This window comes from Oryx dammah, unplaced genomic scaffold (assembly GCF_014754425.2).
Source record: "Oryx dammah isolate SB20612 unplaced genomic scaffold, SCBI_Odam_1.1 HiC_scaffold_4, whole genome shotgun sequence".
NCBI classification, from domain to species: Eukaryota; Metazoa; Chordata; class Mammalia; order Artiodactyla; family Bovidae; genus Oryx; species Oryx dammah.
In genome coordinates, this window is record NW_024070188.1 from 80,554,717 (window position 1) to 80,671,004 (window position 116,288).

Consider the following 116,288-nt stretch of genomic DNA (forward strand, 5'->3'; position numbering starts at 1 on the left):
CACAGATACAAACACACACACCCCTACACTCACACACCCCTACACACTCACACACCCCTACACACTCACACACCCCTACACACTCACCCCTACACACTCACACACCCCTACACACACATAGCCCTACACACACACACCCCTACAAATACATATGCAAACACACACCTACACATACACACACATATATAGGGATACATATCTACACATACAGACCCCTGCATGTACACACATACCCATATATGCAAATGCACACTCACATCCATACATATACACACACCCACAGCTACACGTGTGTACACCGAGACACACACATAACCTGTATCCATACATACACACACGTACACACATACACGCACACACATAACCTGTATCCGTACATATATATACATATACATATGTATACAGAGACACACACATCTACACGTGCAGACCCGTACACATACACACGAACCCATATATGCATATACATACACACACGCTCATACACACACACGTACACACATACACGCACACACATAACCTGTATCCATACATATATACACACACACATGTACACATATACCCTCACACACACACACACATATACGCACACACATAACCTGTATCCACACGCACACACACACACGGAGTATAAGGCAGTGTTCGTTTCTTCTGAGCAGTTACGAGGTTCTGCGGGCAGCTGGGAGAGGGGTTCAGCCCTCGACTCCAAGAGGCTCCCAGGGCAATGGTGGGCACGCATGGTGGGTACACGCTCCTCCCCAGACCCGCAGTCCCCAGGCTCAGAGGGAGGCGGTGAATGTGGCTGGCCCGGGCCTGCCTGCTCAGCCCAGGTGGCCTGAGAAACAGCTTGAGGTCCTGGGTGAGCTGCAGCACCCATCTCAGTGTTCCGTCTCTTCTAGAAAAGGTCTGGAACAGATTCTCGATTTGAGACAACGTAAAATCACCGTCTCCTCTGAGGAGGCCTGCCCCTGGCCCCAGACACTGACCTGAGAGTGACCTGAGGCCGCGCAGTCCTCAGCCATCACCTGTCCTGCGGGGGCTCGGCGAGTGCTCAGTGGACAGGAAAGTGCAGTCCTGCACGAGGCAGGCGCTCCATGGATGTTCAAGGTGGGCAGTGGCCGCCTGGCAGCCGTGCTGGTTTTGAAAACAGAACACACGCAACTGGTTTAGGCCGGGAGGGTGGACTGAGGTGTGAACACACAGAAACAGCGAGAGGCTGGAGAAACAGACTCAGGCTGGTCATCCAGGATCAGAGCCTAAAATCCCACCATGCCCTCCCATGGGGAGCCCGGCTCCATGATGGCCCCTCTCCTCCACCCCGCAGTCATCACCTGAAACCAGGTGCGTTTGCTTTTCAGGTGCCCGCAAGATGGAAGCCCCCCACCCACCCTACTGAGCCAGCTTCCACACATCACTCAGCTCTGGGCCGAGGCCCTGCCCAGTCTGGTCTGATGCATGGAGCCTGCATCCAAGGTGCAAAGGGGAGCTGGGAGCTCGTTTTGACTGCTGCATGGAGCAGTCAGGATGCCAGCGTGGGGTTTCCTCAGGACAGAAGGTTGCTGGAAAGGTGAGGGGTGGCTTCGGCTGGGACCTCTGTACGCTGCAGGGAACCTTGGCACAGGAATGAATGAATGAGTAAATAAATAAATGGAGGCTTCAAAAAGTTCCTAACGGCAACCAAGGCCTTGGTTTCTCTGTCCGAGGCCCATTTGGCCTCAGTCTTTGTGACAGTGGTAGCGTGGTGCCCCCCGGGGGGAGAGTGTGGCGGCCCTGGGGGACGGGTTATGGGGTGTGTGTGAAAGCAGGCATGGCTGCAGGCGGAGAACCTCTGAGGACCTGGAGGTCAGAGGTGGGGTCATCGAGGACAGACATCCTGAACCAGGCTTTGCCTCAGATATGCAGATGACACCACCCTAATGGCAGAAAGTGAAGAGGAACTAAAGAGCCTCTTGATGAAGGTGAAAGAGGAGAGTGAAAAGCTGGCTTAAAACTCAACATTCAAAAAGCTAAGATTATGGCATCCAGTCCCATCACTTCATGGCAAATAGATGGGGAAACAGTGGAAGCAGTGACAGACTTTATTTTCTTGAGCTCCAAAATCACTGCAGATGGTGACTGCAGCCATGAAATTAAAAGACGCTTGCTCCTTGGAAGAAGAGCTTTGACAAACCTAGACAGTATATTAAGCAGAGATGTTACTGCTGACAAAGGTCCCTATAGTCAAGGCTATGGTTTTGCCAGTGGTCATGCATGGATGTGAGAGTTGGACCATAAAGAAAGCTGAGGGCTGAAAAACTGATGCTTTCAAACTGTGGTGTTAGAGAAGACTCTCAAGAGTCCCTTGGACAGCAAGGAGATCCAACTAGTCAATCCTAAATGAACTCAACCCTGACTATTCATTGGAAGGACTGATGCTTGAAACAAAAGCTCCAGTACTTTAGCCACCTGATGCAAAGAGCCAGTTCATTGGAAAAGACCATGATGCTGGGAAAGATTGAAGGCGGGAGGAGAAGAGGACAACAGAGGATGGGATGGTTGGATGGCATCATCGACTTAATGGACATGAGTTTAAGCAAGCTCCAGGAGATAGTGAAGGACAGGGAAGCCTGGCATGCTGCAGTCCATGGGGTCACAAAAAGTAAGACACAACTTAACGACCGAACAACAGCAACAGCACCTCTTCGAATGTCACTCTAAATACCAACAGTGCGGCTTCCCCAGTAGACTATTAGGCCAGTGCCTGACTGCTGCCCAGGGGAGATAATAGTAAATGGTCCTGTGTAATCTGGGTTGTGCCTGGTGCTGGACCATACACTGAAATCTCTGATCTCTGAATATACTAACCTGGTGAGGGAGGCTTATTACCATCTCCACAGGTGACGACAGAAGCAGAGAGGCCAAGTCGGGCACACAGCCAGGGAGGAGGAGCCTGGATTCACTCACACCCCGCTGTCACTTTCCAGCTGTGGATGTGAGTTCCCACAGACTGACTCCCGACACAGCCACGTGTGCCACCAAAGACCGCAGCAGCCAGTGACTAAGTCCAGCATGACGAGACTAGGTCTGTAGAGGACATAGTTGTCCTCCGGAGGATGGGGTACCACTAGGGAGCCCAGGGGGCTTCCCTGATAGCTCAGTTGGTAAAGAATCCACCTGCAATGCAGGAGACCCCAGTTCGATTCCTGGGTCGGGGATAGGCTACCCACTCCAGCATTCTCGGGCTTCCCTTGTGGCTCAGCTGGTAAAGAATCCACCTGCAATGTGGGAGACCTGGGTTCGATCCCTAGGTTGGGAAGATCCCTTGGAGAAGGAAAAAGCTACCCTCTCCGGTATTCTGCCCTGGAGAATTCCATGGACTGTATGGTCCATGGGGTTGCAAAGGGTCAGACACGACTGAGTGACTTTCACTCACTCAGGAAGCCCAGAAGGCCTCCTCCAGGCTTTGGAGGGAGGGGCGCTCCTGCAGCCCAACTGTCTGAAGAACAGGGTGAACCCCTCACGTGCCTGCAGAACCCGTGTGGACAGGGAGCTGCCTCCAAGCCGACCCAGTAGCTGGAGGTCCGCAGGCTGGACATAGAAACTGCAAGTTCCATTTGACCACAGGGCAGGTCTCCGGAGAGAGGGCACAACCGCAACTGCAGGTTCTGAAGAAGAAAGCCTGTGCTTGAAGACTGTTCTAGCTCACAGCCACACCCCTGCTTGCCTGGTGAACTTGGTCACCTCCCAGCAGGAGCTCAGGGTGTAACATGCGGCAGGCTTGTGTGCATCCGTGCATGCACACTCCTACTTGTTTTTAGAAAAGAATTGCAGCAGGATATAAGAAAGCAAACAGCATTTCGTCGATATGGAAAAGACCCAGAAAAATGATTTTTTAAAAAATCAAGACTAGAATGTGAAGCTGCAAGGGGTTGGGGGGCTGAGCGGGCTTCGGGACTGCAGGCGATCTGCAGATGGGGTGCTGAGATTCCTCGGGGCAGAGAGGGAAGGGGCCCCTCGCCACCTCCTGACCCGCACGTGCTGTGTAGCCTCCCTGCTTCCGCCGCTGCCGTCTTTCTAGGTCAGGAGTCCTGCTTCCAGGCTGCTCTCCCGGGAAGTCTCCCTCCTGCTGTCTCCCTTCCTGCCCTCAATTCCTTGCCCTTCTCTGCGTTTATTTACAGTCGCCTTCTCTTTCTGAGGCTGCCGGCGCTGCGCAAATAGGCCAGGCCCCAGCCCTCCCGACCTCGACCCCAGCCGCCCCTGGGCTCCGGGCGGGCAGCTGGGCCTGGAGGCCGGTGTGGAAGGAGGCCTGGGGCGAGCCGAGCGCCGGCTGCTCCTCTGGAGCTCGGGGACCGCTCTGACCTCCCTCGCTCCTCCTGGCTCGTTTATAATCAGCTTTTCCATTATCTTGCAGCGAAGCCCACTCTGAGTCCCATTAATTGCCTGTAGCTGCAGCTGGGTGGTTCATTTACTCTTTCTAATTTGGAGGATGCAAGTGGTTTAACCCTTGTTATTTTTAAAGCTTCAGGGGTTTTGTAAACTTTGGAGGCACTAAAGCCAGAGTGGCCAGACACGTGCTCACACAAGTCTAAGCACACACACACCGCGGTTCACACAAGTCTAAGCACACACACACCGCGGTCCACACCACGGCACACACAGGGCAGACTTCTGGGGTGAGGAGTAGGGGAGGCAGGTAATCTGATCTGAGAGGCTGGAAGTAAGGGCAGCACCCATCCCTGCAACCCAAGGACACTAACATCACCTCCTCCATCAAAACCAATCCCAGCTTCACCTCCATTGCCGCTACGGTCACCATTGTCCCCGTCACCTCCACTCCCATCACCTCCCCCATCAAAACCTTCACCTCCATTGCCGCTACTCTCACCACCATCCCCATCACCTCCACCCTCACTACCAGCCCCTCACCTTGAGGCCTAAAATTCCATCATTGCAGCTTTATTCCCATGGCTTAATTATTGGCTTTCTTTAGCCATTCTCTTTGAATTATGTTAGTGTGAAATAACAAGGCCCAGACCTGCTTTTCTCAGTGACTGAATGTCCCCAGGAGTAAGAGTCAGTGGGGAGGGCTCTAAAACATCGGCTGGCCAAGAGGTTTGTTCGGGTTTCCCAAACCATGAGAAACTGGAACAAACCTCTTGGTCAACACAATAAGGTTGGGAAAAGTGTGCATGGGCGTGTGTGTGTGCATGCATGCACATGCATAAACATATCTTATCAGTTAAATTTGAAAAAAGAAAGCCTCTGATCCCTCTGCAACAGTGTCGAAGCTTTTACTGTTCATGTTTCCATCTCAACAGAGCAAATCATACGTTTCTTAGGGAGCAGATTTTAAAAAACTGATTGATTGTGAAGATAAGTGGTTCTCAGACCTTAGCAAGCAAGAGACCCACCCAGAGGGCTTGTTCAGATGTAGACTCTGAGTCTCCCAGCCAGTGGGCTGGAGTGCGGCTCCATGGTCTGCGCTTCTCACCAGTTCCCAGCGATGCTGCGGCTGCTGTGGTTCAGGAACCACACTTGAGAGTCAGTCCAGTAGATGAAAACACACTTCTGCACACACACACCACACATATGTGCACACACACCACATACACACACACAAACGCTCACTGAATGCATCAGCCCTTTCTATGTAGAAATTCCTGCCCTGTGTAGGGCTTGAAGAATGCAAATAAAACTAAAATCCGATGGAGAGCTGAAGACATACCAAAGTCATTTGACCAGCTGAGAAAAGTAGGGTTATGAGGCAATTGGCCCAGAGATGTGGATGAGGGGAACTTACATGGAAAATACGAAGTTTCAAAGTAAAAGAAACATCACCTGCCCTAGGTGTGGGGGTGGGGGTGCTGGCCCAGCAATTCAAGAACAGCTGAAACGGAGGTCAAAGGTGACTGAGATGACCTTGGAGCAGGGCAGAGAGGCCCAGGGACAGGGGGCCGTGAGGGGGCCAAGGAGCTCCAGGGGCAGCGGGGCGCGGTGGTACAGCCCACACCTGTCTCCAGATACAATAAAGACCTCCCGGAAGGAGGCTGCCTGCTGAGGCCGTGGGAGGCAAGGACCCAAGTCAGCAGCCTGCTTGCGGCCCACCAGCTCCGGCTGAGGCCCCCGAGGTCCTAGTCGCCTCGCCTTCAAGATGCCGACCATCACACGTGCTTGGCGGGATTGCTGGGAGGCTTTTGTGAGTGTCTGTGTGCCCACATGCCCTGTAACAGAGGTGCAGATCCTATGTCCAGCTCCAGGGAAGAACGGGCTGCGTACAGCTTCATGACATGTTTGTTCCTGGTCTCAGACCTGAGACTTGTTTTTTAAAAAGGAGTGAACAGATAAGTTCGGATGAAGTCTGGGGAGGACTAGGGTCGGGGTGAAGCAGCAGCTACTGCCCTCACCCCTCATGTCCCCTCCGGCCTCATGGTGTCCAGAATGCTGCCTTCTGACATGTTAGTCAAAAGGATTTTCTGTTTTCCAGTTCAGTTCAGTAGCTCAGTTGTATCCGACTCTTTGTGACCCCATGGACCGCAGCATGCCAGGCCTCCCTGTCCATCACCAACTCCCAGAGTTCACCCAAACTCATGTCCATTGAGTCGGTGATGCCATCCAACCAGAGTCTCTGCTAAAAATGCAACTATCCCTGGGAGTGGCCCCCTTGAAGCCCCTAAACCCCGGGTGGCATCTCCCAGTGCCCTTGCAGATTTGGGCTGGGTGGCGAGCCTCGCCCTGTGGACCGCAGGTACAGATTCAGCTGTTCTTTTGAGTCTCTGAACATCCAGGGAGACAGAAGCAACCAGAAAATACAGGCCGAAAATTGACCTCAACCTCAGCATTTAAGGGGCAAGTATGGACAGAGGAGCCTGGTAGGCTGCAGTCCATGGGGTCTCGAAGAGTCAGACACGACTGAGCGACTTCCCTTTCACTTTTCACTTTCATGCATTGGAGAAGGAAATGGCAACCCACTCCAGTGTTTTTGCCTGGAGAATCCTGGGGAAGTGGGAGCCTGGTGGGCTGCCGTCTATGGGGTAGCACAGAGTCGGCCACGACAGAAGCGACTTAGCAGCAGCAGCAGCAAGCCCATTTGAAGCCCACCCTGAGGGTTCCAGACGCCAAATATGGGCTTTTCCCAAGAAGACATTCAGAGATCTCATGATTTCTTGAATCAGCTCCTCCTCTGCCCCACGCCATCACACCCTAACATTAAGCTAGGCGGCTGGGCATGGGTCCAAGCATGTGGCCTGAGGGCTCACTAACTGCTGTGTGCGGGATGCTCTGGGAGCGTTTGAATGTCTTGGTGCCCACACAGCCCCCAGACCAACTAAATCGGGGTCTGGGGGGTGACCTGGGCAACAGCATGTTCAGACGCCCCAGTGATTCCATGGGCAGTTGAGTCTGACAGCCCACGGCCTGGTCTGCTTTAGGCCGAGAGGAACCTGGGTCGAAGTTCTCTTCCCCTCCTGCTGTGTGGCTTCAGGTGACTCACCTGGAGTGACTCAACGCGGAGTCAGAGCCTCCGTGTCTTCACCTGTGACGGGGAGCAACTCCTCTGCCCCTGGCTCGAGAGGGATGCAGTGAAAGAGCCCGAGACAGGTGGGGCCTGGAGGGGAGAAGCTGCCCTCTGTAAGTTCAAAACCCAAGGCGCCAGGCTTTGGGCACAGCTCAGAGGGTGCCGCGTCCCACCTGGAAAATGAGGCAGTCAGATCAGACGTCACTTTGACGACAAAGGTCCATCGAGTCCGAACGATGGTTCATCTAGCAGTCATGTACGGATGTGAGAGCTGGACCCTAAAGAAGGCTGAGCGCTGAAGACTTGATGCTTTTGAACTGTGGTGTTGGAGAAGACTCTTGAGAGTCCCTTGGACTGCAAGGAGATCCAACCAGTCCATCCTAAAGGAGATCCACCCTGACTATTCATTGGAAGGACTGGTGCTGAAGCTGAAGCTCCAATCCTTTGGCCACCTGATGCGAAGAGCCAACTCATTGGAAAAGACCCTGATGCTGAGAAAGATTGAGGGCAGGAGAAGGGAGCAACAGAGGATGAGGTGGTTGGATGGCATCACCGATTCAATGGACATGAACTTGGGCAAACTCCAGGAAATGGTGAGGGACAGGGAGGCCTGGCATGCTGCCGTCCATAGGGTTGCAAAGAGTTGGACATGACTTTGTGACTGAACAATAACAGGTTCCCCTGGGCTCTAACACCCTGGGAGTCTGCAGTCAAAAGGGGTGAATTGCAGGTGGTCCCAAATCACTTTGAAAGTGATTTCCCCCCAGCAGCTCAGGAAAATCTGAATCCCTGACAGAAAAACGGGGCCTGCCAGCTACCAAGTTAGCCCCCCCAGCCCAGCCCAGCCCAGCCTCTGCCCTATCCTCTCACTCCGCAGACTTGCCGTTCAGCCTTTCTTTGTCACCAGCCCTTTCATGTCCTGGCTGAACGGACAGGCCGAGCAGTGACCAGTCACAGCCATGGCCCCTCGGGTGGCACTGCAGGCCAACCAAGGCCGCCAGGCTCGTGGGCCCCAAGGAGGGTGTTGAGGACCACCTGGAGCGGGAGTCCGGGGCTTGGTCCTGTGGCCTTTGGGGTGGCTAACCCTTCACGTCTGGGTTTGCCCTGTGCACGCGGGCTGTTCAGCAGCATCTCTGGCCTCTGTCCACTAGGTGCCAGTAGCAGCCCCCAAGACAGGACAGAGGTGTCTCCAGACGTTGGCAAAGGTCCCTGGGGTCAGAATCGCCTCCACCCACCCCTCCCCACGTGGAGAACCACTGTTCTAGAGGCCCATCCTTCCAGACTTTTTGGATGCAGAAAGGAGAACGGTGTTTCTTCGTGTGTGGATACCGATTCATTTTGTTTCTCAAACTTAGTCACAGGAGAGAGAAGGGCAGAAGTGTTTCTACTCAAAGGTAGGCAGGGCCAAAGGAAAGGGGGCGGGCACGGGAGGCCCTTCAAAAGGCGGAATCAGACCCCAGGCAGCTGCAGCCTAGTAGAAACTTTACCCACCCAGGGCATGGGCAGTGCCAGCCTGGAAGACAGGTGCCCTGGGCCACTCCTGCTCCCTGGAGGTTCCCGGAAGGAGCCCTTGCTGGCCTGGGGGCTCCCGGCTGCGTTTTCAGCTGCAGCCTTGGTGGTGAGATGCTCTGAAGGTCATCAAGTGGAAGAGCAGGGTACAGAGGTCCCAAGAGGGTGTGACCCCTGTTTGGGAAAAAGAATACGTGTACACACAGGGCACAGTGGCGGTACCCACACCGAGATGTTAACATGGTTACTGGCAGAGGCTGGGGTTTTAGGCGTTCACTTACTTGCTTCTCTCTTTTCCGCCTTGAACATTGTAGTTACTGGCAGCAAGGGGAAAAAAAGTCACTCAAAAAAGTAGAGAAAAGGCAAACACTTGGGCAAAGTTACATCAGACCCAAACTGCCAGACACACTGCTGGGATCTCAAAGAGGCAGTGGCTGGGCAGGTGTGCCCCCTCCAGCTATGACTCCGACGACGGGGGTGGGGAGGGCAGTTGGCGTCCAGTCACTCATTTGTGTCGGACTCTCTGCGACCCCATGGACTGAAACACCAGGCCTCCCTGTCCTTTACTGTCTCCCGGAGTTTGCTCTAACTTACATTCGTTGAGTCAGTGATGTCATCCAACCATCTCGTCCCCTGTCATCCCCTTCTCCTCCTGCCCTCAATCTTTCCCAACATCAGGGTCTTCTCCAGTGAGTCGGCTCTTCGCATCAGGTGGCCAAAGTATTGGAGTTTCAGTTTCAGCATCAGTCCTTCCAAAGAATATTTAGGAATAGTCCTTCCAATCCTTTAAAATTGACTGGTTTGATCTCCTTGCTGTCCCAGGGACTCTTCTCAAGCACGACAGTTCTAAAGCATCAGTTCTTCAGTGCTCAGCCTTCTTTACGGTCCAACTCTCACATCCATACACAACTACTGGAAAAACCATAGCTTTGACTAGACAGACCTTTGTCAGTAAAGTAATGTCTCTGCTTTTTAATATGCCGTCTAGGGTTGTCATAGCTTTTCTTTCAAGGAGCAAGTATCTTAATTTCATGGCTGCAGTCACCATCCACAGTGATTTTGGAGCCCAAGAAAATAAAACCTGTCACTGTTTCCATTTTTTCCCCATCTATTTGCCATGAAGTGATGGGACTGGATGCCATGATCTTCATTTTTGAATGCTGAGTTTTAAACTGACTTTTTCACTCTCCTCTTTCACCTTCATCAAGAGGCTGTTTAGTTCCTCTTCACCTTCTGCCATAGGGGTGGTGTCATCCGCATATCTGAGGTTATTGATATTTCTCCCAGCAGTCTTGATTCCAGCTTGTGCTTCATCCAGCCCAGCGTTTCTCATGATGTACTCTGCATATAAGTTAAATAAGAAGGGTGACAATAGACAGCCTTGACGTACTCCATTCCCAGTTTTGTTCCATGTCAGGTTCTAACTTCCTTCTTGACCTGCATACAGGTTTTGCAGGAGGCAGGTAAGGTGGTCTGGTATTACCATCTCTTTAAGAATTTTCCATAGTTTGTTGTGATCCACACAATCAAAGAATTTAGTGTAGTCAGTGAAGCAGAAATAGATGTTTTTCTGGAATTCCCTTGCTTTTTCTATGATCCAACAGATGTTGGCAGTTTGATCCCTCGTTCCTCTGCCTTTTCTAAATTCAGCTTGTACAACTGGAATTTCTTGGTTCATGTGCTGTTGAAGCCTAGCTCGAAGGATTTTGAGCATTACCTTACTAGCATGTGAAATGAGCTCAATTGTGCAGTAGTTTGAACATTCTTTGGCATTGCCTTTCTTTGGGATTGGAATGATAACTGACCTTTTCCAGTCCTGTGGCCACTGCTGAGTTTTCCAAATTTGCTGGCATACTGAGTGCTGCACTTTGATAGCATCATCTTCTAGGATTTGAAATAGCTTAGCTGGAATCCCATCACCTCCACTAGCTTTGTTCCTAGTGATGCTTTCTAAGGCCCACTTGACTTCACACCCCAGGATGTCTGGTTCTAGGAGAGTGATCACAGCATCATGGTTATCCCGGTCATTAAGACGTTTTTTGAGGAGGGAGGGTAGGGGCATCCACAGTGGGGATGAGGGGGTGCCTTGGGGGCTTGAGGGGCAGAGGGAGCCTGCAGATAAGGAATGGGAGTGCGCTGGGGTGCATGGGTTCTGGATGCAGCTGGAGGTCTGGTCCTGGGGACGAAGACCCTACACGACTCTGAGGGCCATGCCTTCGGGGACTGTCAGCCGCCTGGAGTGGGGATGGGTGGGGGTGGGGGTGCACGTGTGACCACGTGGCTCTGGCCGCGCGTCTGGGACGCGGGTCTGAGCCGGGCCGCCTGGGTCCTGGAGCCCCGATGGCCCAGGGTCAGGAAGTGGACGCAGAAGGAGAGGAGGAAGCAGCGACTGGGGACAGAGCAAGCGAGGGAGGCCCGGGGACACGAGGTGGGCTGGTGCCCGTCCTCCAGGAAGAACGAGCCCGAGCCCTGGTCACCGTGTCACAAGATGAGAGTCTCAGCTCCGCCGCCCCACCCTGCGCGGCCTGGGCCCCCGACGGCGCCGGGCTGTCCCCGCGGCCGGTTCCCGCGCCCGCAGACCTCGACGCGCGGCGGCGGCGGCGGCGGCGGCGCCGGAGCTCGGCCGCCCTCTGCTGGGAGAAGCGTGAAGTGCAGCTTCAGTTCGGGAGGGCCCCTCCCCATGGTCCCATCCAGCCTACAATCTGCGCTCCGCGGAGTCGCTGAAAACACAAACGCGGCAAGACTGGGAAAGGGAGTGTAGGCGGGTCTTCGGAGGAATGGCCCTCGTGGTGCCTCGGAGAGAGCGGGAGAGGCTGAGATATCCTGAGACGGGGACGTTTGTCCAGCATGTGCAGCGTGCTGGGTGCAGGAAGGGCGTGGGAGGCAGAGTAGCAGACATGGGCCAGGCTCTTCCAGGAGCCGGCGCATCCTGAGATGCGTCCAGGCAGGCCGCAAGCCTGGGGTGGGAGCAGCAGCCTGGTGGGATGGGCCGGTAGCGCATGGGGCTTCAGGCTATGGGACGCATGTCAGTGCGGAGCATACAGGCCTTGCATCCGTTCCGGCGTCAGTTTCGAACAAAGGAAATTTATTCTCTCAGAGGAAATTTATTCTGGAGGCCAGAAGTTCGAAATCCAGGTGTCCGGAGTGTCACCAGGCTCTCTGTGAAGGCTCGGGGGAGAATCTGCCTCCTAGGCTGTGGGGTTCCCTGAAAGCTTTGGCCTCTTGATCTGCAGAGGCATGCCTCCAGTCTCTGCCCCTCCCCCCCGCCCCCAAATCTGATCACATGGCCATATTCCCCACATCTGTGTCCCTTCTCCTAGTCTTATAAGGACACCAGTCATATTTGATTATATCTACAAAGTCGCTGTTTCCAAATAAAGTCACCTTCATGGATACTGGGGTTAGGCCTCGGATACACCTTGGGGGCAGGGGTTGTACCTGATTCATCCACATGGGGCATATTGGGCAGGCAGGAGGGAGCCTGGGCTGCACTGCAGAGGCAGAGAGGATGTGGGGAGATCTAATCTTAAAGGTGCTGGGCAGGCAGGAGCCTGGCTTGAAGACAGGCTTTGGGAGGTGGGGGCTCTGATTCTAGAAAGGGCAGCAGGGCATTTCTGCTTCCTCTCCTGGGAACTGGACTGGAGAACTTTCAGGGAGTTTTGATCAACCTATTTATTTTTAAATGATTGATGATTGCTTTACAATATTCATTTCTGCCAGACCTCAACATGAATTAGCCACAGGTGTATATATGTCCCCTCCCCCCCACCTCCCGCCCATTCCCACGCCTCTAGGTTGTTGCAGAGTCCCGGTTTAAGTTCCCAGAGTCATACAGCAAATTCCCACTGGCTGTCTATTTTCCGTACGGTAGTGTATATGCTTCCACGCTCCTTCTCCATTCATCTCACCGCCTCCTTCCTCGCCCCCACCCTGGTCTGTTCTCTGGGTCTGCGTCTCCATTGCTGCCCTGCGAATAGGTTCACAGGCAACGTTTTTTTATTCTCAATACTTTTTTTTTTAAGCTCCACTTTTTATCTAGTTAGAAGAGTAATTCACGGTCACTGGGGAAAAAAAAGAAAATCAGTGCTGTATAAGGTAAAAAAGATTTTCAAAATCACAGGAACCTCAGCACCCAGTAAGAACTGCATGTATGTAAATAGTTGTGATGACGTTGTTCATGTGAGACTCATAGCTGACCTTTCTGCAGCTGTGACTTTTGCCAGTGCTTTATAAATTTTAGTGCTGTAGATTCTTTTTAAGAAGGCTGTTCTTCGCTCAAACTTTGACCCACAGGTAGGATCAGGGTTGCTCCTGCAAGTGGCAGGTGCTTTGCTTATGTGCCCCAGAAGATGAGGAAGGCCCCACCTCACCCGGGAGCCCAGCTGGGTGTGGGGGAGGCCAGAGAGAGGAGCAGACCCGACCAGGTCAAACAAGGAGAACCATTCCCAGAAGGGACCTGTGGTTGAGGGAGGGGCTGATATTAATGCTTCACGTGCAAAGGGCCTAGAGAAGACAGGGATATTCAGGCTGGCTAAGAATAATCCCCCGATTTTGGGTGTGGGTGAGGTGCTGCACGCAGTCGCTACAGGAAGTAATGATGCTTACAAACCAGTTTCCCTTGAAAAGTTCCCAGTTGTGAGCCCAGGATTATAGCAGCCCAGGGTCTTTCACAGAAATAGAAATTTTAGAACTTGTCGGTGCACAAGACATCTCACATTTAATTTATCACAGACTCCAAGTCAGGCCTTCAGATAGTCCAGAAATAAGAAAGCAACAATGGGAAGATTTCAGCAATATTAATTTTTATAACTTATACCCTATTGGCTTCTGAAAAGGGTTTGAGGCTGCTTCCAATAAAAGATATGGAAGCATAATAATGTTGCTAAGATGGAAATAGAAAGCTAGAAACACATGCAGGAGGAAGAAGGTGATAACATTGCTATGACTCAAGGTTAAACTTGGTGCTGAGCATCCTGGCAGCTAAAGCAAAGATGGAAACACGCGGCCTGGCAGAAGTTTCTTTGTCTGAGTAGAGAAAATAAAGTCGCAGTCGGTGTATTAGTTCTCAAAGGGACACAAGAGCATTCCAGTACTGTGTTCATTTGGTGACAGCAACAAGGGCCTCTGCAGCCTGAGGGCAGAGGGCGACTTCAGTGCTCGGCTCCAGGACGGCCTGGCTTGGAGGGGGGCCCACCTGGCCCTGGCTCTTTCCCTGGGTCTTCCCAGAGAAGCCTGCCCCACAGGTATTCATGCCCCTGGGGCTAGTAGGGTGCCGGGTGTTGTCTGGTGTCCACACGCGTGTGCAAGCAAGGCCCTGGCAGTGCAACGTGGGGCTGGGGCTGAGCGGTGAGCAGGAGCTGCCCCGGGTCAGGCCACGGTCTCTTCCTCCATCCATCCTCCACAGTTGAAAGAGCATCTCCTCCACCACCACCCGTCCTGCAAGTAAACCAGAGGTGCTCAAAGGTGGGGCTCTTTATTTAATCACGGTCGTGTCCCTCGGGGACCTACCAGGCACTTAATGATTGTACTTCACGTGAACGAATGATTGAAAGGAAATGCCAGTTTCAGAACGTCCCAAACTCCGAAAACCCCATGGACACCCCATCGCATAGAGGTGGTACCCCAGCTTCCCAGGGGTCAGCCAAGGCCTTTTATAAGCAGACTCACTTCCCTCTCGGCCAGGCCTTCCCCAAGTCTGCCTTCCTGGGTCCTCCTCACCCAGCTTACAGCACCCCCACCCCTTCCAGGCTGTTCTCCCAGGTCTGTGGGGAAGGACTCGGGTCAGGCTGACATTACTGTGACCCTGTCTCCCTCCCCCGGGAACCAGCTTGGGGGCTGAGACTGGTCAGACATGTCCAGGTGCCCACGACCCATTTCTGAACGATTCCCTTGCGTCTCTGGGGGTCTGTGTCCCCCGGGGGCAGGGAGTGGGGGGGCCCGTCCCACGCCGGCTGCCTGGGTGAGAGTCAAGCTCATGTCTGGGAAGTGAATCGGTGGTGACGAGAGGCGGGGAGATGCAGGGTGGGCCTCGGGGGGAGACTGCCCGGGCGACAGAGGTTTTTCTCAGTCGGTGAAAGCTGAGTCAGGGTGCCTGAGAAGGCTGTTTAGCAAAGATGATGTCCTGTGACAGACACCTTCTGTCCCCAGCGCCATCCTCCAAGGTAGACGCTAACAGGGCCGCGGTTCTCAGCTGGTGGTCCCCGAACCAACGGGGTCAGCGACCCCGGGACCTTGTTAGAAAAGGCAGATTCTCCGCCTGCCCCCCACCAGCCATGGACACCCGACCCGTGGTTTCTCAGTGATCCAGGTGCTTCTTGTTCGGGGCTGATGGAGGTTTGAGAACCAGGGTGCCCGCAGAGCTCCGAGGGGCAGGAGCCCTCCTTTCCGCAGGGTCCCTGGGGTGAACCTGGGGCGTCGTGTCTCCTCTGTCCCCCACTTAGAGGCCTGGTGGTCTGAGTGCTTAGGGGTGCATTGGGGTGAAGGGGACCATCCCCTGCGGTGTCTGGCTCACCAGCAGGTGTGGCCTCCGAAGGCCAGGTCTGAGGGGCCCCACGAGGGCCCCACGAGGTGCACAGGGTCAGGAGACCCAGGGCTCAGGAGGAGCCTGCAGATGGTGGGGTGCAGAGGGGTGCGTGGGGAGCAGGGAGGCGGAGCTCACGACTGACGGATCCACTGGCTGCCTCCGCAGCACGGGCAGGAGCTCAGGGCTTGATCACTGCCTCAAGCATTTAACCCTCCCAACACGGATGGGGGGAGTTCCTCTACGTGCTTTAGAGATGGAGACAGCGGGCCTCTACGTGTCATTTGCCTACACTCATCCCAGCTGTCACTGGAGGGCCTGGGTTTAGGGTTAAGGCCAGGGAGGCCAGGGGAGCCTGGGAGGATGGGGAAGAGAAGGAAGGGACTCAGACCTCCCCTCCCCCCTCCAAGTGCAATGTGAAGACATCTGTAAAGGTTTATAATGAGATTTGTCTAAAGGCGTTTAGCCGCAGAGATGTTCGCTGGCCCGTCACGGTACGGCAGACAAGCTCACTAACCGACCCTACACAAGGACTCGGGTTGGGAACTGACCCCCCAGGCCAGGAAGGCCGCTTGCAGCTGGGGAAAGGGCGTGGGGCAGAGCTCATGGCCTCACACGTGCTGAGGACAGATCAAGTCCTCTTCAGACAGAAGAGAAGGTGCTGGCGGACTGTTACAGGCGCCATTTGAGAAGAGGTAACAACCGAGCAGATCCCTGGTCCACAGGCCTTGCTCGGGGAGAAGAAAAGGCTGGGGCTGGTGTGCAGTACCTGGGAAGCTCGCCAACTCTCCCCGGGAGAACCCTGCTGGCTCCAAGGCAGGTCGAGGGCGGAGCACCCAGAGAAACTTCCTCGGAACCCCCAGGAACTGGGGACACTCCCCCCAGCCTTGACCTTCTGCCAGCCACGAGGTCGGGAGGACTCCCCTAGTTGGAGTGAGTGCTCCTCTGCTTACTGACAGCATCTCACTCCTCCAGGAGTTTAGGGGAGGAGGACCTGGAAGGCCAGGAGCTGGAGAAGGTGTCGGGGCGTCAGGAGAGGGAGGGCCAAGAGGGAATAAAATGGAGAGAGACTGGGGTTGGAGAAGGGGTGGCTCGGGCGCTGCCGCGGAGCTGGAGGCGCTTCCTCTTTATCAGGCGCACCTGACGTTACCGGGTGGTGTTTAGGAGCGTCTCCTGCGGCAGACCAGACACACACGGGCACTCGGAGCTCCCTGCCTCCTCCTCCTGTTTGTTTGCTTCCGGCTGCACTGGGTCTGCATTGCTTGGCTCAGGCTTTCTCTAGTGGTGTATCTGAACAAATGAATATACGACCAAATATGCTGGTCATACATTGTGCTGGTGAATGCTTTTCTCTCGTAAAAAAGTGCCCTGTTGTGTAGTGCTGACTGATACTTGTGATATTAATACTCTCACCATGGCTGATTTCAGCTACCAGTCTGATGTTCATTAAACTTTGGAGTTAGAGAGACACCGGCCTCACTTTGCAGGTCAGCTCCAGCAGAGCACTGATGGGTAACTCCACAACCCAGTTCGTTAAATTGATTGGTTATTAGGTGATTGTATGCAGTATTTGAAGAGCCTTCGTGTTGTTAATTCAGTAAGCATTGGAACACTAGTTACTTAGGGCTGCCCTGGTGGCTCAGACAGTAAAGAAGCCACCTGCAACGTGGGAGACCTGGGTTCAATCCCTGGGTGGGGAAGATCCCCTGGAAGAGGGCATGGCAACCCACTCGAGGACTCTTGCCTAGAGACTCCCGTGGCCAGAGGAGCCTGGCCATCTACAATCCACGGGGTCACAAAGAGTCGGACACGAATGAACAGCTAAACATAATCTCTAGTTGCAGCCGGGAGCGGGAGCTGCGCTCCAGTTCCTGTGTGCGGGCTGTTCACTGCAGTGACTCCTTTCGTCTTGGGGCACGAGCTCTGGGCGAGCGGGCTCAGTAGCTGTGGCACATGGGCTGAGTTACTCCGAGGCAGGTGGGATCTTCCCGGACCAGGGATCAAACCCATGTTGCCTGCATTGGCAGGAGGGTTCTTAACCACTGGACCCCCAGGGAAGCCTTGCCTCCACTTAGCTCAGGGATGCTGCCGCCCAGCCCTGGGCCTGCCCTGTCACTGACCAATGGACGTGACCAATGACCAGAGCAGGTGGCACAGTTCCTGGGGTACTAAGAGCGGGTGATTTAGAAGTTTGGAGCCACAGAGAAAAGTCACTGCACGCGGCCAGGACAGTTCAGGGCCCGTAAGACTGTCAGCCTGTGGTGGATTTAAGAGAACGGTTTTTAATCTTAGTCCTTAAAGCTCAGGCACGGAGTGCAGCATGACACATTGATGCCAGAAGGGCTGATATTAACCTGCCAGCCCAAACCTGTCTAACACGCCCCGCACCTCTGTCACACACAACCCAGGGAGACCAGCTGACTTGCGGGCTTGTCATTCTGGGTAATTAGCATGTGATGGCCCGCGGCTCAGAACGATTTAGCGACTAGTGTAAAAGTCAGGTGAACTGCCGAAGCTTAAATCAGAGGCGCAAATTGGGTGGATTAGGGAGAATTACTGGAGTCCTTTCCAGGGCACACCAGGTCCACAGGGAGGTGGGCGGTGGGCTGGTTTCTGCCCGACTGCTTCAGTGAGCAGTGCTGCGCTCCAGGGTCCAAGCCCATGGTGCCCTGCGCCCTTCCTGCTCTCAGGACTCTCAGAACTTCCCCTCGGGCTCTGGCTGCAAAATAAAATTCTCTGCCCCAGAGAGGAGGAAGGCACCTTGTTTCTAGACGGCGTTGCCAACGAATGGGAAGAGTGAGGCTTCCAAAGTGAAATGAGGAGGCGCAGGGATCTTCTTGCTTTTGAGATGGTTTGTCTTCAGGGAGAATGTTCTCCAGTCACAGCTCTGAGTGCTGACCAGGTGCTACCCAGCCAGATTGGACACGAGGTCACCCCGAGTGACACTTGGGCTTCCAGGCCTTTCTTCCTCTGTCCCTTCCTGCAACTCAGAGCTGGTGGAGACATTAGGATCTTGCTGTTTAATTTTTCATCTCTGGACTGTCTCGTCCTAGGACTGGGAGTTGGAAACCCCAGCAAGGGCCCAGGATCCACTTCAGAAACTAGTTGTTCGTCAGTTTCTGAGATGCTCGTCTTTCCTTGTGTCGGTGGCCTTGTAAATGTGGATGAGAAGGCGGGCGTCCGCTTCTTTGGGAGCTGGACGTGTAGACCCTGGACTCGTGGGCCCCCTTCCGGTGAGGAAGGCCTCCTCCTCCCGCTTCTCTCTCTGCTTCATCCTGGCCTCCATCTTTCCCCCACTTCCTCCCTCTCTGTTTCCTTTCTCCCACTTCCTCCTCCCCTCCCTTCCTGTATTCACTAAGGGCTTAACCCTGAACCTACAGAAACTCCACAAGGACGAATACCTGCCTTGCTATCAGGGATATAAATGTCTCTCCAGGGTCCCCTGACCCTGTGTTTTTTAACTAGCCTTTCCCTCCCTGCTCCTTCGGTCATAACCTGGACTGTTGAGAAGTTGAAGCAGATGCTCTCCTGCGAAGATTCTGGGCGCTGCCCACAACTCACTGTCAGCAGATGTATCAGAGACGTCACACCCGGACAGGTCCCTTGGGAATCCTTCTGCACGAGGTACGTGCAGAGGCACTGGGGAACCTGGGCTCTGTTGAGTCAGAGCCTGTCCTGCAGGGTGACGTGCCACCCGCCTGCAACTCCGGATGAGCCCGAGTAAAGCTTGTGGGGTGCTTCCTTCTAGACTCACAAAAGCATGGCCTTTGGTAATTAATCCTGGTGATGCCAACACAGGGATCCCGCCTGCCCTGCATTCTCAGCAACCATGGTGGAGCCTGGCTTATCCTTTGGTGTCGAAAAAAAGTCTCCCTTTAAATGGAGTTGGAAGACTTGCTAAAGTGCTGTTTCCACAGATACTTTACTACCATCATGCGTAGTGAGAATCTATGAAAGAGAATCATGGCTGGCTTAAGAGCAAGCTCAGAGTGCAGGGTTTCCTCACTTATTTTTTGACAAGGTCTGATTTTACCTTTGTATGAGATTTACTACTAGAATTTGGGCTTCCCTAGTGGCTCAGATGGCAGAGAATGCCTGCAAGGCAGGAGATCTGGGTTTGATCCCTGGTCAGGAAGATCCCCTGGAGAAGGAAATGGCAACCCACTCCGGTATCTGTGCCTGGAGAATCCCATGGACAGAGGAGCCTGGCGGGCTACAGTCCATAGGGTTGTAATTCTTATTTTTTTTGACAAGGTCTTATTTTCCGCTTTGCATGAGATTTACTACTAGAATTTAGTTTTTTAACCTCTATCCCAGCCAAAGGATCTCTAATTAGCTGTGGCCACTGCAACTGAAGGGCGATGAAAGGATGCAGGCAAAGGTGGAGGCGGTGATGGCCTGTCCCTGCTAAGTAGTGCCCAGGTGGTCCAGGTGAGGCTGTCCACCCTTTGGGTTTCCCTCAGCGTAGCAAGCAGAGGGAAACACCCGACAACAGGGACAGCTGGAGAAGGCACCCGGTAGTGACAGAAGTAAACACCTCCCATCACCCAGGTTGGCAGAGCCAAGGGGCTCTGCAGAGTTTGGCAGAGGACGGTAACCCCAAGCTTCACGCTCAGTTCTGTCCACTTGTTCTCAGACGGCGGGCCCTCGTGCTGGAGTTGCCGGCAGCGCCCTGGCTGTGCCTCGTGTTCTCTGTCAGGCTGCAGACCTACGTTCCCCCTCAGCCCTGGCGTCAGGCAGCGTGAAAGTGAATTTGGAGGGTTTTCAGGTGAGTGGGTAGGAGGTGTTCTACAAATATGTCAAGCTTCCTCCGTTGGCCTGATTTAGGTTCTTAGAGGAGTCTTATTAAAAATGGCTTTTAAATCTTCTGTCATAGAACATTTATATAGAATCTTTTTTTTTTTTTTACTATGGTTTTCTTTTTTAGTTAAGTGATCTTGCCTCACCAAAGGCAAAAGGTGTCACCTAGCTTATGTAAAAAATGTAAATTAAGGTCCTGAATCACTCCACTGATACTTGGGCAGAAAAGTTGAACTCTGTGCATCCTGGTAACTGTACTATTATAATTTTCTCCAAAACTGAGTTATCTGCCCGCAGATGAAATCTGCCAGCAGCCTCACTCGCTGTTACAGATTAATGTCACTGCTTGTGGGAGACGCCGCCTTTCCTTCCAGACTCACAAAAGCACAGCTTTGATAATTAATCCTGATAACACCAACAGAGAGACCGACGTACCTGAAACTGTACTCAAGTGACTCAGCAGAAAGGAAAAACGTCTCACTTGAACATGGTAAAATACTATGAAAATGTGTACTTTGCTGGCTTTCATGGGAGAAAATTTTATTTTCCCTTGGACTTAAATTTTTGTTTTGAAGGCCATACGGAACCGAACCTAGGAGAGATTAAATTTTGCCCCCAGTGAAATCACTAAATTCAGTGGATTTTAATTACTTCTGTCCCCCTGGGCTTTCCCCACCCCGCTTCATTTCTCAGACGTTCCCTGTAGGTTGCAAGGATTAATTTGCAAGCCGGGTCCCACACTATCCATGAGATGAAACAGAATGTACGACAGGCGAGATGATCGGGGGCCGCCCTTTGACTGAGCGGCTGAGGTGGGTTTTTTCCCAGTGTCGGCCTGTGTCAGCGCGGATGGAATGGGGGTCACCCGCAGTCACGCTTCAGCTCCGAGGGGCCCAGACGGCGGCTCACTCGCTCTGCTGTTGTTAGCATCCATGTTTCTTATAGAGACCAGCCACTGGGCAGCCTGTGAGGCAGGTCCCATGACCTATTTTTCATTCCCGGTTTGTTCACAAACCATATTTTCTTGACTCTGAAAATAACAGCAGCCCATGGATATGTCTTTACAAGGCAGCTAGAACTTACCAGAATACGTTTTTTTTTTTTATCCTGGCACGAATCCTGAGGTCTTGGAAGCTGCCCCTCCCTGCCCGTCGCGTTTTTCTCTGTATGTTCTACACTGCTTTCTCTAATAGCTCTTTTGGCGCGCAGGGTCTAAATGTAAAGCTTAACGCTCAACCAGGGTGAGCAGCACTCTTTAACGGGAGCCGCCTTAATGTTGGCTTGCACATGAAATGGAAATGGCTTGTGTTATCCATCCTTTAAAGAATTTCTAGTGCTCAGCCTCCATGAAATGGATTGCTTATGGGGAGATAATGTCTGTTCTATTCCTTTTTAAGTCTGTGAAAAATGTCATCCTGGTTAATAGGGTGATTAAAACTCTTTATGCTCCAGGAGATAAATGTGATTATGTTTGTCATACTATATCCAAGATAAAGACAGCAGAGGAGGCAAACTTGAAATTCCATAACATTTCCTCTCTTCCATATCCAGGAACATTCAGAACTCAGTACACAGATGGTACTTCACATAAAGAATAACATTATCTGTTAAACATTTTTCCTTTCCATTAACCAATTTAACAATATGCCTCTGGTATAAATGGAATAGACAAATGACTACATCTTCGGATATCTGAGTTCTGACTGCAGGAGAAAACCACTTTACTCATACTGCTTCCTTTTCTTTTAACTTTTGTCTCTGTTACTTTATTTTTTGCTCTGAAGATGCAGCTGGTTGGTGCCTGTCCCCATCAACCTTTCTGCAGCAGGTGATTCATCATCACCTATGGGAGTCCCCCGCCACCCTTCAAGGACAAGAGTATGGAAAGGGCTTTGTAAACATCAGGCATGTAAATATTCATTCCTTTAGGCCTCTGCGTGCACCCACCAGTGCACCCACCAGCCACACCCAGGCTGAGACTCTTAAAAGGGACAAAACCTGCTCAGTTTTCCTCCCGACTTTGCTTCCTTCATTTCATTCAAAGACTAGAGATATTTTGTTGCAGAGATTTAGTTAAAAATGAAAGGTGGGTGAAGAGTTTTTGCTACTTTACATACCCTGATAAATTTCACAATCCTTTTTAAAAAGCCTTGGATTTTAAACAGGTTACATATGAATCCCAGACGCTGATTACACCTGTTTAATTAACAATACTGCAATTTTAACAGTCCAGAGAAAAATGTTAATTATGCACTTGACATTTCATTTAAAACTTTTTCTTGAGGGGCGGTCCTAAGATGGCGGAGGAATAGGACGGGGAGACCACTTTCTCCCTCAAAAATTCATCAAAAGAACATTTCAACGCTGAGTAAATTCCACAAAACAACTTTTGAATGCTGGGAGAGGACATCAGGCACCCAGCAAAGCAGACCATTGGCTTCAAAAACAGGTAGGAAAAAATATAATAAGACGAAAAAAGAGACAAAGGAGGTAGGGAGGGAGCTCCGTCCCCGGAAGGGAATCCCGTCCCGGGAAGAGATTCTTAAAAAGAGAGGTTTCCAAACACCAGGAAACATTCTCGCAGCCGAGTCTGTGGCGAGCTTTGGAAGCACAGAGGGCAACATAACAGGAAGGAAAAATAAATAAATAATTAAAACCAACAGATTATGAGCCCAACAGTAACTCCCCCAGCGGAAAAGTAGCGCAGACGCCTGCATCCGCCACTAGCAAGTGGGGGCTGGGCAGGGAGGAACAGGAGGCGCAGCCGGCAGTAGTTTTTAAGAATCAGGCCGCGGGAGGCGCGGGCTGCAGTGTTTTTCTTGAGAATCGGAGTGGAACGCCCCGCACGTGGACAGAGCGAACTAACTTGGGCTAGCAAACCAGACTGTGAGATAGCTACCACGTGAAACGCTCGAACATAAGACACCGCCAGGACCGCGCACAGAACAAAGGACGGATCGGAAATAGCCGGCTGCAGACCATCCCCCTCCCGTGACAGGCAGCCAGAGCCTTAAGGGCTGGAAGGGGGCAATCGCAGCCCAAGAGAGACATTACCTACCAAAATGCAAGCAGGTTCCTTTGTTAACTAAGACTTCTGGGGGTTCTGGACAGTCATCATCCGCCTGAGAAGGAACGCCAGTGGTACACCCAGAAAACTGAGCAGCAGGGAAAGGCCATAGTCGCAGCGATTGCGCTCGCCAAACTCCTGAGCCACTCGGACCTGGGAACGGCACAAAACACAGGCCCAGACAAATCTGCACCTCTGAGGGCTTCCTGAGCGCTGAGCCTGAGCGGCTTAAACCGGAGAGGTGCATGAAGCCTAGGGCCGGCCTCAAACGGTTCCCCAGCAGAGCTATGTAGAGCCTGAGTGGTGTGCGCTGCGAGCAGGGGCAAGCCCAGAGTGGATGAGACACTGCAAGCACATGCCAGTAATATTTGTTTGCAGCATCCCTCCCTCCCCACAGCGCGACTGAATAGTGAGCCTAATGTGTCCACCACCGCCCTCCCTGTGTCAAGACGGAAATCAGGCACGGAAGAGACCAGCAAACAGAGGAAGTTAAACAGAGCGAACTGCCTTGGAAGTGACCCCACACAACCCACAACACCAGAGAAAGGGCCAGATATACCTTTACCACTTTTACAATCATTTTTTTGTTTTTTTTTGTTGGTTGGTTTTGTTGTTGTTGTTTTTTGAGTTGATGGGGTTGCGTGATTGTTTTTTCTTTTTTTTAACTTTCTTAAATTTTTAAGTACTCTATTTCTCTAATTATTATTTTTAATAACTCGTGGCTTTTTTTTTGTTTTTTTTGTCTTGTTTGTTTTGTTTGTTTGCTTTTCTTTTTTTCCTCTTCTTTTCTTTAATATTATATTTTTGAAAATCCAATCTCTACTCCAGATTTTTAATCTTTGCTTTTTGGTATTTGTTGTCAATTTTGTACATGTGAAAACCCAGTCTTCAGTACCCAATTTTACCTGAGAGCGAGATTACTGGCTTGACCACTCTCCCCTCCTTTGGACTCTCCTTTTTCTCCACCAGGTGGCCTCTGTCTCCTCCCTCCCCCTTCTCTTCTCTACCCAACCCTGCGAATCTCTGTGTGTTCCAGATGGTGGAGAACACTCAGGGAACGGGTTACTGGCCGGATCTCTCTCTCTCCCTTTCATTTCCTTCTTTTATCCTCCTGGCCACCTCTGTCTACTTCCTCCCTCTCCTCTTCCCTGTATAACTCCGTGAACACCTCTGAGTGGTCCAGACTGTGGAGTGTACATAAGGAAGTAATTACTGGCTAGCTTGCTCTCTCCGCTTTTGATCCCACCTCATCTCATTCCAGTCACCTCTAACTACCCCCTCCCTCTTCTCTTCTCCGTGTAATTCAGTGAACCTCTATGGGTGACCCTCAATGTGGAGAAACCTTTCATCTTTAACCTAGATGCTTTATCATCAGTGCTGTATAGATGGAGAAGTCCTGAGGCTAGGGTAAAAATAAAACTGAAAACCAGAAACAGGAGGCTTAAGTTCAAATCCTAAGAACATCAGAGAAATCCTGAATCCAGGGAACATTAATCAATAGGAGCTCATCAAACGCCTCCATACCTACACTGAAACCAAGCACCACCCAAGGGCCAACAAGTTCCAGAGCAAGACATACCACACAAATTCTCCAGCAACACAGGAACACACCCCTGAGCTTCAATATACAGGCAGCTCAAAACTACTCCAAAACCATTGACATCTCACAACCCATTAGTGGACAATTCATAGCACTCCAGAGAGAAGAAATCCAGCTCCACCCACCAGAACTCCAACACAAGCCTCCCTAACCAAGAAACCTTGACAAGCCACTGATACAACCCCACCCACAGTGAGGAAACTCCATAATAAAGAGAACTCCACAAATTCCCAAAATATAGAAAGGCCACCCCAAATGCAGCAATATAACCAAGATGAAGAGACAGAAGAATACCTAGCAGGTAAAGGAACAGGAGAAATGCCTACCAAACCAAACCAAAGAGGAGGAGATAGAGAATCTACCTGAGAAGGAATTCCGAATAATGATAGTGAAAATGATCCAAAATCTTGAAATCAAAATGGAATCACAGATAAATAGCCTGGAGACAAGGATTGAGAAGATGCAAGAAAGGTTTAACAAGGACCTAGAAGAAATAAAAGAGAGTCAATATAATGAATAATGCAATAAATGAGATCAGAAACACTCTGGAGGCAACAAATAGTAGAATAATGGAGGCAGAAGATAGGATTAGTGAAATAGAAGATAGAATGGTAGAAATAAATGAATCAGCGAGGAAAAAAGAAAAACGAATTAAAAGAAATGAGGACAACCTCAGAGACCTCCAGGACAATATGAAACGCTCCAACATTCGAATTATAGGAGTCCCAGAAGAAGAAGACAAAAAGAAAGACCATGAAAAAATTCTTGAGGAGATAATAGTTGAAAACTTCCCTAAAATGGGGAAGGAAATAATCACCCAAGTCCAAGAAACCCACAGAGTTCCAAACAGGATAAACCCAAGGCGAAACACCCCAAGACATATATTAACTAAATTAACAAAGACCAAACACAAAGAACAAATATTAAAAGCAGCAAGGGAAAAACAACAAATAACACACAAGGGGATTCCCATAAGGAGAGCTGCAGATCTTTCAACAGAAACTCTTCAGGCCAGGAGGGAATGGCAAGACATACTTAAAGTGATGAAAGAAAATAACCTACAACCCAGATTACTGTACCCAGCAAGGGTCTCATTCAAATATGAAGGAGAAATAAAAAGCTTTACAGAGAAGCAAAAGCTGAGAGATTTCAGCACCACCAAACCAGCTCTCCAACAAATACTAAAGGATATTCTCTAGACAGGAAACACAAAAAGGGCATATAAACCTGAACCCAAAACAATAAAGTAAATGGCAACGGGATCACACTTATCAATAATTACCTTAAACGTAAATGGGTTGAATGCCCCAACCAAAAGGCAAAGACTGGCTGAATGGATACAAAAACAAGATCCCTATATATGCTGCCTACAAGAGACTCACCTGAAAACAACAGACACATACAGACTGAAAGTGAAGGGCTGGAAAAAGATATTCCACACAAACAGAGACCAAAAGAAAGCAGGAGTAGCAATACTCATCTCCGATAAAATAGACTTTAAAACAAAGGCTGTGAAAAGAGACAAAGAAGGCCACTACATAATGATCAAAGGATTAATCCAAGAAGAAGATATAATAATTATAAATATATATGCACCCAACATAGGAGCACCACAATATGTAAGACAAATGCTAACAAGCATGAAAGGGGAAATTAACAATAACACAATAATAGTGGGAGACTTTAATACTCCACTCACACCAATGGACAGATCAACTAAACAGAAAATTAACAAAGAAACGCAAACTTTAAATGATACAATAGACCAGTTAGACCTAATTGATATCTATAGGACATTTCACCCCAAAACAATGAATTTCCCCTTTTTCTCAAGTGCTCACGGAACCTCTTCCAGGATAGATCACATCCTGGGCCATAAATCTAACCTTGATAAATTCAAAAAAATCGAAATCATTCCAAGCATCTTTTCTGACCATAATGCACTAAGATTAGATCTCAATTACAGGAGAAAAAATACTAAAAATCCCAACATACGGAGGCTGAACAACACGCTTCTGAATAACCAACAAATCACAGAAGAAATCAAAAAAGAAATCAGATTATGCATAGAAACGAATGAAAATGAAAACACAACAACCCAAAATCTGTGGGACACTATAAAAGCAGTGCTTAGAGCAAAGTTCATAGCAATACAGGCATATCTCAAGAAACAAGAAAAAAGTCAAGTAAATAACCTAACTACACCTAAAGCAACTAGAAAAGGAAGAAATAGAGAACACCAGAGTTAGCAGAAGGAAAGAAATCTTAAAAATTAGGGCAGAAATAAATGCAAAAGAAACAAAAGAGACCATAGCAAAACTCAACAAAGCAAAAAGCTGGTTCTTTGAAAGGATAAATAAAATTGACAAACCATTAGCCAGACTCACCAAGAAACAAAGGGAGAAAAATCAAATCAATAAAATTAGAAATGAAAATGGAGACATCACAACAGACAACACAGAAATACAAAGGATCATAAGAGACTACTATCAGCAATTATATGCCAATAAAATGGACAACGTGGAAGAAATGGACAAATTCTTAGAAAAGTACAACTTTCCAAAACTGAACCAGGAAGAAATAGAAAATCTTAACAGACCCATCACAAGCATGGAAATTGAAACTGTAATCAGAAATCTTCCAGCAAACAAAAGCCCAGGTCCAGATGGCTTCACAGCTGAATTCTACCAAAAATTTCCAGAAGAGCTAACACCTATCCTACTCAAACTCTTCCAGAAAACTGCAGAGGAAGGTAAACTTCCAAACTCATTCTATGAGGCCACCATCACCCTAACACCAAAACCTGACAAAGACACCACAAAAAAAGAAAACTACAGGCCAATATCACTGATGAACATAGATGCAAAAATCCTCAACAAAATTCTAGCAATCAGAATCCAACAACACATTAAAAAGATCATACACCATGACCAAGTGGGCTTTATCCCAGGGATGCAAAGATTCTTCAATATTCACAAATCAATCAATGTAATTCACCACATTAACAAATTGAAAAATAAAAGCCATATGATTATCTCAATAGATGCAGAGACCTTTGACAAAATTCAACATCCATTTATGATAAAAACTCTTCAGAAAGCAGGAATAAAAGGAACATACCTCAACATAATAAAAGCTATATATGACAAACCCACAGCAAACATTATCCTCAATGGTGAAAAATTGTAAGCATTTCCCTTAAAGTCAGGAACAAGACAAGGGTGCCCACTTTCACCGCTACTATTGAACATAGTTCTGGAAGTTTTGGCCACAGCAATCAGAGCAGAAAAAGAAATAAAAGGAATCCAAATTGGAAAAGAAGAAGTAAAACTCTCACTGTTTGCAGATGACATGATCCTCTACATAGAAAATCCTAAAGACTCCACCAGAAAATTACCAGAGCTAATCAATGAATATAGTAAAGTTGCAGGATATAAAATCAACACTCAGAAATCCCTTGCATTCCTATACACTAATAATGAGAAAGTAGAAAAAGAAATTAAGGAAACAATTCCATTCACCATTGCAACGAAAAGAATAAAATACTTAGGAATATACCCCCTACCTAAAGAAACTAAAGACCTATATATCGAAAACTATAAAACACTGATGAAAGAAATCAAAGAGGACACTAATAGATGGAAAAATATACCATGTTCATGGATTGGAAGAATCAATATAGTGAAAATGAGTATACTACCCAAAGCAATCTACAGATTCAATGCAATCCCTATCAAGCTACCAGCGGTATTTTTCACAGAACTAGAACAAATAATTTCAAGATTTGTATGGAAATACAAAAAACCTAGAATAGCCAAAGCAATCTTGAGAAAGAAGAATGGAACTGGAGGAATCAACTTGCCTGACTTCAGGCTCTACTACAAAGCCACAGTCATCAAGAGAGTATGGTACTGGCACAAAGACAGAAATATAGATCAATGGAACAAAACAGAAAGCCCAGAGATAAATCCACACACCTATGGACACCTTATCTTCGACAAAGGAGGCAAGAATATACAATGGAGTAAAGACAATCTCTTTAACAAGTGGTGCTGGGAAAACGGGTCAACCACTTGTAAAAGACTGAAACTAGATCACTTTCTAACACCACACACAAAAATAAACTCAAAATGGATTAAAGATCTAAACTTAAAACCAGAAACTATAAAACTCCTAGAGGAGAACATAGGCAAAACACTCTCTGACATAAATCACATCAGGATCCTCTATGACCCACCTCCCAGAATACTGGAAATAAAAGCAAAAATAAACAAACAGGATCTAATTAAAATTAAAAGCTTCTGCACAACAAAGGAAACTACAAGTAAGGTGAAAAGACAGCCTTCTGAATGGGAGAAAACAATAGCAAATGAAGCAACTGACAAACAACTAATCTCAAAAATATACAAGCAACTTATGCAGCTTAACTCCAGAAAAATAAACGACCCAATCAAAAAATGAGCCAAAGAACTAAATAGGCATTTCTCCAAAGAAGACATATGGATGGCTAACAAACACATGAAAAGATGCTCAACATCACTCATTATCAGAGAAATGCAAATCAAGACCACAATGAGGTACCATTTCACACCAGTCAAAATGGCTGCGATCCAAAAGTCTACAAGCAATAAATGCTGGAGAGGGTGTGGAGAAAAGGGAACCCTCATACTGTTGGTGGGAATGCAAACTAGTACAGCCACTGTGGAAAACAGTGTGGAGATTCCTTAAAAAACTGCAAATAGAGCTGCCTTATGACCCAGCAATCCCACTGCTGGGCATACACACCAAGGAAACCAGAATTGAAAGAGACACAGGTACCCCAATGTTCATCGCAGCACTGTTTATAATAGCCAGGACATGGAGATGAATGGATTAGAAAGCTGTGGTACATATACACAATGGAGTATTACTCAGCCATTAAAAAGAATACATTTGAATCAGTTCTAATGAGATGGATGAAACTGGAGCCGATTATACAGAGTGAAGTAAGCCAGAAAACACCAGTACAGTATACTGACACATATAGACAGAATTTAGAAAGATGGTAATGATGACCCTGTATGCGAGACAGCAAAAGAGATACAGATGTATAGAACAGACTTTTGGACTTTGACGGAGAGGGAGAGGGTGGGATGATTTGGGAGAATGGCATTGAAACATGTATACTATCATGTAAGAAACGAAGTGCCAGTCTATGTTCGATACAGGATACAGGATGCTTGGGGCTGGGGCATGGGGATGATCCAGAGAGATGATATGGGGTGGGAGGTGGGAGGGGGATTCAGGACTGGGATCTTGTATGAACCCCTGGTGGATTCATGTCAATGTATGGCAAAACCAATACAGTATTTTAAAGTAAAATAAAGTAGAAATAAAATTAAAAAATAAAATAAAATAACTAAAAAAAAACCTTTTTCTTAAAACTAAAAGGTTTCATTATAAGAGATAAATTTCAAATGTACTTTATTAAACTGATTGCTAATTAGAGCCTAAGCAATTATAAAGAAAATACACAATGATATTCAACCAGAGGTTATTTTTCTGGACATACTGACATAGTAAATGTTTCTTTAAAAATTTTTAATTCACCTGGAGACTCAATACTCAGGCAGGTACATTTCTGGTGAAAAACACTTGTTAAGATAGGTGATAACTGGTCTATTTAATTAATTAATATTTTTTTTCAGTGTTACAGCTCTATTTTCTCAATGAATTTTTGAGTCCCGGGAGAGAGCTGAAGGACAGGAGGAAAAAGCAGTGGGAAAAACGTGCCAAGGAATCCCCTTCCTAGCCCGCTGGAAAATTTGCTAAGTATCTGACCAGTGCTCACAATTTCATTGGTCTGAACCTTGGCACAGAGAAGAGAAAGGACAGAAGAACCCCCACCGGCTTGTGTAACAGCTACTGGGGCTCAGCAGAGAGCACCTTTGGGACATGCTGAGGAGTAGCCTCTCCAGAGTCCCTCAATTGTGCCCCCTGCCGCCCACCTGTTCGAGGGAACAAGAAATGAGAGATTATAAAGGAATTAAGATTTCGTTAGGCATGTCCCTCCAGCCAGAGGAGTGAGGATTTCTTACCTTAACCAGAAGTCTTCTGGGATCTGAGACTGGGCTGCGTGACCTTTCTGCTGAGTTTGTTTTTCGCTGTCCTGGTTTCCAGCACGATGGGCCTTCCCCTGTGCTGAGTTTCTTTGCCTTCCGCTTCTAGCGCGGGAACTTCGCTGAGTTGGGCTCCTGCTGTGCTTGGCCTCTTCCGCGCGGAGGTTGTTTCAGCCAGGTTAAACCCGAGTCATGGCACCATAGATGTCACGCGAGTGTATGTTCCTCAGTTCTCTGTCTCGTCACAACAAAGATTTGGAGCGACGGACATTAAAGCCTTTGGCGCATCACAGCTCTTGGGTCTTGGACAAACCGTGTTATGGCTCTTAGGCAAATCAGTGTTATAGCTCTATTTTATTTAGAGGATAGCAGGAGAATCCATGCTCGAAGCGTGAAGGCATGCCAACCCAAAGACTCAAAGAGAAGAGAGTGGAGGGGGGCGGGGGAGGGAGAGAGAGAAAAAGAGGGCACGCACGCGGGAGAGAAAGAGAGCAGTCTATTTTAATATTGACAACTGAGATAAAACTACAAACTGTCAGGCAATGTTTAGGGACTCAGAATCAACTTGTCAAAAAAGTACATTTTATACCCACAATATCATTGCTTTTGCATGATTATCCTTTCAGGTCATCACAGTCTGTTACTGGCTTCTTATCTAAGAATGTACAGGTTTACAGGGCCTTCCATGGCATCCGGTCTCATCACTTCATGGGAAATAGATGGGGAAATAGTGGAAACAGTGTCAGACTTTATTTTTGGGGGCTCCAGAATCACTGTGGATGGTGACTGCAGCCATGAAATTAAAAGACGCTTACTCCTTGGAAGAAAAGTTATGACCAACCTAGATAGCATATTCAAAAGCAGAGACATTACTTTGCCGAATAAGGTCCGTCTAGTCAAGGCTATTGGTTTTCCTGTGGTCATGTATGGATGTGAGAGTTGGACTGTGAAGGCTGAGCGCCGAAGAATTGATGCTTTTGAACTGTGGTGTTGGAGAAGACTCTTGAGAGTCCCGTGGACTGCAAGGAGATCCAACCAGTCCATTCTAAAGATCAGTCTTGGGATTTCTTTGGAAGGAATGATGCTACAGCTGAAACTCCAGTACTTTGGCCACCTCATGAGAAGAGTTGACTCATTGGAAAAGACTTTGATGCTGGGAGGGATTGGGGGCAGGAGGAGAAGGGGACGACCCAGGATGAGATGGCTGGATGGCATCACGGACTCGATGGACGTGAGTCTGGGTGAACTCCAGGAGATGGTGATGAACAGGGAGGCCTGGCGTGCTGCAATTCATGGGGTCGCAAAGAGTCGGACATGACTGAACAACTGAACTGAACTGAAAGTGATACCTAGCACACACACCACAGAGTGTGTTTGGGGCAGCTGCGCAACTCCACTGCCTGACGGGCAGGACTCACTTCCAGAAGCGAGTCCTCCGTGCTCTGACAGCCACACACTCACAAGCAAGGCTGCTAAAACTTATTTAACTAGACACACTGAGGTACCACTGTCTGTTTATAAAGATTTTCCATCATACATTATTATTTTTTTCAGGTAGATCTTGGCTTTCAACTTCTACAGTCATAAAAGTATTTCCCCTGGGATTTCCTTCACCTAGAAAAGGTACCCATGTAATTATTTTGAAACAGTCTTCCTAACTTTTCAAACTTTGCTAACTCTAACCCCCTCCCCCTCCTGTGAACGTAACCAGATCAGCTGTAAAGGAGCAGCGCCTAGTCATGATGGCAGGCCTCTGTGAGGACACTGAACGCCGTCCATCCCAGAGGCTCAGTCAGCGACTGTATGTGTTCCTGAGGAGAACTCACTTGAATCCCTTCGGGGCTGCGGGAGCTCCAAAGCCAGCCTTCCCCGTAGCACTTGTCCAGACTTCATCCACCATGCTCCTCTCATTTGGATCTCAGTGCTTCCTCCCACTCAACAGCCGACTCAGAGTTCTTGGGAATTGCTGGAAATATTGACTGCATTTTATTTCGAAAGTCTTTCATCTGAAAGATGAAAAAAATCAGTCATCAAATGTTAAAAGATGGGGAAAAGAGCCAAAATTAGAGATGGACCCCGTTGCTGACTGACTGATACGCCATTGCTGTGGGTACCAAACAAAGGAAGACCAACAAAAGGAAAGACTGTCCTTGCTGCCTTGGAAGACAGCGAGACAGACCTCGTTTCTTCTTCCTAGTATGTCTACTGGGCCTTAAGTAACATAAAACTCTAAATCTGAAAGGCAACATGCTCTATATTGTCAACCCTCCAAGACATATATTTCCTACCAGAAGACAGCCTATATTGTTGGCCTTCATATGTAAAGATGCAGTTGAGAATGGGATGTCTATCTAAATAAATGAATCTACTGAGGCTAAGAATTTGGGGGCCAAAAGGAAGGAGTGGGGAGAAGAAACTTCAGTTGCTCAGTCGTGTCCGACTCTTTGTGACCCCATGAATCGCAGCACGCCAGGCCTCTCTGTCCATCACCAACTCCAGGAGTTCACCCAAACTCATGTCCACTGAGTCGGTGATGCCATCCAATCATCTCATCCTCCGTTGTCCCCTTCTCCTCCTGCCCCCAATCCCTCCCAGCATCAGGGTCTTTTCCAATGAGCCAACTCTTCGCATGAGGTGGCCAAAATATTGGAGTTTCTGCTTCAACATCAGTCCTTCCAATGAACACCCAGGACTGATCTCCTTTAGATCTGGTGGACTGGTTGGATCTCCTTGCAGTCCAAGGGACTCTCAAGAGTCTTCTCCAACACCACAGTTCAAAAGCATCAATTCTTTGGCACTCAGCTTTCTTCACAGTCCCAACTCTCACATCCATACATGACCACAGGAAAAACCATAGCCTTGACTAGACGGACCTTTGTTGGCAAAGTAATGCCTCTGCTTTTTAATATGCTGTCTAGGTTGGTTATAACTTTCCTTCCAAGGAGTAAGCGTCTTTTAATCTCATGGCTGCAATCACCATCTGCAGTGATCTTGGAGCCCCCCAAAATAAAGTCTGCCACTGTTTCCACCGTTTCCCCATCTATTTCCCATGAAGTGATGGGACCAGATGGCCATGATCTTCGTTTTCTGAATGTTGAGCTTTAAGCCAACTTTTTCACTCTCCTCTTTCACTTTCATCAAGAGGCTTTTTAGTTCCTCTTCACTTTCTGCCATAAGGGATAGGGAGGAATCAATGAATGGCAGAGGAGAATGTTGTTATGCACCGACAGTGTTGAGTAATCTACATAAAGGTGTTCCTGGCAGACAGTGATCTGGAATGGCGGGCCTGGAGCAAGAGTTTGGAGGATCCTGACATGCAGGGTCAAGTCCACCTCTGCACACGGCCCTGAGGGCAGGGACACTAATTTACAGGAGGTGGATAGTCTTTAGCGTAGGTGACGCTAGCTGCACACCGATTCATTCTTCACACCTAGATGGCCCTGTTCTGAAGCCACTACTCCAGCAGCCCCACAGCACAGCGCTGCAGTCTTCCTGTCGGCCACACCCCAACCGGGCCTCCCTGATGGCTAGGCAGCAAAGATTCTGCCTGCAGTGCAAGAGACTCTAGTTCAATCTCTGGATCAGGAAGATCCCCTGGAGAAGAAAACGGTTATCCACTCCAGTATTCTTGCCTGGAGGACCCCATGGACAGAGGAGCGTGGCATGCTACAGTCCATGGGGTCACAAAGAGTCAGACACGACTGAACAACTCCTCAACCATTATTTCTCAAGGATACAGATCTCAGTCAAACTGTGAAGCACCCTGGATTCACAGCAACATGTAAGTCATTTCTTGGAGTGATTGTCTGAGAGTCAGCTAGTATTTTTTTTTTTCATTTATGTTGATGCTTAATTTCAATCAGAAGCTGGACCCCTGTGCTGTTTCCCAATTCAGGAGGTGCATCCCCTTTGGGACTTGTCAATTCCGAGGCATTTACTCCAGTCATGGTAGCACTGCCGTTAGCACAGACCCTGGTATCAAGTAGGCCTCTGTTCAAAGCCCAACTCACATGCCTGGGGAGCCTGCTTACTCTCGCTAGGGGCAGAGTTCATGTGTGCAGCACGGAGATGACGCCTGCTTACAGAGTTGAGGACTGAGGCAACACGAGTGGAAGCCCCGCTCCTGGCAGTGCTCAGTATACGTCAGCTGTTGTCACTACAGCAGCTTCAAAATACTATGTTCCAGGAACAAAGCTCATGTGGATATAAGTATTATGGTATGTTTGTCAAAAGCATTAATTTGTAGTCACATCATTTTGGTTTAAATATTCTGATAACTGAAGACACACAAGGTTATCCATCGTAAGAGGTCTGTAGGTCCAGGACCACCCTCTCCACGTCTGGGTCCCAGACACCAGTCTTGATACACACCCCCCCAGGGTATTTATGTCTCCCCCCAACCCCCTCTTCCATGCAGCCCTCTAATTTGTACTGTGATGAACCCTCATGAAAGGTTTCCAGCTAAAGGCAGTACTCTGTCCCTGGGGGTCGGGGGGACGACTGGAAATGCAGTTCTAAACAGAAGTTCTCTAGAGAGTCCTGAGAGTCGGGCTGTCAGAATCACAGGGGATCACCGTTGGCACTGGGGGCAGGGATGCAAACTGTCTAGGATGGCCCACAAAAAAAGCCGCCTTGTCCAAAATGCCCAAGAGTGCCCCCTTGAAGGACCTTGCAGACTTTCTCAGCTGAAAGGTGCCTCTGGCTAGGGTTTGCAATGCGCTGCTTGGTTCTTCCCGGTTGCCTCTCTGGTGGAACATCTGTTACAGCCAAGCCTAATGACAGGGTTTTCTGGTGGGGTATCAGCTACCAGGACATGAATAGAATCATCTACTGTCCCGCCTTCTCAGGGAGATGGAAGGAGGTCGGTCACTGCAAAGGTGGAGGCGGGAACGCAGATGAGGCCTGGGAGGCAGCGTGCAGAATGGCTGCTCTGCTTGGGCTGGGGGTGGGGGTTGTGCTCCCATTTCCTCTTCTTGGCCCATATTTTTTCCTTTGCTCTAATTTCCCAAGGATGGTTTACTTGTTCCCAGGGTCGTAAGTAAGTAACTGACCCATTAGAAGGAATCATATCTGAAAAACAGCCAACTAGGAACAGACAGGCTTCCGAGCCCAGTGAAGGGAGGGAGACACGTGGGATACAGAGCATCACGTGGCCCTTTATTTACAGCTGTGGAGGAGTCCAGCCAACACGGCAGAGCAGAAAGACCTGAGCTCACTCCCAGGAGCACACCAGCATCACAACTACCACCACCGATGAAAAGACTAGAACCTGCCCGAGAAGATCTGTTACCACAAAAGATGTGAAGAAGGACCCACAACAGGATGCAGGAGAATGGTGGACCGGCAATATGGTTAAGCCCCACATCCCCAGGCGGGTGACCCACAGAACCAATACTCTGCACAGGCTCTCCCAGAGAAGCGGAAGTTCCGGCCCCATGCCAGGTTCTGTAGCCTGGGGGTCCTGCACTGGACGACAAGCCCCCAGGGAATCTGGCTTTGAAGGCCAGTGGGGCTTCATTTCAGGAGTCCAAGAGGACTGGGGAAGTAGACTTCACTCCTAAAGGGTGCACACAGCATCTCAGAGACTCCAGGATCCAGGACGAAAGCAGTCATTCGACAGGAGCCTGGGTCAGCCTAGCTGCTGGTCTTGGAGCGTCTGCTGGAGAGCTAGGAGGCCACTGCGGCTCACAGTGGGGCACGGACGCGGGGCAGCCGTTCTTGGGAGCTCCCTCTACCACATGGCACTGGTGCTGGTGGCGCCAGCGTTGGATCCTTCCTGTAGCTCCTCGGTGTCAAGACCTGGCCCCCCGCCGGGGTACCTCAGGCCAAGCGAGTCCCACCCCGCAGCAGGCAGGCTGCCTGAAGACCTCCGGAGCCCAGTCGCCTCATTTAGACACAGGACCCCGCTCCACCCATCAGTGGGCAAGCACTGGCCCCAGAGTCCCCTGGGCCCTGCCCTGCCCTCCAGGAAGCCTGCTCTCGCCTCCAGACCAGCCGCCTCCACCAGGGGCAGGCACCAGATCCAGGAACACTACAGTCGCGCAGCCTACGGAGCTCGTCTCCCCAGCACCAGGCCAGCCCAACTGAGTCAGGAACCGTCTCCCCTGCCTCCCCCACCCCCCACCCCCTAACCCTCCCCAGGGACCCAACAGCAGCCCTGAGACCCTCGGCCCATAACCAGACCCCGGGGCCAGCTCCGTCTGCCAGCAGTGCAAGCACTGAGTCCAGGACCTGGTCTCACCCTGCAGTGGGCAGACAGCAGTCCCAGAATCTTTTAGACTCTGACTCCACACGCCAGTACTAGCCCCAGGGCCCCCTGAGGTTCTGCATTCAGCTGCCTTGTGACCCGGTCCAGCAGCTGGCAGCTTCCACACAAGGGTCTGGCAACCAACTGGACCAGAGGCCAACCAAAACAGTACGGTACTGACACAAAAACAGACACGAAATCGGTGGAACAGAATAGAGCCTAGAGATACACCCACGCACTTACGGTCACTTAATCTGTGACACAGGGGGCAAAAACACATAATGGAGAAAAGATAGCCTCTTCAGTAAGTGCTCCTGGGAAAAACTGGACAAGAATGGACAGTGAAAGAATGAAATTAGAACATTCTCTAACACCATACACAAAAATTTAAAAATGGGTTAAAGACCTAAATGTAAGATTGGAAACTATAAAACTCCTAGAGGAAAACATAGGCAAAACATTATTTGACATAAATCACAGCAATATATTTTTGGATCTGTCTCCTAAAGCAAAGGAAATGAAAGCAAAAATAAATGAGACCTAATTAAACTTAAAAGGTTTTGTACAACAAAGGAAACCATCAACAAAGTAAAAAGGCAACCTATGGAATGGGAGAGGATATTTGCAAATGATATGACTGATGCAGGGTTAATATCCAACAAGGATAAACAAGCTCATACGGCTCATAATTTAAAAAATCAAACAACCCAATTAAACATGGGCAGACGACATGAATAGACATGTTTTCAGAGAGGACATGCAGATGGCCAACAGGCTCATGAAAAGATGCTCGAGATCCCTGATCATCAGGAAAATGCAGATCAAAACTACACTGAGATAACACCTCACACCTGTCAGAACTGCTGTCTTCAAAAAGAACGTAAATAGCCAATGCTGGCGAGAATGTGGAGAAAAGGGGACACCTGTACAGCACTGGTGTAATTTGGCAAATTGGTGTAGGCACTGTGGAAAACATTATGGAGGCTTCTCAGAAAACTGAGAGCAGAACTACCATAGACCCAGCAAGTCCACTCCTGGGAATATATCCAAACAACACTGATTCAAAAGATACAGACAGCCCAATGCTCATTTAGCAGCATTATTTATGACTGCCAAGATATGGAAGCAACCTAAGTCTCCGTCAACAAATGAATGGACGAAGACAATGCGGTACGTATACACTGTGGTACTAATCAGCCGTAAAAAGGAATGAAATCTTGCCACTTGCAACAACGTGGACGGACTTGGGGGTATTACGCTAAGTGAAATAAATCCAACAGGGAAAGACGAATACTGTATGATCTCAGTTATATGTGGAATCTGAAAATACCAACAGACTAGTGAATATAACAACAACAAAAAACAGACTCAAAGATACAGAGAACAAACCAGTGGTTACCGCTGGGATAAAGGAAGAGGGGAGGGGCAATATAAGGGTAAGGGATTAAGATGTACAAACTACTGGTATAAAATAAGCTACAAGGATATACTGTACAACACGGTATATGGTCAATATTTTATAACTAAATGGAGTATAACTTTTAAAATTATGAACCATTATTTTGTACACCTGTTACTTACATAATATGGTTTATCACCTATACTTCACTGAAAAAGCCTTTAAAATTTTACAGCTGTGGAAATGGAAACCCAGCATCTCCTTATAATCAGGGCCTCAAGTCGCTTTCACCAGAAAGGCTCACAGAAAGTTTCTAAGCTTGTACTATTCATACTAAATGGATAGTTAAATGAAGACCTTTAGTTTTTTTCCCCGCCTGTTTCAATTTCTGATACGCAGATCAGAGGTGTCGGTCCTCTCAGTGATACTCTATCACAGGTCAACAGAACATTCCTCTGCTTAAAAATGTGCTTGACAAAAGACTTAGGGACTGAGTACATTTAAGCAAATTATAAAGTAAATATACTGAGTTCCAAGATAATAATTACAACTATTGCCACAAAAGCATCCCCCTACCCTAACACCAGAGAAGTCCGGTGAAGACAGGGCATGTTGGGGACCTGAGTGTCCATCCAGCAACTCAGCCTCATTCTGAAGCATTTTTTGGACTCTGGGATTCTTCCCTGCAGTCCTCCTTATCCCTCTTCCTCTCTGACCAAGAATTTCTCTGTGGTTACAGACCACAAGCCTACCCTTCTAAACAGGGCCACTGCATACTGCCCAACTCCAGGATGCTCTCCTCAAAGACTGGGACACAAACGGCACTCCTAGGCAGTGAGCCCACTCCTCCAAGAACCTCATCCTTGAGTCCCAATGTTTGTGTCCAACAGTGCTGGGCTGTAATACTATCAGAAAGTAGCAGTCTCTTCAACAGTACATGAACTGTGAACTTCCAGATGTTCAAGCTGGATTTAGAAAAGGCAGAGGAACCAGAGATCAAATTGCCAACATCTGTTGGATTATGGAAAAAGCAAGAGAGTTCCAGAAAAATGTTTACTTCTGCTTTATTAATTATGCCAAAGCCTTTGACTGTGTGGACCACAACAAACTCTGGAAAATTCTAAAAGAGATGGGAATACCAGACCACCCGACCTGCCTCCTGAAAAATCTGTATGCAGGTCAGGAAGCAACAGTTAGAACTGGACATGGAACAACAGACTGGTTCCAAATAGGGAAAAGAGTACATCAAGGCTGTATAGTGTCACCCTGCTTATTTAACTTTTATGCAGAGTACATCATGAGAAATGCTGGGCTGGATGAAGCACAAGCTGGAATCAAGATTGCTGGGAGAAATATCAATAATCTCAGATATGCAGATGACACCACCCTTATGGCAGAAAGTGAAGAAAAACTAAAGAGCCTCTTGATGAAAGTGAAAGAGGGAAATGAAAAAGTTGACTTAAAACTCAACATTCAGAAAATGAAGATCATGGCATCTGGTCCCATCACTTCATGGCAAATAGATGGGGAAACAGTGGCAAACTTTATTTGGGGGGGGGCTCCAAAATCACTGCAGATTGTGACTGCAGCCATGAAATTAAAAGATGCTTGCTCCCTGGAAGAAAAGCTATGACCAACCTAGACAACATATTAAAAAGCAGAGGTCTATCTAGTCAAATCTATGGTTTTTCCAGTAGTTATGTATGAATGTGAGAGTTGGATTATAAAGAAAGCTGAGCGCCAAAGAATTGATGCTTTTGAACTGTGGTGTTGGAGAAGACTCTTAAGAGTCCCTGGGACTGCAAGGAGATCCAATCAGTCCATCCAAAGAGATCAGTCCTGAATATTCATTGGAAAGACTGATGCTGAAGCTGAAACTCCAATACTTTGGCCACCTGATGTGAACAACTGACTCATTGTTAAAGACTGATGCTGGGAAAGATTGAAAGCAGGAGGAGAAGGGGACGAGAGAGGACGAGATGGTTGGATGGTATCACTGACTCAATGGACATGAGCTTAAGTAAACTCCAGAAGTTGGTGATGGACAGGGAGGCCTGGTGTGCTGCAGTCCATGGGGTCGCAAAGCCTCAGACATGACTAAGCAACTGAACTGAACTGAGCAGTCTCTAAGGCAGCAGTTCTCAGAGTATTATGACAATAGGGAAATGATTACAAGTAATTTGTCACTAATATGGATTTTCTGATTGATATTCTAGGTTTAGAATAGATTCAAGATTATGCCTCCAATAATGTTACTACTCACATTCACACTGCAACAGCTTTTTGAAGGGTGATATAGCCAGTATGCCAGGAGTGAACCATGGGATAGTACTACACATTTACCGTGTCTGTCTTGGCAAGGAAAACAACATGAGAATTTTTGGTGTTATATATGGTGTGCTGAAAAATTACTTAAAAGCTGAAGCTATGTCCTCGATTTAATGAATTTGAGAAAACCCTTATAGCATCTAATAAATAGACAGCTAGTGGAATTAAGTGCTCCAAATTTTAAAAAGTCTTTGCCATTGTATAGCTCATTTAGCTTCAATTTTCTCACTTGCAGGTACAGGATGGCTGCCAGCCTTGGTGCTGAGATTAGAATAATGAAAGCTTTATAGGACCAACTGATGAGAAAGCCTTCGGATATATCAATAATTACAGTGCCAACGGGAATTTTGAAGAACCTGGAAATTCAGCTTCTTCATAAAACCAAGTAAGACTGTAAATGTTTCCTGAACAAGAATAATGTCTGCCACTTAAGATCACCTATGTGCCAGACTCACCAAGCAGTAGGCTTTTATGTAGCCTGCACAATTCTGGCAGAAATGAAGACCACCGCTTTATATATGAGAAACCAGAGGTCAAAGAGGTTAACCCACCTATGGTGATCTGATTTGTAAGTACAACTGCCTCACTGACATCCAGGCTCTTGCCCCACACCACTCTGGTTCTGTGACCTGGAAAGACCTCTACAACTTCTACTCATGTGCCCGCTTTCCCTAAAAATGACTTAGCTTGAAATATGTACTTCTTGCAGTAGTGACCATGTTATACAGAATGCTAAGATGATGCTGTTGAAGTGCTGCACTCAATATGCCAGCAAATTTGGAAAACTCAGCAGTCGCCACAGGACTGGAAAAGGTCAGTTTTTATTCCAATGCCAGTGTTTACTGACAGCCAGTAACTCATCTGCTTCTAAATACAGGGGGTAATACTTCTCTCTGTAAGGGAGAGATGAAGCCTTCTGAAGTGAACAGTGCAAAGAAGTAGAGGAAAACAACAGAATGGGAAAGACTGGAGATCGCTTCAAGAAAATTAGAGATACCAAGGGAACATTTCATGCAAAGATGGGCTCGATAAAGGACAGAAATGGTCTGGACCTAACAGAAGCAGAAGGATTAAGAGGTGGCGAGAATACACGGAACTGTACAAAAGGTCTTAATGACCCAGATAACCACGACGGTGTGCTCACTCACCTAGAGCCAGACATCGTGGAGTGTGAAGTCAAGTGGGCCTTAGGAAGAATTACTACAAACAAAGCTAGTGGAGGTGATGGAATTCCAGTTAAGCTATTTCAAATCCTGAAAGATGATGCTGTGAAAGTGCTGCACTCAATGTGCCAGCAAATTTGGAAAACTCAGCAGTGGCCACAGGACTGGAAAAGGTCAGTTTTTATTCCAATCCCAAAGAAGGGCAATACCAAAGAATGTTCAAACTACCGCACAATTGCACTCATTTTACATGCTAGCAAGGTAATGCTCAAAATCCGTCAAACTAGGCTTCAGCAGTACATGAACTAAGAACTTCAAGACTTACAAGCAGGATTTAAAAAGGCCGAAAACTGGATGGGAGGGGAGTTTGGGGGAGACTGGATACATGTGTATGTATGGCTAAGTCCCTTCACTGTTCATCTGAAATTATTACAACATTGTTAATTGGCTGTACCCCAATACATAATGTTTTTGGTGTTAATAATAATAAAAATTCCAGTGGCATTTTTCAAAAAAGGAAAAAAGGGCAGAGGAACCAGAGATCAAATTGCCAACATCTGCTGGATCAAAGAATAAACAAAGGAATTCCAGAAAAACATCTGCTTCATTGATTACACTAAAGCCTTTGACTGTGTGGATCACAACAAACTGTGGAAAATTCTTAAAGAGATGGGAATACCAGATCACCTTACCTACCTCCTGAAAAACCTGTATGCAGGTCAAGAAGCAACAGTCAGAACCAGACACAGGACAATGGACTGGTTCAAAATTGGGAAAGGGGTATGTCAAGGGTGTATATTGTCACCCTGCTTGTTTAATTTACATGTAGAGTACATCATTCAAAATGCTGGGATGGATGAATCACAAGCTGAAAGGAATCAAGATTACCGGGAGAAATATTAGTAACCTCAGATATGCAGATGACACCACCCTAATGACAGAAAATGAAGAGGAACTAAAAAGCCTCATGATGAAAGTGAAAGAGGAGAGTGAAAAAGCTGGCTTAAAACTCAACATTCAAAACACTAAGATCATGCATGGCATCTGGTCCCATCATGGCAAATAGATGAGGAAACAGTGCAAACAGTGGCAGACTTTTTTGGGGGAAGTTTGAAAATCACTGTAGATGGTGACTACAACCATGAAATTAAAAGACGCTTGCTCCTTGGAAGAAAGGCTATGATAAACCTAGACACCATATTAAAAAGCAGAGACATCACTTTGCTGACAAAGGTCTGTCGTCAAAGCTACGGGTTTTCCAGTAGTCATGTATGGATGTGAGAGTGGGGCCATAAAGAAAGCTGAGCACTGAAGAACTGATGCTTTTGAACTGTGGTGCTGGAGAAGACTCTTGAGAGTCCCTTGGACTGCAAGGAGATCAAACCAGTCAATCCTAAAGGAAATCAATCCTGAATATTCATTGGAAGGACTGAAGCTGAAGCTCCAATACTGTGACCACTTGATGTGAAGAGCCAACTCATTGGAAAAGACCCTGATGCTGGGAAAGGTTGAGGGCAGGAGAAGAGGTCAACAGAGGATGAGAATGGCTGGATGGCATCACTGACTCAAGGGACATGAGTCTGAGCAAATTTTGGGAGATAGTGAAGGACAGGGAAGCCTGGCGTGCTGCAGTCCCTGTGGTCTCAAAGAGTCAGACACAACTGAGTGAGTGAACAATACTTCTCTACCCTCTTGAAGTAAGGCAACTATGTGACTCATTCTGGCTAATGAAATATGAGTAAAAGAAATCTGTGCCACTTCCAAGGGGAAGCATATTATTGCAAGTGTCCCAGCCTCCAGGCCTCTCTTCCCTTTCCATAGCCATCACAGAGACCTGTTTGCTGCAGTGGTGCCTCAAGATGAAAGAAACTTGAGGTATGAAGCCATCCTGTGGAGGTCAGGTTCCCTAGAGAGTTGCATAAACCCAGTGAATTTTAGGAAAGAAAGAAACCTTGAAGCCACACAGTTGGAGATTATTCTTTTACTGTAGTATAACCCAGCCTATCCTGACATAGCTGGTGAAGAGAAATCACAGAACAGACCTAAGGCAGGCTCTGATATCCTTCACTATTATGCTAAATTTGGCTAAAACATGGAAGAATAAAAACTTAAGGGTTGGACAAAGGGGAAGAGAAATTTTGTGTTAATTAAGCTTAAATAGGTTTTAGAATCATCTGGAAAAACCAAACCACCACTCTTCCCTTCAAGGAGCTCAGCACTTTGATTAATCCCATTATATGACACAGCTTCAGAGGAAATCAGAACATTTTGATATTTTCAATGAACTAGTGCGGGAACTCTGATCAACTTGGTTAAGTAGTCAGGTTTTTGGGGGTGGATTATAGTCCTATGTCTATGTAGTAAAACTGGACCAAGCAGGACAGGCTTAATTTAGAGAGTAGCTACTGGTCTATTTCAATTTTTGATTAGGCCTGTTGATACCCACATAAATCTGAGAATGTCTGAACATACCATGTAATTTATTTAATATTCATTTGCATTAGGAAGGCTAAGATTCTCATTTTCTATTAGTCCCATTATTTAGGTAAAGGTCAGACAAGCATCTTTCTCCTAAACCTTCACTGTATCACATCCATACAATCTAGAATTCGTAGTAAAGTCAATTGATTTAGGAATAAAAAGTGAACATGTAACTTTCCGAGCAATTCAATCCCTGAAGTACTCATTAAAAAATGGTCAATAATTATGACAATGATTAACAGGGCACAATTCAAAAGCAGAAGCTTTCTGTTAATGTGCAGTAAACTGAGCAACAGGGATGACTCTAGAGTGTCTTAGGGCCAGGGCATGCTCTGCAGCTAAGACTCAGCCCAGTAAGAACAATTTGTAACATGCTTCTTGATTTAAGGTGCTAACAGGTCAGGTTCTCAGCAGCAGTTCTAAAATTCTTTCAATCAGCCTTATTTTTAGTAACTGAACCACCTATGACTGTCAGGCCTCTTCCTAAAAGCTTTATATTGTACTGCATTAAATAATAAAAAATTTATGACATTTTGACTCCACTTGTTTGACTTCATATGACTAGAATGCTAGATTTCTAATTTTAAAAGATATGCAGCAAGCAACAAAGATTTATTGCATAGAACAGGGAACTATAGTATCTTCTAATAACCTATAACAGAAAATCTGAAAAATAACATATATATATTTAACTGAATGACCTTGCTGTACACCTGATACACTGTCAACGATACTTCAATAAAATATATATATTAAGAAATACTTTATAATAGTTACCAACCAAATCACTATCATTTTCATATTTTACCTAATGATCCTGCTTCACTGGCACACATACATGAGCATGCACAAACACGGAACACCCAGGACCTGCTTGCACTCCCATTTTATGATGCCTTTTTTTTTTTTTTAAGCCTGGCTGATAAGATTGTCACAGGGGAATGAAGATACTGACGACTCAATAACAGAGCTTCCGTGTATACGTTTATTTTCACACTGTATAGGAAGTTACTTATAAATGAACATAGGTATAAGGCACTCAGAACAAAAGAACAAACATGTACTTAATGAAAAGAATCAATTTCTGTAACACAACAAACACCTGCATCCCACATTTTTTTTTAACAACTAGCAACTCTACATGCGCACACACACACAGAAAGGACGGACTGGTAAATCACTGGTATAATGATTGATACAGCTGGTACAGTCATTGGCACCTTATTTGACGCAGTCACTTAGGAACTGTTATAAAGTATAACCTAGCATCTGGATGCTAAATAAAAGGAGGGGGGGGAGGCTAAATAAACAGGGGAGTCACTCTACCCCCTTCTGGTTCCAAGTTTTAGGAATTAAAGTTTATTCAAAAACTAGACATACACAAGACCATAACCACTATCTTTCTTCAGTAACTTCAGAATGGTAGGTAGTTTTAAACTTTAAAACTTAAGCTCCTTTTGAATATCCCAAAGTGTTTTTGCACTCTTCTGCAGACGAGCCTCTTCTTCAGGGGCCAACTTTACTTTTATAACGTCAGTAACACCACTCTCCCCCAGGATACAAGGAACACTGAGGAATACTTCTTCATTTATTCCATAGAGACCCTTAATTCTGGTGGAAACTGGATGCACTCTCCTAAGATTCTTCAAAATACTTTCTGTTAGGTCAGCTACAGAGAGGCCAATGGCCCAAGAAGTATAACCTTTCATTTTAATAATCTCATAGGCACTAGCAACCACATCTTTGTGAACATTTTTCCACTGCTCGGGATCTTTATCAGTTCCTATATCTAAGTTCAGTTCCTTCAGAGGGACACCGGCGATGTTCACTCCACTCCACACAGGAACACTTGAGTCTCCGTGCTCTCCAAGGATCCACCCATGACAGCTTTCAGAATGGATACTAAGCCTTTGCCCAATCAAGAAACGGAAACGGGCAGTGTCCAGATTACAACCACTTCCAATAACACGGTTTTGGGGAAAGGCACTCAACTTCCAGGCTACGTACGTCAAGATATCCACTGGATTGGAAACCACAATCAGTTTGCAGCGCGGACTGTACTGAACGATACTGGACATCATTAGCTTAAAGATGGCCACATTTCGCTGGACTAAATTAAGGCGTGTTTCTCCTTTTTCCTGGCGTGCACCTGCCGTGATAATCACGAGGCTGGAGTTTGCAGTGACAAAATAATCTCTGCTGGAAACAATGTTTGGCATTTTCGCAAAAAGGCTGCCGTGCTGAAGATCCATGGTCTCACCCTTCAGTCGGCCTTCATCAACATCCACCAGGGCAAGTTCATCGCTCAAGCCTTTTAAAAGGATGCTGATAGCACAGGCCATGCCAACCGATCCAGTTCCTACGATGGAGATCTTACTGTTACGAACAGGCTCCTGTGAAGTGCAATTCTTCATCAGCTCACACTTTATGGTCGCCATCTTGGACACGGGGGCCACGGCCCAGGCTCCCCCGAGGGGGATGGCTGCCGGTGGGCGGGGACTTGAGGCCATTCCCAGGCATAGGAAATTCACCCTCACAGTGCCCGCTCTCTGGCTGGCCCGCAGGATTCCCACAGTCCAGCTCATGGCTATTCACTTGAGAGGTGAAGGCAGAAAGCAGCAGGCACCCTTACAAGCTCCAAAGGAAAGAGCTGTGACCGTTGGCCGGTTCTCAGCCCTCAACGCGGGTGCGTAAGGCCGGGGCCTTGCGACAGCTCCTCCAGCCCCTCCAGCCCGCTACTGCGGCTGCGCAAGGCTGAGGTCTCGCGACAGCCCCTCCAGCCCGCTACTGCGGCTGCGCAAGGCGGGCTCAGCTCGCGTGGCCTCTAAAGGGCCTCTCTACGAAGTATCAAGAGGGGACGCTACTTCTAGCAAATGAATTCTGGAGTTAAAAGTTTTAGAAACTCACTAATTCTCTAATGCATTGGAGAGAGAATTACACATACTTAGATGTGTAATGAACCAACCCAGATCCTTGGGATTACTTTTCTGTTTTTATGACATATGCCAATAAAAATATTTCCATTAAATACACATGAAAATACAGTTAAATGTTCTTAACAATATTCCTGCTAAGAATGATCAACCAGGTGCGAATCCTTTGTCTCCCAATGGCCTGCTGCACCATTTTCCTGCATCTGCGGGAAAAGCAGGCCTTCTGTTTCCCGTTGTACCCATTTCAAGAACCTTCTATTTGGAAAAACTTCCGCTGCCTTTATGCCTATTAGGACCGTAACTGTGGGGGAGTTGCAGGATCCTGACGACAGAGGGAAGGAGCCCACTGTGAGCCAAACAGTAAGAACTCAGAGGGTTACTTCAGTTCAGTTCAGTCGCTCAGTCGTGTCTGACTCTTTGCAACTCCATGAATCGCAGCACGCCAGGCCTCCCTGTCCATCACCAACTCCCGGAGTTCACTCAGACTCACATCCATCGAGTCAGTGATGCCATCCAGCCATCTCATCCTCTGTCGTCCCCTTCTCCTCCTGCCCCCAATCCCTCCCAGCATCACAGTCTTTTCCAATGAGTCAACTCTTCACATCAGGTGGCCAAAGTACTGGAGTTTCAGCTTTAGCATCATTTCTTCCAAAGAAATCCCAGGGCTGATCTCCTTCAGAATGGACTGGTTGGATCTCCTTGCAGTCCTAGGGACTCTCAAGAGTCTTCTCCAACACCACAGTTCAAATGCATCAATTCTTCGGCGCTCTGCCTTCTTCACAGTCCAACTCTCACATCCATACATGACCACAGGAAAAACCATAGCCTTGACTAGACGGACCTTAGTCAGCAAAGTAATGTCTCTGCTTTTGAATATGCTATCTAGGTTGGTCATAACTTTTCTTCCAAGGAGTAAGCATCTTTTAATTTCATGGCTGCAGTCACCATCTGCAGTGATTTTGGAGCCCAAAAAAATAAAGTCTGACACTGTTTCCACTGTTTCCCCATCTATTTCCCATGAAGGGATGGGACCGGATGCCATGATCTTCGTTCTCTGAATGTTGAGCTTTAAGCCAACTTTTTCACTCTCCTCTTTCACTTTCATCAAGAGGCTTTTTAGTTCCTCTTCACTTTCTGCCGAAAGGGTGGTGTCATCTGCATATCTGAGCTTATTGATATTTCTCCCGGCAATCTTGATTCCAGCTTGTGTTTCTTCCAGTCCAACATTTCTCATGATGTACTCTGCATAGAAGTTAAATAAGCAGGGTGACAATATACAGCCTTGACGTACTCCTTTTCCTATTTGGAACCAGTCTGTTGCTCCATGTCCAGTTCTAACTGTTGCTTCCTGACCTGCATACAGATTTCTCAAGAGGCAGGTCAGGTGGTCTGGTATTCCCATCTCTTTCAGAATTTTCCACAGTTTATTGTGATCCACACAGTCAAAGGCTTTGGCATAGTCAATAAAGCAGAAATAGATGTTTTTCTGGAATATCTCTCATGAAAAGGAAAGCTCCTGGTCAAGAGTCCTGATTACAAATGACTTCTCAAGTAAAATGGCAAATTTTGACCCAGGCACAAATCAAATTGCTGATTAAAGTAGTTAGTACAACATGGCATCTTATATGAGATGTACTTCTTAATTATGTAAGTATATCTTGCATTCCTCTGCATATCTCTGGTCAGTCTTATGAACTTCCTTTCAAATTTTTAACAAAATAAAAATTTTACATTTGATGAAATGATGTACATGTATTTGTATACACACACACACACACACACACACTCTTAAACCCAATAAACTATGTAAGTCCAAATAAAAATAATGGTACTTTCTCCTCACTTATATAAACAGAAGTCTGACCATGTAATGGTTCCTCCAAGCTTTCCTCTCATGTAAGAAAGTGGTATGCTCTTCCCTAATGGAGCTCTTGGGCTTCCCTGGTGGCTACAGTGGTAAAGAATCCACCAGCCAGGCAGAAGATGTGGGTTCAATCCCTGGGTCGGGAAGACTCTCTGGAGAAGGAAATGGCAACCCACTCAAGTATTCTTTGCCTGGGAAATCCCATGGACAGAGGAGCCTCGCAAGTTGCTGTCCATGGTGGTCACAAAAGAGTTGGACACACCGAGCAACTAAACAGCAACATCAAATGGAGCTCTTGGATATGCAGGCTCCTCACAGGGAAAAGAAAAAAAAAACCTGTGTATATGTACAAAAAAATACTGTGTTTGATGAGATGGCTGGATGGTATCACTGACTCGATGGACATGAGTTTGAGTGAACTCCAGGAGTTGGTAATGGACAGGGAGGCCTGGCGTGCTGCAATTCATGGGGTCACAAAGAGTCGGACACACCGAGTGACTGAACTGAACTGATATATACATATATTCCATTTTAGAATACTAAATCTTGACAAAATGAATATTTTATATTCAGACTTGAAAAGCTATTCTCACTCTTCCTGCCACTGAGGTGCAGTCCAGGAAGAGAGGAACAACAAGCAGGGAGTTGGTGAGGGTGAGAAAAGTGTGGTAATTAGCAGAGCTCCTGCATCCTGTTTCAGGATGACTTGCTGGCACCCTGTAGACGGTACAGCACAAGCTCCATGATGCATAAATTAGAACAGCACCATATACATGAATTCGCTTCACCCTGGTGGTCACATATATGGTAACCATTTATCAAATTAAAAAGTGGAATCCTTTAAATGATCTTCATTCAACAGTGGCTGACATCTTAGAGGAATCCCCTTAAAACACCAACTTCTGATACCTACTGTTTCCTTTATCTGAGTCATAGCTTAAAATGTTTTAACCTGATGCCTGCTCCCACCTTCTCCCTACAATGACTCCTTTCACCAGTCATTTTCCTTATAAGTGTTCTTGAGGATGAAATTCAAGGACATAAAGACTTAGTTAGATGGCTTCTTTCTATATTAATTTTCTTCCTAGAGTTTGAACCTGTGCAGAAATACAATCACTATGACAGCTGCCTCTTCAGTTTTTCCCCTTAGCCACAACTAAATCAATTTTGAAAAAAATTACACTCTATAAAAGTATCTCAAACGCAGCCTTTTATTTATAAGAAGTCTTGAGATAAGAAGGAAAGAACTAAAAAAGATGAGATGACTTCAGTTCAGTTCAGTCGCTCAGTCGTGTCCGACTCTTTGCAACCCCATGAATTGCAGCGCGCCAGGCCTCCCTGTCCATCACCAACTCCTGGAGTTCACTCAAACTCATGTCTATCGAGTCAGTGATGCCATCCAGCCATCTCATCCTCTTTTGTCCCCTCCTCCTCCTGCCCCCAATCCCTCCCAGCATCAGTCTTTTCCAATGAGTCAACTCTTCACATGAGGTGGCCAAAGTATTGGAGTTTCAGCTTTAGCATCAGTCCTTCCAATGAACACTCAGGACTGATTTCCTTCAGAATGGACTGGCTGGATCTCCTTGCAGTCCAAGGGACAGACTCCCCCAAAATGGAGAAAGTCAGCTACAGTTAACCAGCTCCCTAATGACCTTCTATCTTAGGTGGCTCATTATTCCTTTTGAATGGAAAATCTAACTCAAATTATCTATTCCAAATTCACTTTAATATTACAGCTGATGGCAGGATTATGCCATAATACTATTGGTCACAGCACTTAGGAGGGAGGAAGCAGGAAATAAAGATGACCAGCGAGCAGCTGAACCAACACTGGTTGTAAACTAAGTCACCTGGACTTTCATTCCTAGCTCTTGATGCCCTTTTTCTCTCTAGGAATCCAGTTCAAATATTCTACCCTCTCCTAAGTCTTTTACAGTCTCTCAAGGAGAAGTCTTTTTAAAAATCTGCCATCACTGTGTACCTCTCTCCATTACAGGATTTATCACACACAAACGTAATTACTGATGAAATTGTCACTCCAAAGGGAACACCTTTTATTTAACAGCATATCTTTATCCTCTAGCACAGAGCTTGGTACATGATCAGGGATTCAGTCACTGTTCATGGTAGAAAAGAATGAGGAAATAACTACAGAACTGAGTCAAGTAAGGCTCTGGGAGCTAACAAGTGAGAATGAGATGGAAATGCAGGGCTGGAGAATCCACCTGGTGTGGAGTTTTGAATAAAGGGGTAAGGAAGATGGTGCCTATTTGGGGTTTTTTAGCAAGGTTGATACAATAAGTTTCAGATAAAGCTATGAGTAAACTGAAAGATTTCTTAATCCCTTTCAAAACTAGTATCTACCTTTACCAAGTTAGAATATAAAATTAAAAGAGAGTATACAGTGCTAGAAACACAGTAAAATAAATATGCAATGCCAGAAGGAATATTTTTATCCTTTGAACTTATTTAAAATATTTTGTTCTGTGGAAAGTTTTAAAAAAATAATCCATGCGCAAATGGATTTGAAAAAGAAAAAAAAAGATGCAATGAGGGTTGTGTTAATATTACAAGCAGCAAGCAGAGCATTATATAAACACAATTTTTTTTTAAATCTTGTGATTTAAAAATCGTAACATGCAAATTGTAGTTTTTAAAAAATTAGTGGGCTGTGATTCTATTGCTCATAAATACACGCTCTATCTAACTTTGTAATCCTCATGTGGGGGTCTTTACAAATCACAGAACCTGAAAGTATTTTCTTTCATCAGCAATAGTGGGACTGCTCGGGGAAGGACAAAAGCAGGGCCACAAAGCTCTGTTCTGTGAGTAGAACAAAGGTAGAATGTCAATTCAAAAAAACCCAGGGACCAACTTCCTACTTATGGTATTCAAATACTGTAACATCAACTGGGAAGTTGCTCGTATTAATCATTAAAAAGGAAAACATGAAAACATGGCACAAAGAAACTAAAATTTGTGTGTTTAAACACACTAAATCATATCTAAAAAGTGAGAAAGAGCCCATGGTCGAAAAATTAAACTAACTGCATAGGTGCTATTTACTAAGTCAGCTCATTTATTCTCTGCAATTGGACTAATAATACATATAATACTGTAGTCCTCAGTAACAATAGCCTTACCCATCCAAAAAAAAAAAGAAGAATGTTTGTGTATGGAAGTTACTTTCAATTTGAGGTAGAAACTTAAGTTATCTTTATAAAAAAACCTCCAAACTGCTAAAACAGGTTTAATTTCATGTTGTAAAGGTTAAAGCTTAATTTGCCTCCATCAAGGCCATGAACAGGGTCAACAGCAGCTGGGAACAGTAAAGAGGGGAAGGAGTGTTCCAAGTGGGCGAAAGGACAAGGCTCTGTAGCTAGAAAGAACATGACCTTTCAGCAGGCATAGACCTCTGACCATGACAAAGGATAAGAGGAACAGCTAGACTCTCAACGGTGGCACTCCTGACATTTTGGACTAGACTATTCTTTGCGGGCTGTCCTGTGCACTGTGGGATGTTTAGCAGCAGCCTGCAATGCAGGAGACGGGGGTTCGATCCCTGGGTCGGGAAGATCCCCTGGAAGAGGAAATGGCACCCCACTCCAGTATTCTTGTCTGAGAAATCCCATGGACAGAAGAGCCTGGCGGGTACAGTCCATGGGGTCCCAAGAGTCGGACAGGACTTGCAACTAAACCACCACTGACCTCCATCCATTAGATGCTCCCCTGCAGTTATGATAGCCAACAGGACCTCCAGACACTGCCAGCTCTCTCTTGTGGCTGGAGGTGGGACCCAGCAAAACTGCCCCCCACACCTCCCCCACTCCCAGATGAGAATCAACGAGTTAAAGCATAAGCAAGGGCCGGGCCACAGAGGGACTCATAAACCGTATCAGGGAACCTGGAACGTACTCTCAAGGGAAGAAGGAGCCACTGAAACAACACAGCGGTGTGATCAGATTTCACCCCGCAGAGCACTTCCTCCGTGCGAGGCTCTGGTGGGTGCCAAGGACATAGCAGGGAACAAGGGAAATGAGGGTGCCACCTGCTTAGAATTTAGGTTCTTTTCGCAAAGACAGAAACAGTTTTCAAGTGGTTAGTGTAACTTCATTTTGCAACAAACATTATGAGGAAAAGAAAATCGGGCAACACCAAAGAGGAACTGAGTGGAGGGAGCGAAGAGGCTCTTGCGTTTGGACAATTAATCAGATAGTCTGGGGAAGTGTCTCTGAGGAGGGGAAATAAATCTCGGCTGAAACCCCAGATGGCCATGTGGAACCAGCCGTGCAAAGAACCAGGGAAGGAGTGTCCTGGGCAAAGCTAGAAAGGCTCCACGCAGAAATAAGGCTGGTGTGCTGAAGGAACAAGAAGGTCCAGGGCCAGGTTAGTGTAGGGGATGGGAGAGGTCCTTGTGGGGGCTCAGGTGAGGTCAGTGAGGTTGGTGGGGCTACATCCTATAAGATTTCCTCAACAGGAGATGCTGAAGGGTTTCTAGATAAAGGAGTGACATGATATGACTTACATTTAAAACATATCTGTGTGGGAAAAAATTCTAGGGAAAGTGAAGCTGAGATACTAGATAAGAAACCATTTCAATACACCAGGCAAAGATGGAGGTGGAGAGAGATGATAGAGCCGGGCTATGTTTAGCAGCAGAGCTAACAAGCACTCATGGTTTAGATGAAGGGAAAGATGGGAAATGAGAAAGTCTAAGATGATTCTCTGCTGGGTTTTTGGCTTGACGATTGGGGAGATGGGAGTGGCACTCACTGAAATGGAAGAGATTGAGGGAGGAGCAAGTTGGGGAGAAGGTAAGGAAACCCAAGAGTTCTGGTTAGGAGCTGGGGCTTTGACATGCCATGAGACACAAGAGATGGACCACGTGTGGTTTCAAGGCAAATCTGAAGGTCAGGCTGGAACTGTATATGTGGACACTGTCAGAGTGTAGATTGCTTTTAATCACCAGCACCAAGGACTGAGTTCAGATGGAGAACAGGGGTCCAAATATGCAGCCACCTGACACGCCAATGCTTCAGGGTCTGCAGGGGATGAACTGGCAAAGGACACACACACAAAGGGTGAAGTGAAAGGCACAGAAGCCGAAAGACAGCGTCCATGGAGGGGAGAAGGCTCACTTGTGTCAAACGTTGCTGAGAGATCAAGTAACAGAAGAGTAAAGACAAGACCTGGACCCGGCAACACGCAAGGCACCGGAGCCCTGACACCAGCAGTTTCAGGGGTGCTGGGAAAGAAGCTGGACTGAGGATAAACGGGGGAGGAAGTGGAGACAGGGATCACAGGCAACTCTTTCAGGAAATCTCTTCTGTGACAGGAAGCAGGCAAATGGGCTGGTAGCCAGAGAAGACTCCTAAGTGAGAGAGACTAGAGCACATCTCTACACACTGCAGCACAGCAGAGGGAAGGCCGTTAATCAGCAAAGGCTGGGGATAATTACGGGAGCAAGGTCCTCGGGCAGAGGCAGGTGGGAGGAGGCCGAATGCCCTCATGGGGGTGGGGCTTTGGTAGCAGCATCTCTTGGGTCTCACAGGCATGTCAAAAGGCCCACCATATCCATGGTACAGCTGTAGGCAGAGGTGACTGGTACAGCCTACCTCAGCTGCAGGCAGGTGTGGGGAAGATGAAGCCCAGCATGTCCTAGCCGCGTGTGGAGAAATACTACGGCAGGGCCAGGTGGGAGGCAGGCAGAACCAGCATTAGCTATGCTAAGACGCGTGGGGTAGGAAGGTGCCCCCAACCACAGGGCTGTGGGGGCGGAGTAGCAGCAGGACTTGGTGACACATCAGACTGAGCGGGGGAGAAAGCGAGTGGTCATGAATAAAATCCAGCTTTTCCGTCTAGGCAGCACTGCTGGATGGTGGATGCTGCTGCCATTCACCCCGAGTGATGCTGGGAATAGGCTGGAGGCTGAAACGGGAAGTAAATGACAGTTCAAGTGGAACCACACACGAACCCAGCAGGACGTCCAAGATTAGTGTCCAGTCAAATGCACCCACGAGCTAGGAGTTCAGGGGTCTGGCTGGAGATGCGGTCCTGGCAGTTGTCTGCATGAGGAGGAAGCCACTGGAACGAACAGAACCATGGAGAAAATACAAGGGCAGAGGAGGAAACTACAGTAAACAGGGTGGTGGGAAGTGAAAAACAACAGCCAAAGCAGGTCATGAAAAAGTACAAAAACAACAAGAGCTTTGAAAGCCTCGAGTCTTGTCACAGCTGACATTGCTTAAAATTGTTAGAAGTATTTCAGTCAGGAAAACTACAGAGAATATTTCATATTCTGATTGATGAACTGAAAGTGAAAGTGTTCGCTGCTCAGTCGTGTCCAGCTCTTTGTGACCCCACAGACTACAGCCCGCCAGGCTCCTCTGTCCATGGCATTTTCCAGGCAAGAATACTGGAGTGGGTTGCCATTTCCTTCTCCAGGGGATCTCCCCAACCCAGGGATCAAACCCGGGTCTCCTGCATCACAAGCAGATTCTTTACTGTCTGAGCTACCAGGGAAGCCCAAGTGATATATTTTTTTTTCATAGTTTTAGATATTTGTAAGTGACTAACCAATAATAGGTTGGAGTAGGAAATGGCAACCCACTCCAGTGTTCCTGGCTGGAGAATCCCATGGACAGAGCAGCCTGGTGGGCTACAGCCCATGGGGTCGCCGAGGGTCACAGGTGAAGGAGTAGGTGCCTCTGAACAGAAAGCTTAAGAGGAAAGCGTGCGCTCTGAGGTCTTCACCCCACAGCGCTCTGGCCAGAGATCAGCTCACGTGAGCCCAGTTTTCTATGCTCGGCGGAAGAAAGTAAGGACAAAGGAAAGGAGAACACGGGACACCAAGGCTGCCAGCCCTCCAGTGGCGTTAAGATTGAGAACGCTCTTCAGGTACTTAGGCCTGATTTGTGTCAGGCCTGGAACAAGAAGGCTTCTGAGGCAGGGCTTATCTTCCCTGGTAACTGCTGCACATTCTTACTGTATAATATGCTGGGGGCCCTATTTTACTTATAAAAGGAAACTGATGGGTTTTTAAAAGAGGAATCTTGGCAATATGCCAAAACAGCTGAATTCCTTCTTCCTTCCTCCCTTGACTTTAAAAAAGAAAAAGAAAAAAGAAAGTACATCAGTCATTATCTCCCATTTTAAGCTGAGCAGGCCCCTTTGACTCGGTCTCCCTGTCACCCAATTGCTTCTCCACATTCACAGACTGCCTCTCACCACTGGGAGGCCCAGCCCATCAGAGCTGCCCTGGAATGGGAAGGAAGGGGTATAGAGATGTTCTTGTCACCTCAGACCTGAGTTTAACCGGTACACAGTGCCACTTCCAATTAATTTAAAAATGATTCTAGGAAAAACATTCCTCAACACTTAAGCTGTTTGAAGGCCCATGAGCTTGACAGATGGCGCCATTTCTGCAAGGTCATGATGACGTGTTCTGAGTGGTCAAGGAGGTACCATCAGGAAGAGGAAGCCAGGCTGGGGCTGCTGACAGGCGGTAAGCAGAATAAGAAACTGAAGCTCTCTTCCTGGAGGCAGAAGCTGGTAGAAATCTCTGGAAGCACTGAAACTAGACTAGGCGAGGACATAGAAAAATGTTTCAGCCTCTTTTCAGACTTCCCCTGCAGACCACTCAGAAGTGGCTACCAAGAAACCATTTGCCACGAGACTCCAATTTGTTTTTAATCTTTAACCTAAACCAATGAATAGTATATAGCAAGAAGTCTGCTTCCTTCTCAGATATCTTAGAAGTGGAAAATGCTAAAGCTTTCCCTTAGTTTTATTTTACATATGGCATTCGAGCATTCACCCTACAATGCTGCTTTCATCTGAAACACAGTGTAAGAATAAATGCACTTAATATGAGATACACCAGAATGTTGGTAAAAACTGAAATTAGCAAAAAGTCAAGAGATTTGAATGTAATTAGCAAAAGCCCTCAAGTTGGTCATAAGGTAATTAAGAAGTGGGCCTAAATATTAATATAGAAGTATTCCTAACAACAGCTACCAAAAAGAGACTGGAGAAAGTAAGTTTTATTAGAGTACATCCAATATTGTCTCAGAGATGAGGTGTAATAGTCCTTCCTGTAAAAGATCTTTCTTAGAATACATTCAGACGGCCAACAGGCACATGAAAAGGTGCTCAACACCGCTCATTACTAAAGAAATGCAAATTAAAACTACAATGAGGTACCACCTCAGACCAGTCAGAATGGCCATCATCAAAAAGTCTACAAATAACAAATGCTGGAGAGGGTGTGGAGAAAAGGGAACTCTCCCACACTGCTGGTGGCAATGTAAATTGGTCCAGCCACTATGGAGAACAGTATGGAGGGTCCTCAAAAAACTAAAACTAAAAAACAGAGTTGCCATTATGATCCAGTAACCTCACTCCTGGGAATATATTAACAGAAAACTGTAGCTCAGAAAGAGACACACACCCCTCTATTCACAACAGTACTATTTACAACAACCAAGACATGGAGACAACCTAAACACCCAGCAACAGATGCGTGCATAAAAATACGGTACACACGTACACAACAGAATATTATTCAGCCAGAAAAAAGAACAAAACAATGCCATTGGCAGCAACATGGATAGATCTAGAGGTTATCATATTAATACTAAGTGAAGGAAGTCAGAAAGAGAAAGACAAATACCAAAGGATATCACTTATATGTGGACTCTAAACTCTGACACACATGACCTTATCTACAGAATAGACAAAGGGAGCCGACTTGCAGTTGCAGGGGGCAGGGAGGGCTGGCTTGGAAATCTGGGACCAGCAAGTGCAAACCAATATACAGAGAATGGATAAACAAGGTCCTACTGTAGAGCATAGGGAACTACATTCAATATCCTGTAATAAGCCATAATGGAAAAGAACTTATTAAATAAGATCTTCCTTAGAACAGGAAAGGGCTTCCCTGATAGCTCAGTTGGTAAAGAATTCACCTGCAATGCAGGAGACCCCAGTTTGATTCCTGGGTCGGGAAGATCCCCTGGAGAAGAGATAGGCTACCCACTCCAGTATTCCTGGGCTTCCCTGGTGGCTCAGCTGGTAAAGAATCCGCCTGCAATGCAGGAGATCTGGGTTCGATTCCTGGGTTGGGAAGATCCCCTGGAGAAGGGAAAGGCTACCCTCTCCAGTATTCTGGCCTGGAGAATCCCATGGACTGAAAAATTCATGGGGTTGCAAAGAGTCAGACACAACTGAGCAATTTTCACTTTCACTTAGAACAGGAAAAGTCAAATGACAACTTTTAGAGAGATGTTTAAAATATGTTTGTTTTAACATGTTTAACTATTAGTTTTTTAAAGAAAAAGAGGTCTGGGCTTTTGAGAAAAAAACAACCTATATTAAATGAGGAGGAAGACTGGGGCTGCAGAGTATGCACGACTCCAATCACAGATTATCCCCATAAAAGCCTGTACAGCAGCAGGGTCTTCAGAGAGACAGGTAAAGGAAGACATTTTCCACATGTCAGACTGGCAAAAATTTCAGAGTAACAAAAGCCACTAATGGCAAGGATGCTAGGCAACTTGTATACATTGTTGATATCTTCTAAATTTTATACATTTTCCTGGGGGGACATTTAACAACAGATTTCAAAAACATTTTTTAAAAAATACACTTCGATTCAACAATAACATCTTGTCTTTAGAACACATTTCTTGACAAAACACAGTACAGAAAGACATGTGCCCACAGAGGTTCACCATGGCGCCTGAGAGCAGAAAATCACAATCCAAATGCTTCTGGCTGCCCAGGCGACTCACAGCTCACAGCTGAGCACCTCACAGCCATTAAAAGTGATGGAGACTGAGACACTCGACAGCGCAAAGATGCTCCTATGAGTGTTCAGTGAAAAAAAGTTCTAGAGTAGCACAATAAACAATATTTTACAATTATATGAACATGCCTATCCAAGGTCTAGATGGATGTTTCTACTCTAACAAGTGATTACAACTCAGAGATTTCTGGTGATTTTTTTTAACTTTTCTACATTGACTTTTTAAGCAATATGTACATATTTTTTTTACAAAACACAAAACATCTTTGTTTAAAGAAAGATAGGTCCTAAATATTTTTCTTTAAAAATAAATACCAATATATATAAATAAAAACAAATACCTCTTATCCCATGGTTTAAAAAAAAAATTTATAAATTGATTTTTAAATTAAAATCTTGGGACAACTTAAAGTATTTCACAATAAATGAAAATGTTTCCATTCATGGTTTTATTACTATCAAGGTTTTAGCTCCTGTGAAGACAACTGTAAGTGACTTGTAAATTTTAACTATACCAAGTACCATGAATATATTCTATACAAACTACAGTAAATGTTAGCAGTGGGTGATTCTGACCAGTATTTTGAGATAACCTCACCTCAAACAAATGTAGAACACAGGTCCATTAGGCATAAAAAGCTATAATAATTTCTATCATATTAATCAGGAATTTTTTATACACCTAATGCTTTTCCTTCAAAGGGAAGGAAAAAATACCACCAAGACAGTCTAACCATAAATATGCTCAACCTCTCAGTCTATTCCGACTATAAACAATAAAAGGTAAAGAAGTTGCCATTTAAATAACTGTAGGTGGCACAGTTTTTCTTTTGACAATTGAGGGGTCACCAGTTAATATCACTAATGCCCTTATTACCTGTCTAAAAAGCATTTACTCTCCACAAGTCTCTAAACTTAACATGAACCCATACTAAATGTTCATTCTTTCCACAGTTCAGATGCTGTGATAAAATAATCACATGATAAAATACCATAATTCAAAGTAATTGATGAGCCCATTCTGAGCAATCAGGCCATGCCCACAGCTGGTGAGCAGGGTGGAGCTGGTGTGGTGATGCCAGGCTGGACCTGCACTGATTCTGACTTGAAGGTAGGCAGGGGTCCCACTTTAAACCCTGGGCACCCTGATCTGCTTCAGCTGGCTGACAAGACAGCTTCCACTAGCTCTCTCCCTTTTTTGGAATCTCTTCTTAAATGATCTACCATTGTGTAAATTAAAATTTTTTCTTTATATCTGATACATTAAACATTTCCATGTGAAATGAACTTCTACACTAACTCTGAATAAACAACGAGTAAATCCAAAATATTTCTAAGAAACTGAAGAGCTTTGCTTTAGGGCTTCCCTGGCCACTCAGTGGTAAAGAATCCACCTGCCAACGCAGGAGACACCGGGTTCAACCCCAGACCCAGGAAGATCCCAGACGCCGTGGATCAGCTAAGCCCGTGGGCCACAATTATGGAGCCGACGTGCCCAAAGCACTGAGCCCACGTGCCACAACTACTGAGGCGTAGAGCCCGAGCTCCCCACTGGAGAAGCCGCCACAGTGAGAAGCCTCTGTACCGGGAAGGCAGTGCACCACAGCCAGAGAGCAGCACCCGCTCACCGAAACCACAGAAAAGCCCACGCAGCAACCAGGACCAGCACAGCCCAAAATAAAATTAGTAAAAAAAAATAAATAAATAAAAGCTTTGCTTTAAGCATGTTCAACATGGTCCCTTTTAGGCCAGCAGATGGAGCTGTGAATTAAAACAGGGAACGGGAGCTGCTCTAGGTCAGCCACTAGAGGGCACCCTTTTTCATGGAACTGGTTTATACCAGAGATTTATTTACAATTTAACTATCTGAAGCAGGAATTGATTCTGATTTACATGTGTTTATCTAGAATGACCATCTCAATACTAAGTGAATGCAAAGGCTGGGACCTTTTTTTGCTCAACATTTTTTGACTAAAACTTTTCCTTCCTCAAAGAAGAATGATATTTCCTAGTTCAGTCACTCAGTTGTGTCCGACTCTTTGCGACCCCATGAATTGCAGCACACCAGGCCTCCCTGTCCATCACCAACTCCCGAGGTTCACCCAAACTCATGTCCATTGAGTCGGTGATGCCATCCAGCCATCTCATCCTCGGTCGTCCCCTTCTCCTCCTGCCCCCAATCCCTCTCAGCATCAGTCTTTTCCAATGAGTCAACTCTTCACATCAGGTGGCCAAAGTACTGGAGTCTCAGCTTCAGCATCAGTCTTTCCAATGAACACCCAGGACTGATCTCCTTTAGAATGGACTGGTTGGATCTCCTTGCAGTCCAAGGGACTCTCAAGAGTCTTCTCCAACACCACAGTGCAAAAGCATCAATTCTTCGGCGCTCAGCTTTCTTCACAGTCCAACTCGCACATCCATACATGACCACTGGAAAAACCATAGCCTTGACTAGATGGACCTTTGTTGGCAAAGTAATATCTCTGCTTTTTAATATGTTATTTAGGTTGGTCATAATTTCCTAGTAAGAGGCAGTAAATAGTAATAAAAGTTCACCCCTGGAATCAGGGCAACCTCATGGTTATCATCAAAACTCTAAATGCAGAACTGAAATATATACCACATTGCTCTCCATAAGTCTCAGAGCAGAGTCAGCTAACAAGAATTTCCTTGGAAAATCACCCATACTGTCTACCAGGAAGCTCTGTCTTAGCTCAGTGCCAGGATGAGGGAAGGCCCACATTTGTCTTTTGAATTAACAAATTAATAAACACCACGGCTTTCAAGAGATGTATCCTAAAAAACTAACAGTGGGTTCATTTTTCTGTGAGACTTCTCAGACATGGCAAAAGTGCCAATCTAAAGAATCAATAGTGCCAATCAGAAAAGAATTCTGCCCCTCAGATATTTTATTTAGGTAATAATCTCTTATCAGTGCCATAAAACAAAAAGTTCACATTCTAGAAACTAAAATAGTACAGCTGGGGGACACATGTACACCCATGGTTGATTCATGTCAATATATGGCAAAACCCACCATATTGTAATTAGCCTCCAATTAAAATAAATAAATTAATTTTAAAAAATAGCACAGTCTAGCCCATAAAGCCCAAGCTCTCAAGCATATAATATAGCCTAACTTTGTTGGTCTATGAAAATCTGGATTGATTCATTATGACTCTTCTAAATCAGACTGTTCATATTTTTAAATGCCTTAAAACTTCACCACTTGATTTACGACCTATGCTAAACTCTAGAAACATTATCAATTCCATGCACTCAATGTGATGTGCTAACAGACTGCCATTTTTATAGAAATCAAAAACTTAACAACTTGACTCTTATTTGCATCCCCCCCACCCCAACACAGAGTTCATATGTGGTCAAGGAGGCTTTGTGAACTCCCCAGCAGTTGTGCTTTGTAGTCAGCATAAATTAATAAAAAAACCTAAGACTATTTTTTTAAAAGCAGTATTACTGTTAAAGCAATACATATTTAAGAGTTACAAAGAAAAGTAAAATAAGAAATTGACCCACACACCCATAATTCACTCACATATTATCACCAAACATATTTCCTCCCAACCTTTTCCATTTGTTTTCAAATAACGGCTCTCATATTATAGGAGGAAAGAACAGCCATTCTATACCAGACTGAGGTCAATTATGTTAGGAGATGAGGTTCACATTGAAGATACCCAGTAAAATCTGTCAAGTTATCAAGACTGTGGATCACGCCACAATCAAAACCAAATTCACTCCCTCCGTCCCCCTGCCCTGGCCCCTTCGACCTATTCCTTTATCGTCCATCTTAGCTAAAGGAGGTAAAACTGGAAACAGGCTAGGTTCTGCAGATCATCAAATGTGCCTTCAAATCTTGACTCTGCCAATTACAAGCTGTGCGATCTTGGGCAAGTGACTGACCTGAGTCCTCATTTCCTAATTTATAACACGGGAGATATTAATACCTCCTTCATAGTTATTAAGAGGATTAAATAATCTGCTATGTCTAAAATGTCTGGTACAATGCCTGAAATGAAGAGATTTTATATTGATCAAAAGGAAAACTGAGGTGTCTAAAAATCATCAAAAAATCTTCAGTCACAAGTTCTCTAACTTTTTCAATCAATCCCTATTTTATTGTTATAATAACTATTGGGCAGTTACTTTAAATATAGACTAGGAAAAAAGCAATGTCTGTCTATCAACATATTTTAAGTGAGAAGTACACTAATGCCTATGTAGTTATGATTCAGCCAAATGTGAACAATTTAATAATACCACCTGTTACTCCAACAACTCCCCCACAACCTTTGCATTCATTTCTCCACACCTATCAGCACACACTATCGTCAACCCACAATGCGGGAGACCTGGGTTTGATCCCTGGGTCAGAAAGATCCCCTGGAGAAGGAAATGGCAACCCACTCCAGTACTCTTGCCAAGAAAATTCCATGGATGGAGGAGCCTGGTAGGCTACAGTCCATGGAGTCGCAAAGAGTCAGACACGAATGAACGACTTCACTTTATCAGCACACACACATGCTGTTAATTCGACCAATTTAAAAAACACTCTCTTGACCCCATTCCCCCTTGTAGCTACGACTCCATTTCTTCCTTTCCCTTTAGAGCCAAACTCAAGACTTGCCCACACACGGCCTCCAATCTCTCTCCTCCGTTCTCCTTCACATCCACTCCACTCAGGCTTTATCCACCGATGACTCCACGTCGCCAACTCAGCAAAGAATCAGTTCTCATTCTAACACGACGTGTACCCGGCATCCACCTTTTTTCACTGGATCCAGGTCGCCATTCTCCTGGGTTTCTCTACCTCTTTGGTAGGGAAACCTCCTCGATATCCTCAACCTCTAAACCTTAGAAACGCCCAAGAGCTCCTTCCTCAGATTTTCCCTTTCTGCTCTGCATTCACTGCCTTTGTGAGCTCATCTGATCTCATGTTACAGAAAAATCCCAACGAACTTTTTGGCCAACTCAATAGTATCCACATACCGAGGAGGCTCCAATTTATACCTTCACCTTGACCTCTCCCCTGAGTTCCACCCATCTATATCTAACTGCTTACTTGACTCTCCACCCGGCTCCTGGCTATCTAAAAGCTCTCCCAAACTCACAAGCCCCAGACTGGGCTCCTCACATGGTCCCCTAATATCTGTTCCACTCACACTGATCCCGTCGATTTCCTAGTTGCTCAGACCAAACCCTGGAGACATCCTTGACTTAACTTTCACCTCTGACATTCAATTTATAACAAATCCTTATTGCCCCTACCTTTGAAACATTGATATATCTGGAACTTCTTTTCATCAACTCTACTGTGGCCACCCATTCTAAACCACTACCAACTCCCATCTGTCACAAAGAGCCTGGTCCACAGAACTTCCCATTATTCTGAATGCACAGCTCTTCAACTTGGAGTATAAATTACACACACACAGGCACTAAGTCTTTTTCCAATAATGTGTAAACACATTAATAATTGAAATAACAATTTTAAAATCCTTTAATTATTTTACAACGATGTTTATAAATATGGATGTCAAACAGCATAGAAAGCTATTCTAAATTAAATTTTCCTGAACAAGTAGCTCTCACCAATTTATACAGAACGACCATTTGCTATGAATTAGTCATTACTTTAATTATATTTGAAGTTTCACCACCTTCAAATATTTAAATTATTTATATGATTTACTAGTAATGACAAGCTGCCTAGTTATTAGCAAGAATTCAGTCAATTCTGTCATCACCTCCCAAGACAGTAAATAAACTATATACAAATTTGAAAATCTGGACAATTTAGGCAGGACAAAATAGAATCAACATTCCAGATACCAACTATAAGACTGTAGTTACTTACACTGTGCACTCCTAAAGCCTTCCAGACTGCGAAGCTGATCACACCGACCCCACACCAGGCATAAAGTGAGCCCCAGCCCAGGGCTCTCAAGGCCAGGGAAGACCCGCTCTCTGGTAAGGCAGCTGTGGCCACACTTCCCTGCAATGAAGACAGACAGGCTGAGGTAAAAATCATCACTTTGAAAGAATAAATATTGGGAGAGCGTTTGAAATTAACGACTCTCTGGTAAGCACCATGATAACCGGGACACTGGACCAATCCAAGTTCACATTCCAGCTCTGCTACTTAACAACTGCATAACTTAAATCACAATTTCTCTGACAAACATCTGAGTGTGCAAGGCACTGTGCCAGAAGCCAGGCTAGGCACACAGAGCAACTTCTTTCGGACCAAACACTTGGGTCCCGGGGTGGGACTGGGGGACACAGCCACCGAGAAGTTATGACCGAAATGGGGAGGGCAACAGCACAGCATGTGTGAACCGGCCATTATGGACCCAGAGAAAGAGGCCGCCCGACCCCCAGCAGCAAAGCGAAGCTCTACTGACCGTGCTCAGCCGCTCTCCCACGTCCCCGGTTTATGAACAAGCCGCACGAGCGGCACTCATACACTAAACGTCTCTTCTCACTACTGATACGAACGATTAAATGAGACTGATCAGGACCAAAGCCACATTTTTCCTTATACCATTAAATGACCATGAATCCTATTTCTAAATGAGATTAATTTTTTATAAGATTGCAGGACTGCAATCTCCCAGGGATCCTGTATTTCCAAATACTACATAACAGCTGATAATTATATATGAAAAGAAAAGTGAAAAGTGTTAGTTGCTCAGCTGTCTCTGACTCTTTGCGACTTCGTGGACTATAGCCCGCCATACTCCTCTGTCCATGGAATTCTCCAGGCAAGAATGCTGGAATGGGTTGCCATTCCCTTCTCTAGGGGATCTTGCTGACTCGGGGATCGAACCCAGGTCTCTTGCACTGCATCAGATTCTTTGCCATCTGAGCTACCAGAAAAGCCCCGATAATTATATATAGCTTTATATATATATATATAGACAAGCAGATATATGTATATATGGCTTATATTGTTCCCTTACTATATGACAAGCACTGTTTAAAGCATTTTGCATGTATTAATTCACTCAGCCTCACCCTGTGAGACAGGTACTATGATCCTCCTTTCACTAAAGACCAAACTAAGGCAGAGAGAGATTAAATAACTTGTTCAAGGCTTCACAGCTTATAAAAGCTAGAGCACTTCAGCAGTCGGGCTTTATAGACTAACAGGAATTTGCCATTCAGTCATTTCTCAGTTCTGATTCTAAATACAACACAACACAAAATGTAAATGAAAGTATCTTTTTAAGTGGAAACAAATCCACAGTGTAAATTAGAATAAAAACCATCATTACTTAGGGTAATTCAAATATTCACACTGCTGAAATAGACAAAGGTGTGATAATACTTATGGATCTACTTGAAACCAACTATGGGACAGTCACTTATTCCCACAGTTTGAACTGAATATGAAATATAATTTATCCTTTGGAAAAATCTTAAAGGAAACTGTAGAATTTAGGAAATCTTAAGAATTTATTATTTTTCTCCATGGGCCTGTTTGCTAAAATACATTAAACATCAACAAACAAAAATAAAAATTTTAACTTCCTCAAAAGCTGAATCTTACTTTTTTCTGATTATATAATCACTGAGGAAAATTTGGTATGTATAAAAAATAGGATGAATTAAAAAAAAACTTCCATCTTATTATCCAGTAAACCACGGTAAATATTTTGACATTTTAAAAACTTACCACCACTAAAATGTTTTTAATCTTCAACTTTCATCTTCTCACAGTGTCAAGAACTCAAATATTTTTAAAGGTTACACTGCACTGACATCATAATTTACTTAGCCATTCGTTATTAATATATACTAGCTTCAGGTTTTTATATTAATTTTTTTGTATTAAAAACTTCCTTGTGCCTAAACACTTATCCACATTTCTGATAAAGTCCTTGGGGAAAATTCCTCAAAACAGAATTACTAAGTGGAGGAAGCATGAATATTTTATAAGCTGATAGACATACAAAGTGTTTTTCAAAAGGTTTTACTAAGTTACAGTGCTGTTTTATGAGGACCATTTCAAGCTAGCCAGCATCAGATGGTCTCAGGTAAACTAAAAACACAAAAAATAAACCTCTGAAATTTACATAAGACTCTATATATTTCTATTGTTACTGAGAATGTGTATTTGTCCAAGTTATGAGCCAACGTTTATGCCTTTTGAATTGCATATTCATGTTATATACTTAAGAGTCTTCTAATTTGTATATTCTTTCTATATTAATGTACTCTGAAGCCCTATCATATGGGCTGTAATATTTCCCTAGTTTGTTTGTTTGTTTATGATGGGCTTTTACTTTCTTGACCAAGGATGGAACCCACACCCCCTGCAGTGGAAGCGCAGTCTTAACCACTGGACTATCAGGGAAGTCCCAGGTTAGTTTAATCTTTTTATTTTGCTTGTTTGTTTTTGGTCAAGGATGCATTCTAAATATTTTAAGCTAACTGCCCTCATCCAAGTCATAGTCATTTCTCTTTCCTTCTAGCTATACTTTTGTTTAAAAAACTTCTTTACCCCTAGCTTTTTTGTTCATCTGATATTTACTTTAGTCCTGTTGGAAGCTGATAACTAAAGGGAGTTCACTTCCTCCAACAGTTTAGCAACTGCCCCAACACCATTCTATGAATTAATCCTTCTCCTCTCAAACTTTTTTGAGAAAATTACATACAGAGGTTTGTTTCTAAGCTAATTTCGTACTATGAATTTTATACCAGAATCACATAGATGTAATTACAGAATCAGAAAAAGTCTGAATATTCAGAAAGTATTTACATCATACACATTCAGTTCAATTCAGTCACTCAGTCGTGTCAGACTCTTTGCGACCCCATGAACTGCAGCACGCCAGGCCTCCCTGTCCATCACCAACTCCCGGAGTTCACTCAGACTCACGTCCATTGAGTCACGGATGCCATCCAGCCATCTCATCCTCTGTAGTCCCCTTCTCCTCCTGCCCCCAATCCCTCCCAGCATCAGAGTCTTTTCCAATGAGTCAACTCTTCCCATCAGGTGGCCAAAGTACTGGAGTTTCAGCTTTAGCATCATTCCTTCCAGAGAAATCCCAGGGTTGATCTCCTTCAGAATGGACTGGTTGGATCTCCTTGCAGTCCTAGGGACTCTCAAGAGTCTTCTCCAACACCACAGTTCAAAAGCATCAATTCTTCGGCACTCTGCCTTCTTCACAGTCCAATTCTCACATCCATACATAACTACTGGAAAAACCATAGCCTTGACTAGACGGACCTTATTCGGCAAAGTAATGTCTCTGCTTTTGAATATACTATCTAGGTTGCGCATAACTTTTCTTCCAAGGAGTAAGCGTCTTTTAATTTCATGGCTGCAATCACCATCTGCAGTGATTTTGGAGCCCAAAAAAATAAAGTCTGATACTGTTTCCACTTTATCAATTATTTCTTAAGTTTTTACCTATTCATTCTTCCAGAAAAACCCTAGAACATTTTGTCAAGAGTCCTTCCAACTCCCACTCACCCCATTCATTGACATTTTCATTAGAATAACATCAAACATTAGCTAACTGCTAAGAGAAAATCTGTAACATCCTTTCATCTGGAAATATATTTTCATTTACTCAAGCCTTTTTTTTTTTGAAAATTGTCTTTATATTGCTCAACCCATTTATTTTTTATTCAACCCATTCTTAATAAAGGTTTTGTATTTTTTTATGCATGTATTTGTGATTGAGAATACTATTCACAGTACATAGAAACATTTTGTTTATCTGTATCCCCACGCCTAAAACCTAACAGATCCTATCTAAAGACATACTTTTTGCAGAAATAGCCTGGTCCCGACCAGATTCTCAAGAGATTTTCCTTAGCCATTTTCTATGATGAAAACTACTCTCTTATTTTATTCCTTTTCTCAGGCTGCTATAATTTCAGTGGTTCCCTAGACACTACAGACCTCACATAAATACACCAACTTCTAACTGGCTTATTTCCATCCAGCAGCAGTATCATTAACCAAATATTATTACACCAGGCTCAGTTTAGGTGCTCTGGCTTAAGTTTTATTTTTGAAACTTAAATTAAAAATTTCATATTTCCCTGAGGACAAAAACTATATGTTATAGACATACATAAATCCATGTTTTGCTAAGTAAAAAAGGTAACAATGGGTTATAAATACAACCCTTAATAACACAGCAATACTTCCAACAAAATCTTAAGTTTGCTAAACTTTCAGATTTTTTTTTTTAAAAAGGTACATGCTGTATTTGTCTATCAGTCTCAGAAACTGACTGTGAGGGAAGTGAGTTATTATCAGCTACTGTCTATATACTCTAAAACTAATTTTAGTCAAAATGATGTTAAAAACTGATTTGTTCTTAAGTTTTTAAAAGTCTAGTCATCAAGCTTTATCCACTGGAGTTATATGTCACATGGCCTTTATACAGCCTGCTCAAAGTTTTACAAATGAACACTCATGGACCGGCAGCAGCAAAGACTGACTTGCCAAACAATAATGTTACTCTTTAGATATAACTACACATGCATAAATCAAGGCTGTATTTTTCTTCAGCAAATTGTTTATTCTGTTCATTTAAATTAAAATGAAGGCATGTGTGCATGGAAGTTGATCTTAGCAAATCACAATGCAGTTATGATACTTAAAATCTAAAACAGAAGAACTGTTTTCCATAATTTTGTATTTATAATACCTCTTATGCTTAAATACATGGTGCCTTTTATATTCTATGTATTCTTAGGAAGATTTAATCTATTATTCACAGGTACAGAAACTATCAAAACAAATTGTTCTGTTTGTCAGAAAGTCAACTGCTTCCCTAAGAATAAGGTTCATGTTTTCAGTTTTTTTCTTTTTCAGTTTAATCTTGGGATAAATCTGATATAAATCAAATTCTGATATTTAAAAAGAATGTTCAATCTAGCTATTTCCCCCACACAGCATTCTTAGCTGATATATTCTGCTATATTCTTTACATCATAGAAAGAGCTGTGTTGCATTATACCAAAGTAAAGATTTGTTCTTATAATTTCTCAGAAGTTATAGCTGTATCAGAAAGACGATGACTCACCCTTTCTGTCTGTTCATTTTCTAAATGGGTCTTGAAATAACTCAGTTATTTGAAGACTATTTAACTTCCAAAAGAGGATGTGCTCAAATTTCCTGGTCTCAGGATCCATTTATACTTGGATCCCAAAGATTTCTGATTATGTGAATTAAAATAACCATCCTACAAAACATTTAGCACAAAAAGAAGCAACGTTTTACATTTTTGCTAATCTTTTAAATGTCTGGTTTAACAAAAGAGCTTTATTTTCATACATGCATCTATATTCCATCCGTTGCAATGTTTTTTGGTTGGAGTATACAAATACTCAAGACAGTAAAGAATCCGCCTGCAATGCAGGAGACCCAGGTTCAATCCTCACGTTGGGAAGATCCCCTGGAGAAGGGAATGGCTACCCTCCTCCAATCTTCTTGCCTGGAGAATTCCATGGACAGAGGAGCTTGGCAGGGTACAGTCCATGGGGTCACAATCAATCAGACACAACTGAGCGACTAACACTTTCACTTTTTTTTTTAACTACAAATAAAATCTATCCTCACACAGGTATGTGGTCAGAAAAAGGAGTATTTTAATAGCCTCCCTTCTTTGATATATACCCAAACTCGACAAATAGTTTCTTAAAAATGATCTGCAATATGGAATAAAAAATCATATCAATAAATTGTACTTTGTTACATTAAAATCCATTGGTCTATTTTGCATTTTGAATGGAACTTTCATCCATGCATCATGATCACTCAGAAAATACTGACTTGCCAAAAGAAGTTATCTTTCAAACTCCTGACATCATTTATTAAATATTAAAATCACATCATTAATATCACCACCAATCTCAGAAAAAAGCTTCAGGTGTTTAATCAGCTGGCAAGCTCACAATGGCAGACACAAGTTTTCTAAATTCAATTTTTACCTATAAAGGGTGGAATTTTATTATCGGCAACACATACTAACAATTGCTCGCTTGAAGAGAAGGTTCATTTTGTTCATTTTGAAGAAAATGTCTACCTACTTCTGAATAACTATAGTTTCTCAGTTGCTCTTTCAAGTGAAAACAATATATCATGAAAAAAAAAGTGGCTAGTTCAGACTAGCCACTTGCGTGGCTCAATCACCCAAGTGCTTTACCTTGAGAAAAACATATTTCTTTGGTATAATGCAAAGTGTTTTATGTGTACTTCCTATTTCTTCACACAGACTTCACAAAGAGGTTATATTCAAGGGCCAAGATATTAAAAATAATTTTACTGCTTCAACAAGGATATTCTTCTGCAAAGATGGCATTAACCACAGGTGCACACAGAGGAAGACTACAATGCCTGCTAGCATGCCTGGGGCCGCTGCCTCAACTACAGCACGGCACAGCACTTTTGTGCGTTACTGTTTTTGTACCATTAGCGCAAATGTCTTAGCAGGATCACCACCATAACTGACTTTACAAAAGACCCTCCAAAGGGTCTCAAGAATCCCCAGGGTTCTGTGGGCCTCAGGTTGAAAGTCACTGTGTTAGATCACAAAGGTCATACGTGGAATCAAATCTTAGAACTGCAAAATAGAATGCAAAGTTGTGAACGTGTGTTTTGTTTGTTTGTTTTTTTGAGAGAGAGAATTGCTAGCTTTCATCAGATTCTCAAAAGATCTGTGAACCAAAGGTTATCATGTTAACTTGGATTTAGAAATCAACCAAAACTCCACTATTAAGCATCACTATCACTCAGGTTTCACTGATTTCTGCCTCAAGATACATATTTCTGCTCTGAAAATATTCTGTAACATAGGGAGGAAATGACCATGAAGTTCCTAACAGGGATTCGGAAAACTCCCTATGAACCCTGAATATATTCAGAGGGGAAACTAAATGCACTTTAATGTGGTCTCCCACCATTCTTAAGGCTTAAATATAATTATAAGATTATTAAAGATAAATACAAGTCAAAAAGGAATTCAACTGGTTTATGATTTTTCACATAACACTTTTTCCAAAGGAAATATCAAATTGTAATTATATTGTTACTTGTGTGATTAGTTATATAACATTTGTCTCCCACACCAGACCTAGCTTCCTGAGGGGTACATGTTCTGTTCATTTTTGTATCTCTTACACCTAGCTAGCACAGTGCCTGCACATAAAAGATCCTAAATAGACATTTATTTATCAAACATTTATTTATTGAAGAAATAAGTTAATGGATAAATAAACCATAAGATGTAGGTAGGGTAGAGACAGGACAATGCAGAAAAACAACCACAATGGGAAGAAAATTATTCAACTTGTCCATGACAGGTGACTGCTCAAACTTGGTGACTGCTCAAACTTGCTCATGGAATTAGGATTTTCTGCCCTCAGTTGTGGACAAGGAAATGGCAACCCACTCCAGTGTTCTTGCCTGGAGAATCCCAGGGACGGGGGAGCCTGGTGGGCTGCCGTCTATGGGGTCGCACAGAGTTGGACACGACTGAAGCGACTTAGCAGCAGCAGCCGCCGCCCTCAGTTGGTTATGCTCATTCAACCAAAATTTATTAAACACCTACTACGAGCTAAGGGCTTCCCTGGTGGCTCAGTGGTAAAGAATCCACCTGCCAACACAGAAGTGGGTTCGATCTCTGGGCAGGGCAGATCTGTGAAGGAAGAAATGGCAATGCACTCTAGTATTCTTGCCTGGGAAATCCAATGGATAGAGGAGCCTGATGGGCTACAGTCCACAGGGTGGCAAAAGAGTTGCACACAACTTAAGTGACTAAACAACCACTCCGTGCCAGACAATTTTCTAGGGAGCGGGGCTGCTGTACTGCACAAACATGCACGGTTTCCAGGTTCAAAAAACTGGCCTTTGTTTTTCATCTATACTAAGATGCACTATATTTCAACATTTTAACATCTCTGAGCCAGAAATGGCTACTGCAGTGCTGTCTCAAGAATTTAATTGGCGCTTTTGTGTGTGTGCTACATACAATATGGGGCCTCTTACAACTGAGAATAATTTACCTAGATTGAGATTTAAGGTCATGTTGTGAATAGGAAATGTATTGGACGAGCTTTCAAAGTCTTGTTCTGCTAACAGTTTAAAAAGCACATAATTACTTCTTTAAATGAAAATAAAGACAGTTGATTAATTGTACCCTTTTGAATCTAGAAGTCCACACTGGTTTACTTCTTAGAGTAATAGGAAAGGCCATCAACACTTTCTATTCAAAACAGCTGCCACTGATTTATAAACAGTAATTGTGCTACCAACGGATTTCTATGTCACAAACCTTATTGAACCACTCAGGACTTTTCTTTTTAGCCAAAGACAATGTTGTGGCAAATCCAGCTAGCATTCCTGCTGCAGCAACAGAACCAAGGAAAATTCCACCTGTCAAGAGTTTGGGAGGAAGGAAATAGAGGGTGGGGAGAAGGAAGAAAAAACAAAAAACCTTAAGTTAAAAAGATGGACACAAATAAGTTTCAGATACTATTTAAAAATCAATTTGGAAATTCGAGAAACGATAGCTAAGAAACTCCTGGCAAAGGTAAATGATGGCGGCTGTGAAACCTGCGTGGCCGCACGACCTCTGGTTCCTGAGGCCATTCCAGTGTAAGTGTCCCAAGAGCACAGAATAGGCACAGGGTCTCTTACTCTCTTTCTCCCGGGGACGGAAAAAGAGACACTGAGAGTTAGAAAGGGGAGGTGCGGGGGGGAGACATGAGAGAAACTGCAGAGGGAACGGGATAAATGCAGCCTATACAAAACAACTCGCGGGACCAGTCCACTAAACTCAGGGCACTCAAACCAAGGTCTACCCCGGCAGCGTGTGCGTGGGAACGCCCGCTCCAGCGCAGGCTAGCGCCCCGGGTGACCCTGACCTGACACCCGCACCTCGCCACACCACACCTTTAACCAGGAAAAGCCGGTCATCGGCAGACACCGAGGCCTCCGGCCGAGAGGACGGTTCAGCAGTCCCCGAGTCCCCCGCCTCCATGTTTCTGAGCCTTCACTACTGCGTCCGGAGCCAACTAGACCCGGGTGGAAACGAGAGCGAGATTGAAGAGAAAGGTTCCGCTGCCACCTCCCTCTGTGCAACCCGAATACCGGTCCGGAGAACGACCTCTGCATGCAAACCTTCTCTGCTGCCCTCGGGGCCCGGGCAGAGAAGATGCTGTGGCTTGCACCCTGGGGGACAGTGTCTTCCACGACTGTCTAACCCGGGAGGATCATTTGCCCGCTCCAAGGTGATGATCGCTGCGCTTCAATACCATACCTACTTGAAACACTGCTCGGCTCTGACTCTAGGAGGCAGTGAGGGGTCGTAGATTGCACCAGGTTAGAGACCCCGCAGCTCGGTTTCCCGATCGGCTTCACACGGTGTCCAGGGAGTTGGCTTAGTCTTTCCTCCGTACTTTGCTGGGAAATTTCGTAACCGTAAAGCTGTCACTTTAGATGTAAGTGACAGGGTGAATATATGCTTTCATTTCTTTGGGGAAAATACCTAGAGGTGGAATTGCTGAGTCAGAGAATAGACATATACTTAGTTTTATAAGAACTGACTCATTTGAAAAGACCTTGATGCTGGGAAAGATTGAGGGCAGGAGGAGAAGGGGACGACAGAGGATGACATGGTTGGATGGCATCAACGACTCAATGGACATGAGTTTGAATAAACTCCGGGAGTTGGTGATGGACAGGGAGGCCTGGCGCGCTGCAGTCCATGGGGTCGCAAAGAGTCGGACACGGCTGAGTGACTGAAATGAACTGACCTGACAAGTTTTATGCGTGTAAGACTGCCAGCCAGCCCAGTGGTGATGCGCTTCCTACCCTCAAGGTTTGGTTGATCCGCCATCCGAGGGGATTGGATGCTAACTGAAGTGAATGGCATAACCCCAGCTGGGAGAGCAAAGGACCACCCTAAGGAGTTGCTAACTCGGAACTTCAAGGCAGCCCTAGAACGCTCACCGTCTGCGGCCAGCAGACAGACCCGATCTTCAGACTCGGTGGCTGGTTTGCAGACACTGGTGGATTCATTAAATGGCCACTGAGAGGAGAAAGCTGGTAGCCATAGAAATCTTTTCAACCTCTCAAACACAGACACCTGACATCATCCTTGGAAAAATAAGGCAATCTGTCATTCCTGTTAGTTCTGAGCAACAACAAAAGCCATGAACTTCTTGAGGATGGGAATGGAGATATCTGTTCATTTTTACATGCCCCGGCTCTTAGGGTATTACCTGGTTATGTAAAATAAATTTTGGGTGAATGAGTAAGGGAATGCATCAGTTAAAATGCAACTAATAGCCCAAACATTAGGTCCTCAATTGCTTCTAAGCTCTGAGAACTTGATTGAGGCTCAGGTACCTCAGTTTCCCCCACCTGCAAAATATAGAAACCGATAGTACCCACCTCACAGTATTGCTATAAGAATTAAATGAAGCAAGGTAGGTAAAGGAGTTAGCATAGTGCCTGACCCAGACACTCAGCATATCTTAGGTCTAGTTATTATCCCCCTCAATTCCAGTAGCTGTTTTGCAGCATTGATGCCCAGGTCCTATCACTGAAGATGGCGGCTCTGAAGGTCCAAGAAGGACAGATTACAAGCTCAACAGTGCTTCTGACAATGAGCCAGGTTGAGCACTACTGCTCTGTTTAAGTTTCTGACTGGGAGAAATCTCAAAGAATTTAAACTGGATTCTTTGGAAGCACAGCGTCAGAATCTGAAAGAGCTCTTTAAGTTGGCAAATGCTAAGCTAATTTGTTTAAGGTCGAAAACTCTGGGATTGGGGACTAGCAATTGGCTGTCAACAAACCCGCACAGAAGAAGGGCTTCCCCTTATACACAGTGACCACAGCAGCTATTAATAACATTTATTTAGTGTTTTCTGTGCCTCTGACATTGCCCTAAGTGCCTCAAATGAATTGTCTCATTTGATCTTCTCCATTGTGGACCCCCCCAAAAAATATTGCTTGCTGTTTCAATAAACAAAGAATATTGCTGCCCCAACGGGGCATCCTGAGGTGAATTCAGATGGAGAAAAACAGGATACTAGCCCGAGATAGTTAAGGTGCATATCAAAGGAATGATTTCAATGAGCCAGTCTCTTGCGTCTTCTCATACAAAGAAAAACACTAAAATCAACTTGAGATGTCTTGGTTTTTTTTGTGATTAGCAGTAATCTTTTGATTTTCCACTACTTATTTGTTTTTCAGCAAAAGCTCCTCAATATCCTGGCTCCTCCCTTCTTTTCTAACAGTTCCTCAGAGCTATCTAAAAGGCTGACTTCCAGGCTATTTAGTCCTCAGTAAGGTCCTTAAGCAGAGAAGGCAATGGCACCCCCACTCCAGTATTCTTGCCTGGAAAAATCCCATGGATGGAGGAGCCTGGTAGGCTGCAGTCCATGGGGTCGCAAAGAGTCGGACAGGACTGAGCGACTTCACTTTCATGCATTGGAGAAGGAAACAGCAACCCACTCCAATGTTCTTGCCTGGAGAATCCCAGCGACGGGGAGCCCGGTGGGCTACCGTCTATGGAGTCGCACACAGTCGGACACGACTGAAGTGACTTAGCAGCAGCAGCAAGGTCCTTAAGACTTACTTCAACTTTTCGGTTATGTGTTTTCAGTCAACACCATAAACTTTGAAAAACTAATTTGCTCAACGCATACAGCTGCTAAGCGGCAGAGCCAGGATTTAAAAGCAGCCGCATCCAGTCTTCATCCACTGCCGAGGGGCCCTCAAGCTTGAGGCTCATAACTGGAAGCGCCTGGAAGGGCTTGATGACAGCTAATTGCCATGCTGGGCTGTACTCAGTCGCTCAGTTGCATTGGAGTCTTTGCGACCCCATGGAATGTAGCCCACCAGGTTCCTCTGTCCATGGAATTTTCCAGGCAAGAATACTGGAACAGGTTGTCATTTCCTACATTAGGGGATCTTCCTAATCTATGGATTTTCAAACCTGTGTCTCTTTCATTTCTTGCATTGGCAGGTGGATTCTTCACCACTAGCCTCACCTAGGAACCCCTATCTCTGCCTTACTTACAGTTCACATCTTTAAAATCCATATGAACAGACCAATGAACAGTACTGAAATGGATTCAGAAATTTTAAAACTCCCAACAAACAAAAATGCAGGACTACTTTAACACTTGAAATTTTCTTCTCACAAGACTATTTAGAGAGGAAAAGTCCTGGTTCCTCAACTCTCCCCATTCTTTGATGTCCCCCCACCAAAAGCATAGAATTTTTTTTATTTTAAGGATTATATTACTATTTAGTGTAATAAACAGAGGAGAGGTAAAACATCTTTAAAAGTTACAGCGTCCAGGGCTCTGGAACCTGTGTCTATTTTGAGATGGCAACCTCAGACCCTGTGGGCATCTGTCTGTCCTTATTCCTGAGGACGTGGTTCACAAACTTCTCCTTTCTCTCTAATTCCTAAAAGTAAAGGACAACTTTCCTCCTTCCTACATGAAAGCTCGTTTTCCTGGTAAAGAGAAGGTGGAGGGGCAATTCAAGCAAACCGACAGATACTCTGCCTTAGAGAGCAATTTGCATTTTGAGGATTCTTGTCAGACACACACTTTGGAGAGGAGGGACTGAGACCTACTTGGACAAGGTGAGCTTTCGAGGGAATTACCACCCCATTCCTCACTGGCCCCAGCTTCCTGTGCCTTGTTCTCTCCCAGGCCTGGCAAATGTGCCTGATACAAGAATGGAGAGTCCCTGGCCCGGAGATTAGGCATCCCAGGCACCCCAAGTTAGAAGGCTTAAAGACAGTGTTACCCAAGGTCTCATATTTCTACTGTGCCCACAACTGGGTATTTCAGGTGCAATTTGAATAATTGGTCTGTTCTAGGATCCCTGAAATCTCATCTAGACTGGTTTCTATGGAAATGCTGGATACAAGCTCCAAACAGGAGACTTGCAAACAGCTGGAGCATAATGTGTTTGTAAGACAGGGACACTAGTTCTAAAAGAGCCAGACAGAGCATTTCCAAATGGAAACCAGTGATCAGAAAGTTCCTAAATGATGCACCATGCAATTCAAGCGGGGATGCCTTTTCAATGGAAGTATGAGTCCCTTTCAGCAAAATGTAATAACGGTCTGGCAAGCAAAAGAGGCTGCTGGGAAAACAAGTTCATCCAAGACAGACTCTGTTGCTATTTTGGTGTTAGTTTTTAGTCAGCTCAGAGTCCATACCAGTGATGCCTCTCACCACATTCTTATTTCAAACCTTTTGGCCCCTGTAGGTTCTATTTCAAATTTTGACAGCTAGGAACCTGTTAGCATTGCAGTTCCCAGAATTTGGGTAGCCCTAGCTCTAGCTAGTTCCAAACACTGATGGGCTTTCCCCTCCAACTATTTAAAAGAAATATTTCTTGAGAACTTCAGTTTCGCCCTATTTAAAGTATGAGGTTGAATTTTTTTTTCTTAATCTGATAAGGATCACATATTGGCCATGCTTCTCGATGCTTCTTGATTTAAGGTAGCTGTCAAAAATGTAGTGCAGAGATCTTTAAAAATTATTGCCTAAGTAAGTGTCTGCATTCCCAGATGGTGCAGTGGTAAAGAACCTGCCTGCCAACGCAGAAGACACAAGAGATGCAGGTTTAATCCCTGCATGGAGAAGATCCCCTGAAGTAGGAAATGGCCATCTACTCCAGTATTCTTGCCTAGAAAATTTCATGGACAGAGTAGTCTATGGGGTCACAAAGAGTCAGGCACAACTGAGTGACTGAACACAGTGCACAGAAGAAAAGATCCATTGGATCTTACACAAATCTATTAATGGAGCTTACCTTGAGGAAAGGGGGGGTGGAAACTTTTTAATTGTATGTCTCCCACTTTCTACCTTAATAAGTAAAATAACTAAAGTGAAAGTGAAAGTCGCTCAGTCATGTTCGATTCTTTGCAACCCCAAGCACTATAGCCTGTCAGGTTTTTCTATCCGTGAAATTCTCTGGGCAAGAATACTGGAGTGGGTAGCTGTTCTCTTCTCCAGGGGATCTTCCCAACCCAGGGATTGAACCCAGGTCTCCTGGCTTGCAGGCAGATTCTTTACCATCTGAGCCACCAGGGAAGCCCCAGGGAATCAACATTTTTACATATTTCTATAATGTTAAACCATGTTCAACAAGGGACTTGTTACTTTTATGGAAAGGGGAAAAAAGGAAAGAAAACAGTAAAAATGTTTTAAAACAGATCACCTGTTTAAAAGGTGAATTTTCTGTTTAAGTAGAAATGTTATGTAGGTTTCCAGAGTAACTCACCAGACTCTGCAGTGAGCTGTCAAGTGACAACTCTCTTGAAAATCATGGAAGCAAGAGTGAGAAGCATGTGTTAGAAGGAGACTCTAGGCTAGCTGGGAACCCTGCCTAGAATCTGCATCCTACAGTAAACTACCAGAGCCTCTTAAACTCTTCTCAGTACCTGCTCTGGATTCCCAAAGTTACAGCTGTTTGGAAGAGTACGGCAATCAATATCATGCAATATAAATGATAAGTATGGTAATAATTCCTCTTCAGTGAGCTGAAACTAGACTTCCAAAGTTTGAGTCTCATTACTCACTTTGGGCATCTCATTCCTTTGTCTCTTAGAATTGTAGTCTATAACCACAGTTCATAACTGTTAAGTAATATGTCTATCTTCATCACGGTAAATGAAAGTTGCCATTATAGGTTCTTTCCTTTCATTGTTTCTTTATTACAGAGAGTATCCTTTCTATCTTTTTTCTCTGCTATCAGTTGAGTTGTTATTGTTAATGATGGGCCAGAAATCTTTTTGAAAGCTCTTATATTTCACCCTCCACTAGATATTTTCCTATGAAAGAGTCATGCACATAATTTCTTTAACTGTGTTCTTCGACTTCCTTGTGAGGATCAAATATGATCACATTTGTTCAAGCATTTTGTAAATTGTCAAGTAGTCTGGCAACATGAAGCAGGATTATTTTTAGTCCCGTGTGTGTATCCCAGTCATAGAAAACCCTCTAACATTGCCAAAAGTAAAATAGCTTTCCATTTATGCCAACATTATTCACTGCTTCACAACCCATTTTGAACTAGAATAAGAAAAATGCTCGAATTTGCTTTTTGTCTAACATCATTTCCATAGTCAAAGATAAATGTAAACAGCAAGTAACGTCATTAGCAAAAAAATAAATAAATAAAGTGAGAAATGTGCAGTAGAATGTAATTCCAGTATCAAACGCAAAGTTCAGCAATGCCAAACAGCAATTACTTTTGCACCAACCTAATATTTCACATATAGCCCCATGTTTCCTTCATGTTTACTAAGATCCATGATATCAACCAGTAGGGTCATTGTAAGGTCCTCAAATAAGACAGAATTCAACTTTTAGTTTAGGCGTTTTTTCAATTGACACCATAAACACTGAGAAACTAAGTTTCTCAACGCACACAGCTGTTAAGTGACAGAGCCAGGATTTTAAAGCAGCTTCATCAAGTCCTTATGCAGTGTGGAGGGATCCTCAAGCTTGAGGCTGATAACTGGAATCACCTCAAAGGGCTTGTTGACAACCAGTTGCTGTGCTGTGCTCAGCCACTCAGTGGTGTCTGACTCTTTGCAACCCCATGGACTATAGCCCACCAGGCTCCTCTGTCCATGGAATTTTCCAGGCAAGAATACTGGAGTGGGGTTCCATTTCCTCCTCCAGGGGAACTTTGTGACCCAAGGATCTGACCTGCGTTTCCTGTATTGCGTAGATGGATTCTTTACCACTGAGCCGCCTGGGAAGCCCCACTAGTATCATTCGTGCTTATTATGTGCATTGTGTTTATTTTTATTAACTATCCCTCTTATTCTGATGTGCCAAAGGTAATAAACTACAAAATGACTGAAAAACAAGTTCTCACATGTATGATAAAAGAGTGACTATATGAACTAGAACAAGAAAACTTTCTTGACTAAGTGAGATGTTTAGACTGATTTTAGTTTTCACTCATTCAGCAAGTGTTAACTGAGCACCTGTTATGGTCTTGGCCCTGGCTTTACTGTGATGGAGTCAAAAGGCACAGCCCTTGGTTCATTGGAGCTTATAGTTCCATGGTCCCTGCTTTTCTAAGTAAGTGAGAATTTCGTCAAAGCACTTTTTTGCTTCAACCTTTGTGATTGATATTCTTTCTAGCTGTATTTCTTCTATGTTATGCCTCAAAAAGTAAAATATGGACTGAACGGAAATTTTTATTTCTTGTTTTTGAAATCCACACTGCTAGAAATCACCCCTCTAAATAGTAACTATCATTGCACACGTGGTTATAGAGAGCCTGGAAGATCGGTCACCATCTGTCCTGGACTGTGCGAGCGTGCATCCTAAGTCGCTTCAGTCGTGTCCAGCTCTTTGTGACCCTATGAACTGTAGCCCGCCAGGCTCCTCCGTCCATGGGATTCTCCAGGCAAGAATACTGGATTAAATACTGGTTGCCATGCCCTCCTCCAGGGTATCTTCCCAACTCAGGGATTGAACCTGGGTCTCTTATGTCTTCTGCATTGGCAGGCAGCTTTTACTACTAAGCCTGTGCTAGGATCTTGGAATTCAGAGCAGGGCTTGTGGAGAATGGGCTGCCTCCTAGAAATACGCTCAGCAACTAAGACCCCAACAAATGATTCAGAAGCAAGCAGGCTTGTTCTGGGGGACAAAGCACATGGCTAAGGGGTCATGGGAAGAGAGGTCTTCACTCTCTGGGAACTAGGCGGTCTAGTTGCGAGATGAAGCAGGAGGAATTCTAAGTCATTAGTATGGCATCATGAGATGCAGGGCAGGGGAGAGAGTCAGAAATTCAGACAGGAAGGTTGGCATCACCAAGACATCTGCTCATGGAGAAGTCCTGACCTTGGGCAGAATGAAAGACCCGGAGATGGTGACTGATCATTGCAAGGCACAGACCCAGTTAAAACAGCAAGGGCATTTTTAAAAGAGTCTGTGGTCAGGAGGCCCATTGTCAGATCCTGAGCCCTGAGCATCAGCAGGACTCTGTAAGTCATAAGATGAGTCTAGAGGCCCATCGCGTGTAGACAGAACCTGATCAGGTCAGGGTGAAGGCGTGGGTGGTCAGGTCAGGTCAGGTCAAGTCAGTTCAGGCGTGGAGGGCTGGAGGAGAGGAAGGGAAGCAGACAAGACCTCTGCTTTATTTGTTCAACTTGTTCATTTTCAGGAGGGCCTCCATCCAGGGGTCAGTTCAGTCTGCAGTTCACTTACCAAGACTGGTGCCCTCAGGCAGGGCTACAGTTGCCCCCGGGAAGGGGTGCTTTCTCTGGTTCATGAAACGGTATCACAGGAGTCAGGACTGGCTTTGGAAACATATTTGAAAACTTAATTTTCAGAAGCTAGGAACCAATTTAAAATAGCCCTCCTGACTGAGGTATATCCCTTACCTGAAGTGTGTGTGTGCAAGCTAAGTCATTTCAGTCGTGTCTGACTCTTTGCAACTCCATGGACTGTAGCCCTCCAGGCTTCTCTGTCCATGGGATTTCCCAGGCAAGAATACTGGAGTGGGGTGCCATTTCCTTCTCCAGCAGATCCTCCTGACCCGGGGATTGAACACTTGTCTCTTCTGCCTCCTGCAGTGGCGGGTATGTTCCTTACCACTACTGCCACTCGGGAAGCTCTACCTCAAGTGTCAGTTCAGTTTCTCAGTCGTGTCCGACTCTTTTGACCCCATGGACTGCAGCACGCCAGGCCTCTTTGTCCATCACCAACTCCCAGAGCTTACTCAGACTCACATCCATCGAGTTGGTGATGCCATCCAACCATTTCATCCTCTGTCGTCCCCTTCCGCCTTCAATCTTTCCCAGCATCAGGGTCTTTTCCAATGAGTCAGTTCTTTGCATCAGATGGCCAAAGTATTGGAGTTTCAGCTTTAGCATCAGCCCTTTCAATGAATATTCAGGACTGATCTCCTTCAGGATGGACTGGTTGGATCTCCTTGCCGTCCAAGGGACTCTCAAGAGTCTTCTCCAACACCACAGTTCAAAAGTATCAGTTCTTCAGCGCTCAGCTTTCTTTATAGTCCAGCTCTCATATCCATACATGACGACTGGAAAAACCATAGCTTTGACTAGATGGACTTTTGTTGGCAAAGAAGAGAAGCCTGGTGGGCTACACTCCACGGGGCCCCAAAGAGCTGGACATGGCTAAGTGACTAACATGTGTGCCAGAAATGACAAATACCTTAAGTGTAATCAGGCAAAAAAAAAAAAAAAAATCTTAAGAAAAATTTCAAAGTATCCAGAACTAGATCGCATAAATAATTGCATGACTCGAGAAGTGCTAAAATGCATATAGATTTGCAAAAATGTGTGAATTTATACACATTTTGGGGGTGTGTTGTTCTTGTTTTTCAAAACTTCCCAGATAACTCTGATCAGCCTGGTTTGGAGACCATTGCTGGAGAATGAGGTGAAGATGCAGAGACCCAGGCCTTCCCTATGAAACGATTCTGGGCTTCTGAGTCTCTGTTAGTTCTCCAGGTGATTTTGACAAACACCAGACTTTGAAAACCACTGTCTTAAGAGAGATCAGAAGCCAAATATCGAAACCTTTGGTGGCTTGTTTGATTTTAGTGAGGATTGCTCTTGATTTTGCACGATCTTTTGAGAACTTCAAGTTTTCTTTTGTATTACTCTTTCCAGGTAAGGTTTTCATCACAATGATTCTGAAAATAATAGTAGAATATCAAGTTCTCTGTGAAAAGAAAACATTTTTATTCACTGGTTTGAACCCCTGCAAAAATCACAAATAAATGGGAAATAAGTATTGTTTAAAAAAATGCACATAAATTCAGAATGCATTTTCAGAAAGTAAGTCACAAAAAGGTTGCTTCCAAAGAATGCTCAAACTACTTGAATTTGCACAATTTGAAAAAATATACATGTGACCTTTGGACTACTTTTTATAATTTTGGTTCACCAACTATTGCACTCTGTATTTAAAAGAACAGTCTATGATTACTTCTCACTGGGCCATATGTTTTCATTTTATTGACATATTTTACTGAGATGTCTTTCTGATTTACTCTTTTATTTAAATTAATAACCTTTTAGAATGGGATTATATAGCATAATAAAATATTTCACTATATAGTAAATTATATGCAATTTAAAAGAGAATGTTTTATCCAGGTCAGCTGTACAGGGCCCAATGCCCTTTTAGAAACATTCAGAGCATTTGATGGATTCATTGCTGAGTGCACTATAAATAAATACCACCTCAAATTCTAGACAATGAAAATGTACTAGGGGATACATCAAAGCTACCACCATTAATGACACCTCTTTCAAGGTGAGAGAAAGAGCCTGGACTAGTTGTCTGGAAACCAGGGTCAATTTCCCAGCCCTGCCAGGCATGGGGGATACCTGTCTTTATGTCTCTTCATTTGGGCCTCATTGTCCTCCTCTGTAAAATGAGGAAAGGAGTGAATAGATCAGCACTATTTAAAGTGTGTTCCATGTCATGTCAGTTCCCAAAGCTGTTACTTTCTATCTAGACAAAAAGGGGGGATGTGTTCAGATAAGACTGGCAAACAAAATGTAACCGATCGCTTTGCTTTAGGGCTTCCCAGAGTCTTCAAGTGGAGAAGGCAGTAGGCAGACATTCTGTAGGGAATCTGACCACGGAACCCTTTGTTAGGGAGCATCCTGTACACTTTATAGTTTGAGAAACTGTGAACTAATTGATCACGAGGATTGTTTCTGCTGTCTCCCTCCGAATTTTATGATTGTAGTAAGGTTTGGAGACACGAGGCTCTTCTGTTCAGGGAGCAGAGAGTAATGCTTCCCCTTCTTACAGCTCAAGGTCAGATCTAAAATGTAATGTGTCCACCCTTCAGTCAGTCTGAACCCAAAGGGTGGTCGGGTTAGCAAAGACCAGATTTCACTCAGGGGTGGAAGTTTTAATTCTACTTGAGCCAAAAATAACATCTCACTTTCCCATGTCAAGTTTAGAGCTATGCTTCACATTCTAAGAGAGAAGAAATAGAACTGTTTGTTGGGGGGGTCAAGGGAAGGGGAAATCCAAAAAGGTCATGAATAATCTATCATTCCAATCAATTAGGAAGAAAAATGCAGTCCCCAAAGCACATTCTGAATTCGTACAGTTGAGAAACCAAAATAGACTGACTTACAGTAGAATTAGATTTACTATTTCAAGCCCTGCTATATATTTATCCTTATTTGGTTGCATTTCATGGAGTTTCATGACTATGAAAATAGGAGTGACCTTATGAGATCATGGGGTGGACTATCTTATATCCAGGAAGGAATTTACAGCAGCAGGTCCATCTTGACTCCTGGTTGTAGAGCAACCAGTTGGCTCAGACCTGTTCTACATTCTACATAATTTCTCTTAAAGGATACCATGTGCTGCAGTTATAGGAGTGGCACATACTGGAAAAATCCAATGGTGTGTTGTTATAGGCTGATCACAACCTCAGCTTCTGGGCGACACTTGCAGAGGTTTATAGGTTTCCTGTCACACAATCATGTGACCCAGTTGCCCTAGCCAAAGCAAACTGGACCAGGATCATCACCAGACCCAAAGACCACGTCATCTGTAGGCCAGCAACTCTGCCCCATAGGAGCCCCGTTTATTGCATGGTCCCCTGGATCTGCAACACGTATGAAAGCCATGATCCAACTACGGCCCCCCTCCTGAAACCCTGCGGGTCTCTGTCCTCAAGTCCTGAAGCTGTCCCCCAGGGTCTCCTATTCAGCTCTTCTTCCTCTGGCAGCCACCATCTGCCGGCGTGCTCATGTGTGATGCTGTCTCTAGCCCTTACAGCCTCTTTGCTAAAATTGGGAAAACGCACCCCTCTCTAACATAAAATTGTTTTGCATCAGTAGATCATTGAAGAGCTGCACACCTGTGCCCCACCCTTTCCCACTCAACACACCCTCTGGAAGCCAGGGCCCACACAGCTGCCAGGAGCTGAGCAGCTTGCTGTGTTTCCGATTATTACCAGCAGTGGGTTCTCGTACCCCGCACTCCACCTTCAGTCCATTGTGCGTGTCCCTCCAGGAGTCACATCTTATTCCAGGCCCTGGCTTTCTCCCTGTGTGCTGTGTTCCACTGAAGCACATCACGGATGAGTCAAAGGGGATCATTAATCACTGTGGATTACTAATATACTGTCTTACTTCAGTAGACTTTTGACAAAGTCCTTTCTTCCATAGCTCTATCAATAAGGTTGCTTGTATTTTAAAATTTTTTGTTTGTTTGTTTTTGTATTTTATTTGGCTGTGTTGAGTCTTAATTGTGCCACTTAGGACATTTGAGCTTCATTGCAGTATGTGGGATCTTTAGTCGTGGCAGATGGGATCTAGTTCCCTAACCAGGGGTCGAACCCGGGGCTTCCTGCATTGGGAGCTTGGAGTCTTAGCCACTGACCACTAGGGAAGTCCCAGTCAGGTTGGTCATAGTTGAAGCTGGTGAGCACCGATTCCCAGAGAGTACTGATTTATGTCCCACTTGGAAGGAAACAGGGGTTCCCTAGTAGCTCAGCTGGTAAAGAATCTGCCTACAAAGCAGGAGACCTGGGTTTGTTTCCTGGGTTGGGAAGATCCCCTGGAGAAGGGAATGGCAACCCACTCCAGTACTCTTGCTTGGAGAATTCCATGGACAGAGGACTTGGTGGGCTACAGCCCATGGGATCGCAAAAAGTTGGACACAACTATGCGACTAACTTTCCTTTCCTTTCCTTTCCTTTCCTTTTCCTGGAAGGAAACACCTGAAGCCACACTGTGGATCTCTCTCCTCCGCTCTGGCTGTTTCATTGTATTTGTAGATAACTTGGGCCTAGACCTAGAGGGCATGCTTGTTACATTTTACAGAAGGGACACAACAGGGAGGTTTCATGATTCAGTGAGTGAGAGAAATGTCTCAAAATTGCTTAGGCAGATTAGTGAAAGTGTTCGTCGTCCAGTCGTATCCAACTCTTTGCGACTCCATGGACTGTAGGCCACCAGCCACCTCTGTTCATGGAATTCTCTAGGCAGGAATGCTGGAATGGGTTGCCATTCCCTTCTCCAGGGGATCTTCCAGACCCAGGGATTGAACACAGGTCTCATGCATTACAGGCAGATTCTTCACCAACTGAGCCACCAGGAGGCCCCAGGCAGATTAGAACTAATGTCAAAAACAATCAAATTTTCAGAAAAATACAGAAGTACAGCGTGGGAGTTGTGGCATAAAGCATTTCCTGTGAAAAAGACATGGGCCAGCAGTGAAGGTGGGTGCCTGCTTGTGAGGGGTCTGCCAGTCAGCTCTGGCGTCTCTGGTCCATCTCTGTGGGAACATCCTCAGAGAGTAGGGCAGACGTAGGGGATGTAACTGGGATGAAGGGAAAGCTTAGCCATGTAATCTAAGAAAAAAGAGTTCAGGGAAAGTGCTAAAGGAGGAGGGGTCTATCCCAGGAAGCACGGGGAAAAGGGAGACCACGTAGATCAGGTTTCTTCACTGTAAGTAAGAACCTTCTGAAAATGTGAAACGTCCCCTAAATGGATTTAGGAGCCTTGAATTATACTGTTTCCTGTCCCTAGGGCTTTCTGAGCAGAAGTAGGATTAATATCTGATGGCAATGAGCTAGAAGAAATTCTTGCCCTCATGACAGGTTAGAATATCCCAGAAGCCTTATGTCATAGGACACGGGCCAGCTCAGCTCTGCTTGTCTCTGCAACTTGGTTTTGTCAGCAGAGCAAGAGCAGATTTATCTCTCAGGGAAGAATCACATTAATCAGGCTCCTGAGTCCAAATGCCAACTTAATACAGTGTAATGAGAAATATGGTAAGAACCATAACAGGAAGGCAGATAACAATCGGAAGGTTGTGTTGACACCACCCCCATTTTCAGGCCGTGGCAGATCAAGGAGCCAAAAAACAAGGTGAGGAAAACTTTTAGAAAGAAATGAGGGTTCAGTAAGGTGGACGGCAGTAAAGTCAATCTTAGAAAAATCTTTTATCTTTCCTATATATTACGTACAGCTGGTTAAAATACAAGCCAGAGAAAAAAGATCCCACTCTGTGTTGCTCACGAAACTTTACTACCACAGGAGAGACCTGGAATACACCAGATCTCTGGTTCAAAAAACCTACCTGTAATGAGTTGTCAATTTTTAAAACTTGACAAAATGATTCCAAATTCATCTGAATAATAAACATTCAAGAAGGGCCAAGACATTTTTGAGAAAGCAATATCACGAGGGAACTTGCCCTGAAATGTTAAAATGCATGGTAATAAATTTAATTAAAGTACCAACAATACAGGGGTAACTAGATCTGTGGAACTGAATAGAGTGTATTAATAGCTTACTAAACAATGAAGATATTTCACATCAGTGGAGAAAGTCCAAAAAATGGTTTTGGGACAACTGGCTGAATATCTGGGGGAAAAAAAAAGCTTAATTTCTATTGCATGTTACAATGAAACTATAAAAGTAATGAAAGAAAATATAGATGACTATCTATTGGAATGCATCCTTGAGTTGGAGAAGAACTTTCTAAGTGTGAAACCAAAGAAATAGATACAGACCAATTTGACTATTTGTGTCTTAAAACTGCTCTATAGTTTAAACGTGAGTGCAAACGTGCTTGCTTAATCCCATCTCCCCTTTGTTCTTGCTGCTGGCAGTACGTACCCATGGGACCAGTTCTGTCCAACAAGCATAAGAGTCAGCCGGTAGTGTCTCTTCCTCTGCCCTTTTTCCTCTGCCTGAAACAGAAACATGATGGCAACGGCGCCCCACTCCAGTACTCTTGCCTAGAGAATCCCATGGATGGGGGAGCCTGGTGGGCTGCAGTCCATAGGGTCGCAAAGAGTCGGACATGACTGAGCAACTTCACCCTCACTTTTCACTTTCATGCATTGGAGAAGGAAATGGCTACCCACTCCAATGTTCTTGCCTGGAGAATCCCAGGGACGGGGGAGCCTGGTGGGCTGCCTTCTATGGGGTGGCACAGAGTCGAACACGAATGAAGCAACTGAGCAGCCATAAGTGACAGGAGGAGGCCAAAACAGGGCAGAGATGTGAGCCCTCGCATTATCACCCCTTTGAACCAGTTCCAACAGCTTGCTCTCTATACGGTGCTTGTTATGTGAGAGAATAAGTCTTTGTTTAAGCCAGCGGAGTTGGTTTCTTTGCTACTTAAAATTCATTTCTGAGTCTGAGCTTAAGGCAAAATACCATATTTCAGTAAAAGTCAAATAACAAACTGGGAAAAGTATCTGTAATATATGTCTAAAAGTTAATATTCCTATTGCTATAAAGAGCTCTATAATAAATGAGATGAATGAAAAATGGGAAAGAATATGAAAAGGGACATTACAAAGTTCAAATGTCTAATAAATTAATGAAAAACTCAACTTCACTAGTAATCAGAAAAATATGTTAAAATAGCCACCTAATGATTTATCATCTATAAAAACTGGTGAACACTGGAACAATTATAATGTTTTCTGGAAAGCAATCTGTCAAAATATATCAAATGTCTTGGAAGGCCCATGCCCGTTGGGAAGCTGCAGAGAAATGTCTAAAGAGGTCCAAGGACTTACCATGTCTGCTGCAGTTCTGCTGGTAACTGCAAAATGATGGAAACGGCAAAACTGTGCAATAACACAGCTCTGGATAAGCAAATTATAGAATTGCCTATCTTAAAAATTGTGTATCCATATAACCTGCTATATTAGAGGTATATTTGCTGACACACAAAAATATTCATTATTCATTATTAAGTGAAGAGCAAGTGGAAAAACACCTCAATAAGGATGAAAGATTTCTATGTTTATCAATATGTATGTCTGTGTATTTATGTGTGTGAAAACGGCATGGAGGAAAATGTATTGAGACATTAACATTATGCCTGGGTTTGGCCCACATTTTCAGATTATTTCCCTAATAAACATGTATTGCTTTTGAAATAAGAAAATCATTAATGGAAGAATATTTCTTGGTGAGCGCAGAGTTGAAACACAGGGATTTAGGATTGATTATTTAATGGTATCTGGCTGAGATTACCTGAGGTGTTTGTCTCATTATAAGGCTATTAGAACATTTTGAGTTATTCAAGCTTCTTCCCCTGCAAAGTAATCCATTGGACACAGCTGATGCTTTTGAACTGGAGTGTTGGCGAAGACTCTTGAGAGTCCCTTGAACGCAAGGAGATCCAACCAGTCCATTCTAAAGGAGATCAGTCCTGGGTGTTCACTGGGATGACTGATGTTGAGGCTGAAACTCCAATACTTTGGCCACCTGATGCGAAGAGCTGACTCATTGGAAAAGACCCTGATGCTGGGAAAGATTGAGGGCAGGAGGAGAAGGGGACGACAGAGGATGAGATGGCTGGATGGCATCATCAGCTCGATGGACATGTGTTTGGGTGGACTCTGGGAGTTGGTGATGGACAGGGAGGCCTGGTGAGCTGCGATTCATGGGGTCGCAAATAGTCAAACACGACTGAGCGACTGAACTGAACTGATGTTTGTTTCTGTGCTTCTCCTTTGACTGACCTGGCTTTAGATCATTTAATATTTTCAGGCCAGCTAAGGCAATGGCAACCCACTCCAGTACTCTTGCCTGGAAAATCCCATGGACGGAGGAGCCTGGTAGGCTGCAGTCCATGGGGTCGAGAAGAGTTAGACACGACTGAGCGACTTCACTTTCATGCACTGGAGAAGGAAATGGCAACCCACTCCAGTGTTCTTGCCTGGAGAATCCCTGGGAAAGGGGAGCCTGGTGGGCGGCCGTCTATGGGGTCGCACAGAGTCAGACACGACTGAAGTGACTTAGCAGCAAGCTAAGCCGTATAGGTCTAAGGGTCCTTCTGCTTTTATTTTTTTATTTTTTATTTTTCTCTCTCATTATCACTCTGCACCAGGATGTTTCTCCCTATTCTGGGGACCCCTCACCCTTAGTGTGGGAGTTGTATTTAATTGCTATTAAAGCAGCTACCTATATATCTTAGTAGGTAATATGTTGTTCACCATGTCACATAAGCAAAATGAAGTTGAGGGGCTTCTCTGGTGGCTTAGTGGAAAAAGAATCTGCCTGCCAATGCAGGAGACTTGGGTTCAATCCCTGGTCCAGGCAGATCCCAGAAGCCAGAGAACAACTAAGCCCGTGCACCATAACGACTGGAGCCACAATTACTGAGCCCACGTGCTGTAACTGCCGAAGCCCGTGGACACTACAGCCGATGCCCCTCAACAGCAGAAGCCACGGCAGTGAGGGGCCCATGCACCACTAGAGAGGAGCTCCTGCTTCCCGCAACTAGAGAAAAGCCGGTGCATCAGCGGAGACCCAGAGCAGCCAAAAGCAAATGATTGGGGAAAAAAGAGAAGTATTTGTGAAGGAAGAGCCTAAGGGTCTTTCTGCTTTTAAAGTAACTTCGTTTCTCTTTTCTGACCCAATCCAAGGCAGTTAAAGTTGAATTCTTTGATGTGCAGACTCTAAAAAGAAATGATACAAATGAACTTATTTACAAAACAGAAACTGACAGACTTAGAGAGTGAACTTGTGGTTGTCTTGGGGGAAGGTTGGAGGTTAGATAGGGAATTTTGGATCAAGGTGTACACACTGCTATATTTAAAATGGATAACCAACAAGGACCTACTGTGTAGCCCAGGGAACTCTGCTCAATGTTATGTGGCAGCCTGAATGGGAGGGTGGATATGTGTATATTTATGACTGAGTCCCTTTGTTCTCCATCTGAAACTATCACCACATTGTTAATCAGCTGTACCCCAATATAAAATTAAAATTTTTAAAAAAATTGAACTCTCTGAAAGTAATCTTATTTCCCTGGTTTCCAAGATTTGGGGGAGGGGAAATGAGGGTAAGCCTCATAGGGTAGCCCCTAAATATTAGCTGAGGGATAGATATTGGAATCCTATACAAAGATAATTAGTACTTTGCCTTAAAGTGGGAATGCAAATGAGAAATGATCAAATGATCTTTTGATAACTCAATTCTGTGAATTCCTGTTCGGACTTCTAATTTCCCATTTATCACATCTCTTAAGACATCAAGCCATGAGCATAGATTGTATTTCCTTGACTGTATTTCTCAATCTCGTTTCCAAGCAATACTAAAAATGACTATTTCCCTTAAGGCAATTATCATCATGACCTTGCAAAAGCTGCATGTGCCAGTTGGAGATTCTCCAGAATTTCTTTTTTAATGATGGAAAATATTTTATTAAACTAAGAGCATGACTGATAGGGAAGTAGGTTGCATGGGAAAATATTGAAATTTATTATAATTGCATATATCAACCAGGGTCCCAGAGGAGATAGAAAACCTCTTAGGTGGTTCAGCAGAAGATTCCTTAATGAAGGGACTGGACAGTGGAGTGGGCAGGTTAAGAGAGTTCGGAGCACCAGAAATGAAAACAGTGGGAAGACAGTGTTACAGACCCTGGCTTGGTGGGAAGTGGGGGGCCCGGTGAGAGCTGGACTCAGACGGGAGGTGCTCACCCTGGCAGAAGGTGTGTTACAGGGACACGTTGCCACTTGCTGAGCCAGACAATGAAGCGTGAAGGGAACAGGGGAACACTGCCTACTTCCTGCCTCCATTGCCCTCTGGTGCCTCCCACTGCCAGATCCTATCAGTTCAGTTCAGTTCAGTCGCTCAGTCGTGTCCGACTCTTTGCAACCCCATGAACCACAGCACGCCAGGCCTCCCTATCCATCACCAACTCCCGGAGTCTACCAAAACCCATGTCCATCGAGTTGGTGATGCCATCCTATCAGAAACCCACCAAAAGGGACCCCATGAGAGCTCCTTGGAGCGTGGAGAAAGGCAGGGAGGGTGAGGAAGGGATCAGAGGGCACAAGCAGAGAAGGACCCTCTTCCACCTTAAAGGACGTTCTGTTCTTTACAGGAGATAACGCATCAAGGACAACTTTGGCCATGCTCAGTTATGCTTCCTCAAGTTTTATCTAGGTATGTTTTCAAAAATGTGTCATTTGCAAGAGATTCTTAAAAAATAATCCAGCCCACCAGAGTCTCAGACAAATACACTGTTACGGACTGTAAGTTTGTATCCCCCTTCCCTCCTGACCGCCCAAATTCATAGGTTGGAACCCTAACCTCCTGCGTGAGGCTACTTGGAGGTGAAGCTTCTGGGAGGTCATTAGGTTTGGATGAGATCCTGAGAACGGGACTCATGGGACTAATGTCCTTGTAAGAAGAGGCCGAGACCGAAACACGCTCTCTCTGCATGTGGGGACACAGTGAGAGGATGGCTGTCTGCAAGCCAGGGAGAGAGTCCACAAGTCCACATCAGAACCCAACCAGGCTGGCTCGTTGATCTGAGACCTCCAGACCCGAAGAACTGTGAGAACTAAGTTCCTGATGTTAAACCGTGGCATTCCATCATAGCAACCTGAGCTAAGGAAGACACATATCTAAAATGAAAAACGCAGCTATTGAAGATGGTGGTTGCTTGGTTGTTCAGTCGTGTTGGACTCTTTTGTGACCCCATGGACTGTCCCCACCAGACAGACTTCTCTGTCCATGGGGTTTCCTAGCAAGAATACTGGAATGGGTTGCCACTTCCTCCTCCAGGGCATCTTCCTGACCCGGGGATTGAACCCACATCTCTTGCATTGGCAGGCAGATTCTTTACCGCTGAGCCACCAGGCAAGCACTGAAGATCGTCATAACTATCGTTTATCAAGCACATGCTCAGTGCCAGGCACTGCCAAGCGCTTTCCCCGAATGAGCTCCTTTAATCCCCGTTTGACTTGGGAGGAAACTGTTGTCTAAGGAATTTCTCCTCTCTTGCTCCAGATCATACAGCTAGCCAGAGTGGAAGCTTCTATCACTGGAGGGCAGACTGTTGGAACCAGAGCAGGTGCTGTCAAAAAAACAGCACATCCCACTGTGCCAAAGTGCCCAGGGTACGGGGGTGCGTGTAGTGGTTCTCAGCCACAGGAAGCTGTGTGCATCTGAGGGACCACTGGGGAGTTCCGGTAGGGTCGGTCCATCACCAGCTCCATGCTCCCTAGCACACCGTGGTGCTGGTGGTTTAGTCGCTCAGTGGTGTCCGACTCCTTTTGACCCCATGGACTGCAGCCCCCCAGGCTCCTCTGTCTATGGTATTTCTCAGGCAAGAATACTGGAGTGGGTTGCCATTTCCTTCTCCAGGGGATCTTCCTGACCCAGGGAATGAACCTGGGTCTCCTTTTTAACAGATTCTTTACCGATTGAGCCCCCAGGGAAGCCCCCAGGCACACAATAGCTGCTCTAATAATGAATCTAATACATGACCGGCACCTGAGTGGACCAGTGACATTCTTTCACCCAGTCACCTCGTGGTCCCTTTAATCAACAGGAAGTCTACCTAAATGTTTTTAGATCAGTAGTTTGGAGGTGTGTTTGAACACAGAGAAAGGTTGCCACTTTTGGTCTGGATTACTCAGGCCAGTAGCCCACTAGATGGCCCCACCAGGACAAGGTGCAGCGGGGCCAGCATGGTTAGCATGATAACAGAGTCAGGTGGCGGCAGGACTTCAGCAAAACCAACCAGATGTAATTTCAATGTCTGGAAGAGGTGTGGCCTGGCCACAGCGGGGAATCAAAAGAACTCAAATTCCAACAGGCAGTGAGGAGTTAGAGAAGGTTAACTGCAGGTCTCCAGCACCCCATCAGGCAGTCATGCTGAATAAAGATCTGGAAGATTAGATTATGCTGCCCCTTGAGCCCAGGCTGGCCAGATCTTCAAGATCAACATCCCCTGTGAGTAAAGGACTTGAAGTCCCTCAGTGTCTGATTACAAAAGCTCACAGGTGCACCATGGCTGCAGGTATGATTGTCTCGGGCAAATGCAGGCTCTGACAAACGTAGGCTCCTCTGGGACTCACTGCCGGGACAATTGTTGCAATGTAGTTAGTTGCTCAGCCGTATCTGACTCTTTTCGACCCTATGGACTGTAGCCCAACAGGCTCCTCTGTTCATGGAATTCTCCAGGCGAGAGTACTGGAGTGGGTTGCCATTTCCTTCTCCAGTGGATCTTCCTGACACAGGGATTGAACCCACGTCTCCTGCATTGGCAGGTGAATTTTATTTTATTTATTTATTTTTTTACCGCTGAGCCACCAGGGAAGACAATAAGTGATTTCAACACCTTGAGAATACAACCCAGGTTTTGGGGAATGATGAAATTGTTCCCTCAATGGGTGAACTGTATTTCTAGTCCTAGGAAAGTTTAAAATTAAGCATGGAGTTGTTAAAGTCAATCAAAACATCACATTCATACTTTTTTGTAGTTTAGGAATATGTTTAAAATCCCCGAGGAACTCCCCTTGTGCCTGGCTTTGACGGTAATGAGGGAATTGGATGTGTGAGCACAAAGACAGGCTAGCCTTGTGACTTCAATTTTAAATGTGTAATTAAGTAATTGATTTTAGACTTGTGATTTAAATTAAGTACAAAAATTTGATTAAATTTATAAACAGTATTGGAATGTTTAAGTGAACTGAGAATCACAGTATTTACAGGTTTAATTTATTAGATTTATTACAGTTGTTTTAAGTACTTGGAAAGGCTTTGCTGTTTAGGATAGGCATTTAAAGCAGTTCAAAAGAAAATGGAATACATTAAATTTATAACTGCAGTTTTACATATTTGAAGGAATTTAATTAACCAAGATGTAGATGAGAGTGATTTTTAAAAGTTTAGTCTCTTTAACTTAATATAATTGGTCATCAGTGAAAGAAAAAGTGAAATTAATTATTCTTGTTTTACTAGATGTATAAATAGCCCAAAAGTTGTAATTTAAACTTGGAGGTGCAAGGAAAACTCAGTGTGAAATTCGGGCACGGCTTCCTCCTTTCCAAGCCCCTCACATCTTTGTCCAAGAGGCTTGGGGTCCCTGTGGCTTTATGAGGCTTTATGAGATTAGTGGAGAGGCTGCCCAGGCAGTGAGATGTGCAGTCACCTCTCCTGAAGGAACCGGGGACTTACACTGCTTACAAGGTCAGAAGGAGACCTGGCTTTGTCTCTGGGGAAATGCACTTGAGAAAGCCCCAGTTACTGTTCCTAAAAGAAATCTCCTCAGAGACAGGGGCCTGCACGAGATACAGCCAGACTACCGCTAAGAGAGGGCAGGACACCTCACCCACCCTATATGTACCCACTTTACACTTTAAAAAAATATATATTTATTTGACTGTGCTGGGTCTTAGCTGCAGCATGTGGGATCTAGTTCCCTAACCAGGGATCGAACCCAGGCTCCCTGCATTGGGAGCCTGGAGCCTTAGTCACTGGTCCACCAGGGAAGTCCATACTTTACACTTTTGCCTAGATCAGAACTCTAGTCCTCGAGAAATATTAGCAATTACTATTTGTCCAGACATCGTCGCTGCTTACCTCTGCCTCAAGTTCATCTGGTAGCTGGTCTAAAGGAATTACAATTTGTATTTTAAAGACAATGAATATTACTCAGCTTTTAATAAGGCATAGATCTGTGGCCTGACACGATATAGCAGAAGGTACACTCATCTGAAGAGTTGACTCATTGGAAAAGACTCTGATGCTGGGAGGGATTGGGAGCAGGAGGAGAAGGGGACAACAGAGGATGAGATGGCTGGATGGCATCACTGACTCGGTGGACGTGAGTCTGAGTGAACTCCGGGAGTTGGTGATGGACAGGGGGGCCTGGCGTGCTGCGATTCATGGGGTTGCAAAGAGTCGGACACGACTGAGCGACTGAACTGAGCTGAACGCTCATCTGACTGGCAGCAATTAGAAACGGAGTGACGTATTTTGAGCCAAGAAATTAAACAGCCCCCAAAGGAAAGAGTTGGTACTGTAAGACTGACACACCAGTTATATCTGAGTCATTCACTGGAATCTCCAGCTAACACTCACACCTGGGTACATAAATATACAGCATCATCCCCAAATATACACCATGAGTCAGAGAAGGACAAGGATGACGTCAATGTGATGGGTACCAGATAAAAACCTATTGACAAGGTTGGATACACAGGGGTTACATCTAGGGTCTCATAGCTGGTTGTGATAAAGCAAGTTTCAGTTAAGATAAAATCTAAATTATGTGGATTCCAGTTAAAACAGGGGCTTAGTAAAAGATACGTTTCTCCACCAACAGTAAAGGTACTTTTCTCCACCAACACTGATAATTTATTTTAGACCCCAAATTGAAGTGGTATAATTGATATGCATCTGAATAGGCTTACTAAGACATGCTAACATCCTTTACAAGCACCACCTTGCTGTAACTGATTTAAAACATATCTGTAATTTTCCAAGGCAATCAAAAGAATCTATTGGTAAGACTATCTTTTCCATCTATCAGATGCATTTTCCTTGATTGGAAAGTGAAAGGGGGCCATCTCTCCCATGTTGGCTGTTGCTGCTGGCAAGCAAAGTTATGCATAGATTTAGTTTATTCTGAAATGTCCAGTCACTAGTGTTACAAGTTTTGAGTGTTTTCGTGAGATGGCTGGCTGGTTTCCGGATATCTGGATTGCCACTGTGATGGGATATTTCTGAACTCAGCACTTCCCTGATGGCCTCCTACAGTCTACTTGCCTGATCGTGGCTGAGGTAGAACTCTCCAGGAGACCCCCTTTGTTGGTCTTGCTTTGGGGAGGGTCATTCCTGGAGGTCAGCCTGAAGAAAGCTCCTCCATCCTTTCAATAATTATTTTGTTTTTAAAAATTATTTGGCCGCACTATGGGGCACGTGGGATCTTAGTTCCCTTACCAAGGATCGAACCCGTATCTCCTGCATTGAAAGTGTGGAGCTTTAAGCACTGCACCACCAAGGAAGCCTTATCTCTCAACAACTCTTTAAGCCTGAGTTCCTTGTATTGCATCTTTTTCTGCTGAAGATACCTGGAGTGGTTTCTGTCTCCTGGCTCTGAACTCTTGACACAGTGGAAAGGAGAAAAGGAGACAATTGAAGGAAAATCAAAAGGAATTATTGATAGGACTTGACGTGAAGTGGAGACAAGGCAAAGAGAGGTGCCCGAGAAGGTACTTGGAAATGAGGAGCACTGTGAACCACATACATGCGGGAGGTGAGGCTCGTTCCATCTTAGACTCTGCATTCATCACATTAATGGACCACGAAGGACAGATAGCTATGGAAGGACTGGAGAGTGACAGGCCCTGGGGACAGAGATTTAAGTCATCAGCAAAAATCCAGTAACTGAAAGTGTGTAATTATAGATAAACTCCTTGCAGAAAACATTGTAGAGAAAAGAACCAAGAATAATTCTTTATAGTTTTATATTTTTATACTTTTAAAATAGGGCATCCCCCTGGTGGTCCAGTGGGAGCTCTCACTGGAGCTTGGAGCTTTCATTGCTACAGCACAGGTTCAATCCTTAGTTCAATCTTTGGTCAGGGAACTAAGATCTTGCAAGGTGTGTGGTATGGTTAAAAAAAAAAAAAAGTTTGCTTAAAATAGAAGTATAACAAAAAGGGCACACATCTTGGGTACTCAATTCAGGAATTTTGACAGAGTAAACCAAATTGAACAAATAAAGATATACACCATTACTGTCACCCAGAAACCTCCCTTGTGCTTCCTGCCAGCCCAAAATCCTTCCAAAGGTAATTGTTATTCTGATTGCTATCACTGCATATTTTTTCCTAGCTTCTGAGTTTTATAAATGAAATCATGCAGTATGTAGCTTCCCTGGTGGCTCAGGCAGTAAAGAGTCTTCCTGCAAAGCAGGAGACCTGGATTCAATCCCTGGGTTGGGAAGATCCCTTGGAGAAGGAAATAGCAACCCACTTCAGTATTCTTGCCTGGAAAAATCCCAAGGAGATGGAGGAGCCTGGTGGACTACAGTCCATGGGTTCGATTGCAAGGAGTCAAATATGACCGAGTGACTAACACTTTCATGTAGTATGTATTCTCTTGTATCTGCATTTTTTTTTAACTCAACATAATATTTGTGGGATTCATCCATGCTGAACATTTACCAATAGTTTGTTAATTTTTGTTGCCATGTTGTATTCCATCGCATGCCTATCCCATAATATATTTATGCATTCTACTCTTGCTGGGTGTTTGTGTCATTTTCAGTTTGGGCTGTTGTGAATAGCGTTACAAAAAACGTTCTTCTTGTACACGTCTCTTGATGCATTTCTGTTGGGTATATAACTAGGAGTGGAAATGCTGAGGAGCAGGGTATTCTGCCAAACGATTTTCCAATGTGGCTTTTTTAGTTAACTTTTGCTGCATCACAGACCACCTGGAAGTGTAGTGACTTAACAGCTCATTGTTCTTTGCATCAACGTAATGGAATGCACTCATCCGAGATGGCTTGTTCATCCTCTGGGTGTGTCTTCTGGACGCAGTACTGCAGTAGCAGTCAGCCACTGGCCTCAGACCCCTCTCTGGCAGTTGGCTGGTTGTCTGTGGGAGGGGTGGAGCTAACTGGACGTGAGTCACCCGTCATCCAGCAAGCCACCCTGGGCTCATTCACTGGGTGGTGGTAGCAGAGTCACCAAGAGCAGCAGAAGAGAGCAAACTCCAACTCACCAGCTCTTTTCAAGCCTCTTCTGGTATCACATTTGGTGATCCCACCAGCCAAAGCATGTCCCACGGCCAGGCCCCGTTTCAAGGAACTTTCATAGACCTTTTGGAGGCATAAACAGCAAAGTCAGTTGCAAATTGTGTGTTGATTGCAAATGCACACACAGATGGGAAGGATTTGTGGCCATTTAAAAATCTGCGACAGGATTTGTTCCAATTCACACCCCTACCAGCAGTGACGAGAGGTCAATTACCCATGTCCTCACCAATCCTGGGTTTTACCAATCTTTTTCATTTTAGCCATTCTGCTGGGTAGGTGGTGGCATCTTATTGTGTTTTTAATTTCCACTTTCCTGGTGACAAAGGCTATCAAACACCTTTCATGTGCTGATTATCTACTTGAATATACTTTTTTTGGGAAGAGCCTATTCAAGTCTTTGGTCCATTTTTAGTGGAATTATCTGTTTTCTCAACTATTATAGGACTCACACATATACAGACATATATATTCATGATTTATGTATTCTCACAGCTTGTTGCTTGCCTTTTCATTATTTTAATGGTACTTCTGATAAATAGAAGTTCTTTATTTTAATAAAGTCCAATTTTCATCTGCTACTTTACATTTAGTGTTTGGGGTCCTATTTAAGAACTTTTTGCCTAACCAAGTGATAAGGATATTGTTATTTTCTAGAAGCTGTATTATTTTACCTTTCCCAGTTAGATCTATGATCCATCTGGAATTGATTTGGGGGTGCATGCAAAGGATTAAGGTTAATCTTTTCCCGTATTGATCCACCACCATTTGTTGAAAAGACTACCTTATTTTTTTCTGAGCTCTCTGGTTTATTCCAGTGACCTATTTTATTTCCTTTCACCAATACCACAGTTATTGAATTTAGCTTTCTAATAAATCTTGATGTCTGGTAGTGGAAGGCTTCCAAGTTTTCTTTCTTCATCAACATTGTTTCCACTTTTCATGGTCCTTTGCATTTCCATATAAATTTTAAAATCAATTTCTCAATTTTCAACTTCTCAGTCATCTACAGGCATTTTTTGGGGGGAGGGTTGCAATGATTGATTGCAATATTGATTGCTTTGGATAGAATTAACCCTTAAAAATGAGTCTTCTTCGAATTTGGTATATTCTTTCATTTATTTAGGTCTATTTACAGTTCTCTTAGGAATGTTGTGTAGTGTTCAGTGAAGAAACCTTGTGCATTTTATTTCTGTCAATTTTATGATTTTTGCTGTTATAAGAGCATTGTTTGTTAAGTCCCCCCCCCTTTTTTTTTGCTGTCATAAAGAAATAGAGTGTTTTCCTCAAAGCTGTTTTATTGCTGCTTCTTTGTATTTTTTTCCCTCTATTTTCCCTATTTAGGATTTTTTCTCTTTCAACCCCAGCAATCTGTGCCTAACTGCGTTTGCTTTTGTATTTTCTGGCTTAGAGGTCACAGAGCTTCTTGAATCTGTGGCTTGCTGTCTTTTGTCGGTCAAGGGAAATAGTTTCTACCCCATTCCTTCCCCTCTCCTGGAATTTTAATTACATGTATGTCAGAATTTTCCACCATGTCCCATGCATCTCTCACACTCTACTCACTATTTTCCTGTCTTTTTTTTCCCTTCTTGTCTATGCTTCAGTCTGGATTTTTGAACTGACCTATCTGCCAGTTTGTGAATTCTTTCTTCTGCTTTTAATCTATAATTAAATCTAGTTTTTGAATTCTCAATTAAGTTACTATATTTTTCAGTTCTTGAACTGCCATTTAATACTTTTTTAATAGACTCCAGTTCTTGGTGAAACTCTCTGTATTTTTAATAAGTTTCCATGACTATTTCAATCACAGTTATTTTCAAGCCTGGGTCTGAGAACCTCAATGTCTGGATCACATGTGATTCTCTATCATTTTTTTCTTTTTTCTCTTGAATTTTGCTTATTCATCACATTTTCTGGCATGGCTGGTAGTTTGGATTGAAGGATGTACATTTTATATAAACAACATAGAGACTCTAGATGCTGATTACCTTTCCACAGAGAAGATTTACTTTAAGTTGACAAGCACATCACCTTGGTCTGGTCTGAGCTGATCGGAGGTGAGTTTCAGGTTTTGTATCTCTCAGTTACCATACCCTTCCTCTCAGGGTAGGACTCTTCAGGGGTATGAACTGAAAGTTTATGGAGTATGTGCCTTCGTTTTTGGAGGGTTCTGAACTACAGGTCTTGTTTTCCTAGCACCAGCAAACCACTTAGACTATGATGATTCTTTTAGCCTGAGAAGCTGTCTGTTGGGTGGTTGCTTGGGTTTTTCTTCTTGTACTATGCCTGCTTTGTTTGGGAATAGGTCAAAGCCTGAGGGAAAATGCAAGGGAAGGAGGAGAGCACTTCTCTAGAATGCTGTCTCCTCAGATCCTTTCAGTTTGATACCCCTGACTTCCACTTTTTTTCTCCCTAGTGAGGCTCCTGTAGCACTGGATTATCTATCTATTCTCTACACCTCAGCAAATTCCCTGAGGAAAAGCATAGTGACATCTATCTGACTCACCACAATGTTTTTTTTTTTTTTTTCTCTCTCTAGGATGACGCTTACTCCTTGGAAGGAAAGTTATGACCAACCTAGATAGCATATTAAAAAGCAGAGACATTACTTTGCCAATAAAGGTCTGTCTAGTCAAAGCTATGGTTTTTCCAGTAGTCATGTATGGATATGAGAGTTGGACCATAAAGAAAGCTGAGCGCCAAAGAATTGATGCTTTTGAACTGTGGTGTTGGAGAAGACTCTTGAGAGTCCCTTGGACTGCAAGGAGATCAAACCAGTCAATCCTAAAGGAAATCAGTCCTGGGTGTTCATTGGAAGGACTGATGTTGAAGCTGAAGCTCCAATACTTTGGCCACCTGATGCGAAGAGCTGACTCATTGGAAAAGACCCTGATGCTGGGAAAGATTGAGGGCAGGAGGAGAAAGGGACGACAGAGGATGAGGTGGTTGGGATGGCATCACTGATTCAATGAAGATGAGTTTGAGTAGGCTCTGGGAGTTGGTGATGGACAGAGAGGCCTGGCATGCTGTGGTCCATGGGATTGTGAAGATTTGGACACGACTGAGTGACTGAACTGAACTGAAGATCTTGACCTCTTCAGTTCTGGCAAGTTTTGGTTATTCTCTGTTGTTTTAATAGTTTGTTTTTATTTGGAGGGGGTGTTTTTTATAGCTGCTTTAATGAGAGAGTTGGACTTCCCAGGTGGCACAGTGGTAAAGAATCCACTTGAAGGAGACGTGGGTTTGATTTCTGGACTGGGAAGATCCCCCTGCAGAAGGAAATGGCAACCCCTCCAGTATTCTTGTTGGGAAATCCCATGCACAGAGGAGCCTAGTGGGCTACAGGCCATGGGGTGGCAAAAGTTGGACAGGACTGAGCTACTGAGCAAGTGTGTGCGTGCGCGTGCACGTGCGCGCACACGCACACACACACACACACACACGAGAGTTTGTTACAAGCTACTCATTTATAGATGTGATAAGTTTCTCATTCCTTAATGTTTAAAAAAGAGTATTATGCAAAGGGAAAGTTATGTTGCCCTTGTGCAAACATCACTCGGTTCTTTTGCTCCCGTGTGAGCCTTCTTGAGATGCTTCTGTGTCTTCTGAGTCTGATTGCATTACTTGACATTTGGCCTCAAGCAGATCTGGAAGAGTTCTGACAATTTGGTCACAGCTTTTGTAAATTTCCATTAGCCACTGGGGACCTGAAGTTCCCCAAACTGATCTCTAGGGAACAGACTGGCTTCTGTGGCTGGGAGAGTGACTCTGGAGAGTTAGATGTTCCTTCAAGAGTGGGTAGGGGTGGTCCTTGCAAAATCTATGGGGATAAAATATGAGTTCATGTCACCCAAAATTTAACAAGGGCAACTGGCTTAAATAAATAATTCCCTATTAAGATATGGCTGTTGCTGCGTTGAGGGAAACGGTTTCCATAGGAAACAATAATAAAAATAGCATTATTTTTAAACTGAGAAGAAATGACACTTTGGCATCCAGATTTTAAAATAACACAGAAAAACAGAGGAAATGTTTGAAGATTAAGCTATTTTGGTTTTACAGCATCCTTGCTGTACTCTTTAGATTACATTACCTGGAACCACAAATTGGATGGTAATCCAGGATTCATGTAATGCATTCTGGGGATGCTGGAAATGAGGGTTGTGAGTGGGTGGTGGTTTACCCCACTCTTAGGGACAATTAAAGTTGCAATCATTTTAATGTCTTATTTTATAATCATAATTTATAAATAAGGATTTTTTTTCAAATTATGTAATCTTCACTGTTTTCCAAATTAAATTCCTCTGAAGAGATGGAGAAGAGGTCGTTCCTTATAACAACATGTGCTTGAAAGAGGTACTGAAACATCTTCAGCCTTTCCCGCACGTCAAAAATATAAAACTGACCCTGGAATCAAAGGGTCAGGGAACTAAGATCCTGCACGCCCTGCAGCGTGGCTAGAAAAAAAAAGGAAATCTTCGTGCACTCTCTGGGACTTCCTTGATAGTCCATTGGCTAAGACCCTGTGCTCCCAGTGCATGGAACTTGGGTTCAATTCCTGATCGGGGAACTAGATCCCACATGCTGCCACTAAGAGTTGGCAACTGAAGAAAGATCGTGTATGCTGCAACGAGGATGTGGTGCAGCCAAATTAAATTAAATTAAATTTTTAAAAAATGAGCTCACTTTGTGCCCTTTGGAGACCCAGAAATGACCTTAAATCAAGTAATCTGTGTAATCTCAAGCAAATAACATAGCTTTTCTTCATCTCAGGGACTTCCCTGGTGGCTCAGAGGTTAAAGCGTCTGCCTCCAATGCGGGAGACCCACGTTCGATTCCCTGGGTCGGGAAGATCCCCTGGAGAAGGAAATGGCAATCCGCTCCAGTACTATTGCCTGGAAAATCCCATGGACGGAGGAGCCTGGTAGGCTACAGCCCATGGGGTCACAAAGAGTCGGACACGACTGAGTGACTTTACCTTACCTTACCTTCTTCATCTCAGTTTCCTCTGATATTAGTTACCCCTAATGAAAAGGGAAATTAAGTATTCACCCAACTGAAATTTGGGGATTGCATAAAAATTAAATAAAAAATTAAGTAAAATGTGTAATATGCTTCTTGGCACATGAGTCTCAGATACATGTATTGTTTTATATGTATTATGTTATATATGTAATCAAACATGTATGATTGCCATGCATTGATGATATGCCATTCCAGGGCCACCTGGCTGAAATGAAAGGAGAAAGAGCCGTGCCTGGCACACTTTCTAAACATATACCCTCTCCCTCTATCTCTCTCCTTCTCTTTTAGTCTATTTAGCTTTTTTTAAATTAATAAGCTTCACTTTTAAAAATAATTTTATTTCTATATTGATTAGTTTTGGCTGTGCTGGTCCTTCACTGCCATGAGGACTTTTCTCCAGTTGCAGCGAGCAGGGGCCGCTCTCGAGTTGTGGTGCACGGGCTTCTCACTGCAGTGGCTTCTCTTGTTGCGATGCACTGGCTCTAGGGCTCGAGGACTCCAGCAGTTGAGGTTTGTGGGCTCCAAGCACGGGCGCAATAGTTGTGGTTCAAGGGCTTAGTGGTTCCACGGCATGTAGGATCTTCCCAGAACACGGATCAAACCTGTATCTCCTGCACTGGCAGGTGGATTCTTCACCACTGAGCCATCAGGGAAACCCCGGTCTATTGAGTTTAATCGTGTCTTCATCCCAAGGGAACCTGGCTAATAGGTAGGGAAACTAGACAAGAAAGCATGTCCCCTGGTAGTCACGTAAGCTTATAAACACTTTCTTGTGACATCATGGAGCCTTTCTAATAACAGACCTTGCTGCTTGCTGTCAGCCCCTGTGCCGTTCTAGAGAGACTACAAAGTGATCTCATTGTCAAGGCCTTTCGTTTATAGAAACATCTTTCCCATTCATCAGAGAGCACAGGCTAACTGATACAATACACATGAGAATGGGTCCATAAACATCTCAGGTGCCATGCAGGATAGAGCTGTTTGGTACATGTTGCTAAGGTACTCGTCTCTGGGTTTCTAGGGTAACAGGCATCTTAACATCCCCAGGTCTGGATTCAGGCTATTCCTAGTATGATGATGATGACAGTCTGCTGCAGTACCTAAAGATCTGTGATTTTTAATACCTCTTCACGACTTTGCTGTGTTCCTTCCTCACTGCCCATTCTTTCCACAAACTGGCCCACAACTTCTTCAAAGCGTTCTCAGAAGCCAGAGTGATTTTCTAATTTCCACGTGCAACATCCTCCTGCTAGACTGGGCAGCCTTTCTCTGTGGCATTTCACACTGAGTAGCGCCATGTTCCTTCTAGAAGTCTACCCCTCATTGGCTTCTTCAGAATTATCCTCCAAGACTTTTTCTTCTCTGGACAAGCCTTCTTTGTTGCCTTGCTCGCTGTCATTTGTCCCTTAAATATCAGCATTCCCCAAGGTTCTGCCCTGAGCTACATTCTCTACTTGCTCTATATATTTATTCCCACATGAATCCATCACTCACTTGTGTATTAAAATAATGAACCAGTGCAGAAAAGCCTAATGGAGAAAGTAAAAAAAAAAAATCACACAAAACTTTAGAGACAACAATTGTCACCTGTCAAACTATATTTAAGCATTATAGTTGCAACATTTTTTATCAGAATTGGATCACTCTATGCATGTGTTCTGGAGAAGGCAATGGCAACCCACTCCAGTACTCTTGCCAGGAAAATTCCATGGATGGAGGAGCCTGGAGGGCTGCACTCCATGGGGTCGCACAGAGTTGGACACAACTGAGCGACTTCACTTTCACTTTAAACTTTCATGCATTGGAGAAGGAAATGGCTACCCACTCCAGTGTTCTTGCCTAGAGAATCCCAGGGATGGGGGAGCCCTGTGGGCTGCCGTCTATGGGATCGCACACAGTCGGACACAACTGAAGTGACTTAGCAGCAGCAGCAGCCCCAACTTCAGTATCTCCTGGAGCTCCCTGTGACTGAGCTGTTTCTGCAAATGGTGTAGCTGTGCCTTTCCTGTGGCCTTCACAGTATTAATTCAAGGGCACCTGAGGTCACACAGGAGAAGGTGGGCTTGCGGTGGCGGCACGTGTAGCACCAGGAGAGTTGTCTTTCTTCCTTGATTTTGGAATTTTCTTTTCTTGCCTCTGATTCAGAGTGAGTACAGGTCTAGAGCGAATGTCAGATCCCATGTTAGTCACAGTATTCACCTGTGGCCCCTTGCTCTATTGTGTGCACAATCACTGTTGAGAGCGTCCTTGGTTGCCTTCCGGATGCGACAGTTAATGCCAGACTGCTTCTCACTTGTCTCTGCAGTCCCATAGTCTGCAGCACATGCTTGGAACTCTGATGGATAAGACACAGTTCATCAACATTACTCAAATTTATCTTGGGAGCCCAAAGCTTTTAAAGTTCAGACCTTAAATTTTTCATATCAGTTAGACTCCTCTTGTCTCCTTTTTCTTCCCCGTTCTCCTCTTCTATAGTCTTTTTTTTCTTTAACCTACAAGAGATTTTTCAAAGCTTTGCTATATAAGCTCACTGAACATCTGCGAGATACCAAAGCTTAACAAAATGGAACTTTTGTTACCTACTTTCCCATTTTCCAGAAGGGTGATAAATGTTTATCAGACAAAAGCTTGTTGAGATCATGGTAAGCTTTTCTTGTGGTGACGGATTTCCACGTGGACAGAGTCATCATGGGGGCTTGACAATATTCACGTTCAACTTAGCACTGTAACCTATTTTCATTTTTCTACTAAACTAAACATGTCTTCTGTTCCAGGTATTCCTTCTTACAAAACGCCCATATTTGGCCTAAACATCAACAATCAACCTTGCTAATAAAGTGTTTCTCTGTATCTGAGTATCTGGATATCCCACATCAGTAGATGACAAAGCCAGAAAGACACTCACTAATAACAGAATAGGAAATGTCAAAAGAGAAAGTCCCTTACCTTTGGTGGTTTCTTGAGGGTAGATTCTTAACTGAGAAAACATATTGTTTGCAAATTCTTTCATTCATTGCAAAACAAATTGGGGTATGGAAATACAAAGGTAATCTCTGTTCTTTCAAAAAATGTTAAGAAATACTGCAGGAATATAAAAAGTTTAGATAATAATATATTAAAGATATAAAAACTCCCTCTTATAATCATACAGGTTTCCTAGGTGGCTCAGTGGTAAAGAACCCACATACAATGCAGGAGACGTGGGTTTGATCGCTATGTTGGGAAGATTCCCTGAAGGAGGAATGGCAACCCGTTCCAGTATTCTTGCCGGGGAAATTCCATGGACAGAAGAGCCTGGGGGGCTACAGTCCATGGGGTTGCAGAGTCAGATAGGACTGAGCAACTAACACTTTGACTTTCTACTAGTGGACATACAGTTCTTCTAAGTTTTAATTTTCTTTTACTATTAACAGCAACAACAGCAACAACAACGTTTCAGTGAAACAGTACCAATGCTGGTGAGGAAATAAAAGGTGAAAAACAATCCTAGCTTATTAAAACACACACACACAAACACAAAAACCTTGGAACCTATGTCATTCCAGAAAGGATGTAAGATAAAGTTAACAGTTCGAAATAATTTTAAACCCAGAAATAAGCCTGTACTAGAATAAATTAAACTGTTTCTGAAGATGAAATATAACTATAGGAACAATAGAAAGTTATAAAAATGAAAACTTCCTGAAAATATATTAGATCAGCTATAAGTAAGACTATCCTGGATATTTTATACCCAAAGCAGGGATAATCTTCAGATTTCATTAGTGTACAGTTATGCACATGTCTGTAGAAGAATAAGGACCTACCGGTTTTCTGAATTAGCAATCAGGTTAATGACCCCCCAAAGAAATCCTTCTGAGTGAGCGGACATGTGTATATAAGTCTCAACTTCCTTTTGAAAGAAAATGATAGAAATAGTGAAAACTAATGAGAAAAGGAAAAATAATAAGAATACAAGTAATACCTACTTGTGAACTTATTACTGATGAGCACTTTCACATATTTTTTTGATCTCACAACCAACACTTGAGGTAGGCTGATTTCAGTTATTCATTCCGATGAGGTTTTTATTTCCCACAAATGCCAAGGATGCCAAGAAAAGTTTGTCCTTGGACTTGGTTTCCATGTATTCAGAAAATAAATAGAAGTAAAACAAGCCATTTTACTGACTAGCTTTAGTTCAGAAATAGCATTAAGCATTTCTCAAAAGCCATTCTTTACAGAGGAGACAAGACATTTTTGAAATCTACTTTGGATTCTTTTGAAATTCTTTCTAAGTAGCATTTCTAGTTAAGAGGATGTTTCTTTGTTCTGCCCACATCCTTTGAGGAGCAAATGGGTATCGACTGTCCAGAGCTAGGTGTTTTGAAAACCGGGCTGGGCTCTCACCATTGTAACCAGAGTTGGAGAACTCAAGAGCTTTAGTCGTCCCTGTCTCCCTGCGAGGGTTAAATCTGAGGCATGGTAGAACTGTTTCTCATTGCCCTGAGGAAGCTTCTTTTTTCCCCATTATATTACTGGTTACTGTTCTTTTGCATATTTTATAAGTAATCAACAAAATCGTTTTGGAACCTTTGTACTTCATAATTTTTTGCTTCTTTAAAACTGCTGAGTCCATACATTTTTGCCTCTCAGTTAATAAGTGCCTGTACTTTGGGGTGTCAGTTTAGCCTTAGGCTGGAGGCACATCTGGCTTTATCCTGCACCTGCAGCTGAAAGCAGTATGAACATGTTTCTTTGAAATTCTGCGAGGAACTGCAGGCCCAGAAGCAGCAGCAGATGTCACCTAGACAGATATCTTGTAGTTTCACAACATCACCTTCATGCCCGTGGCTGAAATCTGATGAGAGCCCCAACGTGGATTATACTGTGAAGAAACGCCAGACAAACCCAAAATGGACTGACATCATACAAAATTAGTGGTCTGGTTATGGTTTAGTTGCTAAGTTGTGTCTGACTCTGCGATCCTATAGCCCACCAGGCTCCTACATCCATGGTATTTCTCAGGTAAGAATACTGGAGTGGGTTGCCATTTCCTTCTCCAGGGGAGCTTCCCGACTCAGGAATTGAACCCAGGTCTACCTACATTGCAGGCAAATTCTTTACCGACTGAGCTACGAGGGAATCCCAAAACGTCAAGATCAAGAAATTAAAAGGAAGTGGAACTGTTTCATATTGAAGGAGTAACTGCTAGATATGAACCTGGGCTGGATCTCGGACTAGGGAAGATCAACTATAAAGAGCATCATTCAGACATTTGATGAATCGGATTATGGACTGCATATTTGTGTGTATGCATGTTTCATGCTATGTCGCTTCAGCCGTGTCCGACTCTGTGAGACTCTATGGACTGCAGCCTGCCAGGCTCCTCTGTCCATGGGATTCTCCAGGCGAGAATACTGGAGTGGGTTGCCATGCCCTCCTCCAGATCTTCCTGACCCAGGGATTGAACCCTTGTCTCTTAACACCTATCTGCATTGGCAGGCAGGTTTTTTACCACTAGAGCCACTTGGGAAGCCCCATATATGTTTGCCTATAATTATATGAACCTCAAGAAAGATATATACTAAGTTGTTAACATTGGTTACTTGGGAAAGAGTGGGGATTGAGGATGAAAGGGAAAAATACCACACTTGAAAAAAGCAGAAAGGATGAATAGCACACGTGACTTGATTCCATTTTTGTTAAGTGATAGATACATGTATGTGTGTGCATAAAATGAATTTCATAAGGATGGTCAACAAAGCCTTAATGACTGTTATCTTAAGGTGATGGGAATTTGAGCAACTTTTACATTTTTCGTATTTATGTGTAAGATAATGTTTTGTAACACAATGGTTTCCAATGCATGTTTATTGCTTTTATTAAAATCCAAAAAAGTAATTTTTTTAGCATTAGAAGAGCCAAGAAAAAGTCACTGGGGAAATTATAAGAACATTTTGGATTAAATTTTTTCTGCCTCATCCAATTTTCTCTTGCGGTGCTGAGTTTATTACTTTAAACATCTTACATGTTTTGACACAAGATGTTCCCAGATGTGCAAAGTACATGTAAAAATCTGAGCAAACTCTCTGGCTTGGAAGGAGTTAGGTTGCCTGATTGATTTTCTGAGGAATTTTGTTTGGTATAGGAGCTTTAGCAATCACTTCCTAAGCTAAACCTCAGTCTCTCAGTCATGTCCGACTCTTTGTGACCCCATGGACTGTAGCCTGCCAGGCTCCTCTGTCCATGGGATTCTCCAGGCAAGAATGTTGGAGTGGGTTGCTATTTCCTTTTCCAGGGGATCTTCCTGACCCAGGGGAGAGATCTTCTTGAACCCAGCTTTCCTGTACTGCAGGCAGATTCTTTACCATCTGAGCCACCAATTACTTCCTGCCACCCCTGAACTCTCGGAAGAAATCCTCTGGCATGCTCAAAGTTCTTCAAGGACCTGGTCCCTTTGACTTGGGCCCTTTTACCACCCAGGTGCATTCATCCTGTCCTCCAAAGGTATACAAATCATTGCTGGGGGATCCCAATGTCCTCCCTCTTCACTGTGGAGACCACACCTTCTCCTGACTGTCTGGAGGGATTCTAAGAATGAGTGACGTGGGTTTGTGGACTGCTTTGAGCAGGACTGGCCACCCACTCCAGTATGCTTGCCTGGAAAGTTCCACGAATAGAGGAGCCGAGCAGGCTACAGTGCATGGGGTCGCCAAGAACCAGACACAACTGACCAACTAACACACTTTGAGCTGCTCAGATGAAAGTAACAAAGCTCTAATTTTGTGAGTAACACAATCTGTGTTGTCAGTAGACTCACTGAGGCAGATGAGACAAGGGAAAGAGCCGCCGGAATTAAAGATGCACCAGCATTCCAGGGAGGGCCAGCTCGGAGCCCTCGGGGCTCAGGGTGGTGATGGCCATGGTAGCTCTAGGAGGGCGGTCTCCTGTAACCAAGATGAAGAGTGAATGCTCCCGGGAGTTCTCAGCTAATAACAAAGTTCAGCTTCCTCACCCCTCAGGAGGGGAAGCAGGGAGGCAGGTTCTGTGCCACTTACCACAGTGGCCTGGAGGGTCTGAGCTCCAGCTGCCCAGTGGTAGCTTCTCGGGGCAAGCCTCACAGGCTCCTCCTTCCCTAGCTCACTTCCTGATTATCTCAGCAGTGTTTTCTGGAATCTTCTCCCAAGTAAACTACTTGCCCTTGAATCCCTGTCGATTTCACTCTAATTGGAAATATCATGTGTTTTCCCACCCTTCCCATTTCCTTGGGAGCCTGACCCCTTTAGTCCTGCCTATCAAATTCTGAGTCCCGGGGTCCCACTTTGCTACAGTCTAGGTCTCAGAGATCTCTCCTTCTGCTGAAATCAAGGTATTCTTCCCTCCTCAGTTGGCAGTTAAGACACATATACTCTTCCACTGTGTAGTGGAATCAGACATGCAAATCTAGCCACCAATCCTGATTCTGTTACTTACCAGCTGTGAAACCTTGGACCAAGCACCTAACTTCTCTGATCTTTGGTATCCTCTGGGAAAGGAAGATAATAATCCTTACCTCATCAGGTTGAAAGTGAAAGTCATTCAGTTGTGTCTGACTCTTTGCAACCCCAGGGAATAATACAGTCCACAGAATTCTCCAGGCCAGAATACTGGAGAGGGTAGCCTTTCCCTTCTCCAGAGGATCTTCCCAATCCAGGGATCGAACCCAGGTCTGCCGCATTGCGGGCAGCTTCTTTACTAGCTGAACCACCAGGGAAGCCCAAGAACCCTGGAGTGGGTAGCCTATCCCTTCTCCAGCAGGTCTTCCTGACCCAGAAATCAAACCAGGGTCTCCTGCATTGCAGGCGGATTCTTTACGAACTGAGCTATGAGGGAATTGCCTCTTGATTTGATAAGCTAAATGTATAGCGAACCAAGACACTGCCTAATACAAGAAGGTATTCCAGAAATATAGTGATTTTATTATGTAATTTTTTTTCATTACTTACTTTCTCATGTGTCTGTATCTTGTTTTCCCAACCAGACTATAGCTTCTCTGCCATATTCAGCTTCTTTTATCATACTGTCCTGCAAGTGACAGGCACTAAATAATCACTAGTTATCAGTTTTCTAAAGCTTTAAATCTAATAACGCACTCTTTCAATTCAAGGTTCAGTTTATAAATTGCTATTCTGAGGCATTTTTAAGGAATTTTTTGCAGATGACGCCTTTTCTGGACCTCAATCTTCTCACACGCAAAACAAATGTTTTGGTCTATAATTCCAGATGTACTGGGTCTTTATAGCATTAAAATATGGAATCTATATATTATTTTTAAATTTTTATTATATTGAACCATAGTTGATTTAGCCTTCAGAACTGTAAGATGTTACATTTGTGTGTGGGTGCTAAGTAGCTTCAGTCATGCCTGCCTCCCTGCCCCACCCTCAGCCCCGACCCTGACCTGGCTTTGCAGCAAAGGTGGGGAGTTTGGGGGCCCCCATCACGTGAAAGGAAAGGGTGTGCCGTGTTAGGTTGCTTCAGTCATGTCCAATTCTTCGAGATCCCACAGACTGTATGCAGCCTGCCAGGCTCTTCTGTCCATGGAATTCTCCAGGCAAGACTACTAGAGTGGATTGTCATGCCCTCCTCCAGGGATGGAACCCAAGGCTCCTGTCACCTGCATTGGCAGGAGGGTTCTTTAGCACTAATGCCACCTGGGAAGACCAATTAATAGCCATGGTGGTGGTTTAGTTGCCATTGTTGTTATTCAGTCACTCGGTTGTGTCTGATTCTTTGCGACCCCATGGACTGTAGCACACAGGGCTTCTCTATCCTTCACTGTCTCCTGGAGTTTGCTCAAAGTCATGTCCGTTGACATCCTGATGCCATCCAACCATCTCATCCTCTGTGTCCCCTTCTTCTCCTGCCTTCAATCTATCCCATAAGTTTGAGCAAATATGGAATAGGAAGAAGCAAGGAATTCCTAGGAAGACAACTGCAAATAATCGTATCAACTTATCTAGAAATTTGCTTGCAATGGGAAATATAGAGATAATTTTTAAAGACAGAGTTTGTTATCCCCCAACTAAAAAATAACTAAAATAAAAAATAAAAAGTATAACCAAGACTCCAAAAAAAAAATTAGATCTTAATTGAGAACAAGAATAGTCATCTTTTTTTAAAGCCACAAAGTCAATGGATTTAGTATACTAACTGGACACCTGGAGAAAATGCGTTTGCAATAAGTCGAATAACATCCCGTTGATCCCATGAGCTAAAGGAAAGGAAAGCATGGGAGAGTTTTCATTTGAAATGTCTGAGGCTTGGATCTGTTTCTTTAAAATAGTACAGCCTCAGAGTACTTCTCTCTTTAATGTGCTCATTGGTCAAACCATTCGAACCTATTTCTAATCAAGATCCTACCCATCCTCCAATCTGATTTAGAATGGACCCTTGTAAATATTTTTTATTCATGACTCCTTCTAATTTCATTTCATATTCTAACTGCCATTCCCGCCACTTTTTCCTCATTACAGGAAGCTCTTCCCAAATGGCCCCAGTTCTTTTTCTCTCTTGATTAAATAAAATCTCACCTCCCTTTGAAAACTGCTCACCTAGGCAGTATTTAAGAAGGGAAATTCTCAGGGCTCTGGGTTCGATCCCATCTCTACCACCCGGCGCTTCGTGACTTCTGCCAAGTAGCTGTGCGTTCTCTTAAGCCGGATACAACAGTGTCTCGCAGGGTTGTCGTGAAGATTAGATAAAAAACATGTGTCATGCGGGAAGTACCCCAGCACAGGAAAGGGGCAGCAGTCCACACCGTTCCCTTTGTTGGTTTCCATCTCCAACGGAGAGCACCAGCACGCTCAGTACCGCGCCTCTCCCGCCCTCGTTGCGGAGCATGCAGGGATTTGTAGTTTTTTGGTCCCCTAGTTGCGGTTTCTCTCGGAGCAGCGGCGTGAGAGGAAGAACTACACATCCCACTGGGCCGTGAAAGGAAAGTGGGGCGCGGAAAACCGAGCGTCCCCGCCCGGCAGGCTTCGCTCCTGCGGCCCACCGGCTATGCCTGCGGCGGAAGGGCTCAGACCCCGCGGCAAACCTGGGGCCGAGCGCTGGCGCCGATCCGCGGGGACCGCCCGGCTGGGGCGGGAGACCAGAACTGGCCCTGCCGCCGTGGGAGCGCGCGGGGGTCGGGGGGAGAGAAATAAAGCGAGCAAATTGTGGGCGCCCATGGGGGAGAAGTGAGAAAGGGCAGAGGAGGCAGCAACCCACGCAGAACCGGCTGCCACCGGGGGCTTGTCCTCCGGAAGGCAGTCGGGGGCCGGAGGGTGACCGAGACCGATTTCGCTGCCCCCTCCTCCCCGCAGAAACCTGGAAACCCGGCCTGGAAGCCGGCCGGGAAGCGGAGATCTCTCGCGCCAGCAGCTCCCATCCTCGATTCTGGCCCGCCTCGGCACGCCCCTACCCACCCTGTCGCCCGGGCGCCCCCATCGCCTTCCCGGGCAGCATTAGAGACCCCCCCCCCCCGCCCCTCAACACCGCGACCCGACCACGCGCCCCGCCTGCGAGGGTCACGCCTCCGCGCCGGTTCCTCGGGCCCCCGGGACTCGCAAGAATGGGTTTGCGTGTTGCCGCGTGAATGTGTGTCCCCGAGGCGGCTGCGACCGCGGGAATAAACCGGGAGGAGAAGCGGGGAAGCGGACAGAAATCTGCGGGAGAGCGATCAGCGGGTACCCGGCTGGAGCGGCCCCGGGGCGATGCTGGAGGGAGCCCAGTGCCCACCCCCGCCCCGATACTGGCCTCGCCCGGCCCGCCGGTGGGGACCGGGGCGGGGGCGCGGCAGTGCCCGTGCGGACTTCGCGGGGCGAGAAGGAGGGGCCGGAGGAGGAGCCCGGCGGGCGAGGCGCGGGCCACCGCCCACCGGGCGGGGAGGAGGAGGCGGACCTGCTCGGAGCTCGGCGCGCGCGCCGGGGCTCAGCCTTGCAAACAAGTGTCTGTGGCGCTCGCCCCGCGGCCCGGACACAAGCGCTTCGCCGTCCCCGGCGGCCCTCCTTGTGCCGGGCCTGGCTCCTATGGGGCAGGACCGATCCAGGGAGCCACTGGGCGCGCAGTCCGCCACCCGCCGCCGCCGCCGCGACCCTCGGGCCGGGCGGCCCCGGCAGCTTCACGCGGGGGCCGCGGACTCGGCTCGGCTGGCAGGCGCGCCGGCGCGGGGTCGCCGCGCGATCAGCGGCGCCCAGGCTGTCGCCGAGCCCGCTCCCGACAGAATAACGTGCTTGGTTTCCCCACCCACCCCTGGGAGGGGTTGCCGGGGCCGCGAGCGGCCTCCCAGTTTCCATCGCTCTCTCCTGGGGAGGATCCGCCGCCGGGAGGAAGGATTAGAATAAACCTGAA

General features: G+C 45.0%; 2 protein-coding genes across 2 annotated transcripts; both read right to left on the minus strand.

The window, feature by feature from the left end:
• Nucleotides 1-30,434: 30,434 nt before the first annotated feature.
• TMEM242 (transmembrane protein 242) lies at nt 30,435-74,388 on the minus strand. Its single transcript, XM_040238891.1, has 4 exons — nt 74,248-74,388; nt 73,628-73,728; nt 65,185-65,322; nt 30,435-33,092 (listed from the first exon to the last, which is right to left on the minus strand). Exons 1-4 carry the CDS (start codon nt 74,333-74,335, stop codon nt 32,994-32,996), a joined length of 426 nt encoding a protein of 141 aa, XP_040094825.1. The 5' UTR covers nt 74,336-74,388; the 3' UTR covers nt 30,435-32,993.
• Nucleotides 45,667-47,419, minus strand: LDHAL6B (lactate dehydrogenase A like 6B). The gene has a single exon (XM_040238890.1). The coding sequence runs from the start codon at nt 47,287-47,289 to the stop codon at nt 46,144-46,146; it is 1,146 nt and encodes a 381-aa protein (XP_040094824.1). The 5' UTR covers nt 47,290-47,419; the 3' UTR covers nt 45,667-46,143.
• Nucleotides 74,389-116,288: the final 41,900 nt, after the last annotated feature.

Excerpts from the sequence above, each read along its gene's own strand:
- TMEM242 (XM_040238891.1), bottom strand. The coding sequence starts at position 74,335 with ATGGAGGCGGGGGACTCGGGGACTGCTGAACCGTCCTCTCGGCCGGAG. Across the intron at positions 73,729-74,247 it reads CCGGCTTTTCCTGGTTAAAG|GTGGAATTTTCCTTGGTTCT; the intron begins GTGTGGTGTGGC and ends AACTCTTGACAG. Across the intron at positions 65,323-73,627 it reads GTCCTGAGTGGTTCAATAAG|GGAAGTGTGGCCACAGCTGC; the intron begins GTTTGTGACATA and ends TCTTCATTGCAG.
- LDHAL6B (XM_040238890.1), bottom strand. The coding sequence starts at position 47,289 with ATGAGCTGGACTGTGGGAATCCTGCGGGCCAGCCAGAGAGCGGGCACT.